Genomic DNA, 120,363 nt, shown 5'->3' with positions numbered 1-120,363 from the left:
CTCGCTCAGCCGTAAAAGCTCACTGGAGGGTGGGAATGCTAAAAACCACTCCTTAAATAACATGTCAGGATCCCCTAAGTCTGACGTGACTTGACGACACCTAACAAGAAGTAGGCACACATTTAATTTTTTTGAAGCAAGCCTTACCTATCAACAAAGAAATACAAATGCTTAATAGTTGGGGTGCGTCGGGGTCCAGCCAAAGTTAGAGACATTGGTTCCAAATGATGATAGCTGGTCGTAGTTGGGCAATGCCTTTTCCTACAAGTGCTGTAATCATAGTTTGGGATTTCTGAAAAGCTTTAAGCTGCTTAGATCACCCGCCTGGGGCAGACAGGTACTGCCCAGAAATATTTAAAGTGTAATTAAGAAGTATATGAATAATTTGGAAAGGGGAGGCAACCAATGTAGACCCACCGAAGGTATGGGACTGATTTATGGAAGCTCCAGTGGGATCAATATAATTTGCAAAGAGTTACTGGCACGTCGGAGGTCACAACCCTGCCATTAAGACTTCACTGCGATCTAGGAGTCCAAAGAGTATATTTAGAAGAACCTCTGTATACACGAACCTATGCATATACATATACAATATGTATGTATACATACACACATAGACAATATGCAATCACATGTTATTTTAGACGTCTGCTAGGCATACCCATAGACAGTGAGCTGTAAAGCCACCAGTTTCATTAACCGATTAACAATCTTCCTTTCAGCTGCCGCGTGAAGTCCAAAAGAGCGCCGAAGGCGGTTCAAGCAAACTGAATGGCCACCCCAGATGCCGGAGCCCATCGTTTCCGGGTGCTACCATTGCTTTCGCAGGGCTGGAAGAGTTGAATCGTGAGGAGCAAGAGGTTTTCGAAAAGGACAACACCAACGAGCCGATTATTTCATGGCCGGGGATCGAGAGATGTGAAGAAACCTCCCAGCATGACAGCTGGGAATTCCGATTAAATCTGGATTCAGATCATGTCCGGAAAAGCGGTTTACTGCTCAGTGCTTATTTCTCCCCGCGAGGTATTTTCTGCGTCTGTCTATCCTTGTTGCCCCTTCCCTTCCCCCATCTTTTTTACCACTTGCTAGCTCTCTCGCCTGGGCCTCAGAATCAGGACCTTCAGCTTGGTGGCGCCCCTCTGCATGGAATGCCCTTCATTCAGAAATTTCACATCGTTTACGGTTTTTAGTTCAAACGTATTTTTTTTAGTGATTACACCAATATCCTGTTGCTAGGCCCTAGAACGCTAGATCAGACTGCGTGGGATTTCTGTAACTGCAGAATTACCACTCAGCAGTTGAGTCAACGGGTCTACTTTTAGCTGAGAGTAGCAATTAGGTGCTGGCTTTATTTATGTAGCCTTTCCCTGTGTAAAGGTAAAGGTTCCCCTTGACATTTAGTCCAGTTGTGTCCGACTTTAGGGCGTGGTTCTCATCCCCGTTTCCAAGCCATAGAGCCAGCATTTGTCCCAAGACAGTTTCCGTGGTCAGGTGGCGCGACTAAACACAGAACGCCGTTACTTTCCCACCGTTGTGGTACCTATTTACTGTATCTACTGGCATTTTTACATGCTTCAAGCTGCTAGGTTGGCGGGAGCTGGGACAAGCAACGGGAACTCACTCCATCGCGTGGATTCGATCTTACGACTGCTTGGTCTTCTGACCTTGCAGCACAGAGGCTTCTGCGGTTTAACCCGCAGCGCCAGCAGGTCCCTTCCCCCCCCCTACACGAAGCTAATGTCTGTCCCGGGGACAATCAAAACATTGTTTATTAATCTGGAAGTTGAATCATGGCAACTTGTTAGGTGAAACCTTTCGTGACTCATCCAAGCAGCTTCTCCAGTGTGAGGAGAGTTGGTAGGAGATCCCTGATACATCTTCCACCTTGGTTTTCCTCCTACCAACTCTCTTCAGACTGAAGAAACTACTTGGATGAGTAGCCAAACGTTTCAACTTAACAAGAAAGAAGTCTAGTTGCCATGACTCAACTTCCAGATAACCACACTTGGATGACTATCTTCACAGAGTATATTGTTTATTAATGTGTGTGTACCGTGAACTTTATATTGACTTCATATTGTCTAATAGAACATTGCATATATTGCATGTATTATTGTTGCTGTACACAGCTTTCAAACGTTTGACTCTGTGCAGTTTCTAAATTTTGCTTAATAAATAATTCGCCAGAAGTCGTTATTCCCTTAATTAAGCTGTAGAAACCCCTGCCATAATCGATTAAGTCCTTCTAAAGAGATGATGATAGGCTGGGTGGTTAAGTGAGATTTGGGGGGCACGGGGGAGGGAAGGAAGAGTCGGGAGATGCCAAAATCTATCAAAGGAACTCGAGGTTACCTGGCTATCAGCGTCATATAAATTATCCCGAGCAATTCTGTTCTAAAAGTAGGCGCACCCCGCCCTGTACGTCTAACTTACAGAGAGTGAAACCAATTTAATCTCCGCCGTTTCTCTGCACCTGTTCCAGAAGATTCCACCACCACGACTGCCCCCCCCCCGTGTAAACAGCAGTTGTGAATGGATGTGACACTAATTCTATATTTCTTCCAGAATTCTAGTCCTAGAGGAGTACAAAGTGTCGTCATTGGCCCCTTCTAATTATAGTATAAAACTCTTGGACCCCCTTAGAGGAAAAAATAAGGCGAGTATCAAACAATCAATCAATTAGTTTATGTGCTGTGGAAACTGTGTCACCCGATTTTTAAGGCGGAAGTGCTCTTCGCATCACAGAACGGGAAAAGCACCGGAGGGAAAGGTTGGCGAAGAAAAAAAAGAGGGAGGGTTGCCAGCTTTTGAATCTGTCCCTGTGTTTGTAACATTTGACGGTCTGCCTCATGATCAGGTGCTAATATGTCCTTGCTCCCAACGGAGAAATGCAACGGTGCCGGCTGGTTTCTGCCAACAGTTCTCGGGGGTCTTCCTCCCCTTTGCCCCCCCTCCCCGTTTTTCCCCTTGGCATCTTCTTGTTAAATAGCCAGACCCTTGATCTCAAAAAACATTATGAAAACAGATTACTAAATGTTGTCTAATGAACTCAAGTGGCTTGAAGGAAAAGGAAAGTTACAAGCACAGTAATTCGAGCTTTCAGCCTGAAGACGCCAACCTCTCTTTCCTTTACTTATAGGGAGAACATGGCCCTGTAGGAAAGAACAAATGTGTGGTGGTGTCCTATAGTTTGCCAGACTCCTTCAAGTTCAACGAGAACTGGTGACCAGCCCGGGGTGTGTGTGTGTGTGCTTCCTTCCAAAATGTTAGATCAAGGTATGACCCATCCTGAATCATGGACTCAGGCTGCCCCACTGGATGCCCTCCTAGTATGTCAGGCCATCATTCTCATCATCTTTCAAATGCTGGGTACTGGCATATGGCCATCCCTAACCAGATCCTCCAATCATTGGAGCTGGGACAATATTGATAGAAACTAGCTAATATTTTTAGATGGCCTGGCTGAAAGAGAGTTTAGTTTTTTTAAAAAATAAAACACACTGCATACTTTCTGAATTCAGAAAGATGTCTTATTTTCTGGAGACAAGAGCACAGAAAGCCTGTTCCCACTGAGCTCTGGCCTAAAGATTTTGGAGAAGGTTCATTTCTCTGGAGTGCTATTCCCACAGAACCCAGTCTAGCGCTATGCTAGCTGTGGGATTCTGGGAGTTACAGTGCAAAAAGGCTACTTTTCGAGGACCTGGACTTCCTTGAGTTTACTGTCCTCAATGGGAATGAGAAGCAGCAAAGGTAGTGGTTAGAACAGAAATGGGAATTTGAGGCCCTCCAGATGTTACAGAAAACCATTCCCATTATTTCTGATGGGGTTGGTTGTCTCATTGAGAGTGCTCGTTTTGCCTGGTTATATTAGAATTCAGCAACCTTCACAATCTTCACAAGACTCTCTCAGTACTACTCTCAAATAGGAACATAGCAATCTGAGTCCTCCATGGGTCCTGAAATGGAGTGGTACCATCAGGCCAGGTCTTTGGAAGAGATATTTAGGGCCCTTCTCAATAGAAAGTACAAGAGAATCCTGCAAACCAAAGATGGATAGCTTACCATCTTTTCAAGTAAGTAGGGCAATGCAAATGTCTTCCCAAGCCTCAATTAAAACCATTACGTCCGAGTCTAAAATCATGCTAAATTCACTGCTGTGCTGTTCTGTTTGTCCTGTTTTACCTTGTCACTGAATCATGGCCATCCATCTTTCTCCCTAGGTCAGCCTACAACCTTCAGAGGATGCCGGGCTATAGTTACCAACTGGCTGTGCTGGCTGAGGATGACAGGACTTGCAACCCCACTGCACTTGGAGGGCCATAAGATGCCCTATCTCTGGTCTATCTGAATTCATTCCATAGGATCACCCTGGTCAATATTATAAAACAACATCCCCCATGAAAAACAATGCTTGATGACCACAGAGACTAGCTCTGGGAAACATCATTGAAAGTGTGTCTGCCGAGTAAGTGCTACTGAATTCCTGCAACTCATCGGTGCTCTTTTATATGGCTCCTAATTGAAACCTTCCTCTGGAACAGCCACTGTGGTATAATGGCACATTGGAGTAGGGCCAGGGAAATCCAGGTTCAAGTATGCCCTGTGCCATGATAGGTGATCTTGGGCCTTTTGCTATCTCTCAGCCTGGTCCAGAGCTGTAACTAGGAGAAATGACATCCAAAACAATCTGTAATGTCTCCCACCCATTCCGCCCTGATGCAGGGGTGTGAGCACCACTTTAAGAAAAAGGAGGAAAAATGTGGTACCCCTCCAGAAAGAGAAAATTTATGTCATCAAAAAAAGGGGGGGATAGTGAGAGTGAATTGCACCAAATGGTGTTGCCATTTATTTTCATAATTGTTTACCTCTTGATCTTGTTGCATTCTAAATTTTGGTGTGCTGCTTCACCCTAGTTACAGCCCTTGCCTTTTCTGCAGGGGTGTTGTGGGAATGAAGAACCAGCCCTCTTTGGCACCTTCAGTAGGGCTAACACCCCCCCCCCCCAAAGTGCATAAGGGAAACAAACTGTCGTTGTTCATTGAATTGGATATATGCTCTTATATGAACCAGCTTCTAGTGCAGCTAAAGGGGGCGGGGCTAAGGGAGGGCAGTGGATAGATAGGTGCAAATCTCTCTTCTTCAGCCAGCATGGACTTGTTCCATTTTGGTGAAAGGGTGAGCCTTTTTTAAAAAAATTACTTCTTTTCTCCCAATGAACAGCTCCTCCGCCCAACTTCTTGCAAGACTGAAGGTTTACACTCTGCTCACAAAAGCCGGGTCATGTCAACGCCTCTCCCGATAAGTGCTAACAAATGCAGATCTATGAGTATGGGCCACAGTTGATGAAGCCATAAACAGTGAAACAAGGCCATTAAACTGACAGAGCTCTGGCCGTATTAGATTAAGAAGGCTGCTGCCGCGCGCTTCAGGGTCAACCCCTCGTGTGGGTCTCTAGTCAAGTGTTTTGAAAAGTTGTGGTTTTCTGAATGATTGCTTTCGATTTGAAAAAAGAAAATAAAAAAATTGTGATGAATAGGAACTAAGCCCAGTTTCTGGATGTCTAGGCGCCTTATGCGGGTTGAAGGCAAGAGAGCTACAATCTAATTCAGTCAGGTGGCTGATCAGAAATAAGCCGCTGTCCAGTTGCATCTGACTTATAGCCACTCTGCCAGGATTTTCAAAGTAGGTGAGTTAACTGGGGAGAGGGTTTGCCATTTTTAGTCCAGCTGGGATTTGAATCCGGGTCTCCTGACTCCTAGCCAGCCACTCAACACCAAACTGGCTTCCTGATGAATGAATACAAAATTGCTCAAGCACACACGTTCTGTCTATCCTGGAAGCTATAGTGGTTCTCAGAACTTGGAAAATTTAGTTGTTGTTTTTTTAAATACTGCAATCACATAATGGGAGATTCTGGGAGAAGCAGTGTATAAATGTGCCATTTCTGTGCTTTGGAGAAGAGACATGGAAGTGAACAACTGGAGCTCTGGAACCTACTGATAGGTGCCTTTAATTAATGCTTCACATAACCTGGGATTACAAGCAGACGCAAAAACTTCCTCCTGGTGTTGATGCGGTCCTGGTCTAACAACCTTGTGCCTAACAACATAGGCATTCTCTCTATCTGGAAAAACTTATGCAGATAGGCACTCTTTTCTGGTTACTAATTCTTTCCTGATAGAATTAAACCATATAGCTTAGGTTTTAGACTGTAAAAAAGTAGAATGAAAAGGATAGATAACTAGATAGCTAGATAGCTAGATAGTTAGAGAGGCAGGCAGGCAGGCAGGCAGGCAGGCAGGCAGGCAGGCAGGCAGGCAGGCAGGCAGGCAGGCAGACATTGATTTTGCACAGTGTAAGCATACAGCCTTCTTTTGTTACACACTGGGAGTGTTTATGCATTGCATTTATCTCTCACCTTTCTACATGGTTCTTTCCTCCCCGTGGTATACTCCTAACAACAACCTTGTGAAGGCTGGATTCAGCTAAGAGAGAGTGATGGGACCAAAATCAGCCCATAAACTTCACTACAGAGTTGGGGTTTGAACCTAGACAGTCTTACTCTTCCTTCAAGTTAACTTCCATCGCTGGTCTGCTACAATGGAGTATATTTCAATCTACAACACTAGCTGTAAACATCACTTTCATCAAGGAGAATACTACTTAAAAGCCTTTAAATCAGAATCCTCCCTAAAGGCAAGCATGCGGGGATTTTACCAAACCTTATGGGTCATCTGGTGTTGTGACTGTAATTCTGCTCAGTAGGACAATCGCTAAATCCACAGATTTGGTATTAATGCCATTATACTGAAGAGCCATTGGGTCAAAATGATTATTAGTACCAAGCAAACACCTTTGAAATCAATCAGGCTTTCCCCATTTCCTAAGTGTCCACCTATTGAGTCCATCATTAGTACTTTGTGTGGTGTGGTATGGCGAAGTCTCTTCCAGCTTAACAAGACCCTGTGATTTAGTGACCTCCAAAAGATCCATCATTTATAGCCCTACTCAGGTCTTGCAAACTGAAGGCCGTGTCTTCCTTTATTGAGTCAATCCATCTCATACTTGGTCTTACTCTTTTCCTTGATTTCCCCCCCCCCCAGCATTATTAACTTTCCCCAATTTTCTTTTTCTTTCTTTCTTTCTTTCTTTCTTTCTTGCTTGCTTGCTTGCTTGCTTGCTTGCTTGCTTGCTTGTTTGTTTATTTATTTATTTATTTATTTATTTATTTATTTATTTATTTATTTATTTATTTATTTATTTGATTTATACCCCACCCATCTTCTTGATATCTTCTTGCTGTCAGGCCAGTTCTGATTTTGGTACAGTACTCCGTTTGAGGATTTTTCTAGGCAGAGAGTACTTGGAAGTGGTTTACAGTTCCCTTCTTCTGGGGGCATCCTGGGACTGTGCAGCTTGGCCAAGACTACATAGGCTGGCTCTTCCGGGATGCACACTGGGGTGGTGATGCTGAAGGTTGAACCCAGTTGGTTTTCACTGCAAACGCTATCTACTACCAAGCTTTTGCCCCTCTTTTTACACTATTGCCTGTTCACAACTCCAGGTAAGGGGACACTTGCCCCAAATTCGTCTTCACTGTGGACAAAAAACCACAACTAGCCGTGCATCAAAAGGAGAGATCAGTATCTTTTCTAAATGTAACTCTACTTCCCTAACTATCTTGAGATTAATGAAGGTTTTCTTATACAACTGGCATAGTTGAAGTATGTGCTATTCATTTTGCAGCCATCAACTGGCATTGTGTGTGTTTACTGCATAAAGTTGCTTTCTGTCTAATATATATGGATAGCAACAGGTGTATTAATGCATATTTCTTAATGAATCAGATATGAATTATTAATAAACTGGATATTATGCCAGATGTGGGTGAAAGGATGTCTCCTCTTGGCAGGGTAGCGGTGGTCTTTTAAGGAGGTCTGTGTAAGCTGGGACATCTCAGTTATTGGATGGCAGGACTTTCCACTCAGGGGATGCACCATAGAGTACCGGCCTGTGCATGCTACAGACTTCACCAGGCGTATTATTTATCCCGGGCGTTCGTTCTCATACATGAATGCAATTCTAAAACTAAACGTTGTTGTTTCGCAAGAGGAGGGGAAGGATTGGGGCAGAAAACGACCTCATCCTGTGCCAGGTCACTCGAAACAAATTCTGCCCCCTCCCTCACCCGGGATTATTCCGAATCTGCCCAGAAAGACTGGTGGGCAGCCCGGAGCGGCCGGAAGTGAATCAGGTTCTGGATAAGTTTGGTACAATTTAGAAGAGCTGCATTCAAGGTTTTGCCTATAGTCTTAAACCTGCGCCTCTTACTTGTGACCTAAATGATGGGCAGCGGATGGAGATTCATGCGTTTCAAGGACGGGGTGCCAGTACTGTTACAGTAGAGCCGTCCTGAAGTCGGGCACCTATCCTGAAAAGTTCCCTAGAAGTTTATTTATTAATGGAATTGACTGACTTGGCAAACATATAAACGTAGATGCAATTATCATCAAATTATCGGATCTGTGACCGTATAATAAAGATTGAATTGCATTGAATTGAATTATCATCAAATGATCTATAAGGTGATTGGGGGAAGATAAACAATTTTATTGGACGTCCTAACCTGCTCTTAATCTCCTCTTCCTTTCTCTCGCTTTCCCTCTTTCTACCCTTAGGATGAGAATCTTACTAAAGAGAATGGAGCAGTAACTGGAAAGCTTGGGAATCAACGTCACACCGTCGTTTACCAAGCCGGAATAAGGTTGGCCGGATCCCCGCAGGCGAATCACCAAACTCACGGGTGGAGCTGAGCCCATTGCTTCTCATCCTCCGAACATACCTACCTCGCAAGATCGCTGTCAGCATGAACGCGCGCGGAAAACCCTCCTCCCCTCCTGGAGAAAGGGTGATTTTTTTTTTTTTTTTACAAAAAGTGCCACAAATAGATAAAAAACAGACCACCCAGGCTTTGCAATAGTATGTCCTGACTGCTGATAACTACAACCATGTCAGAAACTCTTAGGTGGGCCGTTTGCAGCTGGCATGCCCGTACCCACTAGAAATGTGTTATTGTTATTATTAACAATTCTGAATTAAGAATCTTCATTTAAATTTAAGCAATGTATTTCAAAATACCTGATTTTTGGTCTTTCATGCCTGTCTCCTTCGCCCTCCATTTTTTGTGCCCTCTTAACTTGGCGGAGACTTCTGGACAACTCAAAAGACTGCACATGTTTTTAAATAACTTAATGCTCTTTTAATTAGCAGCATAGTTTAATGGCTTTTTCCATCAATAATTTATTGTGTTTTTAGTTTTACCTGCTTGAGCCTTGTGAGCCACTTTGGGGGAGAGGGAGGTGGCCTATAAATGATACAAAAATATATATAAAATAATAAAAAAAATGTTTTGCACATTTATCACTGTCCCTAATAAAGGGATTGCTCGTCTGTGGATCAAAAATCTAGCACTCAGGGCACGATCTCTCTCTCCCCCCCCCCCGGTCTCCCCCCCTTTCTCCCTCTTCTCCCCCCCCTCTGTCTCTCTCGCCCTCTTCTTCTCGCCTCCTACCCCCTCCTTCTCTCCACCTGGAGAAAGGTCTCTTTCATCCCCAAGGGGGCTCCCAGGCAACAGCAGACTCTTCCCAGCTCCAAAGGTCCTGCACGACAAGGATCTCTCACCCGTTGCTGACGCAGGGAGGGTCTGATAGCCCTTCTCTCCCTGCGGACAAAGAATGAAAAACAGCTGAAGGCAACGGAGACATACCAAGCAGACGGACTTTCGCCCGTGCCTGTCGTCCCTTCGTTACTGGAGCTAATCTTGGTTCCCATAATAAAGGCACGAACGCAGAGAGAAGCCGACCAGCTCCGTCGTTTGCCAGGCCCTTAACGTGGAGGAAAATGTCTTCGACGCGCGCGGCTTCAGCCTTCTGATCCCGAAGGGCGCGCGATCCTGGCCGAGGGAGCTTTCCTTGCAACGGCAGGCCAGAAGGATCCTAATCCCAAAAAAGAAAAGAGGTCGTTGTGGGACCCGCCAGACGGGACGGGGGCAGACGGAGGGACCCCGTCTGGATCTCAACCCTGCTGGATTTTGACACTGACTAAACGCGGCGCACTTTCGCCCGACTCTCCATGCGGCGGGACAAAGCTCCGCGGGCGCGCATCTTTCGACTGCAGCGAAGGGGCTTCCTGATTCACATGCGCGTTCAGGTCTAGATTTTCTCGGGAAAAGGGTGTTCTGCAGGACATAGAGGAACTTGCCTGGCTGAAGGAGGGAAGACATGAGTACCCGCATCATCTCTAAGGATGCTATCCAGATACATGCCATAGGCATATTCCTATCACTTGTCTTTAATTTAATGTAATTTAAACCTCACCTTTCCCCCAAAAGAGGACCCGAAGCGACTGTAGTTCTTGGTTTGGTTTAGTTTTTGCCCAGGCCTGTGTCAAAATTTCAAGACGGTAACAGGATTTCCAATAGTATACAGCCAGATCCTGCGCCCTTTATGATTTGAATGCCAATCCCAGAAATTTCAAGCAGTTTGTAAATAGCTGTCTGCAGGCTAGCTACAATGTAATTACAGGTACATCAATGGACAGACAGAAATAGTGAGTATTGCGGTTGATCTGTATCTGTAATTTGGAGCCGTAAAATTTTATGTGTTTCAACGGTAGATTGCTTAGCTGAAGGTGCATTTGCCCTGATTCTTCTCTTGTCCAGTTCTCCTGCTTGGGATCGAGTGGCGTTGCCAATCTGTAACACTTAGTGTGCTGGTTAAATACACACACACACAAACAAACAAAGTCGGGTGTACGCATTTAGAAGTAAAACTCATTAAACTCCTTGCGTTATTATTTCAGTGTTCATGTGGGATGTGGATCAATTTATATTCCTTTACACTGTAATTTAGGTAAGTGAGTACAGGATTGTAGTCATAATTACTTAAGGAAAGAAGGAAGGAAATTTTTAATCAGCCGTAAAAGTCAGCGGCTGGCCATTTCTGCTGAGATTGCGGCCATACACTTATATATTGATTGATAAATTAAAAGGCAGAAAATTCATCACCTGATGATTCTTACAGGTGCTAATAACCCTAATAAAACACAAGTTGTGACAAGTTATTGGTGAAGCGTTAGGAGTGTTCCTTTTGGGGCTAATAAGGCAAGAAGGCTCCTGTTTGGATGGAATCCTGCGTCAGCCCCGAACCCAGAGAGATTAAAATGACTTTTGCATTATTCATTGATTTCTGCTCAGTCAATTTACAGCTAAATGCTTTTGGGATGCCATACCTGTCTGCCTTTTACGAACAGCCCTCATGCCTGCTGGATTAGGCCACGAACAAAAGGCTAAAGGAGTTCCGTTTGATAATAAAAGGAAGTAAGGCTCTGCATTTGTTCTCAGACGCCATCAACCCAGGCCAGTATATCCGGAAGTAAGAGGAAAACAACAACAACTAAACTTACTGCGTGGTTGAGTCTCCCTATATCCACGGATGTTACCCTCAATAGGTCCAGTGGGGCTTGTTCTCAAATAATTGTGTCTAAAGTAACAGCTGAAGGTAAGGAGATTTCACGGTGAAATCTCTGCTGGACTTCATCCGTTCAGTCAGATGTTAGCAGAATACTAATTATATAATTAGTTACTACAGGTGTTTTACCGATTGGTGTTCTGTCCACCCTGACATGCCCAAAGGGAAGAAGCACTCTTTGGCCATTGTTCGATTGCTAGTTCCAACCAGAGCAGACCCATTGACTCAATGGAATTTACATGAGCGTTGATTTATGATTCAATAGTTTTACTCTTAGTTGAGACCATCAATAGGATTCTCGTCTCTGGCCTCATTTCCTGCAGATCTGTGTATGAAGTCGGTTCAACCGGCGTTCCTCTGCTCTTACCAGTAGACCCTAAACTGGTTTTACCCTTCGAGGGTCAAACTGAACCTAAGGAACCAACTGACATTGGTTGATCTAGGTCAGAGGGGAAGGGCAGGCAGGAAATGGATAGAGATTGATTAATAAATCTATTAGTAGATCACCGGGTAAACTACGTGGTTGGTCAACTCTGGGGTCTCAAGCGGTTTCTTAACAATAGCGACAATAGTGTAGGACTTGGAAGAGTTATGTATTTTTTTGACTGCAACACCCAAAATCCCTGAATCACCATGGATTCTGGAAGCTGTAGTTTAAAAAGTAACTCTCCATGCTTGCTGTGAGAATTCTCGAGGTCGCAGTTCAAAAAAGCAACTTTTCAAACCTACACACACACACACACACACACGCACACACACACCAACCACTTAGGCTGTCAAAGAAATAAAGACACCCAGTATTTGGCGGTGGTTGTTTTTGTGGGGGAGAACCTGTCAACTCATTTCTAGTGCTAGAAACACAAAAGAACCTCTTTCCTTAATCCTAATTTTATGATCTCTTCCTCCATTCTCCCTGCACGGCATTTATTTATTTATTTATTTATTTATTTATTTATTTATTTATTTATTTATTTATTTATTTATTTATTTATTTAGTTTCTTTAAAATATTTTTACCATGCCTTTCTCCCCTTATGCTCGAGACCTGTGGGCGACCCTTGGGGACAGAGTGAAAGGGGCAGCAGACTCTTCAAGCAGCTTGAGGTTCGCTCCGTCCTTTTGTCTGGACCGCTACCTCTGTGCTCAGACCTACTGCAGCCCCCTTTCCCCTCTCTCCCACTCCCGAGATGTGGAGGGATGGGGGTAAGCCTTCGGCTACGGTTAATCATCTCTCCACCCTAGAACTTTGGCCATTTCCTGCCGGTCACTAAGTCCTTTAAAAAAACGTGAGCTTTAATGAAAGGACCCTCGCTAATTTCTAAGTAACGCTAAGCATTTTTAATGACAGTTGTTCGTGCATGGTTCCTAGAAAAATATCTGCAAAATATTCTCACCAACCTAGAAAGCCAAGGAACCCCCAGTAGCCTTAATAACGAAAGGGAGTAGTTTCCTGCTGTCACAGAAAGTCCGAAAATGCCAGCGGGTCCTACATAGGGAGAAAATGACGCTTCAGTTCCTCTCGTCTCCGGGCAAGAGTGAAGCACGCGTTTGAATCTCTTGGGTCCATCCCAAAAGATGTTTAAAAGAACGACCCTTTGGCTCCAGGGAATCCGCGTCAAATCGCCATGGACCAAACGTAAAAGAAGATCCCAACCATTAGAACACCTTCCTGCAATCAAGCCATCCCATCCCTCATTAACTATACAAGCTAATATATTTTTGCTCAAATTTAAGTATCTGTTGCACTTTTCATGCAATTTACTCCATGTAAGTATAAATGATATTCTATGTTATTTTAATTATATGCCGCCGTTCATAGGTGACCCGAGGGAGATCAACGCAATTAAAATCATGCATTCGTAGCAAGTTAAAAAATGCTACAAAACTCTGTTGAAAAACAATTATATTAAAATTAGATAAGATAAATTCTAGAATGAAGCCCTATTAAAATCAATAGGATTCACTTGTAGTGGGTATGTTTAGGGTTGCACTGTAAATACCTATTTTATTTCACTTCCTTTTCTTTCTAAATGGTTGGACGAAGCATCAATTTTATGGGGTTTTCATGGCTTTTTAAAAAATAATAATGTCTTAACCCACCAAACAAGAAATAGAAGGGCAAATGTGGAATCTTTGGTACTAAATTGCCATAGATTTATTCATAGTCTACCTTCCCCCCCCCCCCAAAAAAAAACCGGGACGCAAGATGGCTAGCTATTGCATTAAATAAAAGACTGAAGTTAAAAGCACAAATAAAAACAAAGACGTCAACAACTGAGACAGAATTAAATGTAAAGCTATGTTTGCAACAATTTGAAACACAATTTTAAGCCACCCAACTAAGAAAAGCGCAGCACCCAGTTTGTAACCACAAGCTCCCCTGCACAGCAGCAATTGCATAAATAGGTCTTGATAAAGATCTCTTCCTGCTGGTAGAGGGACAAGAGGGCCTGGAAAACCTTCAGTGGCAAGGAGTTCCACAGCCTGGGAGTGCTAATCGATGGTGAAGCCCTGCATTAAATAAGTAATTTTTCTGCCCAGAGCCCTGAGTGAAAGGTGTCACCTGAAATGCATGGACAGTGTTATCTCCACAGTTCACAAGGACTCCAGAGCCTTTCTTGCACACTTAAACACGGATTTCTCCTACCCAGAGGAAGAGGCAGAAGAGTAGGGGACAGAAGGGGGCAACCATCCACTTCCTTCATAGGCCAGCCCTCTGACACCTTTCAGACAGAGGCACCAAAGTTTCTGTAAGTTTGAATGTTCATCTCCCTCCCTTTCACACAGTGATTGCAATTTGGCCAGAGAAATTCCACTGTGCTTCAGTACGCTGAAGTTTTGGTAACAACCTTCTGGATCTATTAATGGGTGGGATTCATTCTGCCCATGTTGATTTGGAACCAAGCCCCATTACACAGAGTGTGGCCTCCTTCCAAATAAGACGGTGTGCTACTACTTGGGCTGCTACTTGGGCTGCATCTTGTCCATTTTATCTACCGGCCACGGTTTCAACAGGGTGAACGCAAAAATAAAGAAATATTTAATCACTGCTCTTGTCTTTATTTGCAGCATATAAATTCCCTTTATCTCAGCGACTTGTCCCGCAGCTTGTGGGGGAGGGTAGCCCACAAGCAGGGGCCACTAAAGACGGTCTGGCAATCCTGGTTTTTTTTTTTTTAAAAAAAAAACAAAACCAAAACCAAAACAAAACTTCTTCTGAAACCTTTTAGCTCTGTGGTTCTTCCATATATAGCTTCCAATAAAGAGGCTGAGTTTAAGTGTTCAAATGCTTACACACTGGCATGCAGCACGAGCAGAAGGAGGCCTGCGCGGAAAGTTTTGCCACCTTTTGAAGGGCCCCCAGCATCCACCTGTTTAATTAAAAAAAAACTTTAAAAAAACTTGGCTTTCAGAGGGAGTTGTTACCCGATAATAAAAACCGATTGTCGGAGGCTTTACAGCACAGGATTGCCTTTTGTGTGTTGTTAAGTTGTGTCCGACTCTTCGTGACCCCCATGGACCAGAGCACGCCAGGCCCTCCTGTCTTCCACTACCTCCCGGAGTTTGATCAAATTCATCTTGGTAGCTTCGAGGACACTGTCCAACCATCTCGTCCTCGGTCGTCCCCTTCTCCTCTTGCCCTCACACTTTCCCAACATCAGGGTCTTACCGCACAGGACTGCCTTACACTTTTCAAAATAATAAGAACGAACTATTAAATATGCAGATCAGCTTTTTTAAGCCTCGCCTCTTGGAACTGCTGTCCTCAGGCTGTCGGCAAAGAGGAAAACGGGTTTTCGATCCAATGAGATCTCCAGTGACATCGCTCGTGCTATGCATGGTGACTGAAGGGGCAAGACTTCTTCCCCCCTTCACCCCATCCCTGTTCGCCCCCCCCCGCCCCTTCCAGGGTGAAGGCGCATTCAGACTTGAGTTACAGGAGCTTTTCGGCGCTGACCACTTCCTCTCAGTTGGATTGCAGCTCTTCTCATTGCCAGAGGACGCGGGGCTGTTTGGGAACGATGGGAGTTGTGGTCGGTCACCTCTGGGAAAGGCTGAGTTACGGGTTGATCCTTCAGTGCAGGAGCTTGCTGCTTTCCGCGGGATTGGGCTGCTTCCACGGGAGATCCATTGCTACAGTTTTTGTAAGGCGTAGTCCGATTCTATGCCTTTTTACTTGAGTGAATCCCATGGAGTTCAACAGGAGCTAATCCCAAATGCGATCCTAGAAACACCAGCCCCTGGCCCAGTCCCAATGAATGAACTTCATGTGCAGTACTCTATTGCCAGTCCCAATTATAGTAGACCCACTGACCCAATGGGATTCACCTAAGTGTAGATTTGCCATTCCGTAGTGGATGGGAGAGGTCTTTTCTAGCTGGCGCCAGCCATAGGATAGGGGCCAGTGGCAAAGCTTCTAAGTCGACCTCCCTGTACAGCGTTGGGCACGGGGGCAGTTAGGCGGGCAGCCCGTTGACCTTGAAAGCCTAGGCCGGCTTCGCTTTCCCTAGCTAACTGCAGACGTGTCTCCACCACCACCCCCGCCCCGGTGGGATGCTGCTCTTAGCATTCCCACCCTCTCTTGAAGTCAGAGGGACTAAGGTGGTACTGGATGTTGCACAAGTTGCTTTTGGACTCTAGCATCCACACCTCTCCGTAGATAATCACCAAGCAGCGGTGGTTCAAGAATATAACTTCTCCACATTCGGGAAAAGTTCCTTTCGTTCTCACCAAGAGTAGGGAAAGACAGGGAACCAAGATGCAGCTAGCATACGCGAGGGTAAGGGGGAAAAAACGCCTTGTAAGGCAGCGATGATAGTATATAGGCTGATCTGAGATCAGCCATACTTTGAGTTGATCCCCAACTTTCCTCTGAGCGAAGAAGACTTTTTGTGCAAATATATATGGTGTGCTCAGAGAAAAATTGGCGTCAAGTCACAGCCTCGCTGATCTGAGAAATGCATAAAAGATTTCATGGGCCGTTTTAGATTTTTCTTCCTTGGCTTCGTTTGCAAAGGTGAGCTGGCCCCAGTTTATATTAACCCACGCGGCCCGGGTTGTCCCGACAGCCGGTAACCATGTCACCCTTTGCACGTTCACTTCCAGGTAGTTGGTTGTAAGAATGGGATTTGAATGGGAACTTTTGCGCTTCTAGAACCACGACCCTGAAACAGTAACAATTCGGTGCAGGTCAGAAGTAAGGCCCATTGAGTGCAAAGGCGCCACTCCAGGTAAGAAGGAAGAGGACTGCGGTGCGGGTCTCATTGACTTCCGCAGGCTTTTACTCAGAGTAGACACGTAGTCGACTGTACAGGACAAGCGCTGAGGACCCAAGTGCGGCCTAGGCCCCCCCTCCCTTGCGCTTTTTTACTGGGAAGTAAATCTCATGGAGCTGAGCGGCGCTTACTGTCAAGGAAGAGGGTTTAGCTTTGCAGGATCTCTGTGCGTCCAGTCTGGGGGGGGGGGATGAGGCTGACCTCCCTTGCAAGGTTGATGTGAGAGAGAATGCTGGGCCGTGCAGGGGGCTGCCCGTTTTGCCAGCGGTGCCCTCGGCTCCTCCGCCCTCCCCTCTCCCGGTGGGTCTCTTCTTTGCTGCCTGCACATCCTGCTTCCCCCCCCCTCGTCTCGATGGATCCGCGCCGGTGGGCCTCTTAGCGTGTACACAGGAGGCGGCTGTCCTACGGACACTTCCCTCGGAGCCGTTTCCATTGAGCTCCATAGGCAAGATCTCGGCGGAGGAGACTTCTCTTTCGAGAGCGCCCTGCTTAAGTGCGCTTTCGGCCGCGCCGGATCCGACGCACCCGCGCCTTTGGCAAGCGTCCTCCGGGCGCTGAGCTGCCAGTGAAGGCTTTCCGAAGGGTGGCTTCCCTAGGGATGAGCTACAACCTAGCCGTGGACCTTCGCGCTTTTTCCGCTGCCCCCCCCCCCGGTCCCCGGTCCCCGCTCCCCGTCCAGCCCCAGCCCCAGCCTGCGTTCAGCGGCCGGAGGATCAGGCCCTGGCGAACAAACAAGCCCTGCGCCTCCGGAACAGCCCTCGGCTTAGGGTTGTCCGGACAACCCGGGCCTCGCGGGTTAATATAAAGTGGGGCCAGCTCCGTTTTGCAATCCGGAGCCAGGCTGAGCCGAGGCAGGGGCCGAGCCGAGAGGGAGCAAAAGATGGAGAGTCGGCGATGCTGGCGCGGAAAATGGCTTTCCTCTTAAACCCATCTTTCGCTTCGCAGAACCCGGATGGCAAAAATTCGGACAGGGGGAAAAAAGCAACAACAACAACCCTGAGTTTGTGTCAGTAACTACCCATGAACCCAGGAGGGAAAGGGCCGGAGATGCCCCCAGGAAAGCGATCCAGTCTTTTTAGTGTGCAAGAATGCTCAGGGTGTATCTTCTAGGCTTGGTTTGGCACGCATTGTCTGGCCCCCGTGAAAAAAGTTTTCAGAGTCTTGATGGAGGAGCGCTATGGTTCCAACTAGCCTAGGCTCATTGAGTCAATGGGACTACCAAAGAGTTGACTTGCCTTTCAACCATTGATTCAGTGGGTCTGCTCTCTAGCTAGGACTGCAGGTAGGAAGTCCCAATTAGTGAAGATGATGCCTTAGATGTGTGTAGTAGCATTTCCATGTAGCTCAGGCAATTTTTGACTCTGTAGGTCATGGTCAGAGCTGTGAATGTTGTTACTTCATGCATTTCTATGCTCTCAAATGAGTCGTTGCAACTATTTTTCTTGGTGTTTCGACTGACTTCTCTTGCAAATATTGCAAACTGTGACTGATGGCTGGAGCAGGATCCTGAGCATTGTAAAATACCCTTTTCTGGGAAAGTGAATCCTGATGAATATCTGCATCTTTTGCAGCTGTTAAAGGTATAGAGTGGAAGAGGTGAGATGGCTAAAAAGACAAGGGGGTCCTGTGGGAGCACACGGGGCCAAAAGGTATGCACATCCCTACCTTAGAACCTTTTGTTGTTGAGAAAAGCCTTGTGTGTTCCTGTCTGTAAAGCAACATTGAAAGACAGCTGCTATAAGGAGCAAATCAGTGCCTGGTGTGCTGGTCACACTGTTCACAACCCATCCCATAACTGGCATGATTTCAACTGTGCATGATTTTCATTTTCAAATACAGCTGCCTGAATTTGGATAACTAGGGCACGGTAACCCAACTCAAGATTTTTTTCTGCCTGAAGCAAAGATGTAGATCAAACCCCCAGAAGCACCACCACCCTGGTCAAAATGCACAGTACCCGAGGCTAGTCAAGCTGTTTTGGAACATGCCTCTCCTGTTCTGACAGTAAAAATGCAACAAAAGAAATGAAATATTTCACAAGGCACAGCCTTTTTCATGTGCGTGCTCCCTGAACTGGCTTCCCTATTTCATTTCATTTTATCTTGTCTTTCTTCCAATTTAAATAAATAAATAAGTTTTGGGATTCAAGGAGACTCACAACATAATTCTAAAAACAGACATCGCTAAAAACTCAGTAAGTTTTAACATCAAAATATCATTAAGCAGGTTGTCATCTAGTCTCAGGGAATTGCAATGCATCGCTAGGTTAGGAGACAAATCCCAAGATAAGCAGTGCTGGAGGACGAAAAAGCTGGGTTTTTGTGTGTGAGTTGGTGTGCCAAAGACTGGACACTCAGTTCTATCTATTCTCTAGCTGGCATCAAGACTTACTAGTTCAGTGCAAAGGTGGAAAGTGTATTTATGTCTGTTGCTCAAAATGACAGGATGGGATGAGGTGCACCTAGCCACCAGAACAACACAGGAAATGTAAAGTTCCTTTGGTTTGTCTGAAGGGCTGGTTGAGAAACTGTCCACTGCTGAATCCTGAAGTGGCTTGCTTATTAAGCCACTTCACAGTATCAGAAATTCAGCCAGGTGGGCTTACTTTTCATGCTGGTCCATGCTCAACAATAACAGATGTGAATCTTACAGAGTGAATCAAAACAGAGTGATCTTACCTGCACCAAAAAAAAGTAGAAGCCCCTGTCAGGAATGCAGAAAGGTGCAAGGATGATTTGCTTTGCTCTAGTGATTATGTGATCTCTGGCAAAAAGGGTGAACCAAACCATCCCTGCAGCAAACCCAACAGAAGGACAAATGCGCATTTGATCTCTTAAAAGATAAATGGTGTTCCACCTTGTGCATGTAGGTGAGGGGCTGTTGCCAAAGATAGAGAGGAAGTTAATACAAGGACACTTAGCTGCTTAAAATCAATTCAAGACTCCAAGACAAATTGCATCCAAGATGAATTATATCCAAGGGTGCCAGAAGAACTTGCAGGTGTACTCTCAGAGGCCCTGTCTATAATCTTTGGGAATTCTTGGATAACAGAGGAAGATCCTAGGTGACTGGAGGTAGACAACTTTCACTCCTGCCCCATCTTCAAAAGGAGGGAGAAGAAGATCTGGGCAATTACCAACCTGTATGATTGACATCAATACCAGGAAATGTTTCAAAGTCTTTCCATTGGCTCCTCAAAAATAAATCTTGGCAAACTCTTCTCCCCTGCCCAGACATTAATAGAATCAGAAGCTTGGTAGATGAGGGGAACGCTTGGATGTCATATATCTTGGTTTCAGCAAAGCTTTCGATGAAGTCTTTCATGATATGGTTGTTGTAAGTTTTTTGGGATGTTTGGCCATGTTCTGGAGGGTTTTCCTTCTAAAGTTTTGCCAGTCTCTGTGGCCAGCATCTTCGGAGGACAGGAGTTGTCCTCTGAAGATGCCGGCTAGAGAGACTGGCGAAACACTAGGAAGAAAAACCTTCAGAACACGGCCAAACAGCACGGAAAATCTACAACAACCACTGAATCCCAGCTATGAAAGCCTTCAACCTACATTGAATGCCTCTACAGGGAGAAAATGAAAAGACACAGACAGAGTTCTAACTCCTGTCCTCTGAAGATGCTGGCCACAGAGTCTAGCGAAACTTTAGGAAGAAAAACCTCCAGAACAGGGCTAAACTGCCAGAAAAACCTACAACAACCATTGGATCCTGGCCATGAAAGCCTTCGGGAATACATCCTTCATGATATTTTTGTGACCAAGATGATGAAATGGGGGCTAAAAATGCTACTGTTGGATACACCATACCTAAGGAGAATTTATAAGTAGTTTCCCACGGTTTTCTCTTTTCTTACTGCTTTTCATTTTTCCAAGCTTTCATGTTTTTCTCCCAATGAGTCTTGTCTTCTCATGGTATGTCCAGAGTCCAACCGCCTGTCTAGTCATTTCAGCTTCAAAAAAGTGTTCAGGCTTGATTGGATCTAAAAAACCTTATTTGTCTTTCTGGTGGTTGTATGGTATCTGTAAAGCACTCATCCGACACCACATTTTAAACAAATCAGTTATTCTCCTGTTAACCTTGTTCACTGCCCAGTTTTCCTATTGGTTGACCATGATCAGGAATGCTATTTTAGTATTCTATTGGCCTTGGTTTTCAATGACGTGTCTGTAACCTTAAGGATCATTTTCTGCAAATCGCCACCTGCCAGGATTGGGGGGGGGGGGAAGAACTATTGGATAGCTCAGTGGTTTAAGTATCTGGCTGTGGAGCCAGAGGTTGGGAGTTTGAGTCACCGCTGCACCTCTTTGACAAGGGCTGGGGCATAAGATCTGTAGGGTCACTTCCAACTGCAGTTCTAAGGTGGTGGTGATGATTTAACTACTGGCAGCAATTTTTGGAAATCAAAGACCTCATCCCAAAGCCCCCAAGAGATTTCCCATGAGAAAAGGTCTCACCACCTTCACAGGTGGGTGGGATGGGGACACAGGAGAGAGCCTTCTCTGTTGCTGCTCCCAGATTTGGAACTTCCTCTCACAGGAGGTCAGACTAGCCCCATCTTCGCTGTCCTTCTGAAAGCAAGCTTTCCCTCAGTGACTGCCTACAGTATGTGTGTGAGTGGCCACATGGGTGACTACATGACTATACTTTAGACGGACTGCTATGCATTACTGCTCTGTCTGGGTCTTTAGTATTACTTGTGTTTACCATCTCTCAGAGTGGTATTTGCTTGTTCCTTTTTGTTTTAGCTTTAAAATTGTCTTTTAATGATGCAAGCTGCCTCTTTATACTCATTGTTCTTAGCTTTAAATATTGTACTTCAGTGTTGTAAACTACTTTTGTATACTCATTGTTTTTCAGCTTTAAATATTGCCTTTCAAGGATGCAAGCCACCTTGGGCCCCTTTTAAGGAGAAAGGTGGGGCAAAATATTTTTAACATGTTAAATAAATTTTTTTTAAAAAGGACCCCAAAGGAGACTTTCATGGGAGTTCAGAGGGGAACTGAGAATTTTTAATTTCTGAAGAACCACCATCATTGGTGACATAATTAGCTTTACACAGTGTAAGATCATTACTGGATTTCAGTCTTAAGATTTTATCCGTTGAACATATGCCACCTTTAAAGTCATTTGTGAAATGCAATCCTGACTGTAGCCATGCCATTAGTATAGAACTCTGGGGCAGAAATCCAGAGCCCTTTTCACAGGAATGAGCAGGACAGTCCCTAAATGAAGCAAGACTGACTTGCCACATTTTGAAGGAAGTGTGTTGGCTACACACAATGTGCCTGAGTTGTACCTTTTTCTCCTGGTTATGCTTTTAAACTCTTTTAAAATTATTTTAATTCACTGAGTATTTTACTCTGATGATCTGTTAACTTGTTTAATATTATAATTCATTGTGCTTATACTGTAGCTTGTGTCTGGGTTTTGTTCCTGTTGTTTTATTCCTTTAGTGAGTTGCTCAGGGTCCCTGTACAGCATATAAATAAAATAAATAAAACTAAAGAAGTAGGCCATTAAACCCAGTTAACAGCACTGACTGAATGGAAGTAAAGGTGAGTGAAATTACACATGATGAGAAATCTGTGATTGTGGGTGAGGTTTGATCTCAGCAACATTCCACAGGAAATGAGGTGTTTAACTCCCCCCCCACCCCCATTGTTGGGATCCTTTGGTAATCAAATCAAATCATCAGCTGCCCCAGAAGCTGCCTTTCCACCCATGGGGGGCAGGTAGGGAAAGAGGGGCATCTGAAATTCTGGTAGGGGTTTTGATCCCCCTTTTCAAAAAAAGATACAATTTCTGAACCAGAGATAATTCAGCCCCAATCTGTGAAATTATGCTAGTTAGGGCTCTGTAGCTACCACGTTATGAGCAAGGATGCACTTTTAAGGTTCTTTCAGCATTGCACAAAAAAACCTCCTCTCAGGGCAGGCTTGCAAGAGTTTCTTCTTTACCAAAGCAAATATTTCTGCCCCCAGGAAGTCTCACTCCAAAGCGCACCCACGAACACGCACACACCAGCTATTGTGAAATCTAGATAGCCTTAACAGGAGAGGAGGTAATAAAACAACCCTTATGTGTGCCGTGAGAGCTGTATAGAGATGGAGATAGAGGTTAACATCCTCTCTCTCTCTCTCTCTCTCCTTAAGGGTGGTCTTCTTTGTTCATGCAAGCTCTAATCAAAGAAAAGAGCTGTTGCTATTTTTAAAATTCAAGCCCATTTCTGGCTCTAAGGAAGCACAACAAAGTTTTCACACCTGACACAATCTTAATGACAACACATGGAGGCCAATGTTCTTTTCAAAGGGATGAGGTTCTAACCCCCAAATTTTAATCTTTGGAATTGCAGAAGAAAGTTTGAATGGAAGGCATTCCTCTCTCTCATCCCCTCCTTCTGATATGCATCCCTCTGTTCATTGGTCGTCTTTTCGCTGCAGCAAAGTATGCTTTCAATTGAATGCAATTGCCAGTTGAATTACCTTGTTAAAACTCAGCCATTTAAACTGTAGGTCAAGTGTTTGCCTTTCTAAATGGTCACTCATGTGGAAGAACACCTGCAATTGGAAGATAGTCACCCACCTTTGTTTGTTTAGGATGCAAGATTCTCAGCGAGATTGAAAGTCCTTGTAATTGCATAGGCTCAGGATGAAACTGGGAGAAACAAGAGCCCCATGGTATATTTTAAGAATGTTTGTTGTGTTCACTTCTTATATCTCATGATAAAATTAAGGACGATTATCCACACAGAATAATAAACTCACCTTTTATACTTCCTTCCTGTGGCTGGAATGGGTGGAAACTCTCCTTCCAGTAAACGTCCTTAGTTCACAGTATCTGTAGAAGCACTGTACTGTACATGTCGTGTAATGTGATTGTTAGAGTGTTGGATTACAGCTCAGGAGACATGGGTTCAAATCCCCACTCAGCCATGGAATTCACTAGGTGACTTTGGGCCAGTCATAGTCGCTCAGTGTGAACTCTCTCAGAGTGTTGTTGTTAGGATAAAGTAGGGAGAGACGAGTCATGTACATTGATTTGAGCTCACTGGACAAAATGTGGGATATGAATCAGTTGCAGTGGACCCTCTACTTACGGAATTAATCCATATTGGAACGGTGGCTGCAGGTTGAAAAGTCTGTAGGTTGAGTCTCCATAGACCTACAATGCATTGTAAACCGATTAATCCCGTAATCGACCATTTTTGTTCCATTTTTGTTCCATTTTGGGTTTTTTCTGGTCTGTAGGTCGATTCTCTGGCTGCAAGTCGAACCTAAATTTTGCAGCCAGAGAAGTCTGTAACTCGAAAAGTCTGTAAGTCGAGCCGTCGGTAAGTCAAGGGTCCACTGTAATAAATATGTTTCCAAGCATTTTATTTAACCTTTCTTCAATTAAGTTCAAGCTGGCAGAGATGGCTCTCCTCATCAAGCTAGGTCAAATGCTCTGAGTGTAATTGGCCCAAGATCATCATTTTCATTTCTTGTGGGGGATATGAACACAGGACTCCCAATCCAGTCCTACACTCTTATCAGTTGGCGGGCAAATGTAGTCCTCTATTTTTTTTTCCAGCCTAGAATGCCTGTCAGCCATAGCCAATTTTGTCAATTACAATATATATATATATGAGTAATAGTCCAAAAACATCTGGAGGGCCACAGTGGCTCACTCCACTGCACCATACTACCATTACATTTTAAGAGAGAAAACACTGAAAACGGGAATGTATGATTCTCACCTAAAGGACCGCAGTGGACGCACCCATGCCCAGGGGTAGGAATATATGCCCCCCTCTGTGGGGCTAGACTGCATCGCTCCCAGCCATCATGGCCCTTGATTTGGGTGGTGAGAGCTGTATCAAAGCTTTTAGAGATTCACAGGTTTCCTATCACCACATTTTAATTTCCCCCTCACAGCTGTTAGCTGGGAAGAAAGGGAGGGAGGAGAAGTAGTACTGGATAGCTCGGTGAAAGAAGAACTGCTGGATAGCTCAGTGGTTTAGGAAGAGGCTGAGAGTTCTTGGCAGGGGCTATACATGATGATCCGTAGGGTCCCTTCCAGCTCTGCAATGCTAAGATGATGATGATGACTATTTTGTTGTTGTTTGCTAAGGCAAATAGCAGCCTTGGTGAGCAGGGAGGATTTATACCATGCTTCTGACCAAGTCCCTCCCTCTTTTTAACACACACACATGCACACACACACGTACTGTTTTTAAGGCAGGAGGGCTCTCCTATATGATGTTATTGTACTACAATTCCCATCTACTCCAACAAGTATTGACTTTTATCAATGGCAAAACACCACCAGCTTAAGCAGAGCGCTTATCTCATGCACAAGGAGAAGGGAAGGACATTGATTGCCCTTCCTTCTTACCCTCTTTGCCTTCACCTGTGCATGCCCAACAAAAGCAAGCCTAGATTCCACCCCCACCTGGTTTCTCACTGCATTGCACCCTGATTTTCTTCTTTCTTTCTTCCCTTCCCCAGATTTGTTTGCAAGTTCTATTCTTTTTTGTTGTTTAATGGGTTCTCAGGCAGGAGGAGGAGGAGGAGGAGAAAAAGAAGAACATGGGAGAGACCGCCTTGTGGAATTTATGGCTCCCCCGAAGCACAGGCCTGATAAGGAGTTTAAAAGCATCTTGGGCCTTTTCAAAGCCAGCTACCCCCAAGGCTTTGATGTAGATTACATTGCAGAATAAGCCAATACATTTATCCTGGGGATGATACTGGGTTTGTTGAAATACCTGCCTCTGGGATCACAGAGCCAGCTTATCCAGGCTGAGAACCATGAGAACTACGTTGGACAGGCAGCTCATGTCATTGCAATAACTGAGCATCAATTAGTGACTTCTAAAAAGTTGTATCTCTCTCTAATGTAGCCATCATCACACATGCATGCACACTTTTGGTACATGTATAAAGCACTCTTAATTTATCTAGTCCAGATCAGAAGGGGGGAGAAGTCACTTTTGGGTCACAAACTCCCAAACCATTATGGCCCTTTTCTTTTAAATGTAATTTTCTGTAACATAACGTTTTTATACACAGTTTTCTTAATATGCATTTTCAGGACAAAACATTCTTTAACGTATGCACAACATTCCTGAATACATGGATTTAAGGATGAACTTTTCCTAACATACAATTTTGTCTACAAAATCATGCGTAAAATCCATGTTTGCACAAACTTTCCTCCAGGCATGCATTTTGTAAACAACAGGTCCTCGTATAGGCATTTTTGTATACAACTTCCTATAATACTGTACATGCATTTTAATGCTGCTTTCCCTAAAACATATATTATACATTTTTGCACTCAGGACATTGTAAACATCATGTGTTCTGAAGCTGCATATTATTTTGGGAGATGTATATTAAGCACGAAACTCCCTTCTACTTTACTGGCCGCCTAGAGTAGTCCATCGTGACTAGATAGGCGGGATATAAATTAAATAAATAAATAAATAAATAAATAAATAAATAAATAAATAAATAAATTTGTATCCTAACCTTCCTCCAAGGTTTTGTCTCTGCAGCCTGAATTTTTATCACCTTCTGCTCAAGCAAGCAAGCAAGCAAGCAAGCAGGCAGGCAAGCAGGCAGGCAGGCAGGCAGGCAGGCAGGCAGGCAGGCAGGCAGGCAGGCAGGCAGGCAGGCAGGCAGGCAAGCAAGCAAGCAAGCAAGCAAGCAAGCCAAATGTTACAATCTACCCTTCATTTCTTGGATGCACACCTTAATTTAGTGAAGTGTTTGAGTGTGTTAGTGAAGCTGAGAACAATCTCACCACTAGGAGGCCAGATTCCATTATAATCCCGGACTCCAAGCAGGGGTAGAATGGTCACAGCTGAGATGCATTCACCTGCTTCAAGGCAGCTACTAGGCAGCAATAGTAGCTGAAGCTGACACTGGCAGAGGAGGCATGGAAGTGACACTCTAACTTTTGTTAGCACACACATGTAAGAAAAGGCAATACCTTTTATTGGGCCACTAAAATGCAAACAAATTGCAAGAATTGTGAAGAAAAATGCCACTTCTTCAGGCTTAGCACAATCCTTGGCAACAGTAAATCCCTGATTAGCTTTCCTTACCATGAAAACGATATGATGAGACTGTCCAAAATGAATCAAGAGGTAATGTTGGAAGATGGCTACAGAAGAACTACACAACTCTAACGTTGGCAAATGAAGAAAATGAAATAGTGAAAGAGCCTCAGTCGAAATGGAGACTGCAGCCAAGAAATCTGAAGGAGACTGAGACTTAGAAGGGCAGAAATAAAAGAATTTGAGATCATCAGGTGTAAGGATGTGCCACTGGAGACCAAGGCCAAGATCATCCACACTATTGTATCTCTGATCACCATGTATTGGTGTGAAAGATAGGCAGTAAAAAATTTGACAGGGGAAAAATGATTTGTCCGAAATATGATGCTGGAGGAGAGCATTGCAGATACCCTGTTGTAGTTTTAGAAGACGGAGTCATATTAGTCTGTGCAAGCATATCAGGCAAAAACAAAAGGGGAAAAATTTAAAAGGACAAAAAGGTGATGGCACCTTAAGGACTGTTATATTTTAACATGAGCTTTTGTGGACAAGTCCACTTCTTCAGACTGTAAGTTAAAACACAGAATTTAAAGCCAGGCATGAATGTTTTATTATGTGAATTCTGTATTTTACCCCATATGTCTAAAGAAGTCAACTTGTCCATGAAAGCTGACGTTAAAATATACACTAACAGTATTTAAGATGCCACAAGCTTTTTGTCTTATTTATTGGGGTTTTTTTTGGGGGGGGGAGGGTGTTGCTTGATATGCCAGAAAGACAAACCAGTGGGCTGTAGATTAAATCAAGCCTGAACTATCTCTGGAGGCAAAAATGTTGAAACTGAGGTTGTTGTAATTTTGGACACATCATGAGAAGTCAGGACTCTCTGGAAAAGACAATAAAACTGGGAAAGGATGAAAGCAGCAGGAAAAGAGGAAGACCAAATATGAGATCAATTGGTTCTCTAAAGGAAGCCAAAGACATGATTTTGGAATTACTGAAGAGGACAGTTGAGGACAGGACTCACTGGAGATTGCTCATTCTTAGGGTCACCATAAGTTGGAGGTGACTTGATGGCATGAAACAACAACAGCTTTTCCACTAGAGTTGGGCTGAACAAATTTGGAGAGTCTGGGAGCCAGTTTTCCATCATCTGGACTCACCATGGATTCACCACTCCCTCCCGGCAAAATCAGAAAGGGCTGGAAACTCAGTTTTGTTTGGTTTGGTTTTCAACATTATACCACATTTTAAAAAAGTCATTACACGTTGCTTGCAGAGGGGGTCACATTGCCTAGACTGCAATTTGATTTCCCACGTTTCTTTCTTTTAAGAAGATTTTGTGATGGAAAGAAATCTAGAGGCCACAAAAGTGAGTGAGGGCATGTATAGTCTGTAGGCAGTGTGTTGTCAACCTTTGCAGTTGATCCCTGCCGGTATAAGCCAATGCAAATACATGGGCCACACTAATGAGTTTGCAGTGACGAAGGAAAGCAGAAACGTCCATCTGGTTTTTTGATTACTGTCACAGCCACAACTAAGAGGGAATAATAGTATAGAATTGTGCCTGATGTGGGGGAGAAATGGAAAAAGAGCCATTGTCCTTTCCTGCTATCCCCCCCCATATGGGATCATGGGATCATCCAAAGGAAATGGTAAGAGATGCTGAACAAATAAAATCAAAAACTCAGAATACAAAACTGTTTTTGGAAGTGGAGGGAGAATGAACTCTTTCAAGTATAACTGGCCATGATACCTTAGGGTTGCAGCCTGCAAAAAGTTGTTTTTCCCAAGCTTTGTCTTCAATGTCCTCCTGTATGGATTTGTTGTAATCATTTTTGGTTCCATTGAAGGGCACTTCTGATGCTGCCTTAGAAGGCCTTTTTTTTTTCTAGAAGGGGCCTCTTCTTTCTTTGCAGAGGAGGTGGAACATTTCTGGGGCCTGCATGGCTGTGATGCTTCCCTGCCTCCAACAAGAGGTGGCACGAAGAGCCCTCACCTGGTGAAAATGAGACAGAAGAGAACTTAGGAAGCCCTGAGATTGACTTGTGACACTCCCACAGGACCTCTCTGTTTCCCTGTGGCCCTTCTACTCAGCTGGAGCTGTGGCTTCTTGTGCTGGCGATCTGCAAAGGAACTTGGGCTATCTTGCTGAATTACATGGGCGAAGCCTCCCTCCCAGAGGCTGCCTATAGTGATGCTTCCTGGAGCTTTTGTCTAGGTGTGACTTCCCTGGCAGCATGCCTAGACAAAAGCTCCAGGAAGCACCTGGCCAGATAGTCTCATGCCAAATATATTTGGAACCAGAACCTGGAAGAGTTCTCCTCGGACCATATCTCCCAGAATCCTTCTGTCAGCAAGATCATTGAAGATTCTGGGACTTGTAGCCCCCCCCCCAAAAGGCGACTTTTCATAATCTCTGGCTTCACTTTGTGGTAGGGTGCAAGGCATCAGTGGTAGATACCCTGCTTAAGGAATTGGCTCCTCTGTCCCACAATGCTTTGTTTTCTACATATGTGGTTTTCTGCATTCAGATGGGTGACCCCCCCCATCCTGCCACTGGTCAGCAATCTGGTTGTGTGGAGTATAAAGGTCAGCAATATGCTGGGTCTCCTGCAGGGTTCAGTACAGGGTTCAGTAAGCCACCCTGAGACCTGTGGGTAGTGTGGGTGGCATATAAGTTTAATTAATTAATTACTTAATTAATTAAAAAACTGATTTAAACCTTCTCTCTTCCTTCCTCTGCATTTTGGGCCTTTTTAAAATCAGTAGTGGAGGGGGGAGGAAAGAAAGAAAGAAAGAAAGAAAGAAAGAAAGAAAGAAAGAAAGAAAGAAAGAAAGAAAGAAAGAAAGGAAGGAAGGAAGGAAGGAAGGAAGGAAGGAAGGAAGGAAGGAAGGAAGGAAGAAAGAAAGAAAGAAAGAAAGAAAGAAAGAAAGAAAGAAAGAAAGAAAGAAAGAAAGAAAGAAAGAAAGAAAGGAAGGAAGGAAGGAAGGAAGGAAGGAAGGAAGGAAGGAAGGAAGGAAGGAAGGAAGGAAGGAAGGAAGGAAGGAAGGAAGAAAGAAAGAAAGAAAGAAAGAAAGAAAGAAAGAAAGAAAGAAAGAAAGAAAGAAAGAAAGAAAGGAAGGAAGGAAGGAAGGAAGGAAGGAAGGAAGGAAGGAAGGAAGGAAGGAAGGAAGGAAGGAAGGAAGGAAGGAAGAAAGAAAGAAAGAAAGAAAGAAAGAAAGAAAGAAAGAAAGAAAGAAAGAAAGAAAGAAAGAAAGAAAGAAAGAAAGAAAGAAAGAAAGAAAGAAAGAAAGAAAGAAAGAAAGAACTGGATGAGGTCCTGTAAGAGTTTTCGGTAACATCTCATAAGACTGTGGGGAATGGGAAGCCATGGGGGATGCACTCATTGGAAGTGGAAATAGACATTTGCTGCTTTAAAAAGCTTGTGCCAGCAGAGAAGGTAGAAGGAGGTGTCAGCTTTTTTGGCCCCCTTTTTGACTCTCATTCTGAGTTGGACTTCACTCTGTCCCGTTGTGCGCACGCTCCCCTGTACATGTGTGAAAGAAGCCATTGTTCCTGCTCTGTCCATTAAGGCGGTATTCACCTCCCTTTCCCATGCTATAGAGCAGTGGTTCCCCACCTTGGTTCCCCAGATGTTCTCGGACTACAACTCCCAGAAAAATCTGCCCAGCACAACTAGTGGTGAAGGCTTCTGGGAGTTTTAGTCTGAGAACATCTGGGGACTCAAAGTTGGAAACCACTGCTATAGAGACAGTGGAAGTGACAGCAGCCCACAACCCCACTCCACCCTGTGCAAGGGAGGGCTAACAAAAAGAGAAAGGATGGGGAGAAAGACAGTGTGCACAATGGTGGGGGCAAGAACCCTCAGCCTCCCCCCACCATGCTGGGGGTTGAGGAGAAGTCAACCTCCCTCAGAGCAAGAGGAGACACTTCCTCACACCGTTGCGGTTCTGCTTCTTCTTCTCCTTTGTGTTCCCCACACCTTTTCTCCACAGTGTCCTGTACTTGGTGGTGGTGGTGGATTTCTCTTCCACAACAGTGCATGGAATGTGAGAGAAAAGAAATGGTGTCCACAACAATAATGGGCAGGGGGCTGCATACCTCTGGTGGCAAATTTCTAATAACCTTGCAAGCCATCACCTGAGACAAGAGCCATGAGATTTTCGGGGGGGGGGGGGAGCAAGAGAAAGTATTCCTTGTAGGCCCGGAATCCTTAACTTGGTAATTCTTTAAAAGCACACATGTTAGAACTAAATTCAGTTCTCAGTCCATTATATGTTATGTGCCTACATGTTTTACTAGATGCACACACCCTCAGGGAGTTTCCATGGCTAATTGGGGATTCAAAACCGTGCTTCCATTACTTACTCCATTATACTGCACTGGGTACCCTCAACAACGCATATGGTGGTATGTAAGCAAAATTTGTATACTTATTGCACATTAAAATAATAAATACATGCAGGATTTCAGAACTGAAAGCCCCTCTTCTTCTCCCCACTGTAGACACCCACTGCTGTAGTGAGAACAGAAGTTCTGCTTCCTGGGGGATCAGAGAACTGGGACAGGAGAATTGTTTTGGTGGGGGATGAGATTGAAGCAGGAATGGGTGTCTTTGTGTGAGTGGGGGTCCCACTGCCTGGCTGCTGGTTCAGCAGCTACACAGGATCCAGTGTGTGTATGTGTTGAGATGTTAGTTCATGTATTTATTTATTTTAATGGACATGTTTTGTATTTTTCCAAGCATGTCTGGCAATCATCAACTTCCCTGGTGCTTGAAGTTGGTATGCTATGCCATGGGAACATCTGACTTTGACTCCTCATTTGTCATGTCTTTCTCTGAGGCTGCTTTGATATTTCATTCAGGACGTGAGGTTCCACCCCTGCCATGTCTTTCCAGCAACTTTGCAAATTTGGTCAAGTTATAGCTCTGTTCTATAGCTGAGCAGCAGGAATGCCTGCCTATCTGTCGATTCCTCCCTTTTTCTAGTAGCAGTGGCAAGAAGGTCCAGTGTGTGAACCATGCAAAAAAAAGGCTGAGAGCTATGTATGGTCTGTAAGTGTAGACTGCCCTACTCCAGAAAAATGGTACAGTATGTTAGACCCTCTCAAAGCAGTATTATCTGCCCCCTGGTGGCCTTTCCCTATTAAATGAAAAGGCTGGATAATTCAGTAAGTTAGGTATCTGGTGAGATCAATTGACCTACTATGTCTTTGAGGAGAAGAGCCAGCCTGTAAAGCCTTGGGCAAGCTACACAGTCCTAGGGTGCCCTCAGAAGAAGGGAATGCTAAACCACTTCTGAGAACGCTGTATTCTGAAGACGTTGGAAAGGGTTGTCAGACGTCTCAATCAACTTGATAGCACATACTGTAGTTATTTATGATAAGAATTTTGGTCACAGCTTCAGTCATAAAAAAAGGAAATTGTTTGCAAACAGAAGATGTGAGGATGAGTTTGTGGATTTGTCACAAGAAACAGCCGGTTAGGAAAATACGTCCAATCTGTTTGAGTGTTCTGCTCATTCTGTTTGCGTCTCTGCATTAAAATACTGTCTCACATTGTTTATTTCATATTGTTTCAGTTGGCTGCAATCCTATGCCTGAATATCTGTGAGTGAATGTCAATGACCACAGTGGGATTTACTTCTGAGTCATAATATTGGGAGATACCCAATGACGATGTAGTGGATAGAGTGATGGGGGACTCAGGAGGCCTGTGTTTGTATCCCTGCTCATCCATGGAAAATCAATAGAAAATAGCAGTGTGGAACTGGTAAAACCACTCCTGTTAGGACCTCTATAAGTCAGTTCTGACTTGATGGCGTGTAACAACAATATTGGGCAGTCCATCTAATAGAGTCATAGAGTTGGAAGAGACCACTGAGGCCATCCAGTCCAACCCCTGCCATGCAGGAACATCCATCAAAGTACTCCCAACAGATGGCCATCCAGCCTCTGCTTAAAAACATCCAAAGAAGGAGACTCCACCACCCTTCAAGGCAGCCTATTCCACTGCCGGATAGCTCTGACCATCAGAAAGTTCTTCCTAATGTTCAGATGGAATCTCTTTTCCTGTAGTTTGAAAACATTGCTCCATGTCCTAGTCTCTGGAGGCCTGGAAAACAAACATGTCCCCTCTTCAACATGACATCCTTGCAGATTTTTAAATGGCTATTATGTCCCCTCTCAACACCCTTCATCCAAGTCATTGATAAAGATGTTGAATAACACGGAACCCAGAACAGAACCCTGGGGCACCCCACTAGTTACCTCTCTCCAGGATGAAGGGGAGCCATTTGTGATCACCCTTTGGGTTCGGTCAGTCAGCCAATTTATTTATTTATTTATTTATTTATTTATTTATTTATTTATTTATTTATTTATTTATTTATTTATTTATTTATTTATTTATTTATTTATTTATTCCCTGCCCCTTTAGACCATGTCTACTCGGGGCGGCTTACAACATAAAATAAATCAATATAAAAATATAGAAATACAATTGCAAGATTAAGACAATTAATTTAAGAAAGGAGTACCGAGAGAGAGAGAATAAGAGAGAGAGAGAGAGAGAGAGAGAGAGAGAGACAGAGAGAGAGAGAAGGCCTGCTTAAATAGCCAAGTTTTTAACTGGCTTTTAAAAGCACCCAGCGAGGGTGCCAGCCGAATTTCTGTCGGAAGGGCATTCCACATTCATTCATTCATTCATTCATTCATTCATTCGTTTGTTTGTTTGTTTGTTTGTTTGTTTGTTTGTTTGTTTGTTTGTTTGTTTGTTCGTTCGTTCGTTCGTTCGTTCGTTCGTTCGTTCGTTCGTTCGTTCGTTTGTTTGTTCGTTCGTTCGTTCGTTCGTGCGTGCGTGCGTGCGTGCGTTCGTTCGTTCGTTCGTTCGTTCGTTCGTTCGTTCGTTCATTCATTCATTCATTCATTCATTTAATACCCCACCTATCTGGTCATTGAGACCACCTAACAGTAGCACTATCTATCCCACATTCTACTAGCTTCATTACAAGAATATCATGAGGAACCTTGTCGAAGGCCATACTGAAATCAAGATATGCTACATCCATAGCATTTCCTTCATCCACCAGGCCTGTAACTCTATCAAGAGAGAGAGGAAATTAGTCTGGCATGACTTGTTTTTGAGAAATCCGTGTTGACTTCTAGTAATGACAGCATTGCTTTCTAAGTAATTACAAGCTGTCTGTTTAATGATCTTCTCTAGAATCTTTCTAGGAATTGATGTCAGACTGACTGGGCGATAATTATTTGCATCTTCTCTTTGCCCCTTTTTGAAGATAGGGACAACATTTGCCCTCCTCCAATCTTTGGGGACTTCCCCGTTCTCCAAGAATTCTCGAAGATTATTGTCAGTGGTTTGGATATTACTTCTGCAAGTTCATTTAGTATCCTTGGATGTAATTTGTCTGGCCCTGGAGACTTAAATTCATCCAAGGTAGCCAGGTAATCCTGTACTGTGTCTCTACCTATTCTGTGCTGTATTTCCCACACTACTTCACTTGCTCTTCATCCTTCAGGTTGAGCACTGTTTTCCTTTTTGGAAAAAACTGAGGCAACGAAGGTGTTGAGTAGTTCTGCCTTTTCCCTGTCCTCTGTTAGTAGCTGGCCATCATCTCCACGCATAGACCCTACCATTTCCTTCTTTTTCCTTTTACTGCTGACTTAATGAAAAATCCCTTTTTATTATCTTTAATCTCTCTAGCAAGCCTAAATTCATGCTGTGCTTTAGCTTTGGTTACCATCCCCTTACGTGTACTGGCTATTTGCTTGTATTCCTCTTTGGTGCTTTCCTCGTTTTTCCATTTCTTGTACATGTTTTTTTTTTGACACTTAGCTGAGTTGACAGTTCTTTAGTCAACCATTCTGGTTTCTTCAGACATCTCCCATTTTTCCTTCTGGTTGGAACAGTCTTAGATTGTGCCTTTAGTTTCTCAGTTCTAAAAAATTCCCATCCATCTTGCACTCCCTTCTCCTTTAGTGCCTCTGTCCATGGACTTTCTTTAAAAACAGTTAAAATATTGTGAACCATAGAATCAGGGTAATGAAATTTACATTATTGGTAAGAAAGCTTAAGCTAAGAGCTTTTACATTGGAGTCTCACACCTTTAGTGAAATTATTTGAGTTTTCCTTGAAATAGAAAGCGACAAAGTGTGAGGAAATACCCAGCTGCAAAAATGATCTTATAGCACCACCTAGTGTTTGAAACTCTAAAACCAAAATCATGACAGAATTTTCCTAGTAGCTGTCTCAAACAAAAAGTTAGAACTGGATATAGAACAACTGATTGGTTCAAAATTAGAAAGTGAGGAGAAATTAAAGAACCTCTTAATGAGGGTGAAAGAGGAGAGTGCGAAAAATGGTCTGAAGCTCAACATCAAAAAAACTAAGATCATGGCCACTGGTCCCTCATGAGAAGACTCTCTGGAAAAGACCCTGATGTTAGGAAAGTGTGAAGGCAGGAGGGGAAGGGGACGACAGAGGACAAGATGACTGGACAGTGTCATCAAAGCTACCAACATGACCTTGACCAAACTCCAGGAGGCAGTGGAAGACAGGAGGGCCTGGTGTGCTCTGGTCCATGGGATCACGAAGTCAGACATGACTTAATGACTGAACAACAACGACAACAATATCAAACAAAATTCAATCTTCTGTCTAGCCTAATTTAAAGAAATTGTCAAATATTATTGAAACAGAACAAAGTGATGGTTTCAGTAAAGAGATGTCAAGAAAAATGCATATAAAACAAAATTGGCCCTTTCATTGCTGCAATACTTGCTACAAAAATACATTGGAACATTATGATGAAAAGGCAATAATACGTTATACACAATGCCTGCATTATATTGGTGGAAAGGGGTATGCTTGAAAACAAAATATAACTTTCTTTTGAGGTATCACACGTGATCGCTAAAGCAACAGGATCCTCCTTTCAGATAGCCTTTATGTCTATCTGAGCAGAGGCAAAGCACAAAATAACCATTGGCATCTAGTGATGCCTCTGAATTACACGATCTAGAATTTGGCAGTATATTCTAGAGTCTGAATCCGGGAGAGCTCTTATGAGTCCTTCACCACACTGCAGCTTACAAATCCTGATTTGCAAAAATAAGGCTGATTTCAAACTTTTTCCCCAACAATTCAGGCTTTGATGCAGTTTTGGACATCTGTTTATCTGGGAATCATCTGGAACAGATAATTTCAAGGCTGGAAACGAGCAGGGCAATGGCTGTCCACCCTTTGTGGAATCACAATATCACAATCTCTTCTCTTGATCTTTAGGGTTTTCCATTCTTCTGTCTGGTTTTCAAAGGTATATAAACAACATCTCTCTTGCGTTTGTATTTTGTAATGACCACTCTGCTCCCTTTTATTTCATCCAGAAATAAGAATAGCCCTCAGAAAAATTACATCTTTACTATGAATGTGTGTTCCCCATCAAAACCAAGTGTGTTGTTGTCAATGGTGTAGTGATAAATTTTGAAGTGGAGGTGCTTATCGTGACAGTCACCATAGCCAGCCCTCTCCCCGCTTCCCAATAAAAAGATTCCAGAATGCCAGCCAGCCAGTTTGGTCCATATCAACAAATGAAGAGCAAATCTTTTGTAAAGTTAATGGCTCTTAATCGCTCACTCTACACCAAGCCACCCTCAAATATTGACATTACAGGAGGGATAACTTGTGGTAGTACAGTGGTGCCTCGTAAGACGAGCGTTTTGTTTAATGAAGAAATGGCAAAACAATGTTTCCTATGGGTTTTTTTCACTTTGCGATGATCAGTTACCTGCTTCACTAACTGATTATCACAAAACGAAGATTTTCGCACAGCTGATCGGAGGTTTCAAAATGGCCGCCCGGTTAAAAAAAATGGCCACCCGCTGTTTTCTGGGATGGATTCCTCGCTACACGGGCAGCGAAAATGGCCGCGCTATGGAGGATCTTCGCTGGATGGTGAGTTTCAAGCCCATAGGAACACATTAATCGGGTTTTAATGCGTGTCTATGGGCTTTTTAAAATTGCTTTCGTTCTACAGCGATTTCGCTGGAACGAATTAACATCGTAATGTGAGGCACCCACTGTAGTACATTGGGGTTTTTTGAAAAATGCTTTTCTCTCTCAGCTACTGTGAAGGTTCAAAGGAAACAGCTAAGCAGAAGGGTAGTGGCAGATGGTGAGTTAGTCTCTGCTCCTCATAAAGCTCTGGGGCTTTGACCCTGTGAGGCCTGGATCCACTAGATCATAGATTGTGGCAAATATGGCCTCCTTGACAGGAGCTGGACTCAATGATCCATAGGGTCCCCTCCAGTTCTAAAATGATTAGGATTACTTTTGAAAATGTAGTACGGCCACCGGATGATTAACCAATGCACTTTTTGAGACATAAAAAACTTTTAAGACATAATTTTAAAATGAAAATAGAATAGAGGAGGCATGGGGAAGCTTCTTTAAGATTCCGGATAAGCAATGCTTCTAATCAGCAGTCGGAACTCTTCTGTATAGTTCGCGATCTATCCGGAATTGGTCTGGGTGAAGGGCCTCCCGCTAGCATCTCATCTGACCAATTTGCAGCATTTTTTAAATCTAAAGTGGAGACCATCTGCCGTGATCTTTCTCCTTTTTTAAATACAATGGATCGAGCTGAGATGTCCAACGCTCCGCCTTGCCCGGTAATTCTCGATTCCTTTCAGCCTGTGACGCCAGATTTGGTAGACAAGGTGCTTGATCGCTGTCAGGCCTCCACCTCTTCTCTTGACCCTTGCCCGGCCTGGCTAATCAAAGCAGCCAGGCCTGTAACAACAGAATGGGCCACTGTAATAATTAATGGGTCTCTCCAGGAGGGCAAGGTTCCCCTTGCCCTCAAGGAGACACTCATTAGGCCCATTAGAAAGAAACCAAACTTGGCGACGGACGACATTGGCAATTATAGGCCCATCGCCAACATTTCTTTCCTTAGCAAGGTGGTTGAGAGGGTGGTGGCAGATCAGCTCCAGGCGCTTTTGGACGAAACCAATGCTCTGGACCCATTCCAGTCAGGCTTCAGGCCGCGCTATGGTATGGAAACGGCACTGGTCGCACTGATGGATGACCTGTTGAGGGAGCCCGATGGGGGCAATATCTCCTTGTTGGTCCTCCTTGACATCTCAGTGGCCTTTGATACCATTGACCACGGTATCCTCCTGGGGAGGCTCTCTGAGTTAGGAATAGGTGGCCTAGCGCTTGCTTGGCTCCGTTCCTTCTTGGAGGACCGGCCCCAGAGAGTACAGCTTGGAGAGAGGGTTTCGACCCCGTGGAGCCTCAATTGTGGGGTTCCACAGGGGTCGATCATCTCTCCAATGCTGTTTAACATCTACATGAGGCTGCTGGGTGGGGGGTCATCAGGCGGTGTGGAGCCTCATGTCACCAGTGGCCTTTTCATCTACCTCAGTGGATGCCGTTCTGTCCCTCCAGCGCTGCCTGGAGACTGTACTGGAATGGATGCAGTCGAATGGGTTGAGGCTGAACCCAGACAAGACGGAGGTCTTGAGAGTCGGTGGTCCTCCCGTCAGCGGTATAGGTAACTCCCTTTCTTTTGGGGGGATGACCCTTGCTGCAAAGAATGGGGTTCGCAGCTTGGGGGTACATCTGGACCCGGAGTTTACCATGGAAACCCAGGTGACGTCCGTGGTCCGCTCGGCCTATTTTCATCTATGGCAGATTGCCCAGCTGAGTCCTTATCTTGATCGGGGGGGCCTCACTACTCTAGTACATGCGCTCGTAATCTCAAGATTAGACCACTGTAACGCACTCTACGTGGGGCTGCCTTTGAGGCTCATGCGGAAACTTCAGATGGTCTAGAATGCGGCAGCCAGGCTACTGAGTGGGGTGAGAAAACACCAACACATCTCCCCCACCCTGGCTGCTTTGCACTGGTTGCCCATCCGTTTCCGCGTCGACTTCAAAGTGCTAATGATCACTTATAAAGCCCTAAACGGTTTGGGACCTCAATATTTGGCAGATCGTCTTCTCCCACCCAGATCTACCCGAATCACCCGCCATAGCCAGCAGGGACGGCTGAGGGGCCTGATGCCGAGAGAGGCTCGGAAGGAGAAAAGTAGAAACCGGGCCTTCTCGGCGGTGGCCCCTCAGCTGTGGAACGCCCTCCCAACAGAAATTCGGCTGGCACCCTCGCTGGGTGTTTTTAAAAGACAATTAAAAACTTGGCTATTTAGGCAAGCCTTCCCTCCAGTCAGCTAAGTCTTTTTATTTCTTCTTTCCTTATCTTACCCATCTTGGTAATTTTTTTCTTAAATTAATTGTTTTAATTAATATAGTAACTGTATTTTTAATGATTATATATGTTTTATATTGATTTTCATGTTGTAAGCCACCCCAAGTAGACATGGTCGAGAGGGGTGGGGTATAAATTTAATAAATAAATAAATACAGCTGACATGGAACGGTCAACTCTAATAAACACTATTATTAAAAAATGACAGACACTTTTGAAAACTGGATTTATTGCAGGATGCTAAGAACCTCCTGTTTTGAGTTAACAAAGAAGTAATAAAAAAATAAATAGAGACCAAGAAATCATTGAACACATATAATGCAGAAAGCCAGAATATTTTGGCCATATAATGACACGTACACATTGTTACAGGTAATCATTCAGAATGAAAATAAACAGGAAAAGAAGTGCAGGAAAGAGAAAAACGTATTGGCTGAAAAACCCTGAAGGCCAGCTTGGAGGCAGAACAATTTAGGGCTGCCCCACCCAAAGGCAATCCTGCTGTGAAGGATTTTCCTTTCAAAGGTTTGCAATAAAACATCAACATACACAAAATATAAGAGCAAATATAAATACAATAATCATTGCTATCAGGATCTAGCTGCTTTGAGGTGACCAGGGGGCAGGGAAAGCAGTCTTCTTAGCAATCCTAACTGGCACAGAGTGGTTTTACACTGCTCTTAGTGGCCCAGGAGTGGAGACGTTACTCAGGTAGATTCAGTGGCAATGCTGGGGTGGCATCAGAGGGAATGTGGGAGATACACAAGCCAGGTCAAGGGGCTGCATTCAGACCACAGGCCATAGACTGTCCATTCTTGCTATAAGAGCATCTAACTGGAAGGTAGAGTAAGGATGATATAGTCCATAAGGATTTTAAGGTAGCATGTGAGCCAGAAACCCTGCTGAAAGCTGAATTCACCTTTTATAAAAGGGCTGCACATCATGCCAATTTACACAAGACTTAAAAGCTATAAATTAAAGCCATCAGATCATCATGAAACCCATACTCAATGGCCATAGTAAAGCAAAGTTTCTTGGCAATAAGGTATAGAGGCATCACCTCTACTTGAAAATCTGCAACAGCCTTGTGTGCATTCCTGCAGCTCCCTACTGGTTGCTCTAGTGAAGATGAGAGCACTAATTTGCACTCTCTATAGGTAGTTAGAGCAGCAGCAGATCATATGGGTGAATCAATTACAGCGTATGCCAAGGGCAGGCTGTATAGGATGCATCTGTGGAGTGGAAATCTCTGTACATCCACCTGACTATTCAGAAACCTTACAACCTCTCTTTCTTCCAAAAGGTAAAGAGCAAAACTACACCTATAGCTTTACATTCTAGTCCTGTTAATGCTTACAGTTTGTCCAAACATTGAATTGGCCATCTTCAAAACTTCCTAATTCCCAAATTCCTAATTTCTCATTAAATTTTCAAATGTCAAAGTGGAATTTCCCTCAAAATTCCAAATGTGGATGCTTATTACATGTTGGTGCCTTCTGATTTTTTTTACAAATGTTATAGATTTGGTGGAGTTGTATAGTAAATAATATTGCATGTCAAATAATGATAGAGTAAAATCCTCATGTCTGCTATCAAATACTGTCAAACTGACAAACATGAAGTACTGAAATAAATATCAGTGTCAAATATCATATAATACTGATCATTAAACTCTACTGATGTTGAATATGAAATATTACTTGCAAGGTATTCAGTGCCTAGCAAATATTTGAATACTGAAAAGGGAACAGAGTAGGAATCAGACACCCAATCCCTGGCTCCACAGTCAGGTGGCCCATCTCATTAAGCTATTCCTTCATCTTTGCCTTTAGCTACAGTATCTAGTTAGAAAAGAAGAGCTTGTCTTTCAAGCATTAGTGCACAGAGCCAGTGCATAGATGGGTTCAAAGCAATGCTTCTGCACAAATCTCTCCCTCCCCTACTCACTACAGAAATAGAAAAGGAAGACATCCGACAGACAGGGAGGCTTCATTTTGAAACCAAAAATGAGATGGAACCAAGAGAACACATTTCAAAGGCTGTAGCAGCAAATCTGGCCTTGTTTCAAGGGAGTTAAAAAAAACCCACTCTTTTAATTCATTTAGTTTATATGACTTATTTTACATAAAATAACACATCTGATTTATTTCTCCCATGCAGTATCTTCATCCAGGGCTGGAGCAGACAGCTGAGAAAATTCTGATTCCTTTATCCCATATGGACTGGACTGGGAACTGGAAATCTGTTCGGAGGCTTCATTCTTCCCAGTTTGGCATGCCTATAGTTTAGGGATGGAAATAAAAGTGGCAGAAATAATTCATGTATTGCTGCTGTTAATTTTTATCAGTTACAACTGCATGCAGAGGTGGCTCAACCATTAGGGCAAGAGGGGTGTTGCCCAGGCTGAAGCTATACCCGGCCATCAGAACCAGAAAGCCTCCCTCCTTGTGTGTTTGTGTAAATGTCTGCCTGCCTGCCTGCTGGCTATATTTGAATGTACATTCATTGGCATATGTGCGTGTGCACACATGCATCTGTGCATATGTTTGCATACATGCACATGCATTTGCAGTTGTATCTACATCTTTTACTCCTGACTCTGCCCATCACTTCTCACTGTGCCTTTCTTCCAACCATCAATGGCCATGAGCCACCACTGAAAACATGACACTTGTCAGTACTCACATTTAATCCATCAGAACAGTTGAGCTGGCTGGATAGCTCAGTAAGTTAGGTACCTGGCTGTGGAGCTAGAGGTTGGGAGTTCAATTACCACTGTCCCTTCTATGAGCACAGCCAACCTATTTAGCCTTGGGCAAACTGCACAGCCCCAGGGCACCCCCAGAAGAAAGGAATGGTAAACTGCTTCTGCCTAGAGAACCATGAAAAGGGTTGTTATAAGTCAGAACGGACTTGTGCATATTTGTATGTTTTTGTGTATATTTGTATGTTTTTATTTACTCATCTGGAAGCCGCCTAGAGTGATCGCAAGACCAGATGGGCGGGGTATAAATAAAATAAATAAATAAATAAAATGGTACTCAATTGTTATTATTCAAAGTTAAGTAGGAGCTGTTCTGCTCCCCACCAAAGTCTCTATAATTGAACCCATGGTCAGCAAAGGAAAATGAATGGCAATTCATGGTAGAGATAAGAAAGAACAGAATTCAACTGTGATGCAGTGGTGGCCAACAACTCAGGTGGTTTTTCAAGGGCAAATTCACAGAGCATGGGGCTACAAACAGACCATTTATACATTACTTCTGGTACCATTTGCTGGGGACAAGCCTGGATTACCCCAGGTGCAGTTGTAACATATGCTACAGTTGTTAGGGGCAGACTGTTGCTGCCATGTGGCAGTAATTGTGAGTTACATTTCTGTGAAACCTGCAGTTATATGTACAGATATTTGAATTATGTAGTTTAAAAACATGGAATAAGGCTGTCATTTTCATGGAACCCGAAGAGCTGACGACATGCTAACGTTTGAAAGTTCTGTGATGCCCTCTCTTTTGTTTTATATTATATTCATTGTTCATTCAGTCAACTGAATGAAATTGGCCCCTAGATTTCTGATATTCTCTACCCCAGTTTAAACTGTGCTTCTAATCTCTGCTCAACCTGTATATTCTGAAATATACGCATTTTACAAAATCCTAAGACCCTGTGATCTCTTTCCAAAGAAACTCAATACTTAGTAAAATTCTCAAGGCTCGGAAAGAGTGAGATGAGTGAACGTAGTTGAAAACACACCCAAATGGCATGAGTGCAACACAGAGCAATGGACGTAACACCATCTGAAGATATATCTCAACAGTTGTAGGCTGTGCCTGATGCCTTTGTGTTCATAGGAATGCATTTACAGGCACGTACTCTAGCTGCAGGATGCATCCATGCTCCAGATATTTAGCCCTGACACCCTATGGTGAAGAAACCAAGACCTGAACAAGAACAACAAAGTGTCTTAGTGCACAACATACATCAATAACCTCATTTTCTATAATATCTTAAGGGTGTAAATTAGCCTTCTCCCTTGAAAGACTCTCAACTTGTCCTATAAATAACTCTTAGCATTCCTGTGACAACCAAGTCTGCCTGCCTTATCACCCTAGCTAGGATCTGCTAATCAACAACTCGATAATCCCATTCCTATGTTAACAAACCACTATTACTTTATCTATTATCTGTATCTCCATGAAAGAAAAATTATATAGGGGGCATATATTTGCACTCCTGTTTCTGAAGAAGTGGATTTTGATTCACAAAAGCTCACATTAAAATACATCTATTAGTCATCAAACTGCTATAATATTTCACCCTCCCCCCCCCCCCGTTTCTTCCTCTCCCGTTACTTTTGCCAGCTAAAGGTAAAGGTTCCTCTTGACAATTAAGTCCAGTTGTGTCTGACTCTAGGAGTCAGCGCTCATCCCTGTTTGCAAGCCAAAGACCTGGAGTTTGTCGATAGAGACTTTGCGTGGTCATGTGGCTGGCATGACTAGACATAGAACACTGTTACCTTCCCACCGAGGTGGTACCTCCTCATCTACTCACATTTGCATGCTTTTGAAATGCTAGGTTGGCAGGAGGTGGGACAAACAATGGGAACTTGCCCCATTGCACAGATTTGAACTGCTGACCTTTCGATCAACGGCCTAGTGGCTCAGCCATTTAACATAGCTACATCTTTGGAAACTGCAGTACAGGGCAATACAGCCCTTTAAGGTCCTGTGGCCCACACCCCAAAAAGTTTATGTTGAATAGATCTTTCTAACCTTCAAGGTGTCACATGCTTTTTCACTGTTTTTGCTTCAGGAGACTCAACAAGGCTACCCCTTTGGACCTTCCTGAAGAATGAGAATTCTAGCAACCTATGAACAAATCACCTCATAAGAGACAAACCAGGATGAATTGGGGTAGCAGTTTAATAGGGACGAATATCCAGCCCTCCAAATCTGTGAATGACCTGTGCATTGGTGAAAAATCAGTACAGTATACTGTATATAATGCAAGACTGGTCAACTTGTCTTGGCAGTAGAAGAATAACAATTTTATGAGAACATTCCCTGGGAGTAAAACTGTATTAATTATAAAATATAAAGCAACTATTTCTGCCATTTCATGACACTTCGGATCAGCTACCTGGGACAGCCACTTCAGTCTGATTTATGGATAAGTATCAGAAGTTAGAGAAGGCTCCTTCAAAATAGGGGCCACTGGAAGTGGGTGGATTTATGCCCTTATTTCCCAAACCACGGAAGAACGTAAGCATTTGAGGAATTAGTATCAACCAAAAAGACAGAGCAGGGGCGTTCCTGCATGCTTTACATGATGCTCTCAATGATGCATTTCCCCTCATAATGTCTTCTTGCTCTGCCTTTGAACAGCTGTGGAGAGTGCCAGATTCATAGCACTTTGGAGGTCCCCTGGAGGTAAACAGATGATTCTTTCTCATCAGAAGAGTCAGCAAGGGGTGGGGGTGGAGGGCATGATTCACTGTCCCTTGCCAGGCATGCTATTAATAGATTTGAAGACCCAGAACTGGAGGAGGGGGGGGGGAGTCCTCGTTTGCAATGTTTGCTTACCATTCCTTCTGCTTCAGCCAGCTGGCATGCCAGAAGGGAAAGCAGCTGTGAAAAGGATGGTCTTTTTCGGGAATCCAGGGCCCAGCAGGAGCACAGCACTAAATATCTGCCAAGGTAACATGACAGAGGGGGATAGAGAAAAACACCACATGATTCCTGCAGTATTTTCTGTGGGAAAGCTAAGCAAATGCCATGGTAAACAATCCTAGGATCAAAGAACATCTATTTCAGACACAATTTGGGGAGCTACAGTACTTGCAAATACATTCATTCACCTCCTTCCCCACCCCAAAGGCTTTTGCATACTAAGATGTCTGTCTTAACCACTCTACAATGTGGGTCACGGTTAGAGAACATGTGCCCCTCCAAGAACAGTGGAACTATGACTCCCATTATTCCTGATCATTAGCCATATGGCTGGGACTGATGGGAGCTGGTATCCAATAGCCAGGCAGTGATCAATTCTCCACCCCAAAGGAGCAAATATATTTTACAATTCAAATGACAATCGTATTTTTCTTTGCATAAGTTTCTGTGCACTGTAGTTTGCATCCTCAGATACACACAGTCCATAAATGTTTCATGCCATATAAAACTACTTAAGACTTTATAAAGTGCTAGGAAGAAGACCACTCCATATGATTTTTTCCCCAGGAAATAGCTAGCTCACCTGGAAATCATCTATAATCTCACATATTGGTCAGCAGGATAATTTGCATAATTTGGACTTTGCATATAGGAAATCATATTAGATAGCCTTGAGGACTAACATGTGATTAGAAACATGGAGAAAGTTGAGTGGGTGGGGGAGAACGTCCGGACTCTGTGCAGTGGCCAGAGCCCCACCCTCAACACTCATGCCACACACTTACATTTCTTCTGTACCATAAAATGGACACTCCATCTTAAACCCTCTTTGAATCAGTTTGTAGAAGTTTGCATCAACTTGCATTCCAGGGTAAGGATTGACACCTGAAAGGGGAAAAAAAATGGCAGAAGAAAGGAAAACTAGTGAAAAAAATGGGATACCTTGCAAGTGTTGGTAGTTCTTCCCTTATATATTTCTTCTAACACCTAACTTAATGATCTTGTACCCACAAGTCTGTCAGTGAAAGGGGGGGCGCACACAAAGGCTTGGGGATCCACCTTGATATACTGAAAAGAGTTTGTTTCCATATAAGAGGTACAACAAAATACAATCACAAAAAATACTAACAATGAACCATTGTCAGTGGTTGCCATCAGCTATGGAATGCTCAAGGCATTACCTTACCACTCAGTATCCTAGGGAAAGGACAAGAGTCCAGTGCAGAAAGGCACATGATTTGGGATGAAGAAATTGCCGTCTTTCATTACTAGGGGAAGGCTGCCAGGAGGGTGGAGAAGGGGAAAGATCTCCCTTTCTCCTTGCCTGACTTTTGAACCAACCTTCTCCTGCTAGTCTCAAACAGTGGCACAAAACTCTTGCCCTAGGCAGGTTCAAGCTCTGAACAGCACTAGGAATGTACATCTTTCAGGGAATGGGGGACTGCAGAATCAACTGTGAGCTACTCTTGATGCTTTTTGCAAATAAATAGGCATGTGGGGCCTGCATGCCTTTTTCTTTAAAAACAAAAAGAATTTTAGAACTTCTCAGAGGTGTTCAGGAATACATGCTTCCTTAGAAACATGATGAAAGGCCTCTGATGCTCCAGTAACATTGCCTTAGATGTGGTGAATTCAGCAGTGGGAAGCCTAATGGGATTAGCATACCCAACCAGGAGTCCTGGATCTACCCCACTGCCTCGGTATTGCCCATTTCTGACTTAGGGATGGGGAACAAGGGACTCCCATTTTTTTCATGTCCCTTAATGGCTGAGGAAGCAAACATGATCCAAAACATACCAAGAGAGAATATTTCCCACAGTAAGATTCCAAAAGACCAGACGTCACTCTTAATTGTGTATATCCCTTCAAATAAGCTTTCAGGTGCCATCCATTTCACAGGTAAACGAGCCTAGATGAGGAAAAATTATCTCTGTGTTAAAATTTCCACACTGGATGCTGCGATGTGTGTGCATGTGCTAATTGTTAGAATTTCTCTAACAATTAGCAGGCTTTGATAATGTTGCTCCTATGGAGTAACAACAGCTACAAGAGAGGAGAAAATTATAGCTACTTCAAGCTTGACGACTCCAAATTTCCCAGCAATGTTCTTCCATTCTTTCTGCACACAGTGAATTGTGTGCAAACAAGTATCCAGGCCTAGGCCAGCCCTTAGACAGAGGGAGACAATGTTTGCTGTCCTGTGCTACTGTTGATTGGGAAGCCCTTGGCGTTTCATGAATTACTCTAAATTTTGGGGTCTCGTGAAACAGCAGCAAGGTAGTCTTTAATTTGGACTCATTGTGTTCTTACTGGTATGGAGTGGAGCCATGAGGACTGGTGAATCAGCTCTGAGTTTTAGTCCAAACTTTGTCTGAGGTAAACCTATTTTGGGGACAGGAGCTGGGAGAACTCTTGTGAAGTTCAGAACTAGCACCCAGAGCAAAATCCCCTTCAGTATCATCAGCCCCATCTGGACCAGGAAGGTATTTCTTGGAAGTTCCTCTTACCTTTCTTCTTGTACCAAAATAGCTTGGCTGGCTTTAGATACTATTCATCTTAACATGGCTGAGAAAGGGTTCCATTTGATACTCTGTACTGTATATGAAAGCAACTAGAAAGCAACTCTCTAAGTTCTGGTGTAGATAAGCAATTTGGTGGGTCCAACAGTGCTTAGGGTCTCATGAGACTATCAGAAGAAAGCAACTGTCTATGTTCCATCCCAGCGAGTATGTAAGATTATAGATCAATCTGGCCAAGACGGACAAGATATTCCCAACGACAAGATATAAAACTGTTAAGGACATACACATTATTTTGACACCCAAAACAGAAAAGCTCCCCAGCACCTCTCCTGTCCCTGGCAATAAAAATCTAATTATAATAAATAGAATAACTAACATGTTGGGTTTTTTTTCACGCCAGCCAAGTTTTACTGGGTGAGTTGATGACCGCATCGATAGGGCTGACTGTCTCTTCCAAGCCTGTGAGAGAATGTGTGAAAGGCTCCCTTTTCAGCCCTCTTTCTTTGTGAGCAGAATATTTGCCCTTAGTGATGATGTCTGCTGTTATAATAAGAAATCATCCCAAAAGAACAACGTGAAGAGTCTACTTCAACTTACATTCCCTCTGATCACGTAGTTTGAGTCGTTCACGATATCCCTCGCAAGCCCAAAGTCACAGATTTTTGCCACTTTTCCATGAGTTATTAGTATATTCCTGGCAGCAAGATCTCTGTGAACACACTGCCAAAGGAGGGTTGAGTCAGTTGGTTTGACACTCATACATCACCACCAAAAATTAGAATAGAGTGCAACTCTACTCAGAATCACATCCATTTGTATAATGAGATGCTTCGTGCAGATCTTTTAAAAAGTGGCATGATTTCTGCATTGCCAACTACAGCTTTAAAGCACCTGTTCCTACCAGGAGATAGAGTGTTCACTGGTGAGGAACATTAACTCGGGAGGCACAAGAGACATGTCTTTTTCTGTAGTGGCCCCATTCTAACGTAGCACCTCACCCCCTCCCATGTGTACATGGCTCTCTCCCTGACTGATTCCAAACACTCTTTAAAAATCTAGTTGCAGTCTATTTTGTAAACCAATCTTTTTATATTTTATCCTCTTTTTCTAGTAAGACTGCTGTGATTATTATAAATACTGTTTATATTATTATTTTAAAATATTCTGTGAAGTGCCTTTGACTTGAGGAGGGGCATGCAAATATTTTAAACAGAAGAACATAAAAGAGCATTACATAAATTTCCAGCTGCACTAAATGTATTTCAGCTATTTCTTCATTTGATGATCATTTAATTATCTGACATCTTTTAATAGAATGAGTCATAGTGTTCCTTTATTAAACTGTACATTTCCACACTTCCTCCAGCATCTCTGAAAGGCACCTTTACTGAAATGTTTGTAGACCGTAAGTGCATTTCAGTGGTCAAAAGGCAGGTAATTTACTCAACTGGAGAGTTTTCATATGATGAGAAGCTTCCAGCTTCTCCAGGAAGTGCTTCTTCCTCCACAGTATTTGGAGGGCACACATCCTCTTTTTTAAAAAATTAAAACCAATCAATGCAGTGATCTTATGCGTAATAAATCCAGGACAGAAGGAACAGAAACAAAAATAGCTTCTGTTTACTGTAGAGGAAACTCTAGCATCAGTACAGCAACACCCATGTTCACATTTTACATGCAAAAGGTTCAGAGAAGCTCTGTTGTACATTTGCACTAGTATTGCCAAAACAAGCTGTTGGCTGATTCTCCCTGAAGACAGGGAGCTGCTGTGTTCTCAAGGTGATATTAAACCAATCCACCCCCCAATTTTTAAAAGATACTATATTTTTTTGACATAAGGGCTAAAGGCACACACTAAGACTACACTCCAAATGTTTTCCCTTTTCCATCTCTCTCTCTCTCTCTCTCTTTGTTTTTCTCATCTGGTCAAAAGTTTGTTATGGTCTGCTTCCTGCTTCACACCCTCTTCTCTGCTTCAGAGAAAGTTGAAGGGCAGGTGGAAGATCTCTATCTTTTTTTCTCTGATCTCTCATCAGCACTTCAGCCTCAGGCACTTCCCTGCTTTTGCCCCTATGTCAAACCAATAATCTTGGTTCACTAGCACATAATCTCTTACCCTCTTTTTTCTCTCATCCTCGTAACAAGACTTATAAAATTTTCCTCAAAATTTGCTTTCTATTTCACTTTATCAATAAAACCTTTTTGAGATTATTTTGAGGGAGAGGAAAGCTCAGTTCTTGTCTCTGCTTTCCCTCCTTTGTATCTTATGAAGGTATTCCACTCTCTCTGGCCAATGGTTCCCAGATGTTCTTGGACTACAACTCCCATGAATCCTGGCCAGCACTGGTAGTGGTGAAGGCTTCTGGGAGTTTCAGTACAAGAACATCTGGGGATCCAGGCTGGGAACCACAGATGTAGGTCAATGCTCCAGGCAACAACTCTTCATCTTAAAATTGTGCCTATATGTGTGAAATTTGTGAAATACGTGAAAACATATTTATTTCCCAGAAGTATGTTTTCGGTAAGCACTGTTTTCTGCAGTATGTGCAGCTGGGTGCAGAAGTTCCTAATGAGATTTGGATCACTGTTTATCTTTTTGTTTGTTTTGTTTCTAGATTACACACAACTATTTTTTCCCACACATTTAGCTTACTGATTTTGACTCCAGAAACTCCATTCCTTTGGCGACTTGACATGAGAAGCAAAGAAGGTCTTCAAAAGTCAGCACATTGAAGTCCTCCTCCTCATCATCCACTCTCCTGTTCATGTATTTCATTTCTTCTACAAATGAAAAAAAATCAGGGTTATATTATTTCCCTAGAAAAGAGGTGCCAAATGAACAAAAGGTACAGAAGGTCAGGGATTCAAACCAGAAGCACAGCTTCTAAGCATGGGGTGGGAAGGAATCATGCATGTCCCATAACCTTTTTTTTTTTTTTTTGCATCCCTAATATCCCCCTAAACCCTACCCGCACTCTCCCCCATTAGAAAGTTAATTTAAAGAAGGAGTAAGTGACTTGACATGCTCAAGGCATTCATAATATTCGCAGACTCAGATCTCCATCCTACCACTGCTCAGTTGCAGATGCCTTCAGTATGACCTTATATTCATCACATCCACACTTCTTTCAAGTATGTTTCCAAGGTCTGCTGAAGTGGAGTACTAAGTGGCACTTCCCACCTAAGCAAAGGTTCATAATACTCAACATCAAACAAGTTATTTTGGCACAGAAAGCAGAAAATCCTTCAAGCACTTGTTTCAGCCTCTAGCCATAAAGATTAGAGATGGGGGTATCCGTAGTCGTATTCAAATACCCCTACACAGGTGGAGATAACAAGGGTCCGGCCCCATGGGGTCAGACGGTCCACTCGCCAATGCTCTAATGCTGTGGAGTCTGCACTGCCATTCTATCGCGCCGGAGATCGCGATTGCCAAGCCACTCTTTGACCTGGCAAAGAGGCTTGTCGTCTCACCTCCTGCCAGGAGTGGTTCGGTGATCATGATCTCCAGCACAATAGGTTGGGAGCGCGGACCCTGCAGCATTAGTGCATCAATGAGTGTACTGTCCGGCCCCATGGGGCAGGACTCCTGTTATCTCCACCTGTGCTGAGGGTATTCATATATGAATACCCCCATCTCTAATAAAGATATATTCATAGTAAATTAAATTACTGACAATTTGCTGCCCTTCTATACCCCAAGTTCCTGAAGCAGTTGCCTCGCTCTCACTGCAGGGGGAGGGTATCCCTGGGGGCCACAATGACCTTCAGAGAGAAGAATGAGGAATGGTTTTAGCTTTGGCTTCCTCGGTCCAATCATGGAATGGCCAACCTGGTGACAGTGTCTTGGAGCTACTGTTCAGAGGGAGAACTTTTTCTAAGCTCTGCCCAAGAGGCGAGCTTCATAGGAATATGGCCTTCGATGGAATAAAGGTTCCCCAGTCCCATTTTAGAGGCTGAGGATCAGACCCCATGTTAAGAGAAATGCATGTTTTCTACGCTTGGACACAGTGCTTCAAGCAACTTGCACGAGAAATCAGATATAGAAACAAGGCCCATGTTGTTTTCCAGTAACAAATATATTATAAAAAACCAAGTTTAAAAAAATGCAGGTGAAAGCAAACTCACATTAGGATAAACAGTCCTTTACAGCTCACTTTTAAGGAACTATAGCGTCCTGCAAACATCACAGTCAAACTCTTGTTATAGACATGTTCATCCTCACAGGACTTCCTAAGTTCTCACCTTCCTCCAACATCAGGGCAATTCCAGACAGCTTATAGCCCAAATCTAAATTCTGTTTTGTATCAGTGCTTCCAAGGTCATCCAATGGTATATACGAGCCATTTTTAATTACGCTTCCATTTCTGTAAAAGATGTGTGTTTTAAATAATTGTTTTAGCACAGAAGGGTCTTCACCATGACATAGATAAGCCAAGAACCAAACTGATGGCAACAGATTATTTTTACAAAAAACATTTGGTTGGCACTTAACTCTCATTTGTCACATCAGGAAACTTTGAAATCCTTGTATTACATATCCATTTTAGTTTTAGAGAGAAAATTAAAGGCAAAAAGGCCTAAATGTTGCAGCACTGTAAGACAAACAAATTTGGGCCACAATATTTTGTCCTGGCTTTTTCTCGTTTTCGTTTCCCTTTCCCTTTAATTTTGCCAAAATTCTTTTCAAATGGCAACCTCTTGAAAGAGGATGTGTGGCACCTTCAACCTGACCAAACAAGATGCAGCAGAAATGAAACCAGACACCCTATATGGCTCTCTTGTGGTTCTACTTTATAGATGTGATTCTCCAACATCTTCATAGTGAAACAGCAAAGAGTTCTCTTGCACCTTTCAGACCAACAAATTTTATTTGGCAGAAGCTTTTGTGAGTGGCAGCCCAACAAGACTTGCTATTTGGAAAAGTGCCACAGGACTCTTCATGTTTTTAATGCAACAGCTTAACACAATTACCTCCTGGGGCTGTGGGGAAATATCATACTGAGTAACACTAATGAGTTGATCCCATGAGTTGCTGTCAGGGGATTAAACTAGGAGCATTGCAAGCCAGACACTGGTTTCTTACATCAGCGATGATAATAATCAGAGGAAAGAACTAAATATCTGGTTAAACACAATACAGTGGTGCCTCGCTTAGCGAGCGCTTCGCTATGCAATGAATTCACATAGCGAGGGGGTCCGGGCCATCGCTGGAGCGTTCGCTCAGCGATGGCCCCTATAGCGTTTTTTCGCTTTGCGATGATCGCTAAGCAATTCGCTTAGCGATTTTTGCAGAACGAAGCGGGGGAGAACAGCTGATCGGCGGTTCCAAAATGGCTGCCGGAAGGTCCGCGCCGCATTTTCGCGCCCTGCCCTCACTTACCGAGGGCGCGAAAATGGCGGCGCTATGGAGGAACATCGCTTAACGGTGAGTTTTAAAGCCATAGGAACGCATTGAACGAAGTGCAATGCATTTCTATGGCTTTTTTATTCCCGTTTAGCGATGTTTTCGCATAGCGAAGGTTAATCCGGAACGGATTAACCTCGCTATGCGAGGCACCACTGTACTCTATTCACAACATAGTTCGATCCTTGCATCAGGTAGGTGTCTCAAGGATGACTCAACCTTCCATCTTTCGGGGGCAGGGCAATGTATAGCCTGCATAATTAAGTTGTAAACTTCCCAGAGAGTGCTTTAAGCACTGTAGGGTGGTATAAAAGCAGCACACGTTTTGCTTTTACTCAATGTTAAGTGACCCTGTTTAGCCCAAACCAGCCTGCTCCAATTAAATTGTGTAGACAAGTCCTAAATCCCACCATGGGTGCTGGAGGACCTTGCTTACATAGCAACTAAGTGCCTAAGTGGAGAATACAGTGGTGCCTCGCATAACGAGCATACCGTTTAACAATGAATTCGCATAGCGATCCGTTTTTTTGGGATCGCTAATGCGATCGCATACCAATGCTTTCTATGGCCAAAAATCGCTTTGCGACAATCGTTAAGCATTTAGCTTACCAATTTTCGCATAGCGATTTTTTTAAACAGCTGATCGGCGGTTCCAAAATGGCCGTTGGATGCCCAAAATGGCCGTGCGCAGCGTTTTCGCGCCCTGCCCTCGCTTACCGAGGGTGCAAAAATGCTGGCCGGATGGGGAAACATCGCAGAACGGTGAGTTTTGGGCCCCATTGGAACGCATTAAACGAAGCGATGTTTCCGCATAGCGACGGTTAATCCGGAACGGATTAACCTTGCTATGCGGGGCACCACTGTACAGAGAGAGAGAGAGAGAGAGATCTGGTGTGTTCCTTATTCATACTGCTCAGTCTCTTGCTTCCTCACCTAGAAACTGATTCTGTGGTTAGACTTCACTTCCTCCCATGCATCTCTTCCTTCCTCTTCCTTAACCTTGTTGCCAATTATATGATAGCATAGCCCTCATTTTCTATCTCCTTAACATTAAGTTCATGACAATCAAACCTTTCTTTACTGGAGACACCTTTTATAAATAATTGCAAACACCAGTTTCCATATATATTTTTAATGAGGACTTTTATGAAGTAAAAAGCCTTTAAAAATCTACACCTGTCCCAATAATTCTCAGCATTTACAATCAATAACGGGGTGGAAAACACACACATTTGTTTTTCCTGCTGTTTTGCTTCACCCCTGCACACAGAGAAATGCTTTGGGATAAGAAGGAAAGGCACCGTGCATCATTGTGGCATCCACCCTAAGTTATGCATTGTTATACATTATTCATAAGTTGTATGTTAATGTGGTTGTGAGGCGGAGCCAAAGGGGCTGCTGAAGAGGCGGAGCCTGGGAGAGAAGTTCAGTCAGTCAGAGTCAGAGAGACCAAGAGAAGGGATAGTTTTGGGGGTTTTGAGGCAGAGAGTGTTTAAGGAGTGATTAGGCAGTGATTAGTCAGAGTGTGACTTGTGTTAATTAATATAGAAGAGATTAAAGGAAAAATATTGAAGCTTTGTGGAACTTTGAGAATGTGCTTAAGAATTATTCCTGAAACCAAGTGTAATCAATAAACCTGTTTCTGTTAAAAAGTCAGTACTGGATGGGCCTTAATATTTCAAAAGAAAAATAAGTTGATAAAGAGATAAACTGGTGGCAGCATGTTAAAGGGAGCGTTGGGATACCTTTGTGAGCTCTGGGTTTGATTAAACAAGCAGGGGCAATAGGGGGAAACGCCACAACCATCAAGAAACACAATCGTAGCTTCGAAAAATAAAATTTTTGCACTACTACTCTCATAATCTCTAGTCACTGTGGCTAGTGGCCATGCTGAAGGGCAGGTTGTTTAACATTTGACATCCAAATAACACCTACTTTCCCAAGCTCTGTTAGCAAAGCACAAATGATAGATAGGCTTTGCATGTGCACGCAACATTTTGCTTTATGGCCCACAAGACCAGAACTTCCCTGTCCTTTGCTTTTTGCTGGTGGGACTTCTAACATAATTCTTCAGCCCAGCCACAACCAGCCCAGTACTTACCTTGAGGTCATGTGTCCTGAGAAATTGTGGTAAAAACTGAAAGAGTGTTGTCTGAAGATATCGTTCCATGTCTTGTGGAACCTGTCTCTTCTGCTTCGTAAGTAGTTCAAGAGGTCTCCATGGCAACAGTATTCAAAAATCAAGTAAATCGGTCCTGAGCATATGATTTTTGTGAATAAATAAACCATAAAAACATTACTTAGCTTCTAGACCAAATGGAAGAAGAAAAGTAACTTCTCAGAGGATGTATCAGAAAGGTTCAATTAGGGCTATTGGATTTATGACAAAACAGACTATTTGTCGTGCCTGTGCCAATAGGACAGAGTCAACATGCTGGGAATTTTGTTTTGTCAGGACAGTGGTGTGATCTGCCACTGCCCTCAAATGTGCCTGTTCCATATGAGCTTAGTTGCAACCCTCATAATAACTGGGATAAAGTGGATATTCCTTGCAAGAAGCATGGGCATCGGTGGGCAATCAGGAACTTTTAGCTTTACAAAATACCTGCACTAAGGAAAGATAAAAACTTCTAGAAGGGGCTGGCTGACTTTGAAATAAAATGTTTTTCTTTGGTGCTGATACACATGGAGAGAGAGAGAGAGAGAGAGAGAGAGAGAGAGAGAGAGAGAGAGACTAATACAGTCACCCTCCTCTCTAGATTACCTTTGAGACCTTGGCTATGTGGATTCTCATGATTTTGCAGCCTACACCTATTGTTGACTCTGATTGACAACAGCACTCCAGGGTTGCCAACATAGCTCTTTCCCATCAGTCACTGTGTTATCTGGAAATTCAGGAATTGAACCTGTTGCTTTGCATATGTAAAACCTATGAACAATGGTCCCTTCATTTCTATCAAAAACTCCTGGATCACTTCCAGTTCAGTGATGTGATCCTCCACCTGGCTGGTAGATGTCTTTACAAGGGATTCTCCATTCACTTGTAAACATCTGCTGTCAACATTAATCAGAGATAAAGAGGGCATTTGAAGATATTTAAATTTCAGATGTTCTGCACAGAACTGAGCGGTGCTTTATAGCCTTGTAGCTATTGCACAGGACTCAGCTGTGCTTTGCCAGTATGAAAGCTGATGTGCTGGGCTTTGTTCTGGACTACCAAATTGAGCTGGGCTTTTCTATGTCTGATGGGGGAAATGTCTAGACAGGTAAAAACTACCTTGGACCCTGCCCATTTCGCTTTGGTCCAACCCCATTTCTCTGCCATACCCACTGCAGGAATGTAGCCCCCAAGCCCTTGTCAAATACACCCCCATATCAAAAAAAGGGGTTCTCCACCCAGAATGAGTTCTTCATTTTTACTAAGAACTACTTTTGGTCTTCTATTTTATTTTCATGGCATAGATGCCACAGGCACAGTAAGCTAAAAACGGAGCTGCTTTAAGATATTCATCTTTTAAGCCACACAAAAACAGTTCACTTTGGTGTGTCCAGCTTCAAGAAGAACATACAGAACCATAAGCCTTTAGAGATGGGTTGTTCAATAAGTTGTTCCTTACCTGACGCAGTGCAAGCACCTAACAGATTCACAATGTTTTCATGACTTCCAATGTGAGTCATCATTTTGAGCTCAGACATTAAGGCTTCTTTCTCAGAAGAGCTGTGTTTTTCTGGAAATGAAACCACGCCACAAGGTTACCTATTAGCACTTTGTGGATCTAACCTCGACAGAGTTCCATACTTGATGATCTGTAGGATCCCTTCCAGTTTTTCAGTTCTAAGATAATGATGATGATTCAGCTCCAGCAGTATCTACTGTAGTATCTCACCAAATGGTACTGATGGAGGAGTTATAGTTCATGTTGCTTTTATTTTTGTGTTTATTGAGCGTTTTTCTCCCTAGGTTTGTATTCTTTGTATTGTTTTGTATTTTCTTTTGATTTGTATTTCTTTTATTTTTAAAATTTTATATAAATTAATTAAATATTTTTAAAAAAGAAACATCGCTGTTTCGAACTCCAAGTCCTAGAATCCCCCAGCTAGCATGGCCAGTGGATTACTGCAGCAAAAAACAAATAAACAAAAAACCTAACAATTGCAAGTTCTAGAAGATCACTTCGATTCCTGGAAAACAAAACAGAGTTTCCAAGCTCCCCTCCTATGGATGGGTTGGCTAGTGTATTTGGGCTGCTTGTAATCCCAAAGGCATCATTCCCAGGCTGTGCTACATCCTTGGTGAAGCTCAGTGAACACATAAGCATTGGTACAAAACCTTACATTAAAGGTGGGCACCAGAATCTGAGGATCAAATGATTTTTTCCCATTGCTACTATGGTAGTTTGCCAGAAGAGGGCAGTTTGGGGCTATTATCTGTTGTGCTTGGTTTCCAAGAGGGACCATTGCTGGGGGGGGGGGGCGGAATTTGATTTGGTTCAGTTTCTTAGGCAAGAACTTCAAAAAATGTGCCAGTCTTTTCATGGATTTGGGAGACATCAAGACTGAATGATCTGCCCATGCAGGTTGAAGGCTATAATAACCCATCTCTTAAAAGCCTGACTTCGAACCCCAACATGTATAGCCATGTTTATGCTATTGAATTAGCACTGCTACTTATTTTATTTTCCAAAGCGCTTCTGTACACCTATGAGAAGACCTGTTTGCTCCCCACTCTTATTCACAAGTATGCATAAATAACATTATAGACCATATTAACCTGTTGCCACAAGCCTGTTCAGACAGGGGAAGTTGGAGAGGTATGATCCACATATAAAAGGCTCTTATCTCAGTATGACCTGTTTTCTCTCTCATTTGAGTGATCCCTCCATTCACACTGAAGGACAGGTCTTTGGATCACTCCAGTTTGTCTCCCTTCCAATTAATGACAGTCCCCTTCCTGCCCCCCTTCCACAGCTGCCATTCAATAGGCAGTGGCAACTTTTCTTCTTTTGTTAAATAAAGTAGGGGACACAGCAAAACAGCAATGCATCTGCCTAGCATAGTACACATAATACTGCCAATGCATCTTGCTTATCATTTTTGTTTTAAATAAGGGAAGGTAGCTTTTTTAAAATGAGGAGATAGAGAGGGATGCAGTTCATTGAAAGTTTGAAGTTCAGGAGAAGAAAGGCACGTATAACCTGCCCATCCCCAGCAGGTGACAATCAGACCAGCAATGGAGAGTTAAGCCAGCAGAAACTCAAAATGTCTGGGAAAATCATCCACAGAGGCAGATCACTCTAAAATGGCCATCAATTCTGGTCCCTAATCATGATGCAAAAGCAAGGCAAACAATGTGGGAAGGTCCTTTTGTGGTGAACAAAAAATAGTGGTGTGAATTACTGAATTGGAAGATCAGGAACTGGACTTAAGCCAAAAGTTGATAATGCCAATTGTTTAAAAGCGTATATGGCCAGAGATGAATTGACTCCCACTTGTATTACTTGGAAGTAAGGGAAAGGAGTAATGGAAGGGAGGTGGAACATGGTGATCTTGTTATGGAATCATTCTGATGTGTGAATTATGATGCATTTTGCAAAATTGCTGTTCAAATTTTCGATGTTCTGTACTTAGATTGTTAAGTATCTTTTAGTGTTATTTTTCTACCAGGACATTCTTGATAAATGCAGCCATCTGAAGCTTTAAATGTTAATTTTAGTTGTAATGGATTGCATTGTCTCAAATGGATTTTCAAATGTGTTAGAACCATGGTAGCTTTTTGTGAAACACAGAAAGAACTGAATCTTTTTCTTGCGAGAAACAGATGCAGATTCTTACTTATTTGATTATGGATTAATGCCTCTTCCTTCTTTTCCCCAAATGATCAAAACTTGGGTTTGGGGGGACAGGAGAATCAGCAGAAAAAAGAAGCAGGGGAAGTAAGGGGGAAAAGTATTATTAGTGTATTGTGTGTGTGTGTGTGTGTGTGTGTGTGTGTGTGTGTGTGTGTGTGTGTAGAATTGGCTGTGGCTACTGGACCTCCATCCGGTGGTAAAAAAAAAAGGAGAACAATACACTTTTTTTTATAATACCACCAATGTATCTCATTTATCTACAATAGCATTGTATCAATAAATGTATTTTTAAATGTAAAATGGGAGAGTAGATGAAAATAGAGGGGAGGGATCCCCTGCTATCTCTTTCAACACCACAACCCAAGAAATACATCATAGGGTTGTAACCTCAGAAACCACTGCCCACAGCTCTAGCTTGGTGAGGACTAACCATCCATGTTGGCTACACAATGGCATTATTAGGAGTGTACGAACTGTGCCAAAAAAAAACCCCCAGATGCCCTAGCTCTGTGTCAGAAAAGAGTGGGGCAGCTCTAAGAAGGGGCAGGATGGTGAGCTCTAAGTCAAAGCACTTGTGGACACAATAATTTGATTTGAACCAAACTGCACCAAGAAATATTCAAACAGTGTTCTATATACAGTGGTGCTTCGCTAGACGATGATAATTCGATCCACTGAAATCGCTGTTTAGTGAAATCATTGTCTAGCAAAAAGCATTTCCCCATTGGAATGCATTAAAACCTTTTTAATGCATTCCAATGGGGAAGAATCGTTGTTGTCTAGCGAAGATCGGCCATAGGAAAGCCGCTTTGTGAACCGCCGATCAGCTGTTTAAATCGCTGTCTTGCGAAGCTTAGGTCCCGAAAACACCTGTTTTGCGAGCGCGGAGGGAGCTGTCAAAATCGTCGTCTAGTGAAAATCAGTTTGCAAAGCAGGGACCAAACATTGTCCAGCGAAATCCCCCCATAGGAATCACTGTTTTGCAAATCACTATAGCAATCGCAAAAAGCCAACATCTAGCAAAAAACCTGTCATGCGGGGTAACTGTCTAGCGAGGCACCACTGTACCTGCCTGCACAGAGCCATATATTACCTTTGAGCATTTTGACTGCAACCTGAGCTGGCACTCCTGGTTCACTAATCCCGTAGGCTGTCGCATTCACCACTTTCCCAAAGGCGCCAGAGCCAAGCACTTGCCCTGTGTTGGAGAAGGATGAAAAAAAAATTCTCCTTATCTTGCAATTTGGTTATATATTAAAGTTATGATGATGACGACAGATTGCTCACCAAGTTCCAGATTCTCTCGGGGGAATTCCCACTTTATATCATACTCAAATTCACTGAAGTCAACATAGACGTATTCATTATCGGAAGGGCCAACCATCTGTATCATTTGTAGTTGACTTTCATACCTAGATTGCTACAAAGAATAAGACACTGTAAACAATGGAAATGGCATACAAATAAGTGATGTACAGGGAGGGGAAGAAGGGAGTGAGGTGAGAGATATGCATAGCATAGTTACCTTTCGGTAGTTTTGGCAAATTAATACACACAACACAGCGATGATCAGGGAACAGGATCCGATAGTTCCATAGAACGCATTGTTATCTGGTGGAACTAATGCAACTCCTGCAATTCAAAAGGAGATGAATGATTAAGCATGAAAACAGCATTCATTGAGACACTGAAGAAAAAAAAAAACCCAACTGTGTACAAAAGGGCTCTAAGAAGGGGTTGGGCAGAAAGTAGTCTGCTGTTAGATGCCAAAACCAAAAACTTAGCTAGTTACCATTATAGGCATACTTTTAAAAAAGGACTCACTGGCCTATAGACTTTGTTCCCTCTAAGGAGCAGCAGCTGAAAATACAGCCGGTATTGCTTTACCTTCCTCACCCCACAAGGAAAATGGAAGAGTATCAAAGATAGGAAAGGAAACCCCACCATCTCTGGCTAGTGGCTTCTGCTATTTCAGATAAGTACTTCCTTATTCTGTTATTCAAACATAGCAAAAACAGTTTGTCAAGACTTCTGAAATCTGTAGGTACCAGTTGCTTAAGAAAAAGAAGAAAAAGTCAGAAGATAGTTGTACATCACTGGTCTGTAGAACAAAAAACATCTAAATAAAGAAGCCACACTCTTGTAAGTGAAGAAGTAACTCAAACTACTACAGTTATGCTGCCAAAGAATAAAGGTATCCTTCATTAAGTTACAATCTTCATGTAATCTAGTTATGTTTTAGTTATTGCCCGAAAAAGGAGGAGAAATAACTGTAAGTCATTGTTTATAGCTAGTTCCTTCCAAACTTTGTTCAAGGTGAATAGACAAGCTGGCTGGGTTTGATGGAAAATATGGAAAGTTCTCTTTTGGATGGTAACATCCAGTTATATTTACGACATTTAGCAGCACTCTGTATACAAAGTGCAAAATTTGGCTCAACAGGCATAAGTACCTCTTGTTTTAACAAAATTGGTTCGGCAGGATGAACCAACTGAATTGTTTGCACAGCACTCAATCAAAAATCCAGCTCGTACTTTCATTGTATTTAAAGTGCTCTCCGTGATCCAAGGACCAAAAGCATTTCCTTCACGTTTGTCACTGGAAATTCCATCTGTGATTTCTGTACAGCTGAGGGGAAAAGAAATCTGTTAGAACCTCTCGTTGCTTACCTAAATCACTAGAACTTAATTAATCAAGTCCACTGGTCCACTGAAATAGTAACAGAAATATATGTGTCATGTACTGTAATGTTTTTGTTAGTAGATATGTATAAAAGGAAGGGGACATGGTGGTGCTGTGGGTTAAACTGTAGAAGCCTCTGTGCCGCAAGGTCAGAAGACCAGCAGTCGTAAGATCGAATCCACATCACAGAGTGAGTTCCCAATGCTTGTCCCAGCTCCTGCCAACCTAGCAGTTCAAAAGCGTGTAGAAATTTGAGTAAATAGGTACCACCTCGGTGGGAAGGTAACAGTGTTCCATGTCTAGTCGTGCTGGCCACATGACCACAGAAACTGTCTTTGGACAAATGCTGGCTCTATGGCTTGGAAACTGGCATGAGCACCGTGCCCTAGAGTTGGACACAACTGGACTAAATGTCAAGGGGAGCCCTTATCTATGTATTAAAGGAGTAGTTGATAACTCTTTATTTCCCTCGCAGCTCACAGGTCATTTCTGTTTAGCAATGGTGCTTAGATAGTCATATCATGGACTAGAACCTTAACTGGTTGAAGCTAAGGATACTGGACTGTCCTCCACCATTTATTCATTGGTGAAATATTATGTGATGTATCATACAGCTACCAGATTTTACATTTACAATGACTCAACCTAATTCTATGCTAAAATCTTCTTCCATCTTTCTCTATCCATCAGTGCTGAAGGCAAGTGGGGAAAAATTTTCCCCACTGCAGCTACCTACTTGCGGTATTCTCTCTAACATCTGTCCTGATGATTTTTAGGTGCTCTGACAGGTCTTATAAACAACCACTTATCATTTCAGGTCTGCCTTGAAGTGAAAGAATGTAAGAATCTAACTTTTTAGAGGAAAGGGACCCTCCTTTTTAACAAGAGACAGTTACCCACCAAATGGGTATATATACCTCCAGTATATGAAAGGTCGGACAACCATCTAGGGAGGATGGGATCTGGCCATCTATTCTCTAACTGGGATTTGAAACTGGGACCCATGCACAATCTCTCTATAATAATCCTGTTACTTTCAGGTTCCCTACTAGGAGTTTAAAGAGGTCTTTCCCAAACTGGTGCCTTCCATCCATCCTAACTACCATGATCCATGGTCATGGATGGTAGGAGTTGTCAAAGAAAACATTCGGATGGCACCAAGCTGCTGCCAGCTTGTTTAAGCAATTGATCAGCGAAAAGCATCTACTAGTTTTTCCTTCAAGTGTCTTGCAGTCAGACAGCATGAAAGTAACAACTACAGATTCGTGAAGATTCCCAGTCATCCAGGTGAGGTTATCTGGAAGTTGAGTAATGGCAACTGGACTACTTTCTTCTTAGGTTGAAACATTTTGCTCATCCAAGTAGCTTCTTCAATCTGAGGAGAGTTGGTAGGAGATCCCTGATATATTCTCCACAGTGGTTTCACTTCCCCCTGGTCTGAATAGGCTCATTAGATCAATGGTTCTTAACCTTTGTTACTCAGGTGTTTTTGAACTGCAACTCCCAGAAACCCCAGCCAGCAGAGCTGATGGTGAAGGCTTCTGGGAGTTGCAGTTCAAAAACATCTGAGTAACAAAAGTTAAGAACCAGTGCATTAGATGAACAAAGGATGGGGGGGGAATGAAAATCCAACCTCTGCAGTCCTTCTCCACCCATTGTCATGGGTCCTTAACAGTCATTAACAAAGTTTTTTTTGGTGTGTCCTCCTGATCTTTTTGGCGATGGATGAAAGGACGATATATCAGTTATCTCCTACCAATTCTCCTCAGACTGGAAAAGCTACTTGAATGAGTAGTGAAACATTTCAACCTAAGAAGAAAAAAGTCCAGTTGCCATGACTCATCTACAGAACCTATGTCTCTAGCAGACCACAGCTGGAGTCATTTGTTCTGCAACAGACTTCCACACATTGAAAAGAGAGCTCAGAACTCATCCCGCATTTCAGGGTGCTTTGTTTTGTCATTGGTCATTGGAAGACAAACATGGGTTTAATTTGCAAATTGGATTGTTGAGGCATGCAACTCTTTGGACACAATCTCCATAATGTTTAGTTTGGCTGAAGTCTCCTTTGAATGTGAATTGCTCTTGGCCCCGAATTACCTGCTGATATGGTCCCAGGTTTAACACCCATTCCCAGGAACTAATAGTGAGAGCAGGATCAGAATGAATGAAAATGAGAGGGCAAGGTGAACCATTAGTTGTACCCAATCAGTTAATTTATATGGTTTTGTCTTTGCAGTAACTTTTAAAAAACACACACCACTGAATATAAATTTTGCTGAGGGAGTATGAAAGTATCACAACATAGCGACTTTTTTCAAAAATACAACTACTGGAGCTGTATTTTTGGAAGGGGTGGGAGAACATTCTATTTACTTTATATCTTTTTCAGGACACTCCCTCCAGATCCAAGATGATGCAGGATTACTCTCGGAGATGCAAGAAATCTCAGTTGGGGTAGAATGCATTGTTACATTAGGCTCACCTGTGAAAATGTACGAAAAAGGAAATACAGTTTTTAGAACAATATAATTTCCAAAGTCCATCTGAACAAGCTTCTCTATACTTTGAACCTCCCTTATTAAAAATAATGCCATTCTGGTATAGTGATTGGAGGGGTGGACTAGGACTCGAAAAGGGCAGGAACCTGAAAATTTGTGGTTCATGATGATTCATGGTGAGCCACCACGAATCAACTGGAAAACCAAACTAGTTCAGGATTCAATGTTGGTTTATGCCTTGGGGGTGGGGAGGGCTACCTGATCTTTTTGCACCACTGTGCAAAAAGATCAGGTAGCCCTCTATTTGTCTATCAGTTGGTTGGCAGACACATGCTCAGAGGCAGTGGATCACCTTCCCTGCCAGGAGCCAGCTGCTGCCTCTGCAGATGCCTACTAACTGGGTATTGGGCGCATGCCCAGAAACAGCAGCCAACTCCAGGAAGCTGGGCCCGCTTCCTCTGCACATGTGCCCTCCACCCAGCTGATAGGCAGGCACATGTGCAGAGGCAGCGTTCACAGTTGCACAAGAAATAGAATAAGTTTTAACAAACAATAACAACATTTCATTGTATTTGTGCAATGCTGTTATCCTGCAGTGATTATTATAATAGCAACACTGTTAACAGCCATGGACTCCATTGGGTCAAAAGGATATAAGGTGTAACAAATAAGTAAACAGTCAAATACAAAATACTTTTTTCTGTTTATTTGTTTACTCACGTTTCACATGAAGTTTTAATGTTCTGCTTACACAAAAATCACCATTTTCCGCGTAGAACACATATTCACCTGGTTGGTATTTATGGTCACACAACCTTGCAGAGATGCTGTTTCATAAAGGAAGGAAGAGTTACTCAAGCATGTATTCAGATTCTTCCATTGCTAAAAGGTTTTGTTGTTTTCTTAAAAGCAAAGCAGGCATCTATCAAAGAACAAGAGCCCAAAATAGTATCATAGCTTGATTCTTCCATAAACAGACTAGAAAAGAGGCCACAAATGTTACTCACCAAAAGTTGTTTGATTGCAGCTGATATCAGCCCTAGCTAGCATAGCTAGTGGTAAAGGTTGATGGATGTTATAGTCCAGAAACACCTGAAGGGACCCATGTTCCCCATTGCTGGAACAGAAGGAGCACTTCTGGACCTTCCAAAGTGGGATGATTGATGAACTACATACTTCTAGGAAATCAACTGTAGCTGCACTGACATTTTGCGCAACAGTGGGACTTAAACCCTTTCCAAATTCATCAAAAATGTGTCTTTTTCTGCACAGCAAAAGGAAACAAATCTGGTCCTGCAAAATAACTCTCAGATTGTACTTGTTTATTTCCACTCTTAATTAGCTCTCAACCATAACAAATTTGTTCTGTCTTAGTTTATTTTCTTTTGTCCCAATTTGTGGTTTCCAAGTACATGTAGAAATTTGTAAATGTTTTTGAACACATTTCTCCTAACATATATACACATGCCTCCTAACATATGCATATGTATGTACATGTTGCTTACAAACAAGTATATACATGTTTGTAAGCAACTTGTTCAAAGGGAATGCACTTTTCAATATTTGCCACTGTTTGCATTTTCTGCAGGAAGACTTCATTGCAAATAACTAAAGTCAAGTCTGTTTTTGCTTCAAGAAACAATAATCAGTAGATTCATGTTAAAGTGCAAACCAAATTAATCCCCCCATCTCTGCCTCACAGTTGCTGCTACTGATTTTTCAGAATAAAAATGACCAGCACAATATTTGTACATAATAATAATAATCCTAGTGCTTTTATCTGAAATGTCATATAGCATTTGGAATGGTCTTTAGCAAATCCTTTCCGAACTAAAGAAATTAGTGCATCTGTAAGGAACACAAATTTGATTCCAGCGGGTAGGGCTGGGATATAGGTGATTCCTGTTGTCCAGACACTTAGAGATGTCATTGAGTGAATGATTTGGCTTAGAATATAAACTTCAGTGATTTGGAATACTCAGTGTTTTATTATGGAACAAGCTGGTGTTTCAATCTCCAAATCCTTTTTCTTTCCAATGCACACACCCCCTATTTGCTCAACCATATAGCTTATATACCACTATGAAAATGCCCAGCTGAAATCAGATTTTTCTAAAAAGCACAACAGCATATAAATAAAAATGAGACCAGTGCCTCCCTAAAGGCTAACAATTGCATTATGGTAGGAGGTTTTGTGGAACATTAGTTCCCACAGTTCCTCAGGAAATTCTCTGAATTGTACTTCAAAAAAACATTACAGTATCTAGTATCTCTCTCTCTCTCTCGTGTGTGTGTGTATATTAATATATATTGAGGCGGTATATAATAAAGTCACAGGACATTAAAGTACCTTGAGTCCCAGTTCTTTTTCTTAAGGGCAACATTAAAACCAAACAAGTCAATAAATACAATCAAAACTCAAAATACAAGAGGTACTGGCAGTGACACTTCTCAGAAACATCAGACTGCATTCTAACTCTCTCTCTCTCTGTGTAATCCTACCAATCCCATGGAGAGCAGTAGCAAAGGCATAAATATACGTATCTGGCCCTATGCACAACATTAAGGAACAAAGGAAAAAAGGAAAGCAGCCAGATGCTTGGAGATAAATGGAGGGGGATGAGTTAGGTAGAGGCTCCAGATCAACCTATCACAATTCACCGGTTAGAGTCTGATCCATGGTCTAGATCTTCCAGGTCTGCAACATCTCATTCTCTAAGATCACGAAGCCAAATAGTAAGACCAGTGTGGTCCTTTGTTATGTTACAGAGAAGGAGTAAAAGTGCTTCTGGTTTAGCTGGTTGTGGAAACAGGCACAAAATTAATTTGATATATGGTCCCAGAATTCTGGTAAAATCTGGCTAGCCAGGTATTATTACAATACAAAGGCTGGTAAAATCAACCACATTTTTTCCAGTGGCCAGGATGATACCCAAATGCCCTCAGCACCTGCAGTGGTTGCTGCCATCTCTTCTAGGACTTGATTCTATGCAGGCTTACTTAGACAACAGATGGGGAATTTGTTCACAGCCTCTGCTGTCACTAGGGCTTGCCAAAGGCTCACTGCTAACCCATGGGGAGGTCTGTCTACGCGCCTACTCCCATTGCTTCAAGAACATATGCAACACAAAGATTCACCAGTTGTGAAGCTGGGACCCCACACTTGCTTTCCTCCAGGTGAAACAACGGGTCAAAGTACATATGTCCACTGGCTTTCTCCCAAGTATCCTCTGTTCTCTCCCCCCCTTCCAGGTTTAATTTTTCTCTTTCAAGGTGTTGGCCATGCGCAAGGACAGCATGCATACAAAGACCTTTGTGATCCTTGGCATTGGCTGGAAGCAGGTAGAGATGGGTGCAGAGGCCTTGAAGTCACCTCTCACTACACAATCAAAATGTCTCCTCCAGTTCCTTTTGCCTTGAGATTGGCCTCCCTGTGCAGATACCCAGGGAAGCACCACAGTATCTATAGTACTTCAGCCAATGCTCCAAGACATGGCAACCCTATTCCACATCTCAGTTCCCCTACCAAAAAATGAGACATGCACAGGCCAAATAGCAAACTGCAGTGGGATTTCCTGCAAACAGAAACAGTTAGCAGATGGGGGGGGGTCTCTGAGCCACCTTATTGCCCACCTGTTGTGATGCATTTGCCCATAAGTGGCTCCAGCAAAGCAAAGCGGAGAGGCAAAAGACGTTTGGAAGTATCTGCAAAGATTTCCTGCATTGTGTGTTGGGTTTGAAAGTATACACCTAAGGTTGTCCCTATCTTCAAAAAGGGGAAAACAAAAGATGCAAATAATTATGGCCCATCAGTCTGACATCAGTTCCTAGAAAGATTCTAGAGAAGATTATTAAGCACACAGTTTGTAATTACTTAGAAAGCAATGCTGTCATTACTAGAAGTCAACATGGGTTTCTCAAAAACAAGTCATGCCAGACTAATTTAATCCCTTTTTTTATAGAGTTACAGGCCTGGTGGATGAAGGGAACACTGTGGATGTAGCATATCTTGATTTCAGTAATGACTTGGATGAAGGCATAGAGAGTATGTTGATTAAATTTGCAGTTGAAACCAAATTGGCAGGGGTTGCTAATTCCCCAGAGGACAGGATTAAAATTCAAAATGATCTTGACAGATTAGAGTCCTGGGCCAAAACTAACAAAAAGAATTTCAACAGGAAGAAATGTAAGGTCCTACAGCTAGGCAGAAAAAATGAAGTGCACAGATATAGGATGGAAGACACCTGGCTAGACAACAGTACCTGTGAAAGGGATCTAGGAGTCTTGGTAGACCACAAGCTGAACATGAGTCAGCAGTGTGATGCAGCTGCTAAGAAAGCCAATGCAATTCTTGGTTGCATCAATAGGAGTATAGTGTGCAGATCAAAGGAAGTGATAGTACCACTCTATTCTGCTTTGGCCAGACCTCACCTGGAGTATTGTGTCCAGTTCTGGGCCCCTCAATTCAAAAAGGATGTTGACAATCTGGAACATGCCCAGAGGAGGGCAACTAAAATAGTTAAAGGTCTGGAAGCAATGTCCTGCAAGAAGCAGCTTAGGAAGCTGGGAATGTTTAGCCTTACAAAAAGAAGGTTGAGCGGGGACATGATAGCCATGTTTAGATATTTGAAAGGATGTCATGTTGAAGAGGGGACAGGTTTGTTTTCCAGAGATCCAGAGACTAGGACAGGGGGCAATGGTTTCAAACTATAGGAAAAGAGATTCCATCTGAACATTAGGAAGAACTTCCTGATGGTCAGAGCTGTCTGGCAGTGGAATAGGCTGCCTTGAAGGGTGGTGGAGTCTCCTTCTTTGGAGGTTTTAAAGCAGAGGCTGGATGGCCATCTGTTGGGAGTACTTTGATGGATGTTCCCGCCTGGAGGGGGTTGGACTAGATGGCTTCAGTGGTCTCTTCCAACTCTATGACTCTAAAGTACACTATAGTCTTTAAAACAGAACTTCGAAAAGTTCCACATTGAACTGCAAATCCCGTAATGCTTCAGACAATGTGGCCTTGGGTTTTTTCAGAGGGGGGAGGGGATCCCTGAATTGTTACCTCAAAATGTAAGTTTTCCAAGCTGTACTTTAAAATGTGAAAGTAAATGTGACAAAAAGAGAATTATATTGAGGGCCATTTTCATCAAATATTAGCTTGTAAGGGTTTTGACATGGCTAAATGGAAATCTACAACCAGATTCTCATTCTTTGTCTCTACAGGTATTCAAGTACTGAGGTGTACTGCTTGTTTCAAAAGTTCTACATCAATGACTTTGCTAAACTATGATAGCAAGACAGTAAATAAGCATAACACAAAGTCCAGTGCCATTTTCCACGGCTGTACCAATAAATCAAATTTGTACAGTTATATATATTTATTACATTTTATTCCTGGTACATACAAGTGACACTAGTTTGCTCCTTTGTACACCTGAGATTTTGAAACATTCTATTAAAAAATTACCTACAAAGGCAAAAATGGCAAATATAAATCATCAATCTTACATACAAGCAATATCTTGGGAGTCATAAATAACATGGGACTGTACGCAGGTGAATGCATGATAATCCATGTGGGGTAGGGAGGGGAGGGCCTGATGAGACCCAGTGCAGTGCTTTGCATGTAGTTTGTGCACCCCACAGAAACCAAGTTAGAGAAGCCTGTGGGCAAATACAGCACCGAAGCCTAACTCCCTGCCATTCCTCCATCAGACCTCGAAAGATTAGCAAGTGTTTTGCAAGGAAGGCCAGTCCTACCATAAGGCAGAATGGGATGGCTGTCTCAACCAGCAGACTTTGGGTGCCGTGCAAGGGCAGAAAATGCTTAGTTATTTAAAGTACTGTAGTTCTTTAATATATTTTGCTTATATGTTTCCTTCCAAGAAGTGGGAAAGATGTTTGTAAACATTCCTGCCTTGAGTGCAAAAATATTTTGACTGGCTTAGTAAATTATTTACCCTGACTTCAGGAATTGGGTGAGGAAGGCATTTATTGCTGTGGCTCAGGTCCCAAAATGTTTTAAGGTAACTTTGTTCCCAGGTGGGGGGTTTATATAAGATCAGTATAAATACAAGGGCAATAAATTAGGCAACAGCAGTACTGTTTGTAAATGGATTTCAGGTTTATAGGACAGACTCACTTTGCAGAACTCATCCAACCTCTGCTGATAAGAAAGAAGGTTGTTGACATCAATGCACTTCAACTTCAATGCACTTGGATTTACAGAAAGGAAGTGAAAGTCAGCAATAGGTCGAGCACAGAGATCTCTTCTACCATATAAATAGGGAACAAAAACCTAAAGAGCACTAAGAACATTTTGTGGAAAAGCTTAGGGGAAGTGGTAAGTAGAATTGAATTATTGACGTGTTGCTTGATATTATAGCATCCCAAAAGAGAAAGGAAAGAGGAAACTTCTGGGTGGAAATTCTTATTTGGAAAATGGAGAAGCTGCTCGCTGAAGGTAGAACTATACATTACATGTAGCTCCAAAAGCCTATCTCCACCTCAATCCTGTACCATTAGGGGTAGCTTCAAGTGGTGCCCCTGTTTCCTAAGGCAACTTTATCAATTGCTCGTCAGCAGGTTTAATAGCCCTCTAGAAGTACTACCATGTTCATGTACTTCTGTGGAAAAACAAAGAAGTTGTGGTCATTTTGGCTTGCTAGCGCAAGTCAGTGGGCAATACAAAAATTCAGATTTCCAGATTTCATTTTGGGGTTAGATACAAAGGGGGGTTGGAAAAGGTCTGAATTTGTTCAAACAGACTGTGAAAAATGAATCTGGCCCCAGCCTGTGTTGGAAGACCCTTACATAGGTCTATACTAAAATCAAAAGGGAAAACATATAACCTCCCCTCCAAATTGAAAGAAACAAAGTTTAAATAATTAACCATAACTTTACTCCTGAGACAGATATTTGATGTGGCTGCTAAAACTTTTAGTGCAATCTTAGGCTGCATTAAGAGAAACACGGTGTTCAAATCACAAGAATCAATAATTCCACTTTGTTCTGCACTGATCAGACCCCTTATGAAGTCCTGGGCCCAGTTCTGTTCCCACATCTATGGAGGAAAGCCAAACCCGGACCATGGCCAGGGGAAGATAACCAAGATGGTGAGAGGTCTGTAAAGCAAACCCAGTAAAGGAAAGCTTAAAAAGCTGAAGTGTGGAGAAGAGACTAAAGAATGTGATGGTTGCCTTCAAATACCTGAGGGATAGTTACATAGAAAATGGAGAAGACTTGTCCACTGTGGCTCCAGAGGGTAGAACTAGAACCACTGCATGGAAATTGCGATAAAGCAGATATTGGTTGCTCATTTGGATAAACTTCCTAACAGCAAGAGCTGCTGGACAGTGGAGCAGATTGGAAAGTTATTATCTGTAAACAGAGGCTGGATTGCCATCTGACAAAAAACACTGAAGTAGCTCCCACATTGAGTAGGAGATGGAGTAGATGACATTCTAGGTCTGATTAAACTCTACAGTTCTACAGCTTAAAGCCAGCAGTAGGTCAGAAGCAGAATAGCCCCATTGAACCACTGATTCAACAGACCTACTCTCGTTGTAATTAGTTAAAGACCATAAAGTGGCTTCAGAACTTTAGTTCCAGCCTGTACAACCTGTGGCTCACTGAGCTAAATGCAACCTACTGATTATATATGGGGGAAAAGCAAGACCTTGAGAAACCTTGGGTCTTTACTACCTGCCGAAGACAAGAGTGGCAAACATTTAGCACTCCAGGTTTTTGGTCTATAACTCCCAGATTTCTCTGCCTGCATTGCTAATGATACAGGACTGTGGGGGTTGTAGTCTAAAACATCTGCAGTGCCAAAGGTTCACTACCTTGGCCTAAGGTATTTAATTAAAGTGCTCCATGTAGCAGCACAGAACTATGGTGAAGCTTTGGAAAATCCTTGTTTCGTACAAATAAAAGAAAGAAAGAAAGCTGTGAGAACCTAAGAACACAGAAAACTGCCTAGGACCAAGTCAGTCATTAGGCCATCTAACCATTCTCCAGGATTTCAAGCAGGACTTTGTGCCCAAATCCTACCCAAAACTCCTTGGTATTACCTTGCAGCCTACCACCTATCTACTAACCATTCCCAGTCCTACTTGGTGTTGTACGGTGTGCTGGTGCTGTTGTTTTAAATACAAAAGTGGTCAGGTAATCTGGAACATTTCTTTAAATAGAGAGAACACTTTCAGAGTATAAGAACCCACAAGGCAGAACAGGGGCATTATGTGCTTTCAAGGTCTGATGCACACGGGCATACCAGCTTCTTCCTGATGCTTTAAAAAGGCAAGGCGTAAAAAGCTTTATTTTGTTTTGCTGGTGTTTGCAGAGTCATAAAATACATGCTTTTTCAATCCACACCAAATCCACACCGAGCCAGCTGTTCTGGTATCTGACGCATCAAGTACTGTCCCAATATCATGGTTCCCAATATCATGGAATCCATTACTCAGCAGCTGGTGTTGCACAGACTAAACCATGAGGCATGTGAACAGATAAGCACACAATTCCTGAAGCACCAGCAGAGTGTACCAGCTGCAGGGGCCCAGACAGCCCAGTGAGGAATCACTGCTGAAATCAGTCTTCCCTCTACCTCAGGGAAAGCGTCTGGGCCCAGGAATTAGTATTTAAATTCTCCATAGTGATCTGAATGACTGTGGCTATGCTGGGTGAGGGATTCTGGAAATTTTAATCCAAAGAAAGCAACTTTCCCAAACTCCGTACAGTATAAAATGTACAGAGTTTGTACATATTTCTAAGGATCTCTAAAGTGTAGATCAGGGGTGTCCAACCTTTCACCTTCCCTGGGCCACATTAGAAGATGAAAATTTGGTTTGGGCCGCATGGGGGGCAGCCCCAGCTGTCCTCCGCAGCCCCGCTCCAAGCGCGCTTACCAGCAGCTGCGATCTAAGACAGCAGAGGCTGCCAGCTTTGACTCCGGTGGCTTTATGGGGCTGGGAGGGGGTCCACCTATTGACGGGGATGGCACAATGCAGTCACGCAGCCCCCCTGTCCCCTCCCCGGCAAGTAACTTGAAACTTTGGAATTTCTTTTAAAATAAAAAATTGCACTGGGCCGCATTACGAGCTGACCTGGGCCGCATGCGGCCCTCGGGCTGCGGGTTGGACAAGCCTGGTGTAGATCATTAGCAGTCTCTGCTGAACACTTTTTAAATTCACCTTCAGCAAACATAGATACAGACAAAATTCAGATAAAACAAATATGCTACAAAATTGTAATCATATTTACTCACAGGCAGGGAAGAGTTCAAAGAACTTATACTTAAAGGATTACATGCATAGGAGAAATGTATTCAAAGACAACTAGTTACCTGTAGCTATCAGTGTAATGCTGCTTGCATGGAAACGGCTTTTGGGAAAACATCCAGATGCATGTAATTGCTGGATATGCTTCCAGTTTAATTTCAAGGCAAATGGTTTCCTTCGGGCCAACTTCAAAATCTTCCTTTAAATCAGTGATATTGATAAATCCTCTACCTATTAAAAGATATATCAAAATAATGTCATGGAAATTTATAATTTATGTGGAAAATTTTAAAATACCATATGACTCTTTCTAATTTTTTCCAAATGGGAGTGTTTGTGTTTAGCCATCAACCATAAAAACAAAAGGCATAAAAATAAGCTTAAGAAGCCTCTGTAAAGCAAGCAGAACAAATCCAGCTATAGTATGAACTAAATAAATACATGAAATCAGCAACTGTAAAAAAAAATCATGTAGGAAAGTGAAAACATTAAAAGACACAGAAACATGAAAAGGGTTTTACCTGTGCTGTCAATGCCATAATGTAGGAGGTAGGTAAGCTTCCTAAGAAGTCCATACCACAGTTGATGCCATCATGGTGAAGGCCTTTTCCCTGGCAGTTAGTGTCCAGACCTCCTTTGAAGGGAAGCCCTGAATATGGCCTTTCTGTTGGTAGCCATCCTTCAGAAAATGTGGCCCTGCACCATTCAGCACTTGATGTAGTACGCATAAATGTGCAGTGCAGCCATTTGTACTTAATGTAGTACATATATATCACTATTAAAAGGATACAAAACATTGTCTTCTTCTGCCACTACAACTAAGAAGCTAAGAAGAACTTGCCCTTGGGAAATCAGACTCCAAAGCAATTCTAGGTCATGGAGACCAATAAAGCAAGCTAACTTTCCAGCTCCAGTGGGTGGGAGAAGCTCCTGCTCCGATGCACATAACTGGAATAAAGATTCCCCAGCCCCTTCTAATTGCAGTCTGCAGGTGAAACTCGTTTCTACACTGAATCTCATTTTTAAGAGCTGCGATCATGCCACCTCAAAGAGGATAAAAGCACAACTCCAGGCAGAAGCCTCTTGGGTTGCTCCTACTTAACTTTGTCAGATCTCTCCCTCTGTTCCCTCCACTCAAGGAGATGCTGGTCTGTGTCTCTACAGATTAGCCCTTCCTTCAAAAATTCCTTCCTTCTGCATCCCATTGAGATACTTTCCCCCCTTCACTTCAGATCATTTTGCCCTTTTGGGGAAAAATCTCATCACATTCTGCCCAGACACAGAGAGTCAGCTCAACCTTCACAACTTGCCTGCTTGCCCGCTTGCCTGATTAGGACGGCTTGGCTTTCTGCACCCCAGTCTTTGTCAACACATGCATTCAAGATGTCAGCTAAAACCTAGAAAAAAGTTTTACCCATTGGGACTCATTCATTCCAACTCACTCACTGGACTGCATGGAAAACTTTGCTTTTCTCCTCACCCACCCAACTCCCTGATTGTGTGTCTGTGAACCTGTATGTTGCACTATCCCATTACTAAACCCAAGAGAAGGCCAGGGAGCAGGGTAGAGCTTCTCCCTTCCATCCTCATGGATTTCTGTCTTCTCACCTCCAGTATAGTTATAGCTAAGTCATAATTTGGAGTATGTGAAGGAAAGAGTGCATGCTTGTCCATGTGTGTAAGTCTTGTGAACTTCTGAAATTGTGATGATGCTAGTGCCTATGATTCAGATAACTCATCATTCTGTTAGAAATCACATTAGTGTTTCAGAGACATGATTTTATCTGACAAATAAAACTTGTAAACCAAGCCTGTGTTTAGATCCAAAAAAAATATATCACAAAATAAAAACATGGTAATTTGCAAACTACAGAAGGTGTGAAAATCTCCTGCTATGACCATCAATCACTTTCAAGAATTAATTAATTCTCATTTGCAATGGAGGGTTTTCTGTAACATATTATATGCCCCTTATTTTTCAAAACCTTTTATAGTCAGGAGATAGACACCAAAGGCAGCTGGCCAGGCATTCTTCTTTTTATTTTTTTGTCAACAATGAAATGATGTGTCTATCCAACTAAATCTATTTAGCATGAGAGCAGTAACAGCAACCTCAGTTTCATTCCTCTGGTGCTCTTTTTGTTTTTTTGCTTTGTTTGTTTTACACCATAAATAATGAAGAAGCAGTTTTGAAGCAAGTGTGGGCAGAAGGAAGACTTGAATTTACTAGCTGGATGATTTCCAGGCTTTGGGGACTCCCAGTTATTTAACAATAGCAAGAACTGAAATGTTTCCCCTCACGTAACCCTAGTTGTTGATGAAGAATGCATTTAATAGATCTAAGTGAAGAAAGGTTTGGTTCCAGTACTGCATATGCTCAGGGAAACCTGTTCCTTTTTTGTGGCATATGCCTCATCCAGTTTCTGGTAATATCTTAAAGGTTCTAGTAAAACAATGGTGGAAGCCTGAAGTGTGCAGTATGGAATAACAGGGTGGGTGGAATAAAGAAGATTAGTTATGTATGAAGGTCAAATCACTAAGGCCCATTTTAAAATTGCATACGTAACTTCATCATGGTTACTTATCCCAGTTAATTGGTATTAGTAGATTGCTGTTCCATCCAGCTGCATAAAGACACTTTCAAACCATCAAAGCCAGGAACCATTTCTCCATTTCATGACAATACATTCCATAAATTAAATATGCATTATGTAATGGTCTCTGGAACAGAGGAAATCCAATCATGCTTGATGATTTGGAGTATATATGGAGAACTGGCCATTTATTTTTACTGAGTAAACATTGTTGTTATGTGCTGACAAGTTGGAACTGACATATAGGGCTTTCAAGGTAAGTGAAATGTTCAAGGAGTGGTTTTACCAATTCCACACCAATAGTGAATTTCTATGGCTGAGAAAAGATTTGAACTCAGGCCTCGTGTGTCTTAGTATGTCACTCAATCCACTATACCACACTAGCTATCACACTGGTAACATATATCAGATTTCAGATTTACTGTATGGTAACATCAAGACAGAACATAATGCTGGAGCGATTGCATAAGAAGGACTTTTTGTTGTTTGGACTACTGACATCTTAATTCAGTTTTGCTTCTTCTCATAGGGAAAGCCATTAAAATATTTTCATTCAGAACTACAGTATTAACAAACATAAATAAACCTCATCATCATCATCATCTTGGAAGTGCAGAGCTGGAAGAGACCCTCTGGATCATTGAGTCCATGAAATATGTGACTTACCTAAAACTGTAACCATAATGGTTTGATTTCTGTTAAGGTTTTTGGAATGACATGTATAAAGTCCATGACTATGTTGTTCCACTGATGAAACAAATGCATACTTGTTCCTAATCCAATATGCGCCCAGATTCCAACTTTCATCAAGTATCATGTTCTATAATTTGGGGGAGCGGAGAGAACACATTAGTAACATTACCTAATAACCTTACTATTTCTACATTCCTGGCATGTCACAGCAAAAAAAAAATCAGTAACAACAAAAACACCAAAACTACTTGCTATCTCTGATGGGGAGGAAAGGGGAAGGGAGAATGGAAGGAGTATTTGGAGTAGTTTTGCACATTAAAGTCACATCAATTAAAGCAATCAAACAAGACTATGCCCCTCTTTGTGCAAAGTCACATCAAATAAGACTATGCCCCTCTTTGTGCATTGTGAAGGCAAGTCATGGCAAGCCAACATTATGGACCACTTGAGTTATATCAATGGCTTTCAACCTTTAGTCTTCCACTCTTCTCGGACTTCAACTCATGGATTGTGTCCAATGGTAAGGGACTCTGGCAGTTGAAATCTAAAATACCTGGCGGACCAAAGGTTGAAACCCACTGGGTTATATGATGTAATATGGTTAGATTACATAATGGATTGACCTACATTCCTATAGTCAAGTTTTTGAAAAATAAGTATTTTACGTTTTCATTTGCAAAACTTAAACATTCAGTAAAATAATTGTTTAAAACTTGGTTTTTAATCAGTTGAAGCTATTAGTAGTAACTGCTCAGAAGGAAAAACATATTAATTTAATTATTAATTATTATTAATTATTAATTATTAATAATTTAATTTAATCTATTTTTCTTCTTTATTTGTTATTTATGATTTATGTTATCTTTGTTAATCGATATTTTTATTTTATGTTCCTATAATTATACTAATATTGTTGTTAGCCGCTCAGAGTGGTATAGATGTATCAGATGGGCGGGATATAAATCAAATCAAATAAATAAATAAATAAATAAATAAATATTACCTTTGCTATTTGTTTGTTGTCAAAATACCATTTAATTCCAAAGTTATAATTGCTATAGGTGGCTCTACATCTTAAGAACAGTGGATCTCCAACTTTAACAAAGAATTCTTTCTGAGGGCCTCCCAATGGTATGTCTAAATCTGAAATACCACAATAATGAAATAATGAACAATATGTCCAATCAAACAGGCAAATCAACAAAAGCAAAATCCTGAAATTTATTGCAATCATTTTACCGTACTTTTTCCATTGATAAGACTATACTTTTCTCTAAAATCTTTAGACTAAAAATTAAGGGTTGTCTTATACATGGAAGTAAGCTGAGGAGGAAAAAAAACAAGTGGAGGGGAAAGCAGGGATCAAAGTGATCCTGCAGGGCTTTGATCCCCGCCTTCCCACTTGCTAAGCCTTAGCAAAAGGAAAGCAGGGATCAAAGTGCTGCAGGATCACTTTGATCCCTGCTTTCGCCTCTGCTTGCTAAGTCCCATAGGGGTTAGCAAAAGGAGGGGGGAAGGATCAAAGCAACCCCGTGGCTGTATAAGGGGGAAAGGAATCAAAATGATTGTGCAGTCGTGAAATTGCTTTGATCCCTTTCCCCCTCCTTTTGCTAAGCCATGCGGGGCTTAGCACAAAGGGAGAAAGCAGGGATCAAACTCATCCAGCAGCACTTTGATCCTTTTTCCCTACAATTGCTAAGCCCCACTTAGATTTCTTAATTTTGGGTTAGAAAAGTGTGGGGGGTCTTATACATGGGGACGTCTTATAAATAGAAAAATACGGTACTTATATTATTATGTAATTAACATATTATAATTATCATCATCATGCCCAATCACCACCAACACTGCTACAATCATCAATATTTGAACACCAGTGTTGTGAATAGTGTAAATATTAAACCAGTGTTGAAAACCATGCATGTTAAACTCGCTTACTCTATTGGAAGCAGAGAAAGTTCAGACTAGCAGCAGCAACAGCTAACTGCAAGTCTACAGGAAACAGCAGAATCAGTGTTCCAAGATCACAGAAAACTGGAGGCCTCGTTGCAGACGGATGTAAGAAAATGGTGTTTAAGGAGAATATGTTCCAGAAGGAGAAAACACAGGGGGAAACAGGATTTTAACAAAATGGTTGTTAGATTTTTGAAATTACAATTCTCATTTTACTAAGGCATTAATGTTGGATTTAACTAATTGCTGCTAATTTTCAGTGGCAAACTACAAGGCATTCTCCTCTTCATTTTTTTTCTCTCTTTTTTGCCCTGGACAAACACAGGGAATGTATGCAAAAGAAGAAAATGAAAGGGGGGGAAATGAAAGAGCTTGGTGGGACATCCAATTCTCAGTCCTGCATTAGAATGGGATTTCCATCAACCACAGAAGTTTTCTGCCATCAAGGTATATGTGTGTTTTATACTGTCGAGTTCAAACTGATTTATAGTGACCCTAATAGAGATTTCAAGGTACGGTAAGTAAGATATTTAAGGAGTGGTTTTACTAGTTCTACTCCCACATTCAGTTTCCATGGCTGAGTGGGGCTTGTTCTTCAGAGCCCTAGTACATCGCTTTATCCACTACACCACACTGGGAATCAAGGTACCTCTTGTCAAATTGTAGACTAAAAGCTACATGGGGCAGGATGCACTGGTGGCCCATACATCGTGTAAACATATGTATGTAAGTCCTTTGCTCCTTCTCCATGTCCTCTGCAGGGGGAAGCGTGAACAAAGCCAGTCAAATTGCTAGCTGGTGTTTAGGAGAGAGAGAGACAGAGAGACAGAGAGAGAGAGCGTTTGTGTGTGTGATTGTGATTTCCTTTACCCCTCCCATATGGAGAAGGGAGAGTGGAATGAAGTTGGTTCCTAGCTAAAGAGGTAGATGGAAAATGCTGTCCATTCTTCATAATCCTGTCTAGGAAGAAACTCCTTCAGCTGCATACTTTTTGTGGAAGTTCATGTTCTTCATGTTATCAGGTTGATTCCAACTTTTGGTGATCCTAGTAGGGTTTTCAAGGCATGTGAGATGTTCAAAGGGTGGTTTACCATTGCCATCTTCCCAGTACATTTCCATGGCTGAGCAGGGACTTGATTCCTGAGCTGAGCAACTATAGTAGTCCAATACTTTGGCCACTACAGCACATTGGCTGTCACTATGGAAGACCACACTTGGTTTTAGTGGAATAATGACACTGTTGGCATGGATGAAGGAGCTACAAATCTTAGGCCATCCACACAGGAATCTATTAGTACTGTAGTTCCATTACCTATTGTATAGAGTTCCGTGCATGCATGGCCCATCTCATTGACTGCACAGCACCACACATGTGGATCAATAAGCAAATCTTCACTTAGTTTCAGCTGTGCCCCCTGTAATCTGTGCAGGACTGCATTTGAGGAGGAATCATTTCTTCTGCAGCTATAAAACAGAATAAGAAACTGACTCTAAGAAATTACATATGAAAAATGAGAAAATTCATTTCATCATCATTTGTTATTGCATTTTTAAGCATCACTTTGCGTTACACCAACTGTTAAAAAGAACACATAACATTTACCCACAATAGTATTTCCTTAGAGATATATACCTCAACAAGCAGACTTGCAAATGAGGCCCATGTTTACTTTCCAATGACCATTCAGAAAACAAAGCACACTAAATGCAAGATATGTAGTTGAGGAAAATCATATGCAAACAGAATTTTCACTAAGAATGCCTCTTTAATAAGAGATAAAGACACCTTGGATTGAGTAATTAGGGGAAAGGTGGCATAGAAATAAAATCAATCAATCAATCAATCAATCAATCAATCAATCAATCATCAATGTGTTGTTTAGTTTGACCTTCAGATTATCTTGCCCACTGCACAAGGATTGCAGCACCAAGAAGTAGCTGTTGAACTGTGGCCCAGCAGGACATGTCCACCACATAATATTACTGACTAACTGCTATTGTAGGGAAGGGATCCCTTTCAAACCTTGCCTGGTAAGTATTCATGGAGCATCTATGTTACTTAAAGTGTTTAAAGTACTGAAATAAAACATACTGAGCTCATCCGTCTTGAGCTTCTGCTGGGTGTCCAAGACATGACCTTTAGTTTAAAAAAAATGATTTTGAAATTGGGTTTGGAGGTTGTTTATAATCTGTGCTTAAATAATGTTGGCTTTAAACACCTTGGCTTTAAAAACATTTAAACTATATATTAATTCATTTGTGTATGTGTGTGCATTGCTTTGTGAGCCCTGGTGGACAGAAAAGAGATAAATATTATGTATGCCCAAGAACACAACCTGCAGCTTATTAATTCATGGCAATTTGCCACACGACCTCTGCAATTTTGCTTGTGCAAGCATAAATCATCAGTAAGCTGATTATTTGTTTAGATGCAGCACAATATCACTGCTATTCTCCAAAATGAGGAGAATAGCCACAATATCATCTCAATTTAAAGAGAGAATTGAGGAGCAGAGGTACTGGATTATAAACTAGCTACAGACATGAAGAAGAACTCTCACTATTTTTAAGGTCTAAAGACAACGTTTTTTAAAATTCAGCTTGCAAAATTGTTTTGATGCTTATTGATTACTCTGGTAATTCTAATTGTTTTACTTGTTTTGTTTTAATTAAAGATAAGATTATCATAAATGATTCTTCCCCACTGAATGCACAATTTCAGAATGGTGCTTCTATATTTTTTTAATGAAAGGCAGGCTGTTGTCTCAATCAATGGACATGCAATTATACATTAGCTTCTGAGAATTCTCCTTTCAGTTGCTTACATGTGCCATCATCTTTCTGTTGGAAGACGTTCCAGGGCAAACAAAGAAGAGAGGGCAGCAGCAAAATAGGCAGCTTACCCTTCATCAGGAACATTGCAAGACAGCCATTCAAAAACTGGTTCAGGGTGTCCTTCTGATACGCAGCTGACAGTGCTTGAATGCTTATTTGCTACGAAATATGGTTTTCTTGGACCTCCTATTGAAAATAACATAAACTTTGCTTACTGATTCAGGCACTGTTTGTTGATTCATAATACACACGTGTGGGTTGCCTGGCAGCATGTTTTGACAACCATGAAAAACCTTTTCACCCCCCCAACAGTTCCTAACATATAATATCAGACTACCAGTCTCACCATCTCCAGCCACTAGGCCCAGTGGGCACACTGGAAAGAAACGATGTGAGTTGCAATGCAGTACTATCTGGAGAACATGAGAATGGAGAAGGCAGGTCTCGGTTTTTGCATCACACATGCCTCATCCAGTGTGCCAATACCACCAGTATTTTTCTCACCATCCAGATAAGGCAAGGCTTAAGTCAGTACCATCAGTGACAACAACTCTGTCTCTTGCTTTTTTAAAGAACAAGATGAGGTACAGTGGGGTCTCGACTTACAAACTTAATCCGTATTGGAAGGCAGTTTGTAAGTCGAAAAGTTTGTAAGTCGAATCAGCATTTCCCATAGGAATGCACTGAAAACCAATTAATCTGTTCCGGCTGTTTTTGGTTCTTAGGTTGAGGGGCATTTCCCCTAGAAACTAAGGCAAAGCCGGTTAATCCATTCCTACCACTAGGGGCAGAATTTCTTTCTTTCTTTCCTTTTAACTTAAGATGACTTAGGTTAAAAAAAAGGAAAGAAATGAGGGAGAGAAGGAGGGAACAGACACCTTTTCAACAGAACACCCTGAAAAGCACATTTTCAGCCAAGACAAGTACCTTCTGGAAAAAACCAAGCACCTTTCAGACAACAGATCACCTTGAAAAGCACCTTTTAAATCAAGACAAGCCAATACAAGCACCTTTTGGGGAAAGGGGGGGCAGCAAAGCAGGGAGGGAACACCTTTTAAAAATCCAAAAATTAAAAAAGCGCCAAAAATAAAAATACAGTCCGTACTGCACTGTACCAGGCAATACCAGCAGTACCAGGCAGTACCAGGCAGTCTGAAGACTGTCTCCAAATCCACTCTCAAAACACTGGGAAGAGCGAGGAAGCAGATAAGCACCCTCTTCACTGGCCAACGGTTAACTGAAAGTTCAAACTTCATGCTTTCCCCACCTCAAACACGTTTTTGTTTTGGTTTGTAACTTGAATCTAAGTGTGCAAGTCGAGTCAATATTTTTCTATCAGAGTGGTTTGTAAGTCGAAATGTTTGTAACTCGAGCCGTTTGTAAGTCGAGGGTTGACTGTAATTTTGGACTTGTTTTGTTTCACTTTGTATTCAGAGTTGAGTTAAAGTGGCAAAAGCTTCATGAAGCAGAAGCTTTCAGTATCGGCACTTTATTAGCCAACAGGCACACACACATACCCCAGCGCTACTGATCATTCTAAAAGGGTTTCTTCAGCATTACTGACTGAGTTGTTCTGAAGGACAATTGATTTCTAAAGGAGATTAGCAGTGGATTTCCAGTGCAAAGCACTAAGTTCGGAAGACTACTGGCTTACTGTTATGAATGCCCCAGCCAATGAAGTCTGCCTTCTCAATATGGATCTCAATAAGAGAACAGATCAATGGATTCAGCTTGAACAGGAAGCACAGCACTACCAAAATACAAAGTTGAATATAGACCATTGAGTCTCTTCTAGCCTCTTGCTCTGCAGTCATCAAAGGTATACTGTACATGACAGTAACTGGCAGCAATAACTGACAAACTTACTTAAGAGCCTCGTGGCGCAGTGGTTAAAACGCTGTACTGCAGCTAAAACTGTGCTCACGACCTGGGGTTCAAATCCCAGGTAGCCGGCTCAAGGTTGACTCAGCCTTCCATCCTTCCGAGGTCAGTAAAATGAGTACCCAGCTTGCTGGGGGGGCAATGTGTAGCCTGTATAATTAAAATTGTAAACCGCCCGGAGAGTGCTTGTAGCGCTATGGGGCGGTATATAAGTCCAATAAATAAATAAATAAATAAATAAATACATGTGCATTCAGAGATAAGGAAGGTGTTATACTCAACACATAAACTCCAAAACCTGCAGTCAAGAGATGGTCCTAGAGTCGGCTGCCAAGATTCCAGGAGTTATATGAGCAAGAGGCAGCCCTTGAAGGTGCCTAGGACACCAGGTACTTCAAACTCGAACCTTGCTCCATGTCAAAAAGCGGCATATGCCACTATATTCTGGAACTAAACAAAGGGACCAAGAGATTCTTGATACATTCACTCAATTAAGGGAAGCAGCTGCAAAAGTGACTGCAGCATACTTTCCTCTGTTGAAGACTTTTCTGTGATGGAGTACAAAGTAAAGCCACAGGGTTCCCCTGGAATGTTTGTGTCAAAGCTGATGTTTCGAGATATGGTGAAGGAGAAACTAGCTTTGTTCTATTGTGCATTTTAATATATTCAGCTTTGTCTCTTTTCTTGAGTTTTATATACAGGCCCTGCATTTCATTATTATGAATATTCTGCTTTGTTGTCTTTTGCACGATCTGCTGATGAGCCACACTTCGGCAATGCGGGTCACCATTGCCTTCTTCCCCAGATATTGCAAGACGATGGGAGTCTCGCAAGAGTGACCCAGGATGGGGGGGGGGGAAGGAGTGCGATGGCATTTTGAGAGGTGGAAATATTTGGTCACACAGGCGGGTAGTGCGAATAGAACAGGTTTCGGTGAGTCCCATCACAATCGCAGGCAATGTATAGCTCATCTGACCTCCCAGCACTGCAGATCGTGAAATTACAGTGCTTGGGGGGGAGGGAAAGATGCATTGGGGCCAAACCTGGACCAACAGTCAACAAGAGAAGGTGTATTTAAAAGTATTTAAAATTATTTCTCAAAAATTTTGCAATGCTTTCAACCATTTCTTTAAAAGACATGGGTTTCTAAAAGAGTTCTTTTATATTAAATATGGGGAGGGGTGAGAACCCTCTGCAGAATCTGCACTCATTCAGGACCAAATGGTACCAATAGACACAAATGAAAGGATGGAAAAATGCCCCTTTCTGGATAGGCTCTTACAGAATATCTAGAGCGGTGGTTCTCAACTTTGGGTCCCCAGATGTTCTTGGACTAAAAGTCCCAGAAGCCTTCAACATTAGCTGTGTTAGCCAGGATTTTTGGGAGATGTAATCAAAGAACATCTGGAACTCAAGGCTGAGAACCACTGATCTAGAGTCATGTCTCTCCAATTCCTGTTCACCTGATGAGTCCTTAAAGCCGCCTAGAGTGGTTGCAAGGACCAGATAGGTGGGGTATAAATGGAATGAATGAATTAATGAATGAATGAATGAATGAATGAATGAATGAATGAATGAATGAATGAATGAAGGAGAGGCTTTGAACACCAAAGACTAAGCATGGGAAGTGTGATGATGACAAGCAGGGTTCTCCTTTCGCATTCCTTTAAATATCTATAATATCTTTAAAGATCTATAATATTAGCAATTTGATGGGCCACACTGAAGAAACTAATTCACAGAAGGATCATAGGTGAAAACAAAATAAAAATAAAGAGTAAAAAAGGACAAAAGCATGGTGTCACTTTAAAGACTAACTGTTGTCTGATGTCTGATGAAGTGGACTTATCCACAAAAGCTTACATTAAAGTTAGTATTTCAAGTACCACCACATTTTTGTCCTTTTTTACTCTTTATTTTTTAATTTTGTTTTCACCTATAATGCCTGCACAGACGAACACAGCTACCCATTCTGCAACTCTTTCCACAGAAGGAGAGCTATAAGTCATATAAGCAACACCAAGAGCAAAGACTCATCAGCTCAAGCCAAACACAGGCAGATTCATAGACAAATATTCATTATCACACTAAGAGGGTCTTCCCCTTCCCTATTTCACTATATTATTAGACTTTTAATCCAGTATAAATCTAGCAGTTCTAAAAAAAAAGGGGGGGGGAATTGCCAGTGCAGTACCTATTCCCACAGGGCCATGCTGAGGCCCACTGCCATTTCAGTTTTAACCCCCCATGAGAATAAATGGCACAATTTCTTTGTTAACTTTTATGGACAAAAAAAAAAAAAAATCCTCCCTGCATGTTGTGTGGAGGGGAGAACCAGCTCCTACTACACACCATTGTAACAACCAGGTCCTTGTTGTGGTCAACTTTTTTCCTACAAGGTATACCCCTTCTCCATTTTTTTTGATGGGGGAGGGAAGAAAAGAAAACCTATCCTGCCGAAAAAATGAGATTTCCCAAGATCTGATGTTTTTCCACAGAGCAGCTTCCCCTCCCGCCATGCCAATAAGCCCCCCCCCACCAAAAGTTCCAGTTCCTTGCATGGGGTTTTTAAAAAATTGCTCTGTGGATGTGCCTTTTCTATCTTTTTCCTCCCTTCCTTTCAGGGCTGGCCCTGGTATGAGGCAGAGTCAGGCAACACCCTCAGTAACCAAACGTGGAACCTTCCCATCAGCCCTGTTTGTCAGAGGCCGCAGCTGTGTGTGCCACAGATCGTAACCTGCACCTCCAAGACTAACCGGGGGGCGGGGGCGGTAGAGGATGTTGCCCTTTCCCTATTGCTGATGTGAAATTCAGCTACAAATCCAGCTCATTTTTGTACATGGGAAGGGGTGAACTCTTCCTAGGTCTTTCCCTCAGGCAGAAAAATGCCTTGGGACCATCCATCTTCTTTTGTTTTCCCCTTTTCGTTCCCCTACACCACTTTTGTCATCGTCTTCGTCGTCGTTGTCGTCGTCGTCGTTGTCGTCGTCGTCGTCGTCGTCGTCGTCGTCGTCGTCGTCGTCTTCTTCTTCTTCTTCTTCTTCTTCTTCTTCTTCTTCTTCTTCTTCTTCTTCTTCTTCTTCTTCTTCTTCTTCTTCTTCTCTGTCTTGGATTCCTTTCTCTTTCTTTCTCCCAATATAAATGCTGTGGGTTTTTTTTCCTGTCTTGCCTAGGTTCATATTCAAGCCCAAGAGTGCCTGGTGATTCAGCAGTGGTCACATATTATAAAATATCAAACCATCTCTGGAAATATTAATCTACTCAACGCAGTACGGAGTTGTTGTTTTTTCCTGGAAGGACAATGTGGATGAAGCTTCATATAAAATGAGTGATGTGGGATAAAAAGCACAAGATATCAGAACTAAAATGGAGGGAGAGTATTCAGAGTGAGAAAGGGAAAATCTCCAGGGTTGGGGGAAATCAATCATGTTTTGTTCTTTCAACATTAGGCAGACTAGTGTTCCTCATTTCTTCCCCCTCTATTTTGCAAGAAGTTTGGCCCTTTGCTTATCACCATAAAAAGTTATGGCCCTTAAAAGTTTCTGACCATTGAACCTGCTTAATTAGTTTCTTTCATTGGTGATAACTGGAGGCTAATGACTCCAATACCGATGGGCAGGCTTTTCATCTGAACTTTACAGGAATTATCAAGATGCCGAGCCCTGTCCCACAAAACAGATTCATCACCTTGAATACCTCCTGTTGGAATTTAGACTAAAAACTAGGGCAGATTAAATGCCCAGCTGACATCAGAGTTACCGTCCTCCACTGTAGTGGTGCTTAACTGGTGATGGACAATATCATGGACCTTCCTCTATCTTCTTATGGTTCTTGGTCTTTAAGTCTATTTTGGATTGGACACAGCCTTTCAAACAGAAGGCTGTCCTGTGAAAGTTTTTCAAATCATTGTCCTCTGTAAAGCAGAGTACAAAGGCACCATGGCCAAGATCCAAAGCTGATGGAATAATAATTTCCTTCCTCTTACCCTCCTGTTGTTGTCCTGCGTGTTGCTTCCCTCCCCCCCCAACCCCCCCCCAATTCTCCTCCAAAGAGTTTCCCAGCCCTTCCTAGCACTATTTCAAACTGTATTAGGGGCTGCAGGTGGGGAAGAGGGGGTTGTCATTTTTGGTGGAAACCGTGGGATCCAAGACATGCAGCACTCAATTCTGGCTGACAGCTTCTGGCTTGGTATCGTACTTACGTTTGATATGAAGTATAAATGTTACTGTGTAGTAATTGGTTTTAGTTTTAATTGACAGTGTGTGATTTCCAGCCAGCTTCTCTCGAATCTTTGGAAACTCCACTGAAACAACATGCCTATAATAGAGGAAACAAAGCTTCATTCCTTAAAAACAGAAAGTTAATCAAAGGGAAGCAAGCCCAACAATAAAAGGAAATAAAAGGGAGAAAGGCAAAATGATAAAGAAAAAAGACAAAATGTATGGTCAGTAAAAGATTAACCAATGCACTGCTTTTTTCTTTTTCTTTTTCTTTTTACTGACCTGGCTATTCTTTAAAGAAGGTAATCTTTCCTCAGCCAGCAGCTATCCACATATTAACCTTGTAAGTTGGCCAAGGTGAGAGCTTATCCAGGCAGAGTCATAGCCTCTCACCACTACACCTGGTATTTTGAAAATTCTAAATATGTAAATATACCTTTTTTTATCTATCTATCTATCTATCTATCTATCTATCTATCTATCTATCTATCTATCTATCTATTCATTCTTTCTGTCTGTCTGTCTGTCTGTCTGTCTGTCTGTCTGTCTGTCTGTCTGTCTGTCTGTCTGATGAGCGGGATATAAATCAAATAAATAAATAAATAAATAAATTCATTCATTGATTCTATTTATACCCCGCCTATCTGGTCATTACGACCACTCTAGGCGGCTTACAACATACAAACATGACAAATATATAAAAAGAAGATTATAACACAATTTAAATAATTCCGCAAGATGGGAAACATACAAGTAAATCAATTAGAGGGAAGAGGGGAAAGAGTCAGGTATTAACTGGGGGGGGGGGAGGCCTACCTAAACATCCACGTTTTTAACTGACTTTTAAAAGTACCCAGCGAAGGAGCCGAGCGAATAACTGGAGGTAGATTATTCCAGAGGCGAGGAGCCACTGCCGAGAAGGCCCGATTTCTTGTTTTTTTCCTTCCGGGCCTCCCTCGGCTTCAGGCTTCTCAGCCTCACCTCCTGCCTCGCATGAGTGACATGGGTAGAACTAGGTGGGAGTAAGCGTTCTGCCAAGTATCGAGGTCCTAAACTGTTTAGGGCTTTATACGTAAGCATCAAAACTTTAAAGTCGACGCGGAACCGAATGGGCAGCCAATGCAGCGCGGCCAGAATAGGAGAAATATAATGGTATTTTCTCGCTCCACTCAGGAGTCTGGCCACCGCATTCTGCACCACTTGGAGTTTCCGCGTCAACTTCAAAGGTAGTCCCATGTAGAACATGTTACAGTGGTCTAATCTGGAGATGATGAGCACATGAACCAAGGTAGTGAGCGCCCCCACATTGAGATAGGGCCGCAGCCCGGCTATTCGCCAAAGATGGAAAAAGGCGGTGCGGACCACCTGCGCTACCTGAGTCTCCATGGTGAGCACCGGGTCCAGATGGATCCCCAGGCTGCGAACTCCACTCTTTGCAGCAAGGGTCACCCCCCAAATGACAGGGAGTCACCCAAACCGCCAATAGTGGGGACACCCACCCTCAGAGCCTCTGTCTTGTCCGGGTTTTCCCATTTTCCTGCATCCATTGCAGTACAGCCCCCAGGCAGCGCAGGAGGGACAGAACGGAATCACCTGCAGTTAGTGGAAAGGAGATGTAGAGCTGTGTGTCATCAGCATACTGATGATACGACGTCCCACACCTAGAATATGTAAATAAAGTTCTTCCAATAGAACCTGAAGATAAGCTTGATACCATATTTTTTAAATTTAACTAATGGAAATTTAATTGATGGTTTAAAGAGTAAAGCTGTATTTGGCTGCACAAATGTGCACCCTCAGGAGGAAAATTCTTCTGATGAAGGGGCCAGCTGCCATTCCATTTTGAAATGATTTGCCTCTTCAGGAGGAAGACCTACTAAGACAAACATTGCAAATGAGGATCTGGCTGTTCACATTATGTGAAACCTGAATTATACTGAGTTATACTAATTTAGCCAATTTTCAGATCATCTCATAATATTCCAGTCACATTAGGAACAACCAACATTGATTCATTTGCCCCAGCACTCAGTTTATTTCCCCTTTGCCTGGAGAGTTGTTTTAAAATGTACCAGTGATGTATCAATTTATTCCTTATTGTTTCAGTGTGTGTGACTATTGCTGTTGATTTATTTCCTTTGCAAAGGGATTTGGTTTTGGGGTGCTGTGGCCACATCATGGCCAGTGTCCATGTATCCCTTTTTATTTTTAAAAAGGATATCAGTAAATTGCTAGTAGCAGTCACTGCTGCTAGCGAAAACAACATGAATACATTGCTTGGAAGGAGACAGCTTGATGGAGAAAGCCTTCCCTCCCTTGCTGGTGAAGGAGGGCTTGAAAGAGGGACATTTCCTGCTTTGAATTGTAAAGAAAAGGGTACAGCATTAAGATCTGTTCTCTCTCTCTCTCTCTCTCTCTCTCTCCGATACTTTGGGAGTCTTTTAAAACATGTTTTCTCCACCTGATACTGTGCAAAAGGGAAAAGAAAAATGAAAGCCAGAAAAGAAGAGGGAGAGATGTGCAGGGAAATACAGAAAAGGGGACGAGTGAGTAAAGGAGGGAAGGGAAAGGGGGAGGAGGAGAGAAGGCTCATATCACTCCATTGCTCTACTGATATATCAATTTTGTTACTTAAAAAAATAAAAGGACAATTGGGGGGGCAATTGCCCCAAGAAACAGTAGAGAAAATGAAGCAAAAAAAAATTGAAGAGCAGTGTAGCCTGCTATAATGGTTCAAATAAAAATAAATGAAGTGATGCAGTTAAAAATATGAGCGCTCCTGCCAATATATATACCACATAACCACTGGAAAAAATGTCTTGCTACAACAGAGGTATGGAAAGATTTGGCATAACCGGGGTTCTTTTTTCACATGTGATCAAACTTTCAGACTCTCAGAACAGCAGAACTGGAAGGGATACTATGGATCATCCAGTCTGTTGGGGAGACACAACGGAGCATTGAACTCCCAACCTCTGGCTCCATAACCAGATTCCTAAACCACTGAGCTATTTGCCTCTTGTTCATTACGTTCTTGATCAGAACTAATGTGAGGAATTTTAAGACATAAATTCAGTCCATCCCTTACCGGTTGTCTGAATCCAGAGAGATATTGCAGTCAGTCTTTGACTCCTTAAAAACCCAAAGACAGGAGATGTTCCCTGTAATATTTAGTATTGTCTGTATTTCAATAGTTTCAAGCACACCAACTTCTACATATTTTGCTTCAGAAATGTTCCCAGTGCTTTGAGAATTCCAAGAACAATTGAGGTCTTGAACATTACTTTCGATCTGCATCACAGAAAGGAAAACATATTTTATGCCAATACACTATATTATGACTCATTCTCCTTATACATTAATGGATCAGAAATGCTCATGTTAGCCTTTTAATATCACTTCCTAAGCTCCTCCTGTATTCAATAATTCACCAATCAAAGTGCAGAAAAATTAAATAACAAACATTCTGTCTTGATATCATTATATGTGAAGCTATTAGTCCATGGGGGAGGCAGGGGCTAGTATTTGTTTTGCATCCGGTTTGTAGGTTATGCCCTAGCATCTTCAATGAAGAGAGTCTGGAGGCAGAAAGTTTGGGATAGACTTTTGGCCTAAGATCCTCGTGAGCCAGTCAGAATGTAGGCAAGCAAGATAAATGCCAATCAGATTGGAGAATGCTCAACTACCTGCACAAAAAAACTGATTAAGGAGGAGGCAATTTTAAGCTGTTTAAACAAACGAATTTTTCTAAATTCTAACACAATCAACACAAACATTGCTTTCCCATCAAAGGGCTTCCCTTTCAGCATTTTTTGTGATAACAAGACAGAGCTTGGAAAATAGCTTTTAAGGAAAATGGTTGAGATGTCCTGAAGCTTTCTGAAGTTGAGGTATGATAGCTTAATAATTTGCAAATACTTTAAATGAAGACCAGGACTTGGCGAATGAAGCCCAGAGCTTGGAAAATTTACTGCTTAGTATTACAAGGAGCCTTGTGGAGTGGTGGTTAAACTGCAGTACTGCAGCCAAAACTCTGCTCACGATCCAGGTTCAATCCCAGAGAGCTGGCTTGAGGTTCAGTCAGACTTCCATTCTCCTGATGTTGGTAAACTGAATACCCAGCTTGCTAGGGGAGCAATGTGTAGCCTGCATAATTAAATTATAAACTGTCCAAAAAGTGCTTTAAGCACTATGGGGCAGTATATAAGCAGCACACTTTGCTTACAAGTTCCAGATTTATCTCAGCCACAATGGCCAATGGCTATGCTGGTTGGGGGATTCTCAGATTTATAGTCTGAAAAGTAACTTTTCTAACTTTAAGTTAGGACACGATGAAGAGAGTATTCAAGGCTTTTGTGTGTTGTAAGTGAAAAAGGTGCAACCACAATTGAATAAAAGTTCATATACTACCTGGGGGCAAGAGAGCTAAGGACTGTTAAGGTTTCCCACAATATTCCCTCTTCCTATTGTCAGCTCTGTTGTTTCCTTATCTTGGCAAATAATATTCTTAAACTTCACTTCCACACATTTCCTTTATCTCCTTAATCATGCAACTAGGTGCCATGTCCTCTAATCAAGGTTTCTTTACACAGATGATTTCCTTTAGGTATGATCTGAGATCGTAGGTTTGTGCTGGTTTGTCAGAGTGGCACCACAGGTGTCATGTGTTCACTTCCTTAACTCCTCTCCCAGGTGGGCTTCCCCATCATCAGCTGGCATACGCTGCTCTTCTCCTCTTTGTGTGATCATCCAGTCATGACAGGAACATGACAGACTTCCCTTCTCTGCCTCCTCCAGCAGCTGCCCACTCAGACAAGGAGACGGGACAGAGATTACTGCAGCATTGTCTTTGAGTGGGTAACTGCTGGAGGGGGTGGAGAAGGGAAGTCCATGTCCCTGCTGTGACTAGACTATCACACAAGGAAAAGAACAAGAGCAGTGCATTCTGGTGAGTGTGGGAGCTGGCTGGGGGTGTGGAGGAAGTGAATGAGGTTCATGTTCATCTCTAGGGATGATTCCAAATACCACCTTTGTATTTACTAACAGCATCTGGCCAAATCTTCCCAGAATGGGTGATTGAAGGAACAGGGATGGAAGAGGATATGGGGAGCAGGTGGGTTTTAGCATGGATGTTGAAATTATCAAGGAACAGAACGGGGGCATTATGGTGGAAGGGGGGGAAGGCTAACCATGTTTCATGGTTGGAAAAAGGAATGAAAAAGGGGAAAGCTAGAGATATAAAACAGGAACAGAGAAAAATGCAAAGGAGAATAAAACCTCACAAAATGAACTTCAAAAGTTGAAAAACAGGGGGGTGGGTGGGCAGAAATTGGCAACAGAACCTAGAAAAGTTACTTTTTGGACATGGAATTTATTCCCATGTCTGGGATTAGAACCTTGGTGCAATCCCATTTCTTTTGGATAGAGATGAGACATCCTCAGGACATCTTGATCACAAAGTCATGTATTGTATATGGAAAGGTGACAGTGGGAAAGATGACATTAGGGCTGCAGGTCTTTCAGTTATATAACTATTGTCCCCCTTGCAGATGAAGCCAGGGAAAACCCCAAATATAGTAGGACTAGCCCACTGCATTTTAAAGTATGTGAAAGTAATACACATTTCTCTCAGAAGAGGGAATTATGCATCAGATTAAATCCCTCAGCTACCTTAAGATACCACTGGACAATGATGGAAGATCTGAATGTTGTTTTTGATCCTAGTGTGGTCGATTTTTTTAAAATAACTTTCCCTAGTTTGGATGGAGTACTATAAAAGACTTGCTGTAAAAAAAGGAAACGAAACCTGGACTTCTCTCAAACAAATGTGTGGGCAACTGTAGCAAAAACCACAAAATGACTGGGAACTGGACTGCTGCTTCTGAAATGCTTCCATTCTGGTGGCTTGAAATGAGCTGCATCATGACAGACACATACCCAGAGGAATGTGGTTGGCTTTTTTAAAGGAAACAGCTGCGCTGATCCATGTTAACAGTCTTAGCTGTTCTCATCTCCACCAGGAATAGCTCTTCTACAAAACTTATATGTCTTAATGGTCTATTAAAAACCAATTAACCTCAACTGACCTTTGTTTTATTACAGGGTATCTCACAATAATATATTATTGTGGGGAAATATTTACACCTGCCCCAACTATTATGACAATTGCAGCTAAGTTTGTAAAGAAGAAGGATGCCTGAGGGACTTGACAAGTATTGTCATTGCTTTTGCTAATCAAAAACACCCCTGACTCTAACTTTGAGAGCCACAGCTCCTTAATGTCCCTGGTTGTTACTGTTGTTTACATGCATTTGAGGAATCTGCCTGTATACCCAGTAAATATCATGCTGTAATAAACTTATTGGTTTTAAAGGTGCCACATTACTCTTTTATTTCTCAATATTTCTAATTCATCTGCTAACTTTATTAAAAGTTTATCTTTCAACACAAGATTGCAAGAAGATTATTTTTTCAACAAAAGGTGGTTAAGAATGAAAAAGTTAAATCCAACAGTTAGCATTGCATTAATTCAAGTACAGTGGTGCCTCGCAAGATGATTGCTTCGCATGATGATGAATTCGCTTTACGATGAGGTTTTTGGAGCGATCTTGCGCTTCGTTTAACAATGTTTCCTATGGGTGATTTTTGCTTTATGATGTTAGGGACCTTGCCTTGCAAGACGGTTAAATTTTAGGTCCCTGTTTCTCGCTTTACGATGTTTTTGACAGCTTGGTCTTGCTTCACTATACGAGTCTTTTAATGGTTTCGTTAGACGGCTGTCTTCACTTGGGAACTGCGTTTCACTTAATGATGTTTCCTATGGCAATTTTCGCTTTACGATGACAATCCGTTCCCATTGGAACGGATTATCAGGTTTTCAATGCATTTCAATGGGAAAACGTGTTTTGCAAGACGATGTTTTCACTTAACAGCGATTTTCGCGGAACGAATTAACATAGTCTTGCGAGGCACCACTGTATCAATCTTCCTCCGATTTCTTGGTTGCGGCTTCTATTTCCTTTGATGACTGAAATATATAAAATCTTGAACAATTTCAATTTCTTGAAAAAACATGACACTAAAGTTATGTAAATTTAGAGAATGTAACATTAGTTACGTAGTTCTTGGTCATGATTTTTTTTGTCTTTTTAATGTTCAATTGCAGTCAGCATTTGCACTTTCTTCTTTCAATTTCATTAGGAGTCATTTCAAGTCATTGCTGCTTTCTGCTATTATCTGAAGAAAAGGCCTAATGACACACCACATACTAAATTTTTTATTAGGGTTTCTGTCAGGAGGAATGGACACAGGGTAGCCTGCCAGTTACCGGTGGACTCTAACCCCCACCAATCCTAGCCAGCATAACTGAGGAATTCTGGATAATGTAGTCTAACAATACCTAGAGACTCTCAGTTTGCACTCTTCTCCTGCCATAATCTTTCATGGACTGGATACATGATGTTTTATGCTATGTTTTATATTAAGCAATATTTGAAGTATTATTTCTGCACATGCACTTTATTTTGCTTTGACCTCTCTCTAAAGTGGACTCCATTCCACAAAGTCTTAAGCAACAGTAAATTGTCCAGAGTTTAGCCCTTTTGGTTTGTTGTAGCAAAACCAAGAAAATGTTTTGTGGCACCTTAAATTCTCCAACATGTTTATTTGGCTTAAATCTTTGGGGATTGTAGTCCATTCCTTAGATACAGCAATCACAATGAATTTGTTAGTCTTTATTGAGCCATAAGACTCTCTGTGGTTTTTGCAGCAGTCATAAAATGAATAAACAGTGAGGAGGATGTAATTTTTATTCTGTGGCAATAAAACAGTAACAAATCTGGCAGCGCTGGAGTCCCTCTGAGAGCAGTGTTCCACATCCAGAGTAGCACACAGCCAAAATAGGTTGTCATCTGCCTCTTTTCTGAAGGTGGAAACAGGGTAAGTGAGGCCTTTGAGGAGGAAAATAAAGACAACAGGAATCAAATGGCAGCCAATCTTTTTACCTCATGCAAAGGCGAAGAATCCAATCGTCTTGTCAGTTTATTGTTGTGCTTGATTAAAAGGCATGTAATCTCAGATGTACATGGGCTTATCACAACAACAGATGCCACTGTAAGAATGAGAGCTGGGGAAAGAAAACACAACAGTGCAGAATCATTAATATATGAGGAAACTGAGAACATTGACAGTAAAATCACCTGGAATGGACAATGTCTGGAGTGACTCCCATGTGAGGAAATTTTACCAAGTTTGAGAATTTTCAGCTTGCAAAAAAAGAGAGCTTACATATGCAAGACAGAGGTATACAAAATTATGCATGACAAAAAAACCTAAGACACAAAGAAGCTTTTATCCCTATGTCATGATATGAGAGACCAGGGATAGTCTTTGTGCATTCTAGAATAGAAAAAAGCAGGTACTTCTTCACGCCATATAATTAAAATATGAAATCTCAATAAAAAGGATGGGCTAGAACATTTCTGATATCTAGTTTTATATACCGTATCTTGAACAGTATGTTAGAGTACATATCTAGGATGGCATATCTCTAGAAGTCCTTAGAATCTGTATTACAGGTACCCCATGATAAGAAGCTCAGTCTGTTAGTGTTTGAGAGAAGTGATCCACGCAGACCTTTGTGATAAGCAATCATGCTTGAAAACAAAGCCCGTGCTTACCTCCCAATGACCAATCACAAAACAAAGCAAGATAATTTACAAAGTATGAGAGGCATAAAATGTCCCTACAGTGACAACCAGACTTTCTCAGCACTTAAGGAATTCCCTCATGTAATGACAGGTCATCTGTAACACAGAGGTTATTCTAAAGAGTGTGTGCAGGCCACTCCCCCTCTATAATCATTTTCATGCGTGAAAGGCAATTCTCTGAAGAGGAAAAGACCATATCTCTCTTTAAAACAGCAGTATAACATAACATTTAATATAATCCAGTGAGGATATAATGTTACAAGAGTCAGTGTAATACAGTGGATAGAATGGTAGAGTGGGACTCATGAGGATTCTTAGCTCAAGCCACCATGTTAAGGCACCATGTTAAGGCTACCCAACTTTGCTGTGCCCTTCTGAACTCATTGATATTTGTGTGGGTGGTGGGAGTCTTGTTTTAAAATGAATACATCCTGAGTGTGTGTCTCGCCCATACCCTCAACCCTTTTGTGAAAGTTGAAGGTAGACTGCAGTATGAAGCTCTTGCCTCCCTGTGAAACTTCAGCCTCTTTTATTCTCACTGATTCACAGTGACTCTCTCCTTTGCATTTCTTTGGGTTTCTTTTCAGCCGGCACCTCTTTCCAACATGCACCCGCTTTAAAAGTGGAACAGCGGCCAATGACATGTTTTCAAACCTTTCCTCTGTGTTTTTAGGCCTTTGCTGATTATCGTGGCTGCCACTTCCCATGACAGTCCACATGCCCTGACACAAATTATGCTGGAACACACAATGCCCATTGACCTCATGATGGGTCTTGCAAAGACCATTTCACTTTTGTGTCTGGGCTGTGGGCAAATGTTATTTTGGAACTTGGCTGGCAGGAAGCCAAGCTCATATATTTGAAGGGGACAAACTGTGCAGCAATGGAAGCAAAGGTGGGAAAAGTTACTTTTTGGATTAAAACTGTCAGCACCTGCCAGTCAGCTTGGCTAACAGCCACAATGGTCTGGGGATTATGGGAACTGTTGTCCAATAAACTAACTTTTCCAAAATGTGTATTGAGCACGAGCAATTTTAAATGCCACATCTAACAATGTAGACTCTGTACTTAGCCTCTTGTAATTTTACATATTTAAGATGTAGAAAGCAACAGTCTTCTATTCCTTCTGGAGAGATAAACATCCCTTCAATTTTGAAAAAGTTAATTTGGGGGACTACATCACCTAGAATCTGTCAGGCAGCTTTCACTTCAGAGGCCTATAGTTTCAGGCTAAATTGATTCTGATTTCTGGTAACTATACACAGAGATTTTTTTTTTTTAATTAAAATGCTGCGTGGAGATTTGACAGTCCATCCTTCTGATGGAGCTCTTGGACCATCTTGGCTCTTGGCCAAAAGCTGCATGGAAGGCTGGTATACATGGGCCACATTACTTTTCTCTCTTCCCAGTCTACGCAATCCTCATGACAGCCCTGTATGGCAGGCCAGACTGAAAATGTGTGACTGACCCAAAGTTACTCAGTGAGCTTCCCGGCTGAATGAGGATTTGAACCCAGGCTTCCAGAGTTCTAGTTTAATACTCTAACCAATATGGCACATGGATTCTCTCACATAATCCAAAGTGAGAAAAGAGGAAGCAGTTAGAACCTGAATAGGAAAAAAACATCTTAGGGATCAATCAGACAGGCATTTGTTCTACTGTTTGGTTTGCTGCAGGGGTAGGCCGGTTCACTCTTTTTTCTGGATATCAGACAACATGATTGCTAGAGAAAACTAATCCATCACCAGATTACCCCTACTTGCACTTTTCTGAGTCCCTTTCAAGGGCCTTGACTTTTTTTTTGGTGCAAGTAAGGTGCTGTCTAGGTTGGTCCATTTCCAGTATATGCAATTGCTATGAATGGGCCAAAATTGAGCCTTGCAGTTATCAAAGCTGACATGGTTCCTTCAGCTATCAATTTCCAGTATCATGAAGTGGCTTTATAAGTGAGCCACTTCAGGATATCAGCAAATTGAACACTTCCCTTGCTTCTCTGCAGATGGACAAGGGAAGTTATTATTTTGTTTCTGCTAGACTATCACTGATGCGCTAAAACATTTAGATTAAATTATAATTTTTGTATTTGTTTTATGTGAACTGTGCTGCGGGCTAAAACCGCAGAAGCCTGTGCTGCAGGGTCAGAAGACCAAGCAGTCGTAAGATCGAATCCACGCGACGGAGTGAGCTCCCGTCGCTTGTCCCAGCTCCCGCCAACCTAGCGGTTCAAAAGCATGCAAATGCAAGTAGATAAATAGGAACCACCTCGGTGGGAAGGTAACAGCGTTCCGTGTCTAAGTCGCACTGGCCATGTGACCACGGAAGATTGTCTTCGGACAAAACGCTGGCTCTATGGCTTGGAAACGGGGATGAGCACCGCCCCCTAGAGTCGAACACAACTGGACAAAAATTGTCAAGGGGAACCTTTACCTTTACCTGCTGATTGAAACTGTAGCTGCATGCAGTTTCCTGATCAGCACTGTTTTTTTAAAAATTTAATCTAAGTGATTCAGCACATCACCAATAGTCTAACAGAGACAATTTCTCTTCCTCTGCCTCTCTGCAAAAGAAATGGGCAGCAGAAGGAAATGGACTAAATAGGGTTGATTGAAGCTGGTATGCCATTTGGATGCGAGGATTCCACCAAATGGCATATCAATTCTCCCCCTGGCCTCAGACAACCCTATTTATATTGCATTGGACCTTTCCAAAAGAGCCAGTACACAGCGTCAGTTTTAGATATTTGGCTTTCTTTTCCAGTCCAGGTTCAGGCTGCATCACAGCACAGAGGCAGCACTGGTCACCCTGCAAGATGACCTTTTAAGGGTAACGAACAAGAACAAAATGTCTTAGCGGCCTTTGATACCATTGACCACAGTATCCTCTTGGGGAGGCTCTCTGGGCTGGGGATTGGTGTCCTGGCTGTGTCCTGGCTCCGGTCCTTCCTTGAGGAACGTCTTCAGAGAGTGGAGCTTGGGGAGCTGATGTCCACCCGTTGGACTCTCAATTGTGGAGTCCATCATCTCCCCAATGTTATTTAATATCAATACGAGACTGCTGGGGGAAGTAATCAGGACTTTTAGAACTTCATGTCACCAATATGCGAATGACACCCAGCTCTACCTCTCTTTTCAGCCCTCTGCAGAGGATGCCATCCTGTGCCCTGAGTGCTGCCTGGACATCATACTGGGGTTGATGAGGGATAATAGATGGAGGCTGAACCTGTACAAGATGGAAGTCCTGTGGGCAGGTGCCTCTAGTGTCTGCAGATTAGGTACCTCCATTTCTTAAAGAACCAATTGCAAGGAGGGCACAGAGGGAGGGAGATAATTGCCATTAATAGATGAGGGAAAAGAACACTCCGAAAAATAAGAATGAAACCAAGAAAGTGGCAGAACCAAGAGCATAGCAAAGAACAGAAGGATCAATAGTTTCAAAAGCCAAAAAAGGGATTAAGTAAATGACAAATGGAAAATTCAGCACATGATTTACCGAAATAAGCATAAACCCATTATGAATTCCTGCTGCTTAGTCTCTGTTCTTAGCAAGTAAAGCTGCAGGTGTGGTTTTTTATATTGAATAGAACTAGAGGCAGAATTGTTGAGCGATACTGAGAAGAACAGTAAAAAAAGCATGAGTCAACTATTTTTAATACTGTGCTGGAACTAGAGGACATTAGGAAAATAAATGGCAACAATATTTTTAGGGTTTGTATGGTACATAACCATATTTCAGATTGAAACTATATGTTATGGGACAGAAAAACACGTCAAAACACCCAGTTCTGTGCAGTTACTCTACCAGCCAGCCAAGAATCAAAGAGGCCACCACCCTATTATGAGAAGGGGAAAAATCAAATACCTATTGAACTAAAGATTACTGACTGGCATTGTGAATTAGAGAATTGTGAAATGGAAAAAAAATAATGCAAGTATCCTTGAGTTGCTGTACTGGCAAACAGGTGAAGTAAAAATAAAATAAAGTAATTCCAGTATTGTCTGTAAAACTAAGCAAGGACCTTATTGTTGTTGTTGTTGTTGAAAAATACCAGGCACAGTCACTGAAAATTATAAAAACATTTACTGGTATATAACAGGTACAAGTTTTAACCAAAAACGTAAGTATCTGTTAAATATCAACATAGAATATACACTGTTCCTAATATTGACATTTTAATAGCTCTGGTGATGTTATTTCTGAAATTTGCAACTGCTTATAATATTGTGTAAAATTTCTTGATATTCTTCCCAAAGCCCTGATGACAATGGGGATCACTGAAATATGTTCCATCCACGTGAGATATTTCAGTTGCCAGGTCTCTGTATTTTGTTAGTTTTTCCAATTCTTTATCTTCAGCTCTGGCATCTGGAATTGCAATGTAAATGATTCAGACATTTCTTTGTTCTATTAGTACTATGTCTGGTGTGTGATTTTCAAGGTGTCTTATCAGTTTGGATCTGGAAATCACATGATGGTGATGATGATGATTGGCCACATTCAGTGTATGCCGAACAAGTGTGATGTTGCTATCACTAAAAGTCTAGAGTACAATGCTGCTTCAGTCTCCATGTCAATATTGATCTTTCTGAATCAAGGGCCAGAATTCTACTAGTTATGTCTCCTGGTATCACAAAGTGATGTAACTTTCAACAGCAAATTACTGCAAGTTAGGAAGTCAGCATAGCCATTCTCTATCACATGGCAGTCACATGACTCAGTGTCCTATATGAGATGTCTACTTTGACTTGTTAACCTGAGGACATTTGCTGCTGAAACTGACATTACACTGGTGAGAATATACAATATTATTCTGGTCAAGGTGTTATTTGCGCAGTATGACAAAGGACACAGTAAACCTGTATTTGTGTTATTTTATCATAGATTTGCTGCAGGAATCAGTTTGCATCACTGTATCTCAAATACTTATGAAACCATTTAATATAATTTTTCATCTCTTTACTTATACAGTTCTATATACCAATGCCAATTAAACTGCCCTCAGGCAAAAGCAAACAAAATTGGCATTCAGATTTCAAATAAAGATCATAAAGATCTTTCAACTAAAGAAATTGTACAAATTAATAAATTTGCCTGTTTTCCTATACAGAGCATTAATAGTGGAGGCAGATATTTAGAAACTTTCAGGTAGACCCCTTGCATTTACCTGACCTGTCCACTTCTTATATAGACTGATGTTTTTAAAGATGAATCTTTTTTCCATCCTTAGTCCTCTCCTGAAATACATAACAGTGTAGCAGCTGCATCCTAAATACTTTTACTATCCTATCCAGAGATCCCATAGTAAAATTTATTTTCTGTGCCTCTCCTGATCTGGTCTTGGCTGCCTAATCGTGAATTGCATCCCTTCTATAAAATATATGCTAAAACGTTGCTTTACAGTATAATATAAACTAGGTATGTGCACCATCTCCAGGCAAATGGACAAAAACAGACAGAATCAAGGCATTTGTGTGATTTCAGGGCAACTACGGGACACAGCAAGAAGCTGCTGTTCACCCCAGAGTTGGTAAAAAAAAAACCCCACATAAATATTTTATATCCCATTCATCTTTGTAGAATTAAAATTGAGGAACTGGAAAATGTAAAATAATACTTTACACTAAGCTGCTGGTCACAAAAAAGAAGGTGAGTGAGAGATATGTTCTACTCCCCCCCAGGAAAGCTCACCCACCCCCAAGAGTCCAAACACTGACATGCTGGGGGGGCGGCAGCTCAGACCGGGGTCACTGTGCAGTAAATATATCTTATAGCCACCACACCAGCCATTTCAAGGAGCCATGGGGTGAAGAGAAAGATTTGTTTAGATAGTCTTTTTGCATCCTGGAATATTCTTATTTTTCTTGTTCTCTCACTGAGCTTAATTCATGACACTTTACTGAAATATTATTACAGCACTAGGATTCAATGTGTATGTGATTGCAGAAGGATGAATGTTGTGTGGGCTTTGAGTAGGTAGGTCACGTTTAGAACATTGTATAACTATTTGAATTTCCTTCCTTTTCATAGCGTTTAACCTCCCCCCCCCAAAAAAAAACAGAGATCCAGAAACACACAAATAATGCCATAGATCAAGAAAAGGGGTAGGTTGACATGTCTCCTAACTGGTATGGGGTATGTATGCCCCTTATTCGGGTACAGAATGGGTCAGAGGGCTTTCCATTTTTCCTGCCAAGTAGTGATGCTAGCCTCTTGCTGAAGAAAACAACAGAGTCCTGTGGCACCTTAAATGCCAAATAATGAGTAGAATCTAACCAATGATTTTGAGCTAAAGTTCACTTGACATGGTCAAATACTAATCCAGGAACATAACCAGCACCTTACTGATTAGTGGCAATTTCTCACCACAATTACACAATTTCACTTACACAGTGTATACAGGTAGCTGGATTCTGGTCAGAAAGCTTTACTTGGCATAGGCTTTCCTGGCTTATACAACCCACTTTATCGGCCGCATCTCACCCTTCCATATCACATTCTTACTGATGGCCACAAAACATTTCTGCCATATATGCCCTGTTAGCCTTCGGGTACCATAAGACCCTCCGATATTTGGACCAGAGCTTGAAAAAGGAGGCCAGGACTCACTGAGTGGTTCTGGGAGCTGAAGTCCAAAAATGCAACTTTTCTTAGCTTTGATTCTGACAGGCAGAGGTTCTCCAACATTGCTGTATCACAGCTTTCAAAAGGGCCTTCCTGCTAAAAATCCATTTTTGACTGAATATTGTAGATCAGTTCCGCTTCCAATTACATAACCATCCATGCCCAGTTAGACACATATATGACTCTCTTGCATGAATACTTCTGTTAGGAAGCAGATGGGTTGCCTGTCAGGGCTCCAGTGCTTGAAGGAGAAGTCCTTCTCAGCATCTTGTCATGGTAACTCTTTGATTTCTCCAGTCCAGATTATTCTGCATACTAGCACCTTCTAGTGCTTGCTTATAAAAACAAACAGCAGCCAGATAAAAAATGCAAGTTTCTGAGGAACAGTGGGCATTAGTGTGTGAATACAGTCTCAAAGACACCAGATAAGTTAATGAGAACCTGTAACAAATACTATGTATATGGCATTTAATGCCAGAAAAAATATACAAATAATTTGGAGACATCCTGGGGGTATGCCTGAAGTTTAATCAGCCAGCAAATATTTTGTCCTATGGCTCCCAGAAACCATTGGTCAACATGGATGGTGGCCCTGCTCAGAGGTAGAGCATATCTCTTGCCTGTAGAAGGTCCCAAAATCAGACCTTTCTGTCTCTAATTAAATAATGGCAGCTGACAGAGGTTGGAGACATGATGATGGATTTTTGACTACAAAATCTTCCCCACTGGAATCTTTCAATTAGTGCTAAGCACCACTTTGAACAATAAGCAACCAAAATCCAGCAGGAAAACTATTTTATTTTATTTTTCCAAAGGAGAGGTATTTATTTCCTAAATAAAAGTGGGTTTTTAAAGATAGGATTGGTTGCAAATCCCAACAAATCTGTCCTCATTTGGCACCAAGAATCAATAGATTCCATTTCCTATGAATTAATGAGTAATCTTTCAGTTGTTGTGGGAAGAGCCATAGCCAGAGAGAGAGCAAAAAAAGACACAAGACCCTGAATCTCTATTACAAAAATCTTGAAATGTCATATACACAAATAACTTAGCTACTCTCTCAGTGCCTTAAGTTCAGTTATTCAATATTCATCCTGGGTCTTTGGGTCCATATTCGCACAATGATGTCCACTGTTTCTCAGAAACTTGCATTTGTTCAGTTATTCTAGTAGAACAAATTAAGAAAGTGTGGGTTCTTTTCATTGAGCAGCTGAGTTTTTATTGCTTTTTTATTTAAATCCTCTGCATTCTTCTTGAGAATTTAAAACATTTCAGTATTTTAAATAAATAAACATAATTATATTTATATAATTACAGAATTGTATATCTTCCAAATAAGAATAAAATGTGATTTTAAATAAAAGGCAAGAGGTCTAGTTCATTGTCCATAGAGAATTGTTGTGGCTTTGGTATAAATAAAATGCTTTAAAAACCATTTGTCATCCTTACAGATACCCAGAGCTCAGAAACATTACTTTTTTGGATTTATGTTCCCAGAATTCCCCTGCCTGAAGACACATATATAGCTAAAACAATAAAAATATAATTCAAATAACAACTTTTTAAAAAAAAACCAAGCCAACATAATAAAATAAAAACAAGCAGGCAATCCAGTAAAACTGATGGAATTAGCAAGTCATAATGCCTTGGCAAGCAGTTTTGATTGATCCTGAGAGAACTGCAACACTGCTACAAATTGCACCTCCTTTTAATTATGCAGGTTACACATTTTTCCCCCAGAGAACTGCACCACTACAGCCTCAGGAGTAGGGGGAAAAGCAAAGGATTATTTTGTTCCGGTGTGCATGTTGGTTAGGAAAATGAAAACTAGACCAATTTATATTAGAATGCATATATAGGAAAAAATTTAATTTTAATTCTCACCAGCTCTAAAATAATTGATGAATGAGAATTAAGAACCACACAAGATCTTGAAGGCTTTTTTTCTTGCTTGCTTTCTTGCTTTTGCTTACAAATAATGGTGTCCTGATCATCTCTTTCATCTGTGACCTCAATATACTACGTATGGCAGGGTCAGCAATATATGTGTCTGTGGGTCTAAATGTCTTCTTACATGGGAACAAATTATTGCAGCAGGAACTTCAGCAGCAAAGCACTTGATATCAACTGATGCAGATACTGTACATTAAACTGAAAAAGTGTAGTTAACTGTGGTTGATACTGCTTGTCATTTCGGTATCTTACAGAATTCCCCTTTGAAATTGAAGAATTGTTTCTATCATTAACCAATCTGCCCTTTTGACACATTATGCCTGAAGAACTCATGACCACAACATAAGCCTGTATAAACCACCTGCGTAGCTGTTGGAAAGTCCACTGCATCCAGACTTAAGAAATGCTTATGGGAGACCCACAGAAACTGATGAAACTTATAATAGCCATGACTGACAACCAACTGGTTTCACTGATTCTATTCTATGCATGTGCAAATCTGGACCCAAACCATCTTGGTCAGCATTCTATTCCAACTGTCATCAACCTGATGCCTCTAAGAAGCTTACAAGCTGGATCTGAAAGCAATAGTCCTTTCTTACTATACCCACTACTAAACGGCAAATTAGATTTTATATATTTAGCATGTTTTTAAAAGATATGCTGTCAAATGGCAAAAGACATCTATACCATGGTTCATGAGAAAATTAGACAAGCATCTCATATTTCATGAGAAAATTAGATAACCATCTTTAAAACCTTATTAATTATACAGAATATTTATTTCCCTTTGAGCTTCAGAGGCATCTGATAACTCAGAGTTTCAGAGGCATGGAATAACTTACTGTTATTTTGGGGGGGGGGGGAACCTAGTTAACAGTTTTATTGACAGAAGACTTCCATGAGTAGAATGGAATTAGGGCAGTCCTTATCTCACTGAATCTCCCACATCTCCTAGATCTTCTCAGGTGGTTTGAAAGACTGTCTGGAACAAATTTGGGGTGTGTGTGTGTGTTAGGCATACAAGAGTTTTAAAAGCAGCCACACACACAATGCTGAATTTCAGCTTGTGAAAGTTAGGATATTTTATCTCATAATATTATAAGCATAATTAAATGCAGTTAGCAGTTACAAATGCTGGCTCTAATCTAGAGAAGGCAATAGTTTCTGTGGTGGGGTGGTCAGGGAACTCCAGCATGTTTTGAAGCAAAAAAAAAAAAAAAAAAAAGAGGGGCTTATCAATACAAAAATATTACCAAAAAAAATTGAGCAGAAATTTAAATCGCTTGTTTTTAAAGTCTCATAAACAACATTCCCTCTAATTTTCCACAGTGCTAGGGGGGCACTCCATGTGTCTGGAGTTCCAGCAGTGACCAGAAACAACTGACTTGGCCGTGTGCCCCTGATGCTGTGCTTCGTGGCCGCCCACCTGAACGGCTTAGAGGGAACATTGGTCATATAAACATTTTATATGAAATATGACAAATAAAGTATGTGTTACATTTGACAGTACCCTTTACAAGATGTAGGCCCACTATAGTGCTGCTTTCTGAAAACACAGCAATTTCATGTTGCTCCCTGCCCCCACCAGATGGGACCAAACTACGGACAAATAAAGTAGGTCATGCCTGCTTCTCAGCATGATGGATTTATCAAAACGAGAATGTGGCACTATTTGATAAATATGTTACAATTGTTGGGTCAGAAAAGTACCATCAATAAGGATTGGATTAAACAGAGTAGTTTATTTACTCTTCAGTTTATTATTTTTCCTAGTGCACTATCAACATTTAATTTTCTGATACAGATTTCCAAATTTCTTGGTGCTTCTGCTTCTAGACTAGGCATCCTTCAGTCTCGAGAGACTATGGTAACGTGCTCTGTATGGAGAACTTGGAACAGCGTCTAGTGTGGCTGAGAAGGCCAATTCGAGAGTGACAGTCCCTTCCACACTGAAGACAAATCCAATCTGTACCCTGTCTAGCTCCCTGGTTTAGCTGCTTTGCCTCGGCCTGCTGGACAAGGGTCTCTTCAAATTGGGAGAGGCCGTGATGCAACTCCAGGCTGAAAACCCACGTGTTTTGTGCAAATACAATGGGGAGTTCACTATATGCCTGACAATTCTTCAGGCACATCTAGACAGGAAGGCTGCTTTGTATGCCATAGCCTGGTAGTTTCTGCTGTTGAAATTGTTGTCATCATTCACATGGGACTGTTTAATTAACCCAAGAAGGGGCATTGTAAGACTCTAAAGTGCACCTTAAAATTGCTAAAATTCTCACCTGGATCATGGCCTGCCACCCTCCTTTGTGATCAACACTACCTTTTTTCCTTCCTAGCCTCCCTCTGGGCCAGGCTTTGCTGGGGAAGCCAATACATTTGGCCAGGGATGTTGGCTTGAAGGGTTCAGAGCAGAGAAAAATAAAAGAAGGACAGAGAGAGATGAAACCCTTCAGTCTTCACAGAGGGCACTTCCCCTTGTCTGTGCTTACAAAGGTTCTCATTTCCCTTCAGAGGTGGTTTTTCACCTTCCAACACTTCCTGACTCTTTTAGGAAGTTTGCCACAGCTGATTATAACAGCGAGAATTAAGAGGGGTTGATGGAAAATACATCAAAAAGAACAGTGACAATTGCAGCACAAAGAGAAGAACAAAATGCAGTCAGAGACAGGCAATTGACTCAGCCTTTCTTGAGGTGAAATCTGGTATCACCGCTGAAGCTGATTCTTCAAATTTGCAGTCTCTATTTGGAAACTTTACCTTGACGTCCAATCCTGTAACTTCAGCATCTAGCCAAAATTATGTTTCGAATTTTTTGTTTCCCTCTTCTTCACAAATTATGCCGTGATCTGCCTGAGGAAAAGTCTGGAGGGAATTTAAAGTTATTCTTTTAATAGTATTGAAGTGTTCTAATAAAGTCTGTTTTGAGATTTTGCTCATGGACTGCACAGTTGTGTTTCTTTTTCTTTACAGAACAGAATGAAAAGACTAAATTATTTATAGAAGGACTGTTAGATTTGAATGAAAGAGAAATTAAAATTGATGGATGCAGCAGTAGTAATTAAAGATGTGCAAATAAACCATGTTATTGTCAGGAAAAAGCAGTGATTTGAAATTAATGGAGATGTTAAATGCATAAAGTGCAAAAACAGGATTACAGCTGAACATTAAGACAAAAATCATGACTACAGGAGAACTACATAACTTTAATATTAATAATGAAAAAATTAAAACAGCTGTAGATTTTCTACAGTTCAGTTAAATCATCAACCCAAATGGAGACTGAAGATAAGAAATTAGAAGATAGCTCTGAAAGAACAAGAAGAGTGCCATAAGTATTGTAATAGAGGACAGCTTTATGAATACCATGCACCACCAGAAAAGCAAATAAGTAGTATCTAGATCAAATCAACCCTGAACTCTCAACTGGAAGCTACAATGGCTAATTTGAAAGTGCAAACTTGGAAACAGTAGAAAACACGACTCAATGGAAAAAACACTAATTCTAAAAAAAGTTGAAGGCGGTAAGAAAAGTGGATTGTCTAACATGAGATGGGTTGACTGAGTAAAGGAAAGCATGGCATTTGGTTAGCAAGACCTGAGCATAGTTATCAATCATAGGTCTTTGTGGAGGTCATTGATTCATAGGCTTACCCTCAGAAACAACTTGGTGACACATAACAAGTTGGCAGTCCCTGATAGAAAGAAGCTACAAAATACAGTGGTGCCTCGCTTAACGTTTGCTTCGTTTAACGTTTTTTTCACTTAACGTTTATTTTTTCAGAGGCAGATTGTGCTTCGTATAACGTTTTTCCCTATGGGCGATTTTCGCATAGCGTTTTTGGGACCATGCTTCGCTTAACGTTTTTGGTTTTAGGTCCCCTGCTTCGCTTAACGTTTTTTTTGTTTTCAATTTAAAAAGTGTCTTAGAAGGGTCCAAAACGGTTCTAAATGCTTGGATTCGTTAGAGGACCCTTTAAGTCATGTGCAAACCTGATTTGGCTTTGATCTGACGTTTCGTTAATTTTTTGTGAATTTTTGTTTTTTGGCCCATAGGAACCAATGGACCTGTCAAAATCTGACAGCTCCATGCTTTCCTATGGGGGAGAAAACAATTTACAAAAAATTAACGAAAGTTCAGATCAAAGCCAAATCAGGTTTGCACACAACTTAGGGGGTCCTCTAACGAACCCAAGAATTTAGAACAGTTGCTGAGTCTTCATTAATTTTTTGTGAATTTTTTCTTCCCCCATAGGAAATAATGGAGCTGTCAGATTTTGACAGCTGTCAAAAGTTGGGGGGAAAAAATTCACCATTAATTAACGAAAAGTCAGATCAAAGCCAAATTAACTTTTGCATCCGTTTTAGAGGGTGCAGAAGCTAATCCAAGCATTTAAAACCATTTTTGACCCTTTTATGACACACTTAATTTTGCAAAAATTGACTTCGCAAAGCCATTGAAACCTATTGAGTCAGCTACAATACATTCCAATGGAGGATACATTGTATCGTTTAACGATGTTTCCTATGGGTTTTTTCGCTTAAGGATGGCAATCCGTGCCTATTGGAACAGATTAACCGGTTTCCAATGCATCTCTATGGGAAATGGTGTTTCGCATAAAGTTTTTTTCGCATAAGGTTTTTTTTTTTGGAACCAATTAAAAACGTTATGCGAGGCACCACTGTATATAGAATACATAAGTGTTGTCTTAACAAGTCCCATTCATTCAGTGGTGCCACTCTGACTAAGAATTTTTTTTAATGAACTTAACGAAAAGCAGTATAACAATCATCATATTTTGTTTACAATTCTTTGAACATTTCTCATTAACAGATAGTATATTTATAAAGACTGGGGTTTTTTGGTTAAGATTTTCCCTCAAGAAGAGCCACTTGGTGTTAGTTGTTAATCCATGGAAGTTGGATGTATTTGTTCACAGCCCTTTTTGTTTTTACAGTGAATCCAGAAATGCTCATGTATCCCATAATATAAGTATGTAAGTATTTATTGATTTAATATGCTATCTCTCTCCCAGAACTAGGACCCAATGCAGCCTACAATATAACTAAAAAGTAGTATTAAAATATAAAGTTACAAATATTAAAATAGAATTAAACTAATTATATTACTAAAATGTAATTAAAATTAAAACATTATAACATATCTTCATTCAAATATTAATACTAATTTATGTGAAATAAACTATAAACTCCATATCTGTGGCCATTCCCCATTCATTCCTACCCCATTTATCTGGGTGTTGCCAATTTGAAAAGCCATCCTTTTCTGTGCCCTCCCCTTGCACAAATGTTGTGCACAGATTTTAAATTACACACTGCTTGAACACATCCTTCCCTGCATTGAAGTAAATTTTTCTGTATGCCATTTTCAAATGTGTGCATTTTTTAAAAAAACTACATCAATAGCTCTCTACCAGTGTCAGTGTTGTGTAATGCAAACTGTGTCCAGACTACAAACAGTGTGGGATGTGAAGATTAAGATGTGCTTGCCAAGTCTTTGACTGAAACTGTATCCCCCAGTTGTGCATGCAGAAATAGTCACCCAGCAATTACAAGGTTCAAAGTCAGCTAAATATTTACATCTGAGAGTTGAAGCCAGTATTCATACACTGTGTGCAGGAAATTTCATGGATTTCTTCCTCATCTTTATCTGCGCTAGGGTCGGAGCGTATACAAATGAATATTTTGGACTAAAACTGAGAGAAGACAGCATGGTCCATGGGAGCTATAAATAATTGTTATATGCTGTCAAGTTGATTGTTGAATGACAAGCCTTTCCAGGGTTTTCTAGATACACAGCACTCAGAAATGGCTTACCATTCCCTTCTTCTGGTGTACCCCAAGGATATACAGGCTGGCTCTTCTCCTGAGGGACACTATGGGGAATCAAACTCCTGATTCCTAGTACTGTATTCCAACTTTCTGAGTTATCCAACCAGCTTTTGGAAAGTGGTATACTGTATATGTGTGTTTGCGTATACACACGCATACGTGCGTGTGCTCTGGCTGAGATGTGTTATTTGGAATATGTAGTAGGTTCTATGCCAGCATGCAGAAGGCAAATAGATAGACATAACCTTCTCTCTGTGTGTGAAGATGCATATAGATACAATGTGGGTTTGCACATGTGCAGTGAGCGGCTGTCCTGTATGTGCAAACATACATACAACACAGATTATCTTGCATTTGGAGCTGAATACCCTGTACTGGATAAATGAATCTCAAGCATACAGAATAATAGTGTTAACCTTCCAAAAGTCTCTCCCTTCTCCGTCTCCCTCTCCCTCCTTCTCTCTTTCTCTGTGTGCTCCTATGTGTGTGTTTAGCACAGTGGTGATAATCAAGATCAAACTTGCCTCTGGATTGCTTTCTAATTTAGCATTTCTTGCCGTTAACTCAATGCCTAAACATGCTCTGGTTCTTTGTACAAGCTTTCAAGAAGGCAATCACTCTTCTAAACTGGAATGGGCACATTCTCACAGCAATATTTTTTACTTCATGGGAAAACTATTATCATGTCAATCCCCAGACTTTTCAGGGATATTGCTGAGTATATCTTACATTCATCTTGTCTTGATCACGTGCATGAGCAGCTCCCATATTCCCTGTTCTATTCCACAGACAGCATTAGTTTCATATAAATCAGAGCTTGGAAAAAAAAACTTTTTGGTGGGTGGAGATTCTGGCAGTTGTAGTTCAAGAAATTAACCTTTCTAGGCTATGCACATCTATTGTGAAGGAGAGAGCACTGTGGGTGGATAGAAGGTTATGCATTCATACTCCCTGTGTGCATAATTTGTAGCACATACATGCACATGATCATACAATGCAAATGCAACCGTGATACTAGAAGTATGCCTATACTGTGTCAGCTTACTGGATTGCAACAGCAACAAAACCAGGCTGGCTTAACCATTTTCTGGTCCTGTACCTTCCAACTCTGACAACAGGCCCTTAGGGTAACATTTCTGTAAAGCCTATAAAAGTCTGGATAAACCCCATCAGCAGCTGATAACAGCTACTACAACTAGCAGTGTGCCGACAATTTCATCCACATTTTCCCTAACCATTCTCATTCAGCTTGATAGAAAAGAAATTGCTTTCAGGAAAAAATAACACTTAGATGAGAAGATGATTCTGGAGAAATTCTCATGAACAAGGCTTGAGTTTTTAATGCTTCCTTTACTTACAAGCTGGCCGAGGATATGGCTGCAGTTTGTTAAAAAAACAAAAAACAAAAACCCATCTCTTTGACATCCTGGGGCTGGTCACAAGGATCACATAACCCTCCTGTTACAGCCGCTCCACTGTCTGCAGATCCATTTCCAGGCACATTTCGAAGTGCCGGTTCTAACCTTTCAAGGCATTTCTCTCCGTCCCACAATGTTCACAGATGTGTTTGGTGGGGACCCAGGAAAGGGCCTCCTCTGTTGCTGCTCCCAGACTTTGGAACTCCCTCTCACAATTGACCAAACTGACTCCATCTTTACAAGCAGACATAGACCTTTCTCTTCACGTGACCTTTCCCTCAGTATCTGGCTGCCTAACTGGGGTTTTTAAATGGATTCTTGTGCCTTGCTACTTTGAACGTGTTTTTGGTGTTGCTTTTGTTTACTGCTTTTAAAGTGAGGTATTTGTTTGATCCTTTTTAGTACAGTGGTGCCTCGCATAACGTTTTTAATTGGTTAAAAAAAAAAACCTTATGCAAAAAAAACTTTATGCGAAACACCATTTCCCATAGGAATGCACTGGAAACCGGTTAATCCGTTCCAATAGGCACGGATTGCCGTCCTTAAGCGAAAAAACCCATAGGAAACATCGTTAAACGATACAATGTTTCCTCCATTGGAATGTATTGAAGCCGACTCAATACATTTCATTGGCTTTGCGAAGTCAATTTTTGCAAATTTAAGTGTGTCATAAAAGGGTTAAAAATGGTTTTAAATGCTTGGATTAGCTTCTGCACCCTCTAAAATGGATGCAAAAGTTAATTTGGCTTTGATCTGACTTTTCGTTAATTTATGGTGAATTTTCCCCCCCAACTTTTGACAGCTGTCAAAATCTGACAGCTCCATTGTTTCCTATGGGGGAGAAAAAAATTCACAAAAAATTAACGAAAAGTCAGATCAACGCCAAATTAAGTATGCACACATTTTAGAAGGTGCACTAACGATTCCAAGCATTTAAAACCGTTTTTCAACATGTTAAGACACTTTTGTAATTGAAAAAATGAACATCGTTAAGTGAAGCAGGGGACCTAAAACAAAAAACGTTAAGCGAAGCATGGTCCCAAAATTGCTATGTGAAAATCGCCCATAGGGAAAAACGTTATACGAAGCACAATCTGACTCTGAAAAAATAAACGTTAAGCGAAAAAAACGTTAAACGAAGCAAACGTTATGCGAGGCACCACTGTATTTGTATACTTATTGGTTTTAGCTTTAAATATTGTTTTTTAATGATGCAAATTGCCTTGGGTCCTTTTTAAGGGAAGCCCGGAAGGAAAAAACAAGAAACCAGGCCTCCTGGGCAGTGGCTCCTCGCCTTTGGAATAACCTCCCTTCTGAGATCCATATGGCCCCTTCGCTGGGCATTTTCAAAGGCCAATTGAAAACCTGGCTGTTTAGGCAAACCTCTCCTTGTTAGAAGCAGCTCCCCTTCATCTCACTAGAGCATAGAAGCAATATAGTAGATGCTTCTGCCACCCTGTTTTCTCACAACAACAAACACCAAGGAAGGATAATAAATTGCTTCTCTGAAGCCACTATCTTCCCTCTGCTAGCTTTGAAGGAGGCCCTGAAATGAGACAGAGGATGGGTGGTTACTCTGTGTCCCTGAGATAACATTCGTACACAATGCCTGACTCTGTGGAAAGATCCCCTCAGAACTAGGCATTTCTCCTATCATTTAGAATGGCTGAAAGTGAAAGCATTAACACAGCAAGAAACATTAAATAGTGTTGTTCAGTATTTTAATAACTAAAACAGCAAATGTTTAAATAATTGCTGGGCTAAATTATGGCAATAAATTGATTTTTAAAGGAAAAATTCATATGGCTTTAAAGATGGCTCCCTCTTTCAAGACAGGCTCTTTGGGCCCGGCTGGCCATCTCTGAAGGGTCGGCTGGATTTTTTCTATTCTTCAATGAATCCATACACATTCTCTCTTAACATCAACAGCAACAACAGCAACAACAACCATCATCATCATCTTAGAACTGCAGAGCTGCAAGGGACCCTATGGATTCTTGAGTCCAGCCCCTGTCAAGGAAGCACAGTGGGGAATCAAACTCCTATACCAGATACTGAGCTATCTTGAGCAAGTCCTTCTTGTGAGACATAGAGCAGATGGTACAGTATATATTGGGTGATGCTCCAGTGGGGGATGAATTTGTATTGTTGTTGAGTCCAGAGGAAGATGTCAAAACTCTTCCCTCTGTCCCCACCACCACAAACCCAATGTGGCCACAAAGTGTTGGAAATATATTTAATGGGGGCGGGGGAGTGCCAAGAGACATCGCATTTTTGACTACTGTGGAATGATGAGTCATGTTTAAAAAAAACTCCACCAGAAGAAATCTGAAAGATTGGAACTACTCTGAGAAGGATATGGAAAAACATAAACCTTTTTAACAAGGAGGAGGTTAACAAAACTTTCAGGACACCCGAGGACAGATTTTGATGCAGTTACAACTACAGTTTCTGCCACTGTTTATCATCTATACTGCACCAGCAGCAGAACACAGAAATGATTACACCATCTGGATCAGACAAGCAAAACATTGTGGAGAATAGAGACTTTTAGATTGGCAAGGAGTAGCTGGATGGTCTAAGATAGAAGAGGAGTTGACATGACCTAGAGGCAGATGTAAAGGGTACTGAATCGATTCAAGGAGCACCCTGCTAAAGACGTTGGAGAGTGGAAGATTGGAGAGAGAGGTTGGATTTGGGAAAGGAGAAGAGATGTTTGTTCCAAATGAAGAAGAAGAAGCTCTGAAGTCAGGCATTGGACCAGACCTTGAAATAGTTTCTTTTGGAGGACAATAAGTTGAAAAACAAAACCATTGAAATCTTCCAACTGGCTATGTTGATAGAAGTTGTGATAAAACAACTGCTGGAAGGACATGATCTCTAGCCCCATGGTAAAGAATCAAGCTTTCAGGTCTAATGGTATGATTTCCAAGTGGACCTGAATCCTGGCATTTGTTGTGCAAATGTATTCTTGGTTTAGCTTTTCTCTCAGTGCAAACAGGGAAGGAGGAAAAATATAGGAAACACTTGAAAAACTAAGATCTTTTAGCTCCCTTTATGTGACTACAATCAGTGCTAAAAGAATTTCCAGAATTATGGTATTTTGGATATAGAACAGTGTCTTGGGCCATTTCCCAGATCCAGTATCCAAAACATAATGCATAGAATCAATCCTCTATTACCAAAGTCCCCTCTTCTTTGAAAATGAAATATCTAGGACTCTATCTTCAAAAAGGATAAAAAAGAGGAACCTGGGAATTAATGGTTATTGTGGGTTTTTCGGGCTCTTTGGCCATGTTCTGAAAGTTGACCAGAGCACAGAGTGCTGTCCTCTGAAGATGCCGGCCACAGAGACTGGCAAAACGTTAAGAAGAACAACCTTCAGAACATGGCCAAAGAGCCCGAAAAACCAACAACAACCATTAGATCCCAGCCGTGAAAGCCTTCGCGAATGCATTAACCTGGGAATTACGCGCCAGTCAGCCTGACATCAATCCCAGGGAAAATTCTGGAACAAATCATAAAACAGTCACTATGCAAGCACCTAGAAAACAATGCAGTAATAACTGGAAGCCAACATAGATTTTTCAAAAACATTTTTTGATCAGTAACTTCCCTGATAGACAATGCTCTAGACATAGTATATCTTGACTTCAGCAGCGGGCTACAGAATCATACTCAGAGGGTGATGATTAATGGCTCCTTCTCAAACTGGAAGTAACAAGTGGGGTTACCCCAGGCTCAGTCCTGGTACGGTGCTCTTCAACATTTTTATTAATACTTTGATGATAGAGTGCAGGGAATGCTTGTCAGATTTGCAGATTACACAAAATTGGGTGGAATAGCTAATACACTAAAAGACAGAAACAAAATTCTAAATAATCTTCACAGGCTGGAGCACTGGGCTGAAAACAACAGAACAACAAACAGTACTGCACCTCAGGAAAAAATGCACAATTACAAGATGGGAGACACTTGAGTCAGCAATACTATGTGTGAGAAGGATCTTTGAATTGTCGTAGATCACAAGCTGAATATGAGCCAACAGTGTGATGTGGCTGCAAAAAAGGTAAAAGCCATTTTAGGCTGAAATAACAGAAGTATAGTTTCCAAATACTGTGAGGGGCTAGTTCCCCTCTGTTCAGCACTGTTTATGCTTCTCCTTGAGTGTTGTCTCCAGTTCTGGACACCACATTTCACAAGTTCGGAGGAGGGCAACAAAGATGATCAGGGGGGTGGAAACCAAGCCCTATGAGGAAAGACTGAAAGAACAGGGCATGTTTAGCTTTGAGAAAAGAAGACGGAGGGGTGATATGATCATACTTTTTAAAATACTTGAAAGGCTTTCATACAGACTAGGGGCAGGGTCTGTTCTCTGTCATCCCAGAGTGCAGCACGTGCAATAATGAGCTCAAGTTACAGGAAGCCAGATTTCAATTAGATATCACCTCCTAACTGTTAGAGCAGTAAGACAATGGAACCAATTACCCGGAGAGGTGGTGACTGCACCAACACTGGAGGTATTCAAGAGAAACTTGGAAAACCACCTGGCAGATACCCTTTGATTTGTATTCCTGCATCGAGCAGGGGTTTGGACTTGAAAGCCTTATAGGCCCCTTCCAACTTCACTATTCTGTGATTAGAGGAGAATCTATTATATAAATTAACTTTTTTTAAAATAAGGTAACTAGTTTGTTTTTTCTGAACTTGCAAAACTTAGCTTAAGAATAAAAAGTAACTGCACTGATGATTAAACAGAATTGCATTTTGATCTAAACTGTGGATCACAGAACTCTGTGAAATACTATTCTAACTGCAGTTTGCCATGTCATTTTGTCTGAATTTTCTGAGTTAAAAACAGACCTTGCAAATGTTACTTTTCAGACTAGAGCACGGCCACTAGACATTTTGGTGGAATTTTAGAAGTTGGAGTCCAAAAATGCTACTTCTCCAAACTCTGGTTGAAAATTTTAAAATAAATTGAAATTCAGTTTGGACACTATCTGCTCTATACTGGACTCAAAAGAAACAAAGCGAGTCCTAATCATCTTCACATATAAATGTGTCCCATTGATCTTTCTAGACTTTCTTATGCTTAAGCATGTTTATGATGGGGCAAATGAAATCATGACAGTGTTAACAAAATTCAACACAGAAGAGTTTGCATGATTTCCCTGTAATTCTTAAGGCACGCAGACAACATATCTAAGACTAGGTTTAGTCGGAAGCTTCCTAAAATGGACGTACACATAAAAGAATAAAAGACAATCTTCCAGTTGTTATTGACAAATCACATTGTAATTACACTATTAACACCAGACATATACAGCGCAAATGTTGGAAACCAAAGTCAAATGCTTCTTGAAAGATAAGAAGGAACACTAAGGGACTTTAGAACATACGTCTTGTCTCTTATAATAAATGTCAATGAGATTTTAATTCTTCTCTACAGTTCAGCTAGAGCTCCCTGGAATGCTAGCTTCCCCTAATCAGGGATTGGAAACCTGTAGCTTTGCAGACCAGTTGTTGGAACTCCCATTAGCACCAGACATAATGCCCAAAGTTTAGGTGGATGGAGTTGTAGCTTAGCAAAATTTGGAGGTCTTTGCATTCACCATCTTTGCTGCAAATATTAATTAAAAAATAATGACAAGAATCATGGGATCTTAGATTGCGCCACTTTTCTTGCTGAAAAAGTATTATTTATTTTATTGATTTGGTTTATATTCCATCCCATTAGTGCAAGCACTACTCTGGGCAGTTTACAGATTAAAACCAAAAACCCCACAGGACCCCACATAGCACCCTACATTCAATCAATATGGCAATACACAATTACCTGTATCAAGTCTGAAATTCATATAAAAAGAAAAAGGAAAGAAAAAGAATTACAGCATCCTGAAAATTCAGTTGTTGAAGGCAGGCTTGAATAATTCTGCTATTACAAATTTCCTGAACATAAGAAGACCAATTATAATCAATGATGGAGCCCAAAGCAATAAAGGGTCCACCTAAAAAGGTCCATCTTTTTTTTTTAAATTACAAGTATTCACAAAATTATGAATATTGTGTCCATATTTGACATTGACTGAACCAATAGCCAAAGCATCATTATTTGCCAAAATTACTACAAACACCCACTTATGCTGTATACCATGTTTGGGATAATGCTCTACTGATTATTGTTTCATCAATAGACACTGTTTGCATTCCTGGTTGAAATAATCCAAATCTAATTAGAGAATGAATTCTGTTTCCTTTCTCACCAACGGAAATTGCTGTGCACTCTTGTAATTTCCAAAACATTGCCAAAAGAGCTTAATGAAACAAAAAAACATTGTCTTACCTCTTTTAGATCCCATTGTTAATCCTTAAGCATTCTTCATGCTGGAAAAACTTTGGATGTTTTCTTTGCCAGTAATTGCAAGTGGTTGAAAACATTAGCACAACAAGAATGGAAAGAGAAGAAGGAAAACAAATAACAGGGGGAGAAAAGATGACAACAGTGAAAGGAGAGAAAAAAACATGCAAGAAAAAAGTAAAGAGAAATAGCTCAGGATGGAGAGAATGAGGGCCAAAATAAAATATAGAATTAACACAACATTAAAAGTGGAGCTCCTTTATGAGAAAAATACTGATTGTTTATTCTGACATGAGCTCTGCTAAATCCTTGTTCGGAAAATTAGCCTGCTTTTGTTTTGTGTTTGGGAAATAGCACAGCTTAGTTTGCATGTTTGATATCTTGGGCAGTTAATGCTGAAAAATTTGCATGCCTGGAGGAAATATGCACGTGCCTAGTGATCTGATCCACTGCCTAACAGTGTGTGTGGTAGGGGAATTAAAGAAAAGAAAGATAAAAAATCATGGAGGTAGGTGGAAAAGAGAAAAGAGTAGTTAGAATCTGAAGAGAGCAGGTGGCTGCAACTTTACTTCTGGCACCACTGAAATTGGTGGTTACGCTTACCAAGCATTTGGCTTCTGCAGGCTGGAGGGATTAGCTGGTACATGACCACCTTGCCCTGGCAAAGCCTTCTGTTTCCAGGAGTCAAGGTCTGAGTCTGCAGGTGGCTCTCTCAGGGATCCGTCACAACTGTAGTGTAAAACCACTTCTTCAAATTTGGAGTATATGTATAAACGTGAAGGAAATAGCTGCAAGGAGGTGGCCTCTTTGGGTCTCTTCCTGCAACAATAAAATAAAATAAGATGAAATTGTTTTTGTCTGTAACTAATTTGTGCCACTTCTAATATTCAGTGTCTAAGGACTTCATTTCCGTACCATTTTGTGCCGTCACTTCTTTGAGGCACAAAATGACTGGTGTTTTGAATCACAAAAGTTTTATTTCCTAAACTGTCGAAAGGGCAACTCCTGTTTTTCTTCTTCTTCCCAGGAGGAGAAAAGCACAACCTACTCTAGAACTATCCACAGCAGGTCCAGCTCTAACTTACAATCACAGCCAGCCAATTTTGCTACCTGACAGAGAGACAGTGGCACCTGGTTCCCACTCTGATTGGTGAGGCGTAAGACGTAGCACCCAATCATGGGCAGGCTCAGGGGTGAGAGGCAAAGCCAGGGACAAAAGAGTGGGCGCACACAAACATAGGTAGATACGGAAGCATTCGCTCAAACATTACTCCACCCCAGCTCATTCACCCACTCTACAACCTAGCTGAAGAGCGGAAAAATATACACATCCCAAATTGGAAATGCTGCTGTTGTTGCTCCGACATTTGCCCTCTTCTCTCCCTCTCATATTCTCACATGAAGTATGGGTTCAACAGGAAGGGAACACAGGTGGGGACCTGACTGTTCACCTCTGGTAAGGAGGCAAGCAAAATGGAGTACTCTGCAGCTGAACTCTGCTCACACCCTAGGGTTCAATCCCAGGTAGCCGGCTCAAGGTTTACTCAGCTTTGCATCTTTCCGAGGCTGGTAAAATGAGTACTCAGCTCACCTGAGGAAGGGCAATGTGTAGCCTGCACAGCTAACTTGTAAACTGTCCAGAGAATGCCTTAAGTGCTATGCGTGGTATATAAGCATCACGCTTTAGTCTGTGCCTGAGGTAGGTGGTCCATTAGCATCCCACAGTGGTCCCAAAAGACCAGCTTCCAATGGGCACAAGATAAGACAGTGCTCCTCCATTACATGTACAGAAGAAAATAGAATTAACAGCTAAATCTTCTTTCAAGATTATATTGGCCTACAGCAGGCCAGTGTGGAAGGTACAAGGCAGGCTACCTGGAATATACAACTCTGTCCTCTGAATGCCATTGCCTCCTCCACGCCATGCAGAGGCAACCACTTTTCCTTCATAGCAGGAAAATTTGCAAGATACAGCTTCCGTACAGTGCACCAGAATAGTACACCAGAATAGTTGGATTCATTGTAGTAGTTTTAAGTTCCCTCGTAGCTTCTAGACAGAGGAAGGGAGGTGCATTGCCATGAAATGTTGATAGTGGGGAATAGCACTCCTTTCATGAGTCCACAAACCACCTGTACTCTTAGCTGAATCATGGAGTCAAGATCGCACATTTCCCCTCAATAACAGCTGAGGTGGGAAGTAATATACTTTGATGTTTATCCAAGAAATTC

At 41.7% G+C, this 120,363-nt stretch overlaps 1 protein-coding gene across 1 annotated transcript; it reads right to left on the bottom strand.

Annotated features, from left to right (window-relative positions):
* Window positions 1-39,349: 39,349 nt before the first annotated feature.
* Window positions 39,350-118,729, bottom strand: FLT3 (fms related receptor tyrosine kinase 3). Its single transcript, XM_072993739.2, has 24 exons — window positions 118,120-118,729; window positions 95,227-95,348; window positions 90,312-90,514; window positions 87,205-87,320; window positions 81,191-81,308; window positions 79,600-79,751; window positions 77,338-77,477; window positions 76,308-76,461; window positions 73,113-73,278; window positions 64,493-64,599; window positions 63,648-63,756; window positions 61,042-61,217; window positions 60,115-60,221; window positions 59,877-60,009; window positions 59,683-59,787; window positions 56,358-56,468; window positions 54,842-54,995; window positions 51,579-51,700; window positions 49,987-50,114; window positions 47,931-48,053; window positions 46,609-46,720; window positions 45,597-45,696; window positions 44,725-44,830; window positions 39,350-41,420 (listed from the first exon to the last, which is right to left on the bottom strand). The coding sequence occupies exons 1-24, from the start codon at window positions 118,133-118,135 to the stop codon at window positions 41,286-41,288; spliced, it is 3,015 nt and encodes a 1,004-aa protein (XP_072849840.2). The 5' UTR covers window positions 118,136-118,729; the 3' UTR covers window positions 39,350-41,285.
* Window positions 118,730-120,363: the final 1,634 nt, after the last annotated feature.

This window comes from Pogona vitticeps, chromosome 3 (assembly GCF_051106095.1).
Source record: "Pogona vitticeps strain Pit_001003342236 chromosome 3, PviZW2.1, whole genome shotgun sequence".
Lineage (NCBI taxonomy): Eukaryota > Metazoa > Chordata > Lepidosauria > Squamata > Agamidae > Pogona > Pogona vitticeps.
The sequence above is the reverse complement of the archived record's forward strand: the minus strand, read 5'-3'. Positions and strand labels throughout refer to the sequence as shown.

Bases quoted from the DNA above. Each gene is read 5' to 3' on its own strand.
- FLT3 (XM_072993739.2), bottom strand. The intron at 50,115-51,578 runs GTGAGAACTTAG...TTTCATTTGTAG, and splicing joins TGCCCTGATGTTGGAGGAAG to AAGAAATGAAATACATGAAC. The intron at 41,421-44,724 runs GTAAGCAAACAT...CCTAAACTATAG, and splicing joins TGGCTGAAGCAGAAGGAATG to GCATGCCAAACTGGGAAGAA.